We start from the raw sequence: 121896 nt of genomic DNA on the forward strand, positions 1-121896 counted from the left end.
AAACTTGTGATCCTCCTGCCTCAGCCTCACAGTGCTGGGATTACAGGTGTGCACCACCATGCCTGGCCTAGGTGTCACTTTTATAAACAAATTGATAGGCATCCTAAAAGAATTCTTCGATCTTGTCAGTGATAACCACGGAACAGAAACTTCTGAAACAATACACAAACAATATGAATAGGCAGCAAGTGGAGTTAAATCCAATCAGATTATTAAGATTTAGTCAGAAATAGCCAAACTTTTCCTGCAAGGTGAAGGACTCAGACCCCTCCCTGGCAAACCAGTCCCTGACCTCAATTCCTGCTTACAGGGAGGCAACCTGATCCCTTCCCTTGGCCTCTCATGTCAAATGTCTTCCCAAATGACTTAAGGGCCCTGGAATTTCCTGACTCTGACAATTTTCATGTCAACTCTGATCCCCTGGCAGCATGTCCCCTGCACTCCTTTCTTGGCTGTAGGTTTGGTGGCCAGGACATTGTCGGGCACTTCAGGACATAAGACAAAGCAGGGAGCCATGTGGGAAGATAGCATTACAGGGCTATTATAGAAGGGTGGCCATTAGAGAATTTCAGGGCAGTGACAGTGGCACAGCAGGGAGACATCAGATCAGGTTGCAGGCTGTCAACCTATGGCCAAGATTCTGGCAGGGGGCGGGCTACTCAGGAGGGAGCCAGTCCCAGAGCCACAATAAAGGTCCTTCCAGATACCCTGAATTTTATGCCACTCCCTTGGGTCAAAACACTATTAAAATTGGTCCTCATTCTCTGGAGACAGAGAAAGAGCCCTCAGCTCCTTGTAGAGAGGCTGCACAAAGTTATTCTGGGGTTCTTTTGACTGTTCCTACAAAGACAGGACAATCAAAAAGACAGGGCAGGCTCACATTCCCAGAAAAACCCCAAACAAGGGGGGGATTTTCTGAAACAAGGCTGATGTCACGTCTCAATTTATATATTCTTTCCCCTCCTTAACCCAATGAAGTGGCGTGTTACTGAGGTGGTTTAATGATTATCTGGGGTCTGGCAGCAGGTCTGCAGTGATCCTAGTCCAGGCAGTAAAATTTCTGTGTAGCTCTGAAATAGATTTGCACAGAACCACTCTATAAGTATACACTGAGGCTACCTTTTAAACTAATTTTGGTAGTAGTTTAGAAGTAGGGAAATATATGCTGATTTTTAAAGAGAAAGGAGCCAAAAGTAAAGCTCAAATAAATGCCACTAGCTTGTGTCCCTCCAACCCTGCAACTACACCCTCAGCTCCTTTCTTCAACAGGCAGACTCTTCCTCCACTCCTGAAATCTGGGCTGGCCTTTGTCCTGCTTTGTCCAGTGGGACAGTAGTAAATGTGACACAGCAGACACTTGCATGGCCCTCTCTGAGGCTGTCCTCTCTTGCTCCTCTTGGAACTCCACCATCATGTGAGGCCAGCTGGATCGTCAAACCTCCAGATGACCCATCAGCTGATGTCAGATACCTGTGAAAGCCCAGTAGAAATCAGCCAAACTGGTCCAAACCAGAACCACCCAGCAGATCCATAGGTTTGTGAGCATCTTGGAGGTTGTGACTTTAAGTCAGTCTCTTTTTTCCATGACCTGCCACCACTGGTCACAGCAGATAAGGAGGGCAACTTTCACCCTTGAAGTGCTTTGTTCTGGAGGGGTGATGGGAGAGAAGCTGGCCCCACAAGTAGCTCACTGAATACATCATAACACAGCCAACTCAAGGCATGGATGGCCACAACACAGCAGCCCTGAGAAGCCTAGGGGTATCCACACCTAACTCTGACCCTCCCTGAGCCTAAATTTCTGCTGGGGACAGAAGACAGCAGCAGATACTGGGTAAAGGCAAGGAGGGAGAGGCCACGCAGGCCCCAGAGCACAGCGAGCACCAAGCAGAGAGCCCTTCCAAGGTTGGGAGGGGGAGCAGGAGGAGGAAGCAGGCATGAGTTGAAGTTCCAATCCCTAGAGCACGTTCTACTGCTCCAACTTACTCCACTTATAAAGTACACACTGAAAGACAGAATTATGAAGAATTGGAAGCACTTGAAGGCCCAGGCACCTCTGACTACACTGGCTGCACACCCATAACCCTGGCCTACAAGTGAAGTATTGCCAAGAGCTGTATCTTTCCCCAGAGATGAATTTACTGTGAGGCCCCTGAGCGTCCCACCTCAAGCTCTTCATAGCTCTGAGAGGGGCATTAAAAGCATTCCACTTGCTTCAGCAAGTCACTGTAGGACACCTACACCTGTTTTCCTCCTCAAATGGTGCTTCTGTTGCTAGGTGGCCATGAAGCTTATGACACCTCCTTAGATTTTGTGGTTCCTTCTAAAAGTATCAAAGACAAGAAATTGGACTTAGATGACAAGCAAAAGAAGTCCAGAAAAGGTGTGTCAAGTGTTCCTTTCACAAATCTTAATAAAACCAACACAAAACTTTACCACAGCTATTCAAGCTTTTATGGGCTATGGTCTCCCAAAACAACCACCGCAAAGACACACTCTAGACTTGTCATCTGCACACCATGTCCCAAAGTAAATAGTGAGGTACAGTGCTCATTTCATCATCCTTCAAACTATACCCCTCATATACATTCCCTTGTATGTATAGTTGAATTCCATATACACATATTAAACCAATTGTGGACTGAAGAGATTCAGAAAAACATCACATCTACCCTCGACATATCAGACTTTTCTTCTGTAATTATTCTCTAATATAGTATAACAACTGTTTGCATAGCACTTACATTATATTAGGTATTACTAGTAATCTAGAGATGGTATAAAGTAGGATGGGCATTGTGGGAGACGGTAATATTGATTATGCCCAAAGTAGGCTATAAGCAGTGTAGGCTGTAAAGAGTTAACCCCACAACTGGCCTGTTTATAGACTTGAGTCTGGCCAAAGCCTAGTGCTGAGGTCAGAGCAACTCACCCAAATTCTGTCTCCACAACTAAAACCTTCTTATTAGAAGGACAATGTTCTATTACAACCACATATTTTGTCTATTCTGTTCCTAATTCAAGAATGCTTTGTCTTGTTCTTTACGAGCCTTGCTTCCATTAATTTCCATAGAAATGAATTTCCATTAATTTCTATACACAACTGTGTACACTCATACATAGTACTGCCCTTGCACATAGCTCACCTTTACCCCAATTGATTACCAATAAAAATCAGTGGCTTGGGCTGGGGATTTAGCTCAGTGGCACCGTGCCTCCCTCCTGCCTCGCAAGCACAAGGTTCTGAGTTCGATGCCTGGTACCAAAAAAAAAATCAGCGGCTTGGTCTGGCCAGCACCTTTGTCGGTTACACCAGCATTGGTCATCCTGGTGCCCCACTTCCTGTCTCTCTTAGTTCTATCTTTTAGTTTTTTCCTCGGGCCTACGTCATACACTGGTTAGGAGACTAGAGCCTACTACAGAGGTTTCTGGTAAGCTTTCAGGGTTTCCAGTAGGCATAGCTTACATACATATAATACTATGCTATTTTATAGTATACTCATTCAGATTTTTAGCCTTTTGCTGTGCTCTGTGCTGTGTCCCTGAGCCAGACAGACCAGGTCACAGGACACACTTGTGGCCATGGAAGGGACTGAGCGGCCAAAGGCTGGAGGACCACAGCTAGGAAGTCACCTTTGTGATTTCTGTTCTTGTTCTCATACAGGGATCAAAGTATGATGATATAAAAGCCCTGCCACAGAAGGAGCTGAGTAGTCCAGGCACTGAAAGAGCACAGGCCAAGGGCTCTGAGTGGAAGGCTCCTGGGCACAGTACATCTTACACCCAACTCCAGAGCAATGAGAAGCTGGGAAATGGAATAGTTCTAAGCAGATGCTTGCAGAACCAGCTGTGCAGAGGGCAGATGGAAAGTGAGTGACAAATGAAGAGGCCACTGCTGGAATGAGAGGCTCTTTGAAGGTAGTTTGGACAATGGCAGAAGAGGGAAACAGGCAGGGTGAAGAGTAATGCAGGGGAAAAGAGGAGGGAAGAAGGAAAAGTCAGGGGCTGGGTGACTGATGAGATGTGGAGGTGTCCAACAGAGAGAGGCAAAATCCTGAGTTTCTTACTTGAGCAAGTTAATAAATGTTGGTGGTACCACTGACCAACATGGGAAATACTGGCCAAAAGCTGTTTGAGGCTAGGAATATAGGATAGAACTGGATTTTTGTTTTTGATATGTATGTCTAAAACAAGTGGAGATGTTTTGGGGTTTTGGCACGCATAAAAGCATGGTGGTTGAAATGCCACAATGTATTAGTGAGCCTACAGATTTTGCTAATTTCTTGTGTCTTGAAGATCTATAATGAGATCCCTTGTTTATTCCTAATCCTAGTAATTTTCACTTTCTTGGGTTTTTTTCTATAACATTTTAAGAGAGATTCTTTATCTATTTTACTAAAACATCTTTACAAAGAGCCAATTTTTTATTATATTGTTTTTCTCTATGGTAAGTTTGTTTTCTATTACATTCACTTCTGTTCCTTGTGATTTCCTTCTATAGTTTTGATTTTTCTAAGCACTAAAATCTTAAGGAATGCAGTCTTTTTTTCTTTTCCATTATAGTCAGTCCTCCATCTCATCCAGAACCTCATCTACAGGTTCTGCATCCAAGAATTCAACCAACCATGAAGGGAAAATGTTTAAAGATTGTACAGGTACGGAATATATACAATATGACATTTTTTCTTGTCATTGCCCTATAACAATACAGTGTAACAACTATTTACATAGCATTTACATTATATTGAATACTACAACTCATCTAAAGGTACTTTAAAGTATACAAGAGGATGTATGCAGGTTATATGTAAATACTATGCCATTTTATATAAGGCTTGAGCACCCATGGGCTTCAGTGTTCTTGGGAGGGGGCCTGAATCCAATCCCCCCAGATATGGGGGAATGATTTTATGTGCATTAAGACTATAATTTTCAGGAAGAAAAGGAGTAAAGGGGAAGGGGAAGTGGGAGGGGTAGGGGAAAGGAAAGAAGGGAATGGAATGAATATGAGAAAATGAAAAAATGGAAACAGTCTTTGTAAATAGGGAGGGATGGAGGGGTTGAAGGGAGGGCAGGGGAAGGGGGAAAAATAAGAACCAAGAGAGACTATGTAAAGGTGCAAATTTCCAATGATGAATGTCATTATACTGTATAGCTAAAATGTACCAATAAAATTAAATTTAAAGAAAAAGACTATAATTTTCTTCTATGTAAATTTTAGCTACAGCCCACAAGATCTGATATGTCATATATACATTATCTTCAGTCTGAAAATATTATCTAAATTCCCCTAGGATTTCTTCTTTGACTTAAGTGTTATTTAGAAGTATACTACATCATTTCCAAATATGTAGGAATTTAAATATCTAGTGCTTTTTATTGTTCACTTCTAACTTAATGTCATTATGGTCAGAAAATAGACTCTGTATGATTTCAATTCTTTGAATTTCCCGAGTCTTATTTTATAGCCCAATAAATTCGACAGATGCACCCTTAACAGCTGTAGTGTTGTTAAATAGGATGTCTCAGCCTTCTTCGTCTTCACTGTTCTGTGTGTGTGTTCTATAAAGAGGCGCACTAATCTCCCACTACAACTGTGAATTTTTCTGGTTTTCCTTTTACTTCTGTCAATATTTGATTATTTTGGTTATTTACTAGATGCATTAAAATATTTCCTAGTCCACTGGCTCTTCGCACTATGAGATTTCCTCCTTATCTGGAGTAATGTTTCTGGCTTTAAAAATTACATCATCTGCTACTAATACAACCATACCACATTTTTTGGTTAGTGTTACATGGCTTATTTTCTAGTTTTTACTTACAATATTAGTGATCATGTATTTAAGATGTGTCTCTTGTTAGTAGAATATAGTTTTTTTAAACCAAATCTGAGAGTTTTTAAGTAAAAGTCTGTTAACCTACCCATGCATGGTGGCACATCCTTAAAATCCCAGCACTCTGGCAGGGTGAGGCAAGAAGATTATAAATTTGAGCACAACCTGGACAACTTAATTTAGGAAGACCCTAGCTCAAAATTAAAAACACAAAGAAGCTGGGGATGTAGCTCAGTTCACAGGCCCTAGGTTCAATCCCCAGTGCTGCAAAAAAAGTCTGTCAGCCTAAAATGATCACACTGTTTGGGTTCAAATTTACATGTATATTTTGTTTAATCTGCTATTCTTTATTATTATTCCATATTTCCTTCCTATTATGCTATTTACTCCTAACCACACATTCTTTAATTCTTTACTAATTGACCTTATAGATAAAAGCATGCCTTTCTGACTCAGCAAAACCTATTTAAATTAGCATTATGAGGTCTCAGAAAATTTAAAGGGACTAGATTATTTTAATATCACCTATATCTTTTGAGATATTACAAAGTGTACTTTTACAGTCATCTAGTTTATTTAATAATAGATGGATGGTATTAAAAAATAGCATATACTGAGTCACATACATATGTCTTAGAATTATAAGCCAAATTCCAAAAAAATTTTAAAATGGGAGCAAGTAAAAGATGATTATTGGTTCATGTGATTCAACTAATATTTATCAATATACAATTACATTGGAAAGATATTGTTATAAGTCACAATAAGTTATGAACTATACTAAGGAAGTCTATATTGTCAGATAAATACCGAGTCTGCGAAGAAAAAAAATATATAAACACTTCAAAAAAGAAAAACTTGTATAAATATTTTAGCAAAATATTTTACCCCATGAAATGGTATTGTTTGGAGCAGTCAATATTCATTTAGATTTGTCCACATATTTGCTTATTCATTATACTTCATTCCTTCCCGCACTTGTGCCTTTTTATCTATGTAAATTTCTTCTGCCTGAAGAACTCTCTTCAGTATTTTTTTAAGTGAGAGTCTGCTGAAAACAAAATTCCTCAGTTTCTGTTCCTAAAAGGATCTTCACTTCACCTCGATTTTGGGGGTAATGGCTTTACTAAGGTATAATTTGCACACCAAATAATTCACCTACATAAAATATATTATTTATTTATCTTATAGTATATTCATAGAGTCATGCATTCGACACCACAATCAATTTTAGAATTCTTTTTCATTACCCCAGAAGGAAACCTCATGCCCATTAGCAGGCACTCCTCATTCCCATACACACACCCTAGTCCCTGGCAACCACTAATCTACTTTCATTCTCCACAGATTTGCCTATTCTAGGTATCTCATGTAAGTGGAATACTACACTCTATGGTCCTTCCTGTCTAGTTTCTTCTGATTAGCATCATGTTTTGAGTTGAGCCTTGTCCGTGCCATACCACGTCTTGGTATTTCTTTCACTATAGGTGGTGCAGATACTAGATATGATCTCTAAAGTAACTGTGCTAAATACAGTCAAGAAAATAAGCAAGCTAGAGAATTTTAACAAAACAAGAATATGCAAAATAATCAAATGGAAATTGTAGAAATGAGGAATACAGAAATTAAGATTATATGATTCAACAGAAGATTAGACACAGATAAAGTGGAATTGTCTGGAATATAGGTCAGTAGAACACATTAAGACTAATTTCTGAAGAGCAGAAAATGGAAATTTCAAAAAAGGGTATAAAAAGCTTATTGTATATGGGTTGAAAAGATAGGTGTTAGAGTATAAGAATGTGAGGAAAATGGGTGGAAAAAAATATTTGAATAGGTAATGGCCAATATTTTCTAAAACCAACAAATAATATTATATGATATGTTCAAAAAGCACTATAAACTCTAATAATAAAAATATTAATTGCAGCCAGACACAACTAGATTATCTTCAAAAGAGCAACAGTGAGACTAGCAGCCAATATTTCCACTGAAATGATATAAACAATAAGATAGTGAACAGCTTTAGAGTGCTCCAAGAAAATAACTGCTAATCTAGAATTCCTAACCAGCAAAAATATCCTTCAAAGTGATAACACCAAAACCACAAAGCAACAGAATAAAAAAAAGCAAATTGTACTTCATCAAAATTAAAAATTTTGAGGCCAGGGATTTAGCTCAGTGGTTTCGCTGCCTGCTGCACAAGCGCAAGGACCCAAGTTCAATCCCCCGTACCAAAAAAAATAAAAGGCCAAAGGACACAGGAAAGTGAAACACAACTCATACAAGGGGAGATTTTTGTAAATCCTATACGTGACAATGGATTTGTATTAGAATACACAAATATAAACAACCTCTTACAACTGAAAAACAAAAAGACAAATTACTCAATTTAAAAATAGGCAAGGCCGGGGATTTAGCTCAGTGGCACCGTGCCTGGCTCACAAGCACAAGGTCCTGAGTTCAATCCCCGGTACCAAAAAAACAAAAATAGGCAAAGATTTGAATACCCATTTCTGCAAAGAAGATATACACTTGACCACTAGATACATGAAAAGATGCCCAAAATCATTAGCCATCAGGGAAATGCAAATTAAAACCATGAAATACTACTTCATATTCATTAGCTAGCATGGCCATTATTTAAAAAAACAAGAGTTGGCAGAGTTCTAGAGAAATTAAAACCATCACACACTATGGCAGGAATGTGAAATGATGCAGTCACTTAGGAAGACAGTCTGGCCATTCCTTGCAGTGTTAGACATAGAAACCTATGTTCACTTGTCCTCTTCTCTCTATTCTCTTGTCTTCTCCCTCTTGTCTTTTTTTTTGTTTGTTTTTCAATATTGGGGATCGAACTCAGGACCTTGCGCTTTCGAGGCAGGTGCAGCATCACTGAGCTAAATCCCCAGCCCCTCTCTTGGTCAGGACTCTGGATGTATCAGGTAAATTGTTGTTTACTGTAATCACTGCTTATTAAAAGTGTTGGGAGACTCTGGATGGCAAGTGTTTGGGGACTCTGGATTAAAGACTGTAGACCCTCTTAATCTAGCTCCTCAAACTCATCAAGGATTGAGATCCTCAAATTGGGTTACCTTCTTTGTAGAGCCACATTCAGTTCAGTTAGTCTTTATTAGGGTGTAATATGGAGGTCCCAATCAAACATCTGGAATGCTTCTTAGAATCCATTTACCTTGGTGAGCCCTGAGCTCCATTTTTTTTCTCCTCGATATTAAGAAGCTGGTCTTACCTCCGCTTAACTTCTCACCCTCCTCACAGACACTTTTATTGTCTAAATCTGCCACTAGTGAGCTAGTAAATGTGGGACATGAAAGGCAACTGAGAATGTCAGATCCAGTGACACTGATTTCTCCAAGTCTCCTTTCTCCCTGGGCACTTGGCCTCTTCAGTCTTGGCTGCCTTGGTAGCACTCTGGAGCCTTCAAACATATTTTTGGTCCTTTGGCTAGCTTCTCTGTTATTCTGGGTAGAAGCATTCATCTACTACAAGCTAGTTCACGTATTGCCAGAAGTAAAAGCCCAAACATCCAACTTTTAATATACTCGCACAAATTAATATGAATTATTTAACCATCACACAAGCTATGAAGAGGGTGCTATTATTATTATCATCTTTAACTGATGTAAAACTGTGAAGCACAGCTCATAGGAAACTGTAATCTGACCAAACTTAACCAAGATCAACACAATTTGTGACCACTGAATCCAAACAATATGGCACCTGTGACCACATCCTTAACAATTGATCAACAGAATACAAAATAAGGAAGAAAGAAAGGCAGAGGAGCAAATCCTCAGCAATGCCAACACTGCAAGATTTGGTCAAAGAAAAGGAGCAGCCAGGGGGTTCAGAGAATAAACAAAGGAGGCCTACACTACAAGCCAAGGAAAGAGCATTTCAAGTAGAACATGGTCAACTAATAAATGCTGAGTAGTAAAGTGAAACAAAGACCTTGACAACAGAAAATAAGTAGGCCTAATTTTGTCAGCTGCTCATCCTTCAAACAGTAGAAATCTTTGCCAAGATGTGCATGCTTCAATCTTTACATTCTGTTCTGCAAACATTCTCTGAGCACACACTATAACCCGAGTCCATACTGCTGGTTTTGCCTGCCAAGCTAAGGCAGGGCAAACCACTCTCAGCTAAACTATATAACCAAACTGCACTTAATACTGAATGCTTAGTGATTGGAGAAACCATGTAAATAGGATGGCTCTCACTGACTTTCTCCACTTACATCTTTAAATCTCTTCATAAAATTTACAAACAACTTTTAATGTTTGTTTTAGTCTTCAGAAATCCCTGTCATTCACATTTATTGAAAGAAATGCACGAAAATGTATAATACAAAGAAACAAAAACACATGAAAGACTTTTTCCATCTTGCCACAGAACAAAGAACTGCTGAAGGCAGGAGAAAGAGAAGACTCAAGTAAGGGGCACAGTATTTCATGGATGAGCCACCAGTAAGACAGACTAAGCAAGAACAGGATTAATGGCTAAGGTCACAGAGCCTAGCTACATAATTTGTGATAGTAACTAAAAATATAGGGCCTCATGCTCAAAAAAAGGAAAACATCTTTCTCCTTTCATTACTGGTCTCTCTTCCCACCTATCTCGCTGGGGTTGTTTTTTAATCTATTTACTACTGCACTTCATCCGGCAACAGAGCTACTCAGCCGCCCCAGGCAGAGTCTCATAATCCACAGCCACAGCTCCACCATATAGCACACAAGGCATGTGCCCACCTGAACTCTCTCTCTGCCTGCACCCAGGGCCTCACAGGGCAGAGGGTATGGTGGGACATGGGCAGCAGACAGCCCATTGGGGGAGGTAGCAAGGCAGAGGCAGGCGCAGTCACATGTGAGCAGAAGTGCCACACCCCAGCCCCTGCCCCATCATCCCATCAGCCTCTGTTTGCTTAAAAGACACAAATTCAAAAATAAAATGATTATGGCAGAAAAAGCACAAATGCAGCAGGAAAATGTTCCAAAAGAAGAAATTTTGCAATTAAGATTCACCAAGAAAACCACCATATTTTACATCACTCCTTTATTTACTTGTTAAAGGTGTTTTGAAAACTAACACCATCACATAATTTAATGTAGACTGGCTCTGTTTATATTGGGATTTGTATTTGGAAACAGTTGATTGACACAGAATCAAAAAACAATAAATCATAACAAAATGAAGAATTTCAAGACTGTTGCTGCAGTGCAGGCTCCCTTTCTGAGTGTGGAGCCCTGAACACTGCTTTGGTCACACACCCCTGATACTGGTTGTGCCTAACGCTGCCTACTGGGTTCTGGGTTATGGGCCGGAACCAGTCAGTTGATGATGCGCTCCTCTATCCATTTGTATTCCTGCCTGGAGGGGCCTATAAAACATGACTTGGGGGCACAGCGCCTGCCTGGCAAGTGCAAGGTCCTGAGTTCGATCCCTGATACCAAAAACAAAACAAAAAAAAAGAACATGACTTGGAATCATAAGATGCTATCACCTGGCCCTTGCCATCCCTTATCAATGATTCCCAAGCTTCAGTGTGCAAATGGTCCACTCTTGTGTGCTTAAAATGCACAATCTTAGCCCATACCCCATTATTCCAATTCCACAGATGTAGGCAGGTAAATCCCAGGATATTGCACAATTCCCACCACGCCTAACTGCTCTAACACAGGGACCTGGGACACCACTCTGAGAAAGGGGCCAGAGATACCACTTTAGCCTACCAGGGGAGAGAGGAAGACCAAGAACAGAACCTCAGGCCCTTCAGAATTTGTCCCACTTCCCCCAGTCCACGAGTCCCCTCCACACTCCACCACATATGTCTGTGCCAGATTCCTGAGGCTGAGCATGTACATCTCAGGAGCCAACTGTGGGTATTAGTCCAACGCCCCAGCAAAGATGCACTGAGATCCTAGGAAACAACATTAATGGGCCAAGACTTCAGCTCCACCTGGCATCCAGGAGCAAAAGGCCAAGGCCCAGAAGCCACACCTCGGGAAAGTCCAGCTGGCTGCCACTGTGCCTTCTAGGAAAAGCTTTTAAGAATTCTAAAGGGTTAGCTGCTGCCAGCCAGGAAAACCCTGAACACAGGAGTCATTCAGAACATCCCCAGAAAATGGCCCTGGGGGGAGAAAAGCCAGCCCTGTGGCAGCTTGTGATAGCAGCTGTAAAACAACAGAGACCAGTGGACATCTGGGTGCAGATGGGCAGTGCCCTGCCATGCTCAGTTTGGTCTGCATGGCCTTTCAGAATAGTTCTGGTTAGTTGCCAATAGTTGAAAGTAAAGAGACTATATAGAAATCCAGGTTCAAAGCCTCTCTCAAAGAACAGGAAGATCTGGAAATCCAGGGCTGCCTTAAGGACCCAAGAGGCTGGTGGAGCAGTACCCACCAACCTAAGTCCCCTGGCTGCCTGCTCACCTGGCTCATGTGTGCTATGTCTGGCCCCTGGTTCAAGAGATTCAAAGGTCCCTTTTCTGAAGACATTATGGGACTGGATGTGTAGTTTCATCACTTATTTTCAACTGCATATAATACTAAAGTTAAGAACATACTCTCTAACACCTTCTTGGTAACTAGACAATCTCAAAATCAGCAGCATAAAATCAGCAGTATCTTTCACTCCGTTCCCTTAGTAACTCATTAACTCTACCACCAGACAGCCCTGGTTTAGTGATTGGTGAAAATCCCTCCACAAAACACCTCTACTCTGTAGTGGCTCACTGAAGTTTGTGCTCCTAAGAGCCTCAGAGCTGCCGGAGCGTAAACCAGCATCCGCTCCCTGCCTCTCTTTCCACATTTCCTTCTTCACAGCAAAAAACCCCATGATTTTGGCTACAGGATCCCTGTTCAGATGCCTCCCCTGGATTCACCAAGCACAAGGTAGACAAGGCAAGGACTGGCCCTTGTACTCCCTGTCACAGATTTTTAAATCCAATTTACAAATCCATAGCCATCATATATTTCAAAATAACTTTAAAATAAAAACATTTTTCCAAAATACAGTTTTACATTTTTAATTGGAAGAGAAAAAGAAAGCAAACACTGTCTTTACTCAAAAACAGAATATACATCTTTGAAACAGATCCCTCCTGGAGCTTTGGGTTGTGGAAGGACAGCCCTTCTAAGGAGTCACACGTGGAAGGCAATGAAGGCGAAACACTTCCATTTGTAATGCCATATGCCCCAATTAAATAGTCCCTGAAAAAAACCCAAACATACTGTCAACTTTAACTCTTATCTGAGATATGTTTGGGGAGAAAAAGCTGACACCTCTTGTGGGACTGTTCGTGTTATATAGCATTCTCGAGCAGGGCTATCACCCGCAACCAGCTCTGAGGTATGTATGGGTTGCATTTACAGAGCATGATGTGCAGTTGTGTACCTTACAGTAAAAATCATCAGCCCATGACTCTAGGAATGTTCTGAGTTAGCTCATTTGAGAGTCTGGAGAATCTGACCTTTGATACAAAAATAACTTTCAATCTAAGATTGCTGAGGATTAAGTTTTTAGAAGCAAAGAAACTTTTAAATAGTATATTTTCTGGTGAGAAAAAAATCCACTGTGAAATTTTAAATTTATGGATTATCCTTTGAGAAATTCAGATCCATCTTCAGTCATCACCTTACTGAGATGGAGAGATACTTTACAGCTAAAACATATACTATAATGTTGGCTTTAATGAAAGTCAAAATCAGAATTTTCTTCGGGTTCCAGAAATGGTTCCAATGGGTCGGATCAAAGGTGAGTGGCACTTGTGGCAGGACTGGACTCAGATACTTTCTGATTCAGCACCCAAGATGAAGGGACTTGAGGTGCTCCTAGATATCTGTCTGCACTTGTCACCTGCATGGAGGAGTATAGGCACCCAGGTGCCTGATCATTTTTCTCATTCATCCAAATATGGAGTTTCTTACGGCAGCCACAAGGTTGGGTTTTAAGCAGAAAGTAATCATTCCCAGATCTTAAAATGCTCCGGCCAAGCAGACACTGCAGCTCCAGATGTGGACACTTCCTAGGTCCTGCAAAGGTACCACAGAACTCAGGCTCTTCCTCACCATGAGACACCATTCCATCATGTGCACCAGCACAGCTATGTCCTCACACATCCTCCTGCACCCTCAGCGAAGGCAATGCCTGAATGGGTAAGAGTTGTTCACAGTTTAGGTCCCTGTGGGACCATTCAGAGCCACCACTATCCAGTAACAGAGGTCTGTCAGGAACACAAGGACACCCAAGTTTCTGCACCCTTGGAGGATAGGAACAATGCTGTGGTGGCTGCATCCACATAGGGCAAGCTGGGAATGTCCCCAAGGAGCTGTCTCTGGCTCTGGGCAAGGAGGAAATCCTCTAGCAAAGCTGAACTGTACAGACAGAGCTGAGAAGTGCTGGACGTGTCTAAAACCTTGAGTTTATGACTCCAAGGTCACAGTGTTTCTCTAGGCAAATCTCATGATCACCCAGGTCCTGGAGGTGTGCAGCAGCTCCCAAGAACAGGGAAGGTGGGGACAGACCTCAGGCAGACCTCTGACAGAGCCCCGGCTGCTGGGCTGACAGTGGCCTCTGGAAGGCTTCAGAAAGTCTCTCAGAAAAGAAAGGCAGGGCACTCCCCGGGATTAATTAAATTAGTCCCTTATCTCTGAGCCAGAGTGGCAGGCGGGACAATTTCTTCTCTCCTCAAATCCCTTCATTCAAACTCTTGTTCTAGCAAAGCCTAAATCAGATTAGCAATTAGAGTTTCCCCAGTAGGTCAGAAAGTAGGCTTCCTGGTACAGAGTAGTCTTGGATGTGAAAATGAGAGCTTCATGCAGTAGTTTTTCCCCAAGTTTCACTGTCGCTCAGGAAAGGTAACCACCAAGATCCAAGGCTGAGACACTCTGGTCTCTGTACTAAGATTTAGCAGCCATGAAAAGCTCAGCCAAAACAGCTGTGAGCTGCCTCATTAACACAACAGAGATTCCAACCTGCAGAAAGGTGACCCTTCCAGACTAGAGAACTCTTAAAATCCCTCTTTTGTTTCCTTAAATAGCTATCGAACACCTGCTCTATGCAAGATGGAGTGTTAGCCATTGTTTAAAAGTATGGCATCAGTCTCAAAAGTAGGTCATCTGAACATGACTCCTTCTAGGACAAAGCTAACAACACCAGAAACTGTGCTCACATCAGCGTCTAAGATGCTACCTTGGGTGTCTTTGTGTCTTTGGGCTTTTCTGTAGTTCTGGTTTTTCCCTAATTAATGAATATGTATTATTAAAATGTAAACAATAGAAAAAACAATTTTATTTTATTGCAGTCAGAGTGAATTGCCCAGTGCCTCCTAACTTCTCAAGTAGATAGGAATTATCTACAGGTCTTGTAAAATGCAGATGCTGATTCAATGGGTGGGACAGGCCCCAGATTTTTTTCTTTCTTCCTTTCTTCCTCTCTCTTCCTCTTGCTCTCTTTTTTTATTTTTATTTTTTCAATAGTGGGAATTGAACCCAGGGCCTCCTGCATGCTAGGCTTTACCACACAGCTACAACTCCAGCCCTTATTTTTAAATTTTATTTTGAGACAAGGTCTTGCTAAGTTGCCCAAACTGGCCTGGAACTTGCAATCTTCCTGCCTCAGCCTCCTGAGTAGGTGGAATTACAGGCATGCACTACCATACCCAGGAAGATTTTGTATTTCTAACAAGCCCTGAGACATACTGACATGAAGGAGAAACTGCATTAGAGGTCAGAGAGAGAGCCAGACAGACAGAGACAGAGAGGAAGAGAGAGAGGACAAGCACTCACTCAAGCACACTTGATAGAGAAGATGTAGTGCCAACAAACGCCTCACGGAGGAAGTGACATTTGACCTCGAGCAGGAACATGGCTGCACATAGAGAACAAAGGGTAAGATAAAGCCTTACAGTTTTGTTTTGTTTTGTTTTGGTACCGGGGATCAAACTCAGGACCTTGTGCTTTCTAGGCAGGTGGTGGAACCACTGAGCTAAATCCCCATCCTGTAAAGCCTTCGTTTTAAAAAATTCCAAGGGCTGTGATGGATTAAGATGTCCATCCAGCTGGACGACTGGAGAGAGCAGCAATTCTCAAACTTAAGCCCATGTAAGTTACTGGAGGGCTCTGGGTCCCACCTCTGGAGCTTCTGGATTGATGGATTGGGAGAGGTGAGGGGGAGGAGCACTTGTAACAAGTACCCGAGCGATGCTGAAGCTGCAGTTCCAGGTTCCACACTTTGAGAACCTTGGTCAGACAGAGTACTCTGCTCCACCTCATCCCATCTCAGTGAGGACAGGACAGCTTGGTTGTCTGAATGAGGTGGCCTGCTCACATTTGGAAATGACCCTTGTAGCTCATATTGGGTCCCAGCAAGACAAAGACAGTTATAACCACAAGCAGGCAGAGTCATACTTTCCTCTGGACTAGCTCAATGTAGTTGAGCCCCTACCTCCCTACCCAAAGTAATGGAGTTCTATATGGAATGTTTTCAGTTTGTAAATGAACTGGAGAAGAACTTGAATTGACAACCACCTCTACAAAGTCAAGGGTTTCAGGGCAACGTCAGGCAACAGCACTTGCTTTGGCCTCCAGTCATCCTATCCAAGACTCATTTTCCTCATTTTCTTCTCTTGGCAAGTAAAAATGGACCCTGATAAATGTCTAGTAAGTCTCATCTCCCAGGTGGAGACAATGACCTTCTGCTGACCCTCAGGGCACTGTTACCACCACTGCTCAAGGGAACCAACGGTGACCAGAGCAGTCTGAGCTCTGTAGAAGCTGCTCTTCATTGAGGATACATGGGGACAGATGTACAAAGAGGAAGAAAACCATCTCTGCCTTCAAAATATTCATAGCCAGCATCAAATGAGACACAAGTGCATGAGGTGGCCCACCCCAGGGGGCAGAGATGGGCTCAACCTAGTGTTCTTCACTTTGTCTCCACTTCAAAACCACATGATGGGGGTTGGGGTGCTATCAAAGAAAACAAGCCAGAGTTCTGTTTCAGATCAATTAAGTGAGAATCTCTAGGGGCTGGGCCCAGGCAGATGACTATCAAGCAAAATGCAACCTCGTACCCACCTTTCCTCTACGGGCATGTCAACCCACCTCAACCTGAGCCAGTGAGCGGGTGGTGCCAGGCACAGAACTTGCCCTCCTGCCTGTAAAGAAACATCCTTCCAGGACCCCCAAGCTATAATGGCACAATGGTCTAGAATGGCAGAAACACATGTCCTCCAAATACCTTCCATTGTCTTGAAGATGCCCTCAGTGAGCCATCAGAGTTTCCACTGCCAAAGCTAGTGAGTCAAGTTAAAAATCTTAGTCAAGAGCATCTCGGTCAGGTTCCTTTCACCTAGAGCTGTTAGGAGGCTTGTGATAGAGGATTTTGATCCCCTTCTCAGGCCTCTGTCCTTGGCTGACCCAGCAGCCCAAGGTGGTCTCATGAGTTCTTACAAGGACAGCCAGCCCCTGCACAAGCCATACTGAAGCAAACAGGCCAGGCTGGGGGAGGCGGGCAGCCCACATCCTCATAGATGGCCACAAACCTGGGTGCAACAGGGACAGGCGACCCAGGAAGGCCAACTAGCAACTAATTGCTTCTCAGCTCCAAATTCAGCTTCCAAAACATGCTCTGTAATGATGTTAGGAAGCATTTCAAGCATTTCTCCTTTACAATGAGCACAATGGTAAGCCTGATCAGCAGAAGGTGCTGGCTAGAAAGAATGCTGCAGGAGGAAGGGGCAGGTAGAGAGTGAGGAGGACATTGTTGGGGCGCTGTCTCCCAGTGACCTCGCAGCTCCTACACACCCCAGCAATCACCTCCCTGCAGCTCTCTCCAGACATGCATCTGGCTTCCCGCTGGCAGCACAGTACTTCCAAGCCTCCTGCTCACTCTCCAGAGAGATCTTCCTGGATCTCTCTGCTCACTGTCTCCCATGTGCAGACACTAGGTACTCCTGGTCTTCTGTCTGCACCAGTGACCCACTCCCCTGCACACCCACACACCAGCACCAGCTGTGCCTGTGCACCCCACCTAAACCCCAGAGTTACTTCCTATTTGCCCCATGACCACAGATCAGCTAAACCAGCAAAGTTTTCTGCCATCCAGAGCATTGAGCTGTGCCTTCTCCAAAAGGCCTGAATTCTTTCCAAATCTGTCCTTCCTTGGGCAAATTCAGCCCTCGAGAACTGCAAAGAGTTTTCTTTGATCCTATAATTACTCCTCTATCATGGTTTAATGATTCTTCATATTTGACTGCCCCTGTTTAAATCACTATATGGTTTCTCTCTCCTGGCTGGATCAAATTTGCTACAGAAGACCCACCCCTAACATCCACCCTACAGAGGGGCCACCCAGGTCAGAAAACCCTGCCTCCCTCCACTACCAATATTGATGTGCTTACAGGAACAAGGACCCCATATAAGGAAGAGACTAATTTCTAGGGTAGCTTGTGACAATTCAGTTCCTTTGTCAATCAAGTATATACAGAAGCTAAGAAGAGTGATTCAAACCCTCCTGCTGAATATTTTTGAATGCTTACTAACAATGAGTATTTCATAGCCTGTTTCTATCAAACACCAGCAGTGGAAATTATACATTACTGTTTGTAATGTTTCACTCATTTGCAAAAGAAAATGGGAAATGTCTGGATAGACAGCTCTTTGAAGGAAATTAAAGGAAGCTAACTTATATAAAGAGATTAGCACCCAGAGGTATTTGGGATCTGGAAGTCTTCGGAACTGATAGGGCAAGGGAGGAGCTCAGGAGGCTGCAGGGATGTCTCCTCTCAAAGGCAGGAGCAGCTGAGCTCTCATCCTCGGACTGCGCACTGCTCTGAGTTCACACTCACTCATTCATCAGATGGGTTCTAAGCAGCCAGTGGACAGGCAGGGATGGAAAGAGATACTAGCTCTGCTGCTGCATTCGCTGGGACCCCCATGATCTTGATGTGATTTCCCTGCCGGGGAAGGATGTGCACCAGCAGGCAGTTTTCAGTTCATTTTAAGTTCCTAGGTTGCCCATCCCATATGAAGCCAATTCACACATGTCAAGCCCAGAAGGCAACTTTCCAGGGGCTGGATCCCAACTGAATAAGCTGGCCACCCAAACAATGATGTTCCACCCTGCAGGCCACATTTCCCTGTCTCTGTCTGCCTTCCCCAGTAAGGACTTCCCCAGTTCAGGCAAAGCCCATCCCAGCGTTTCTCTGCATGTTCCAAAAAGAGAAACTTAACTGTAGGAAGGAATAGTCATTACAGCTGTGCTGGTTTTCCTCAAGTAATCCACAGTACTAAGTCCTTACATTTGTAGAGCACTTTACAACGCTCTTTTCACATACTTTCACAAACATCAATTTCCTTGAGGAAGGAAATCTCACACTACTTGGGATATTTTTCTCTCATATTTTTTTTCACTTTTGTGTAATTCACTCTATGATATAAAACACAGAAACAACAGTGTTAGGGTCACCTCCAAAGCACAAGGAGGAAACCTGTGGAATTTGCCTTATTCTTTTTTTTTTATTTTTTTAACTAACAGATTTGGTTAGTTCAAAAGTGAGGAGGTTAATTTCAAGCCAGGTCTAACTTGGCAGGTGTGTGGTTCACACGACATAATTCCCTCAGGTATAATGGGAGTGCCCTGCACTTCTGAACTCCATAGAGGCAACTCTCAAATGGCTGGAAACACCCTCTTAGAGGAGAATGATAAAACACTTGGCCCCATACTTTTCCTAGTAGACATGATTAATCAATTACCTCTTCTTTCCTTAGAGACTTGACCTGGACACGAGCATTAGCAGTTTATCTGACTTGGCAAATGCAAGTGAAAGCTACTCTCCCTTTCTGGGTCCCAGGCTGATGGGGGTTGTCCAGTAGTGCCCTAGGCACCTGGCTAAAGATCCTCCCTGGGATTCCCTTCCTGTTCGGATTCAGTTCTTAAGTCCATCTGGCATCCCTAAGATACCTGCAGCATTGCTGGGAAGCAGCTCACCCCTGGCAAGAGCCTTGGGGTATGAATTCAGCCCGGGAATGGCTGGGGTTGGGGCAAGAGGGAACAACAGCCTCCAACCTTACCTATCCTTTCCCACTCACTCCCTGAGTAGTCCCAGTTGGCCTCTGGTTGTAAAGACCACCTCCTTATTGCTGACTCCCACTATAGCCCTAACTTGAACTCCTAAGTACCAGCCATTGCCTAACATCTGTACTTGGAAGTCTAAATGACAGTCACAATTTAAATGTCCAAACTGAGGTCATCTTCCTCCCAAACCAGGCATCTCACCATCTCCCATCTCAGCAAAGGGTAACTCTACCTTTCTGCCTGCTGAGGCTAAAATACCTTAAGTCAGCCTTGAATTCTCTCTTCTTCCCATATCCTTCTGTGACCCTCTGGGAAAGCACATGCTCACACTTCATAATATATTCAGAAACTCTGTGCTTCTCCAGCAGCATCTTTTCACGAAGCTCCCAGCATCTACCCCTACTCTCACTCAATTTTCCTCTTCCTGGCAGCCAAAAGGATCCTTTGCATTGTGCCGGGTCATAACAGCACTGCTCAATCCCCTGCCCTCCAGTGGCTGCCCACTGCAAAATCCTATCATCACCTACAAAACCCTACATGAACTTCCCCTTAGCTGTCTGCCTCTCCCCCAACACTCTTCCCTTTCCTCACTCTAGCGACTCTGGATACCTGCCTGCTCCTCAAACATGCCAAGTACAGTCTCACCTCAAGATCTTTGCACTTCTATTCTCTTATCTAGAATCTTCACCCATGCAATTTACTCCCTCCCTGCTTGTGAGATTCTGCTCCAGTAATATGTCTTTAAAGGCTTCCCTCTACTACCCCGTACAAGATAGCATCCCTGTGCCTCTCCATTCCTTTTTCCTATTTTTCTTAACCATGTGCCATACACCCATGGGTCTCTCACCAGAAAACCAGTTTTATGAGGTCAAGAACTTCACTCTAGCCACTGCCCTATTCCTAGTGCTTACCACATGGCAGCCACTCAAACTTGAGTAAAATGTGTGACAATGACAATGAATGGATAAAGTGGGAAGCTCCCAAGCAGACAGACAGTGATGTCATTAACAGACAAGTAGGAGCACCCGAGGGTGTGGGGCCTGAAAAAAACAAAAACAGCATGGGATAAAGCTGGAGTCAGCAAACTATAGCCCTTGGGCCAAATCTGACCCATTGTTTACTTCCATGAATAATGTGCTATTGGAACACAGAGAAACACAGTCAACCATAGCCTGTGGGACTTCCATGCTACAGAGTAGCACAGGGTCATTCCAACAAAGATTACATGGCCCACAAAGCCTAAAATACTGACATCTGCCCTTTATAGAAAATGTCTGTCAAACTGCAGCAGAAAACAGTATTTCTCAAACTGTAAAATTCATGGACCCCTCCTCTCTTCTACCACTATAACTTCCACAGACCTTCCCAGAGGCTTAGACCCCAGTTTGAGGAACAGTTATAGAGAAAATACGGTGACAGTGGAAAGGAAAGACTTCAGTCCCCAGCACTGCCATTCACCAGCTCTGTAACTTTACACAAATCATTTAACTCCTCCTTGGGCTTCTTCCTTAGCAGAGAAATAAGAATACTACCCACCACCTTCCAGAACTATTGTGAGGAATTGAGATTTTGTAGGTAAAGCATTTGGCACTAGCTAGCGCACATTATATCCATGCAAGAAACCATTCTTTGAGAATTTACTGCATTCCAAGTACACTGTAGATGCTTGTAATGTGCTAACTCATCCAATGTGCACCAAAATTCAAGTGGGGCTGTGTGAGGACTTCGGTGAATTTTCTTTACCTTCGATAAATACAATTTTTAAAAATCGAAATACAGAGGTTGAAGTGAGTGGCGTCACCATTGTTGGGGAAATAGTGTCTGTTGGAGAATCAGGGAAATAGGGAGCTGCCTTGGAAAGTTTCTGAAGAGCTGCTTCCCAAATTAGTAGGAAAATCTCCAGATTCAAAGAAACCCTGTGACACACTCTGCAGAGATGTCACTGAAAGCAACTGATTCCATGGCTATTTCTAGCTGGCTGGAAGATAACTGGCCCTGTAAGGGCAAAACTCTTGACTTGCTGGATTCACAATGCCAGAGTCAGGGCCCAGAAACAGCATATGTGACAAGGACAGGCATGGCCAGGCACTGGAGCTCCTTCTGTTTCCCCTTTCTAAGCCAATGTCATTCTTTTCACTTTGCCACAATCAAATAATTCAGTACTATTTTCTCAAGAAGCATGGAAATTTGAAGTGCTTAATTCATGTGAAAGATGTCAGAAAGATTCTACACCATTTAAGCATATTGTCCACTCAATCAGTGAACAGAATTTTTAACTCTGACTTGATATATAAGAATCAGAACTGGGCTGGGGATTTAGCTCAGTGGTTCTGCCGCCTGCCTCACAAGCGCAAGGTCCCAAGTTTGATCCCCAATACCAAAAAAAAAAAAAAGAAAAAGAAAAAAGAATCAGAACTAATTAAGAGCCAAAGGAAATTCTTTTATGGGACATTTTTAGGAGTAAGATTTTTAATTTATCTGGTTAGGCTAAAAACAAGCAGGATTTACAAGGAAACCCCTAATTTTGAAGTCAACCTAATCACATCAATGATAGGCACATTTGAATCATTCTATTGCCACACATTCAAGAGTTTTCTTGTGTCTTTCCTTTCCCATTATTAAGATGGGGAGAGATGAAAAAACCTATTGCTTGCAAAAGACATATCTTGTTTTCACTTGAGCACAATGTTCACAAAAGATGGGCATGGCTTGACTGCTGAGGGACCCCAGCCCACACTGCAGAGATAAAGCACTCAGAGAGAGCAGCTGTGCCCTGGCAGGCAGACATCAGGGCTGTTGAACCAAATGAAGTTTTATTTCCTTGAATCACACTAATGAAACATCTTTTCATCCAGCTTCCCAGAAATGCAATGCTTGTCTGCTCAAGGCAGCCTTGCACACTGCCCACCCGGTCTAGGTTTGAGTGTGTTCTGAATCTTAGCATGTGTCTCGGGCCACAAAATGCTAATTACATCTGTCCTTCTAATAAAAGTCCTTCTGTCTTTTGGTCTGTGGGTGCAGGCTCCCTAGCAAGAATTCTGACTTTTTTGTAGCAGAATAAGAAAAGAGGGGGCAAGAGGGAAAGATAGAAAGAGGAAAAGCCATAATTGGTTTCCTTCTTCCAGCCACAATATTCTGCACCACACCAGCACCACCTGTTAGGGAGAAAGTAGAGAACATAGGGTCCTAGTGTCTCCCAAGCAGAGAAAGGAGCCAGGCATGGTGGCCAATGCCTATAGTACCACCTACTCAAGAGGCTGAGGTAGGAGGATTGCAAGTTCGAGACCAGTCTGCAAACAGTGAGACTATGTCTCAAAGCAACAAAGAGAAAAAAGTCCAAAGAAATGGCTATTTAGCTGCTTCCTGGTCCTCAGGTCCCTAGGAGACCACAGTGCTAAAGCACTCACAGTGCTCAGGGATAAATCATCACTATATAAGCTTGAAATCAGAATCTCTGAAAAACTTCTTGGACTTCATCACTTCCCTCTTTTCCAAATTTCCAATTCCCAAATGGCAAAATCCAAGAGCTTCAATGCCAAGAGCTTCCAGACCCTATATTTTTTAAGTAAACTTTATTATTTTAGTATACCACATATAGAAAAGTGTATCAATGAATTTTCAGTAAACACATCTATATAACTACCACTCAAATAAAGAAACAGAACATTACCAGCACCCCAAAACCCCCACCATTCCCACTTATCACTAAAGACCTCTTATTACCACAGGCAACTGCTGTCTTAACTTACAAAAATCATAAACTAGTTTTCCTTCTACTTGAACTTGACATAAAGGTATAGTAAGTATTCACCTGTGTCTGGCTTCTATGACTAAACTATATGTGAGATTCATCCATGTCATTACATGAATATAATAGCATATCACAGCACTGTATAGTGTTCTATTATATGAATATATTACCCTTAACCATTGTGAAGGAATACTGCATTCGGTTTTTGGCTATCACAGAGATTACTACCATGAAAATTTTTGTATATGTCTTTTGGAACATATTTGTATATATGTGTTTTGGGTCTATATTTAGTTGTGGAATTGCTAGCTCATAGAGCATACACACATATGTTAAAGTTCATAGCTATTAAAGAATTTGGGGGGGGGTTATTTTGTTTTTTGGTACTGAGGATCCAACTCAGGACCTTACACTTGCAAGGCAGGCGGTGGCACCACTGAGCTAAATCTCTGGCCCTATTAAAGAGTTTTTGAAAGGTCAATATGAGGATGTTTCTTTTGTTGCACACCTCCGTCAACCCTTAGTATTATCATGCTTTTAAATTTTGACCATTCTGGTAGCATGCAGGAGTATCTCTATAATTTTACTTTGCATTTCCCTGATGAATAAAGCTTACTGGCCATTTGGATATCATACTGAATGGAATAATTGTTCAAGTCTCTTCCCCATTTTTCTGTCGGATTGTCTGTCTTTTTCTATTTAGTAGGAGCTCTTCACATACGTTGAATATGAGTCCTTTGTTGATGATTTATATATAGATATATACAGAGAACACATAAATATATTTTTTCATTTGTGACTTGCTTTTACATTTACATTCTAATCTTTTGATGAACAGAATATCTTAATTTTAATGTATTCCAAATTACCCTAATTATTCCTTTATGGCTAGAACTTTTATGTCCTATTTATGAGAAAGTAAAATGGATAGACATTTCTCAAAAGAAGAAGTACAAATCTCCAATAAATATATGAAAAAAAGGTTCAACATCTCTGGCCATTGGAGAAATACAAATTAAAACAATATAAGATTTTTATCTTACACCAGAAAGAATGACAAACATCAAGAAATCAAATAATAACAAATGCTGGCATGGCTGCAATAAAAAAGGAACCCTCTTACACTGTTGGTAAGAATGTAAAATAGTACAACCACTGTAGAAATCAGTATGGAGATTTCTCAAAGAACTGAAATCAGATATTCCACTTAACCCAGTTATTCTCCTTTGAAGGATCTTATCAAAGGAGCTAAAGACGTCATATTATAGAGATACATGCATGCCAATGTTTATAACAGCACAATTCATAATAGCTAAATCCTGGAAGCAGCCTGTAAGTCCACCGACAGATGAATGGATAAAGAAAATGTCTGGCTGTTAATCTGTATTATGAAAATTAACTTTATAAGGACTTCTAAGATAAATGAATCTGGTGCTGACAAAAAGGGGGTTAAGAGTAAAGGGAAATAAAAGAATTGAGATGTGTTATGTAAATGTACCAATTCCTCACAATGAATGTAATCATTCTGTACTACAAATATGTACTAATTAAAATTCAATATTAGGGCAGGGGATTTAGCTCAGTGGTTTCGCCGCCTGCTGCGCAAGTGCAAGGACTCGAGTTCGATCCCCAGTACCAAAAAAAAACAAAACAAACAAACAAAATTCAATATTAAAAAAAGAAAATGTGGTATCTATACATAATAGAATACCGCTTGGCTATAAAGAAGGATAAATTCAAGACATTTGTAGGAAAATTGAACACCTGGAAAATATAATGCTAAGTGAAATAAATCAGACACAAGCTTAACTCTATATCGTAGATCTCATTTGAATAACAGAAAGTACAAATAAAGTGATAGAAGGAAACAGGGAACTAAATCTTTGGCAAACAGGAAGGAGTCCAGAACTAGGAAAGGGGAGGGAGGAAAGGGGAAGTAAAAAGATTTAAGATGCATTGTGTTCATGTACCAAATACCCACAATGAATGTAAACATTATGTGTTGTAAACATGCATTAAAAATAATAACAATAATAATATTAAAATGGAGATGAGGACTTAGAGATAAAGAGAAGGAGGTGGGTAAGGAGGGAAGGGGGAATAAAAAAGAATCAAGATGTGTTATGTACATGTAATACATACATCTTACTCCCTAAGATGAATGTAAACATCATGTTCAGCAAACATGTACTCATAAAATTTTTTCTAAATCTCTGCCTACCCAAAGTTGTGAATGTATCTTCCTTTTGTATCTTTATTGTTTTACCTTTCACCTTTAGATGTATGATCTGTCTAGAATTGAGTTTTGTATATAGTGCAAGATAAGAATAAAGATCCACTTATTTCCATGTGGCTATCTATGGATCTAGGACCACATGCTAACAAGACAATGTCTCCCACAGTACTGCAGCCTCCACCTGTTATCACCAATATGCCTGTGGCTGTGTTTCAAGATCCCATGCTATTCTCATGGTCTATCTATCTCTTCTCACACCCGGACTACAAAGTCAGGTTACTATGACTTTACAGCAGCCTGTGCTATTTACGAATCAACAAATTCCTCAAAGCGAAAATCAGCAGAGAATGTTGGACTCACCACAGTTAATTTTCCTTTTTTCCAAGATCTAGACCTCACAAATCCTGACTGCTTGCATGTCTTCTGACATATTTATAGTTTACTCAGCCTTTTTTCATTGTTTTCAGAGAGGGGATTGGTCTACCATAAGCTACAAAGAAGCCAAAGTCCTTTCTTGTCAACTCTATGAAGTTATAATTTATGTTCAATTATATGCATGGCCTTTAATTGTACAATGTGATGAGTTTTGACAAATGTATCCACCCACATGACCCTCACCATGGTGCAGGTGAAGAATATTTCCATCACCCCAAAATGTCCCATAGGCTCCTTTGTTTTTGAATAACAAATGAATCTTTTTCTAATTTGCTTTCTTTGTGGCGTGAAAGATTATTTGCCTGGTTCTTCAGTTCCTATTCCTGAGAACTGGAAACAGCCAAACCTGGCCATCCCCATCATTTTTATGTTCATGTTCAAGCTCTACAATAGAGCAGTTGCACTCAAGCTGAAAATACTTACTACTCAGCCCTGTATGGAAAGGTTTGCTAAACTCTGCTCTAGAATAAGCAAGGACAACCTATAATATGGAGCTATAAATCAACGTTTTCTTGGAGAGAGTGTGTGCAGCTGCCTGAAACCATGTTATTTCGTGCATTCCCAACTTTACTTTGCCAACCTACAAAGCTTTCAGGAATACACTGGGATACAATGTCCCAGAGTCACCTTTCCTCCATTCACTTTCTTTTTTGGTACTGGGGATCGAACTCGGGACCTTGCACTTGTGAGGCAGGCAGCACCTCCATTAACTCTTATGGAATAATACAGATATATAAAAGAAGGACATCAGAGAGGGGTATTTGGGAGGAAATGTCAGGGGGACTTGTAGACTAGACAGTAACATATGAAAAATTATGGTTGAGGTAGAACTGATTTGTAAGGATTTAATCTTTGGGACACTTTCTAAAACATACACTAGAAACCAAGAACCAAGATGGGGAGCTCATTTAAAGTTAGCATGCTATGAGGATACCTGCATACCCATGTTTATTATGGCATAATTCACAATAGCCAAGATATGCAACCAGCCTAGGGCCCATCAACAGATGAATGGATAAAGAAAATGTGGTATATATACACAATGGAATATTATTCAGCTATAAAAAAGAACACAATTTTGTCATTTGCAGGAAAATGAATAGAACTGGAGACCATTATGTTGAGCAAAATAAGCCAGGCTAAGAAAGACAAATATCACATGTTCTCTCTAATATAGAGAATCTAAAAAAGATGACTTTTTTTAGTCAAGAGAGTAAAGGGAAAGTATTATTAGATAGAGGAAGGGAATGGAGGGAGAAGGGTGTAAGGGAGCATAATGGGTGGAAGGATACAATCAAGATATATCCATTGAAATCCAGTACTTTGTAAAATTAATAGGCAATAACAACAAAGGGGAAAATAAATTATTAATGTGCCTAATCTTAATTTTCCAATTTAATTTCTTTACATACTGCTATAAGCATGTGTGTATTTGTTAAAGAATTATTGACAATCTTTATTAGAAGGGTGAAGTTAATAGAAAAATCAAAAGGAAGAACATCTGCAGGTGAGAGAGTCTAAGAGAAACTACTGGATTTCTTTATGAAGTGATACAAAACTTCTTACAGAAACCTGCAGATGAGCAGGAAGAAAGGAACAGTGTTCTCACTCTGCAGATGAAGAAATGGAGGCCTGGAGAGATTGATTAGTCACATCTCCACATGCCATATAACTTGCCAATCTGTTTATTTACTTTCTTCTCTGTGTCTTTGCCTAGACCATAAGAGTCATGAAGATTAGGATCTCTGCCTATTTTGTTCACTTCTGTTTCTCCAGTTCTCAAAGGAGTGTGGCATACAGCAGGTGCTCAGCGGCAGTGTGTGAAGTGAACAAGTAAATGAATAACACAACTAACTACCCAGGTTCAGGAGCAAGGAGCTTTGGGGACCTCATGCTGCTTCTCAACACACTGCCAGATACTGATCCCAGAAGGAAAAACCATGACCCTAACCTTAAAAAGGTGGCTCATACCCTAAAAGCAGCACTGCTGCATGACGACAGGGCACCGGGGCAGGTTGTTACAGTTGGCCTTATCAGTTTCAGCCTCAAGCCACTGGTTACTCTAGGTCTGTGTAACCTGATTGGAAACTACTACATTAACACTGTGACACCTGAGGTCCTTCCATCGCAAGGACTGATCAATGTGACCAAAGCACACTTTGGCATAGAGCCAAAGAACTGGCCTTTCTCCACATCTGAGGGACTTTCAGCAATAATGACTCATGAAACAGGATATGGACCAGACTGCTGCAGGGTGGGACAGCCCTGGTGAGGACCCCCAGTTTTCCCTCTACCTCCCCAAGAATGTAGAAGGAAAGTACAGTCCTGAGTGTGCAGAGGACGAAACCTCTCTTTATGCCACAGCAGTTTCCTTCTGCTTTGGTAAACTCTAGTCTCCAGGCAAGCACTACACCAAATAATGAAATTTAAACTGTTTAGACTTTGCAGAACTGCACATGTTAATTTAATGGAGCTGGCGTGTTCTGTGTCAGAGAACAGGCAGGCCGAGGAACTATTTTTTAAATGACACAAATGGCTCTCCAAGAGAGTGGGGGAAGAAAAGAGGCTTAGAGACACCAGAGCCCTAAGACACAAAGAAACCTCAGGCCTGGGGCACAGCCCCTCCTCTCCCCTTCCCGCTCCTTGGCTGAGGATTAGTTCTGGTCCTGCTCATGATGTTCTTGTCCCAAGGCAGCACATGCAGCAGCAGCAACAGTAGTGGACACAGCTAACACCTCAGGGCCTGGCAGGTCCCAGCAGGGAGTGGCTCACCAAGAGGAGACACATGGACCAAATCAGGACACCAAAGCACATTTTCAAAATTTGAGACTGTCACACATGTGAAAGGGAGTTTGCCAGTCTGAACACAGCTTTGCTGGGATTTGCTGGGATATCACAGATCCAGGGGCTTTTCTCCAGTCCCCAGGCTACCAGAGGAACTGACAGGGCAGGCATGTGAGCACACAGGTTCTGGGCTCCATCTAAGTCCTCCTTCACTGCTGACGTGAGGCTGGGCCTGTCACAAAAAGCTGTCCACAAGCTTCAATGTTACAAGCAAACTTCAAATCTCAGGGTGTGCCGGAGCCCCTGAGCCTCATTTTAAACCCCATATTCCCTCTACAAGAGCCCTCCGACTTTTATCTATACAGAAACCTGGTGGAAACATGAGGACCAAAAGGGTGGGGGTGACATGTGGGAAGGGAAAGACTGATAGCAGGTGGCATATCTAAAATTCAGAACTCTTGAGTAGTCAAGGAAGCAAACTATGAGCCACATCTATTCACCCCCATACCTCCATTACTGCCTCCTTCATGTGGACGTGCGATGATCACAATTTGAAACATGTTAGCATTCTCCGATGTGGCTTGTAGCTTCATTTATTTATCATACAGTCATTGTCAGTATCTGTGGGGAATTGGTTCCAAGACCTTCACAGATACCAAAGTCCTCAGATGCTCAAATTCTTATATCAAATGTTGTAATATTTGCGTATAACCTATGCATGAAGCTGGGTGTGGTGTCACATGCCTATTATCCCAGCACTCATGGTGATACATCCTGAGGCAGGATGTATCACCATGAGTTCAAGGACAGGTCGGGCCATGTAGGGAGTTCAAAGCCAGTCTGAACTATACAGTGAGCCTTTATCTCAAAAACAAACAAAAAACCCTAGGCACATCATATATTTTCCATCATCTCTAGCTGATTTATAATACCCAATGCAATGTAAATGCTATGTAAATAGTTGTTACGTTATACTATATTGGTTAGAGAATAAGTCTGTATATGATGTATATGATGATGTACAGATGCAAGTTTTTTCAAATAGTTTGGATACATGGTTGGTTGAAACTAAAAACCTGCAAATACAAGAGTCAGATTGTGTTTTGACAATATATAAAATTTCTGTTAATTTGTACTTCATAGGATTTGAGAAATGTCTCCCACAAAGCTCTATCATAGGTGTTGGCCCTTTATAAATCTGTAAGCTGAGAACATACACCAAATGCTAGGTGATGTTGGAACTCAGGGTGCCCAGGCTAAAGAGAGGGGGCACCAGGATTTTGTCCTATGATTCAGCAATAATAGGACCTCAGAAGGATTAAAATTAAGGACAAATAACTATAAATAATTATTTCTAAATGAATAGTCTTTTCTGTGGGCAGTGTTTTAAAAGGTTCATAGCCTCTGAAGGCCAAAGACTCAAATAATGAATCCTTCAGATAAAGGGTATTTTTCTAATTTAAAAAAAAAAAAATCTTCCTGACTATGCTGACAGAGTTAAGCTTAGTTATTAATTTGATTGGCTTGGGAAGTCACCAAGGGGATTAGTAAAGCACACTTCTGGGTGGGTCACAGAGGCATGACCTTGGGTACCATATATGGTCCCTGGCCTTTTCCTCTCTGGTGCTATTCCCCTGCTCTGCTTCCCTGCTGCCACACCCATCTTTCGTGATCTTCTTGCACTGGAGCAGCTAAATATGGACTGAACCCTCTGAAACCATGAGCCAAATAAACTTCTCCTTTGAGTTGTAGCTATCAGGTATTGCCAGGGTTGACTCAGCTGATCTGACTGGCCATGAGGGTGTCCCCTTCCTCCCTCACCACTGCATGTTCATCCCTCTCAAAGGAGCCTATGAGATGACCCCAGGTTCGGTTGCCATCTGGCTCCAACCTCAGGAGAGGAGCCAGAACCACCAACAAGCTGCTCTCAAATGGCTGGCCCAAGGAGACTATGACAGAGAATAAAAATGATTATTGGAAGCCACTGTTTTCAAGTGAATTTTTTAAAGCCATGGATAATATAGGCACACATATTGAGTAATCTTCATGTGATTCAGTATTTTTTCAAATATTATTTTGCTTTTCAGTCATCTAATAAACACTGAGAATTTTCTGTATCTTCTGATTCTACATGGAAGAGAGAGACGCTGGATTCCAAGAGGCAGCAAGGTCAACAGAACATTGGAGCTGACCGATGGCTCTCAGGGCCTAGGAGAGGATCTGGTTTGGGCAACAGGGTGATGATGTTGCTCACTGAGTAGATGGATCTGCAAGAAGAGAAGATCTGACCTAAACATGGTAAACATTCAACATCTGAAGGATGCCAGGGGAGCTGCCTGGTATGTGCCCTTAGGGCCCAGAGAGAGAGCTGGAGCAGAGCTATAACCAAGAGGGTCATCAGGAACTCCCTAAAACCATCCAGGAGAAAGAGGTTGACTGTGTAGAGAAAGGTGATCTTGGGTTAAGTGACCTGAGGAAGACCAACATTCAAAGGACAGGAGGAGTAGAACGACTGAGAAAGAATAGAGAGAGCAGGTGAATATCCTACCACTGAACTTGGAATGGCAAGCATTCCTCAGAGAGAATAATCTGAAATGGCAAGTCCTGCTAGGAGATCACAGTCAAGATACTGAAGTGCCTACTGAGTGGAAAGACAAGTGCCTTAGCAAGAGCAGATTCACTGCAGGAGTGGTAATGGGAGCTGGGACATCGAGGAAAGACAGTAGCGATTAGACAAGGTCTGCAAAGCTAGAGGGAAAAGGACAGAAGAAAAAGCAAGAGAGGAAGGCTTTTCTGGATGAAAGAGGCTGTAGGCCACTTAAATGCTGAAGGAAGGGTGCAGGAGGAAGTCAAGGGTAAAGACAATAGGAAAGGGCTGACCTCCCCTTCTAGGAGGAAGGACAGGGCACAGGGGACAGGTAAATAGGCCAGTGAGACATGATGCAACCAAAAGGTCTGCTCCACCTTTGCAAAGCTAAGGACCTGAGCTGGGGGTGGGAGCACCGTGATGAGCACAGGTGTGAGGCCCATGGCACCAGGACTGGAGGACATATAGGCCCTTGTGACATACAGAAATGGGAAGTCTTTTTTATGTTTTGGTCCCTAACAGTCTCACAGGAGAGGTGCTACTATTCAAAGACTGTAGGAGAGGGAACAGAGTACATGGGCTCGGCCAGAGCTGCAGTACAGGTCTATCAGAGGTAGAGCCACTGCCGTTTGTCAACCCTCACTCAGTGCTGTTTCTCTCCCAGGCCAATGGAGTCTGATGCCAGGCAGACACCCACAAAATGTCCAGGAAAGGAGGAAAGAAAGAAAGCCACAGGAAATGGTCAACTCCTAAGCCCTCCTTGGCTAACACCTCAATAATCAGCTCACTAGTTATTAGCCATGGCCGGCAACAGGAGCCCCTGCCCACCCTTCCCAAGCCAAACCCCTCCTGAGGCATGGCACTGACTCTTTTCCTCTTCTCATGCTGTCTTTGGAGGTGGCTCCTCCGTGTCCACCTATCCATCCATCTTCTTTCTTTCCTTCTCTCTCTCTCTCTCTCTCTCTCTCCCTCTCTCTCTCTCTGTTCTTTACAATCACTTTCTTCCCATCTATCTCTCTCTCCTCTTCCTCTTCCATCATGTTTCTATGACACAGAGCAGAAAAACCTTTAAATGGCTTTGTGCTCAATGACAACAGCCCCAACTCCCCAGTCAAGTCTGAGAACCCACCCAGCACTGTGGTCTGCTGCTATGGGTTACCTCCCTCTAGACAGCCATTCTCCCTCCCTGAAGGCCATCAAGCCCGACTTGACTCTTGGAACCTGCCTGCATTTCACTCTTTACCCTCTCTTCTGCCCACTTAAACCCCACCCTTCCCCCCAAAGCCTGCTAGACTGTGGAGTACACTTGGATTTTTCCCAAGTCTGACATTTCTATAGCCTTGGTGGGCTCTTGGACATGAACCGCTTGCTGCTCTCCGTAGTTACTTCATCTTTATTGTTTATGATTTATTTCCCCAACCAACAGTAACAACAGAGGTGATAATTTTCATATTCTTGGGCTCAGCAGCATTGGTAAAAGTGAAACTTCCCACCCATCTAAGCTTTACTACCCTGCCCATGCAAAAATAACCACCAACTGGTTACATATTTCTCTGATTTTTTTTCCCTCGGTACTGGGGATCAAACTCAGGACCTTGCACTTGCAAGGCAGGCACAGCACCACTGAGCTACATCCCCAGCCCTTGAGCTGGTTACATATGATGTCATAGGAGCTCAGCTTGAACTGTTCTCTGATTGTCTTCCTTCTGTACACTTCTCTGGGTGTCAAAATTCTTCATGCTTATACCCCACAGACCAAGATGGGGAGCCCTCGTCTGAGTCAGGGCATGAAGGACAAAAGCTGTGGGCCAAGTTCCAGTCTTGTCAACCTGTGAGGGGCTGTCAGAGTGCATCAGTCATATACCAAGATGTCATTCTCTCACCTATGAGATGGAAGCGTGAATCCCATCTGCTCCCTCTCAGGGTGTGTGAGGACAGCCAGGCTAACCTATATCCCCCAGTGCCTTGTCAACTGCACAGACTGCAGTGGTTCTACTACTGGTATGTCCAGTGATGAGTCATTCTCCACAAAATTGTATCCAGTTGTAGAAAAAAAAAAATCACCCATATCCCTGACTATCATTCTGGACAGAACTGTTCAACAGCTCTGCTCTCCCCACTCTCCGATGATTGTGTTACTGAGCTTGAACAGGGGACACAGGAGAAGACTGGATAACCTCTCTTGCCCCTAGGTACTGGCCACCCAGACACTAGCAGCTCAAGTACTGCTGGGTCCTGGTGATTTATGGAAGCTGCTATCAGCAGCCCGCCTGAGCACTGTTACAGCCTGCACCTGTGATCTGATAGGGCAGGGGCTAATATATCCCTCTAAGATGAGTGCCATTGCCTGAAACAAGATCCTGCCCAACACCTCCATGGTTGGCAAAAGGCAGACTTTCCACATGTGGAAAGAACACTGTGGCTACCACTCCTGCTTCACCAGAGGCAGCCACCACAGTCACCTTGACCTCAGGGACCCTGTCTCTCCTCTGCCACCCCCAAGAAAGAGCCTGGGCAGGAGCATGAAACAAGGCTGATGAACACCTGGTTTACAAGGTAGTGCTTTTCCATCCTGAACAAGTCTGACTGGGGTCTTCCTCCATCAGAGGAGCCCTCCCCACTGCCATTCAGGAGACTCCAGCATGTCTACACCCATCCAAACTCGACAGGAAATAACATGTGCTTTTTCTTGCCAACCTAAGCCTTCCTTGCAAGCTACACATTTCTGAGGCCAGTGAGGCTAGAAACAATGGAAGAGTTATTTCTACCACATTTACCTACAGTCTTGAAGTTATAAAATATCCCAACTATATGGACAGCTGAGGGATCTGACAAAGGTCTAAGGACATAAGCTCCTGAAGGTAAAAGGTCCATCCTAGGGCCGGGGATTTAGCTGCCACCGTCTCGCAAGGGCAAGGTCCTGAGTTCAACCCCTGGAACCAAAAAAAAAAAAAAGGCCCATCCTACAATTTTTTCATTGTTGTGGTCATTCATGCTGCCTGCTGCTGAGGCTTCACACCTGGCTGGGACAGGCAGCCACAGAATAAAGAACCATAGGGTCATGCACAGAGACTGTGGGAGGTCTGGAAGAGAACTTAGTACAGTGGTGGCGAACACACAGCACACATGTTGCAGCAGGCTATTTGTATCACTGAAAGCTCTAAAAGGTTCACAATCACTGACTTAGTATAGTTGGGTCCTGAAAAGGAGATAAATACATGTAATTTTTTCAGGGTTTTTATATTCATCTTTATGTCACTCTTATCAATGACACCAGCTACACACAAAGACAAAGGAAGAAGTCGGGCTGGTCTTGGGCTTCATAGCTTGCCCAGCTCTCCACCAGCCCTACCTTGACTTAGAGATCATCTTTCCATCCATCTCCAGTGCTTAAAATGGAGGAAACTTCCTCCATCCAAGATGAAATCTCTAGTCCTCAACTCAGCAATTAAATATCTAAGAGTTAATCTTAAGGAGATATCAGGTTAAGGAAGAAGATATTAGCAACTGCCTAAACATCCAATGGTTCATTCACATATGTGTGCATTTGATGAACAGATGAATATTTATTAGGCACCAAGCAAGACAAATTAAACTCTGAAGGAGACAGAGTATTTTGGAACAATGGTTACATGGACCATGGTCTACGGATAGACTTATCACCATGCTATCATTAAAGAATATTTAATGGGGTCCGGGAATTTAGCTCAGTGGTTCCACCCCCTGCCTCGCAAGCACAAGGACCCGAGTTCGATCCCTGGTACCAAAAAAAAGAATATTTACTGAGTTGGGAAAGCACTCAAATATAATGTTATATTTAATATTCACAGATATTAAAATTCTGATAAGACACAAAAGTGTTAAGGGAGGTTACCTTGAGTGATGAGAAAAGTGGCTTGAATTTCATCAGTATGCTTTTCTGTAGTCTCTAAATTTATACACATCCTCCTGCTGTGATGGAATCAAATGCTTTGTTTGTTGTATAAGGGTAGAAACTTTCCTTGGTCCTTTCTCATGGAATCTTTCTTTGTTGGTGTAAACAACACACACAATGCCACCCTAATTCCACACACACTGTTCTAGTTCACAGCTACACAGAACTACAGTGTAAAGAGCGGTAGGGTATAAGCCATATGCACACCAAAAGACACACACTGTATTGATTTGAGTACTAGAAACAATCCACGTTACTTAGCTGTCAGGCAGAAGCCAGATTCTTACTCCTGCCCCCAATGAAGAAAGGTAATAGGTTCAATATTTCTGCCAACCCTGTCGAGGCATTATCCATATACCACAGGTTACTCCATTACCAAACCCAGAGGTTGTGGTCCTTCCAGGTTATCCATCCTATTCCCACCCTCTTGGGCAGAGCCAACCAATTAACTGTCCTGGCCCACCTCCATCCCCATCTGTGGGGAGATGAGGATCTATCTCTCCAAGTAAAAATTAGGGAGAAATGGTCTTCTGACAAAGTTCAAAAATGGGAAAGCTAGTACTTTGGAGGCAGGGGACAACTAGTCATCACCACACATGAAGACGATAGAAGGTGCTTTAACCAGACTCTCCAGCAGGGACTTCTGCATGGAGACAGCTTGGATGAGGAGGCCACTTTCTCCTCCAATTCTAAGTTATGACAAATAACTCAACAAATATTTCCTGGTCTAGGCTCTGAGGCTACACCAGTAACAAAACAGACAACAATAACAAACTTATTCTGCCTTCCTGGAGCAGTGGACCGGCTACTTAAGGACTACTTGGAGTTTTCCCTGAATGGAGAACTCTCCAAACAGAGGTCCTGTGCTGAGGAATGACATGATCTGACCCTCATTTATAAAATGTCTCTTTCCTCTGTAGCCAATCACACAAGCCTACTGCCTAGGTTTCTCCTTCATGATAAAATCTGCTGAACGGACCATATCTGATTCTATCTAACCTTCTCCTCTTTCCTATTAATGGCTATTTTCCAAGGCAAGGATGAAACTTCTACCTTGGCAGACATCACAACTTAGTATAAATGACAGTAAGACAGCACTGTGTTAGCACAAGAACATACAGGCACTCCATGGAGCTAGGAGCCCAGAAACATGTCCCAAGTCTCTGGAAGTGATATGGTACAGAGGTAGCTTGAAAGACTGTGCTGTCTTCTCCATCACGTAGATACCTCCTGACCTCCCTTGGCTGCTTTCCCAGGGGGTCCACCCTACACCCTTCAAACTATATGCAGCATGTGTAATGAAATCAGATGTCCGTAGCAGCAATGATTCCCCAAAAGAGAAGTCTCCTTCTAATTGTTTGCAAAGGTTGAAATCAAGATTTCAAGGTTATAGCAAGATGATATTAAATTTTGCTCTTATTTAATAAAAGTAGTAAAAGAGGGAGAAAGCATATTAAAGGCAGTTGTCTCAACTCCAGAGTCTCCATATATAGTACTTGTCTTTATGAGTTACACCAATAATTCTAACAAGGGAAAGGTTGGAGAAAGTGACCTTAAATCATAAATAAAACAACATAGGTGAATAGATGATATAAACTGTAATTGGTACAAACTTTTTTACTCAAAATTGTGGCCAGTGAGTAGCTGTGATGGTGTACATGACCCTGGTTTGTCCAGGACTTCCTCTGCCTTCTCTCCTCCAACAACCCACCTTTCAGAGTCCCCCACCTGCTCTACACACACCAGTTCTAGTCATTCATGCTAGGGGCATTTGCTCAGGAATTCATCTACTACAAAACTCAAGACATCCTTTGGATCTAGTGAACCAATCAGGCAATGCCTCGGTTATTTTCTATTCTGAGAACTTAAAAAAAATCTTGGGCTTGTCCCACACATTCTTGGTTAAGACTCTGGCATTTCATTCCCTTCTATAAAAACCAGTGCATGATGAGGCAGAGCTGCCTTATCAAGACCAAAGAGGATTCCACTGTGATTTTCCTCTTTTCAAGAATATTATTTGATGAGGCGCTCAAGAAACTAATTTGCTTCCTTTTTGTCAAATCTAGGAATACTGTTCTATGTTGAACTGTAATCATTAACATTTTCCCTTTTTCAACATGTTAAAAAAAAATTTAAGACTTTTTTTCCTAACATTAAGCTCTAAATATTTTCCCTTGGAAGCTGACATTTTAATTTCTAAATTATAAAACTAACCAGAAAAAAGGAATCATGTTCCAGACTTGCAAATAGATACAACATAGATTCCATTTGTTACTATGTATCTCTAAAGACAGACATTTCTGGGTATATATACTTGTTGATTCATGGTAACTTAATATTTTATTTTTGAAAATGATGCATCTTTCCCTTCCCCTCCTCAGTAGTTAACCCACAAATGGATTGATCTGCCTATACAAAATAAAAAGATATTACACCATTGCCATTCACTGTCTCTTGAGATGCTCTGTGGAGGGACACTGAAGGTATAGGCAGAGCTGGCTCACTGGGAATGAGGAAAGACCCCAGGGTAGACCTATGGGCATGCCACAGGTTCCAACAGTCACTGGGAAGTTGAATGTCTTTACAGTGAACCCTTGAGTTATGACTGGCCTCACATACAAACAACTTGGGTTACAACTGGGATTTTAGTTTTAACTTAAATGACCAAAGTCTTGAGTTACAACCCAAATGCCAGTATTTCCTGTGTGGAGTTAATTGAGAAATCCTGGGCCAATGTCTCTCTAAGGACACTGAGATCTGCCTGGAAGAAAGTGTGGCCCAAAATTATAGAGGAGAGAGACTTTGAAGGCTATGTAGAGGAGCTTGAGCCTTCAGTTGACCCTGGGGTTGATGACAATGTCACTATAGCAGAATCCATATGCTTGCAGGTAGACAGTGGTGATGTTGAGGAACTGGTGGAGGAGCACTCACAGGAACTGTCTACAGAGGAACTTCAGCAACTTCTGGCTGAGTAACAGAGAATGGCAGCTAAGGAGCTTTCTGAGGAGGAGGAGGAGCTTCTTCTGAAATAAGGAAATTCTGAAAAAAATGGACAGAGCTACAAACATTGTAGAGAAGACCTACCCACACAGAGAAAAAGCCAATCAGTGCATTCACGTATGTAATGACAATGTCATGTCACACTACAGAACAGTGTTAAAGAAAAGACAGAAACAGACAACCTTAGACCAGTTTATAGTTCTGAAAAGGTTGAGGCCTAGTGAGCCAAAAGCAGGTATGAGTGCGCTACAGACTCTCCCAAGGAGAGAAAGGACACCAGAGAGCCAGATTCCTGATGTTCTTATGGAAGGGGACTTTGCTCCAAAACAATAACCACCTTCCATTGAACTCTCCCTTCTTGCAAGCTAAATATGTCAATTTGAATGGTGACAGTATGAAATTGTTGTTTCTGGTAAAATAGGTACATTTTATAATTTTTTTGGTGAATACACTAGGAAAATTATTGGTGTTATACATGTTATACAACCCTTTGTTATATGAAAAGGTTAGTTAGGGCCGGGGATTTAGCTCAGTGGTTTCACCGCCTGCTGCGCAAGCGCAAGGACCCAAGTTCAATCTCCTGTACCAAAAACAAACAAACAAAAAAAAACCTATATGAAAAGGTTAGTTAAGGAGTGCTTTGGGGGATTCAGAACACATTATGGATATTTCCATTATTTCTTATGGGAAAAATAGTCTTGACTTACAACCAACTTGAGTTACAACCAGCCCTCACAAATGAATTGAGTTTGTTAGTCAAGGGTCCTCCATATACTGGTACCATTTATTATGGCCTTAGCCACATCTTGGTTTGATGATAAAAAATGCAAGTGCATATACTAAAACCACAGGCATAGCTCTGCCTTTACATTTCCTTCACTAAACTAGCCGTTTATGTAACTGGTGGTTGCTAGCTTCACCAGGGGAATTGATGGAACCTGGAAAGGCAATCTGAACACAAAAGGACTGATGCCTACATTTTGTCTTTTAAGATTAAGGACAACATGACCATGAGGGTGGGAAGAAAAATATCAAGAGAGGCAGGACAAAAAACTCCACTGACATTTAGCCATCTCAGTTGGAAGAGCTCTGATCCCAAACAGCACCCTGGAACTCATAACCTAAGTCTTTACTCTTTCATTGAAAAAATTTTTTCAATATATGCAAAATTAAAGAAAATATGATAAGATCCCCTCCCCATTTACCCACAGTCCAACTTTGACTCATACTCTGCCATGTTCCCTCTATAGGCTGACTCACCTACTTGTCCTTTATCCTGGATCATTTTGAAGAAAATTTCAGACATCATATAATTTCAGCTCTAAATATTTCAGTATGTACTTCTCAAAGAAACAAATTCTTACTTAAATATAACCTCAACATCATCTGTTATGGTTTGTGTCTAGATGTCCCCCCAAAGCCTCATGCAGTCATAGGTGGGGCTTTCTCAGAGTTGGCTAAATCTAGAATGTGTGATGCTGGCATTAAGGGTGTGTGCTACTAAATTAGCCCACTAATTGGTTTGGCACCTGCCCTAAGCCAGGTAGCCTAGATAGAATATAAAAGGGGCAGAAGGAAGCTGCTATTGTAACTTATGACTTGTTGCTTGCTTGCTGATTTTGTTGTCTTCTGCCTGCCATGAACTGTTTCTCCTCTCTGAGGCCCCTCTGCCAAGCCACCTTGCCTTAGAGCCAGCCAGTTATGGACTGAAACCTCTACAAAACATGAGGGCAAATGAACCTTTCCTTCTTTAACTTTGAGTGTTAAGTATTTTGTCTCAGCAACAAGAAAAGTAACTAAGATATTAACACACTTTAAAATTAATAATTTTTAATATCAAACAGCCAATCACTGTTCAACTTTCCCCAATGATCTCAATTACTTACTAACAATGTGTTTGTTTGAATCAGTTTTCAACTAGGACCACATGTTGCCATTGGTTGACGTGGCTCTCAAATCTCTTTTCAGAAATGAAAGGTTTCCTTTCATCTTTTTTTCTTTTTTTCTTTCTTTTTTTGGCAACTTATTTATTGAAGAAACTATAATTTCTCTCAATCTGGATTTTGCTGATTGCATCCCTATGGTGAGATTTAATATTCATTATAATTTAATTTTCCCCATTCTGGGTCATAAATACACCCCCCCACCTCCCTTTCTTCCCAACCCCCAAAAATGCTGAATGGCCTTAAAGAGGAGAAGACGCTGACAAACCCAAGCCTCTATGAATGGCCTGTGGAGGTAGAGCCAGCTGTGCTGACTAATACAGCCAGTCTTCAATCAGGTACTTTCTTAAGCCAGCCACTGGCAAAAAGATACACCTGGAGAAATGGTGTGGAGGTTGCCAGAGAGCAAGAAAAGCAAAGCCCTCGAGGGTTCAGAAGTTTCATCATGAGAGAGAAATAAACCATGGAGAAGAAAGGAGGGTGGGGGAGGGGTGCTCCTGAGCTGGCCTCCGAATGTTAATCAGTTTTTAAGCCGCCACCAATAAGAACTAACATTTCAGAGTCTAGCAGGGGAGGGCAAAGGTAGTCTTGTTGTTTTCTAGAGGGGCTCAGGTTGGACTCCAAAACAAAAGGCAAGGACTCACAGAGGGTCAACCCTGGAAGGACTTAGCAGAGCATAGCCATTTAAATCACAGCCCTGTGACAGACAGCAACCCCTGCCCCACCCCCACCCGCACAGAGAGCAAGTGCTTTGCTGGTTTTCTAATAATGGGACACAGTTGGCTGCAGGCTTTGGAGTAAAAAAAGACTTCACCTTAAATCAGAGCTCCTTTATTTAAGGCACAGTAGCCTTTAACAATCTGCTTAACCTCTCTGTGCCTCAGTTTCCTCATCTGTCAACTGGAAATTCTTTATCTGTCTACCTGCTAGAGCTGTTATGGGGGTAAATAAAGTTTTACAGGGAAGCCTACAGTACAGACCTCAGAACAAGCTTGTTACATAGTTGCCCCCTCCCCTTAAATATTGCTACCAGTCCATTCCAACCCAGGTCCTTGCAAGGAGCCAGCACAGCACCTGCTGGATGTCTGGCTGGGTTACTGACATGGTCTGTGGCCACGCATGAAATAAAGCTAACTGACCCATAAAAGGTTCAATCCCATGATCCTGATCTCAATAGCCCAGCTCCAACCAACTGAGCTAATTACAGCGGAGTCAGATTCAACTCTGCTTCTACATAGATACTCTTAGCAGTTCATACAACATTCTGAAACATTGTTGTCCTAAGATGCTATGACACAGCACACTTGCCAAGTTTACTAATGATCTCATCTTTTAAAAATTTTAATGTAATGTAGCACACAGATGTGTCCCTTAAGAGGATTAAGGTAGAAATTCATTAGTGCAATAATACCAGTGGATTTGTGTTCTAAAACTAACACCAATCAATCATCTTAGTGCACAGCCCATCTTAGCACTACTTAAGTTTCTTGGGGCAACATAGTGAGCTGAGCAGCCCAGATCTTCACCCTCGAAGGTATCTGCAATCAGGGAGACAGTGAGAACTCCCTGTACTGACAGCCCAGTGAATATCTGCTGTAATTCATGTTGCTAAGACTGTAATGTGCATAGGAATCACCAGGGGATCTCAGTAAAATGCACGTTCTGATTCAACAGGTCAGGGGAGGCCCAAGACTGTGCAGTTCTAGTAAGAGCCCAGGTGATGCCCAGCCCATGCTGGAGTCTAATCCTCACTCCAGTTGGCTGTTTTACAGATGAAGTAGCTGAGAGAACAAGGTAATCACCAAGGCAAAATTAGCGAGAAAGGAATGAACATGGGACACTCAAGACTAACCCATTGAGAAGATGCATGCTGGAATGTGGACAGGCTGCCTGGAAGGAGAACATCCAAGACACAAAAGTGGAGTTACTAACAACTTAGATCTACCCAGCCACGATGGCCCATGCCTGTAATCCTAGCACTCTAGAAGACTGAGGCAGAACAATCGCAAGTTTGTGCCCAACCTGGGCAACTTAGTAAGACCTTTCTCAAGTAAAACATTTTTTTTAAAAGCTGAGAATGTAGCTCAATAAGAAGGCCCTGGGTTCAATCTCCAGTAGTGTATCCCCCCCAAGCTCTCTCCCCCACAAGAAAACTTAGATCCACTGCCAGAAGCCAACTCAGGAACTTCAGTTTTGTGTGACCAGGTGCCACCTCCCAGTTTTGGTCTCCCTGTGGGAGGCAGCAATGCCAGTCCCTGGTCCTGGGGCTCGGTGAAGTGGTGACTTTCCAGGACAGTTCCTGGCCAAGGCAAGTGCCTAGAACACCATAGCTATTATCACCATGTTCCCTTCAGCCAACAGAAAGTAATCAAACATTTCCTCAATTAAATTACTAAGTCGTTACAGATTGCTAAGTCATAATTGACATTTTGACATGCATGCTTGTCATCACTTTCTGTATAAATACTCTACAATTCTAGTTTTGTCAATCCAAGGAATAAAAAATAATCATTAGATTCTTAAATGTCATTAGCATCAATCAATCTAAAACACATTTCAAGCTTTAAAATATCTGACTATTAATTCTATAGCACACTGTTTTCTACATTAAAAGTCTTATAATTTTTCTTTGATAACATCTAGACAGAAATAAACACCAATACCCAATTGTGTAACATTTGACGATGAAAACAAAAGGCCTCAGTGAGTCCAGTCAAAACATATAACCACCAAAATGAGCAGCTCCCCTATTCTGACCATTTGTTACCAAACTAATTACTTATTCAATCATCTTCCCAAGAACTGTTATGAAAAGCTAGTGTTTAAAAAAAAAGTCTACAACTATACAACCCTGAAAGTGCCAGATCTCATCTATACATAAATAAATAAATAAATAAATGCCTCTATCAGCCTGGGAAAAAAAGATAAAGCATAATAAGCACAATATATTGTTTTTGCCCAAGACAATGGGTTTGTTAAATGAACAACTGCTAATGGAGTCAGCAGACATGAGTGAAATTAGTATGTCATTAGTTGAGGTTCAGACTCAAGTTTCAGCCAGAAAGGGCTTAGAGGTTGTTCACTTCAAAGGGTCCCAAGACAGGAGAATCCTTAGGCAAGCTTTAAAAATTAAGACCCTCTGAGGGGGTCTTTGCAAGACTGCTTGCACAGGTGTGTTCATTGTGTTTGTGAAAACTCACCCAGCTGCACATTTATGACCTGCACACTTTTCTCTGTGTGATCCATTTCAGTTCAGTTACTCCTGAGGTATCTGAACACAGATGACAGCTGAGAACACTGGGAGTGTGTGCATGCTTTCTGCTTCTGCTTCTCCCCACTTGCCACTGCCTAGAGTGTCCTTCCACCAAGGAACTATCCCTCTTGCCAAGGCCAGACTTCACGGACCTGGGAGGAGCATTCTTTGTAGCTCTGGAAGGCTTACTACTAGTGGCAGGGGCCTGGAATGACACCTAGCCCATTCCCTCATCATTAGCTAATTCACAGAAGGGGTTGATGTTTATAGTTCCCACTCTACCAGGCCAGTAATTCTGTAAGATCTTTCTCCTGCATTTTTTTTTTTTTTGCTTTTTGTTCCCCCATTCAGTTTATTGGTACATTTTAGGTATAAAATACAGTTACATTCATCATTGGGATCTTGTACCATTATATGAGTCTCTTGGTTCTTATTATTTTCCCCTTCCCTTGCCCTCCCTTCACCCCCTCCACCCTTCCCTATTTGCAAAGACTTTGTTTCCATTTATTTCCTTTTCTCATATTTTTTCTTTTCCCTTCTTTCCTTTCCCCTACCCCTCCCACTTCCCCTGCTCCTTTAGACCTTTCTTCCTATTACACAATATCAATTATACATTTTTTAAATTACAATATCAAGATCTAGAAGACATTACCACAGATTTTACAGAATTTAAAAGGATATAGAAAGCATATTACAAAAATCTTCTTTGAAATAAACTTGACAACTTCTAAGAAGTACCTTGGAAGACAAATTAATGAAACTAACTCTGGAGAAAATATAAAATTTGAATAGCACCTATTAAAGAAAGTATATTCCTAGCTTGAAAACCTACCTATATGACAACAACAGGCTCATATACATTCAGAGGAGGTGAGCCACTCCCAGTGCACAAGAGGAGGCTTCCGGGCCACCGTACCACCCCTGCCAGCACAAAGGAGGTGAGCCAGGAGGGCGACAGCAACATCCCCCCCACACCCGCGGTCGAAATGAGAAGACATATAAACAAGTCTCAAAACCAGACTTCCAGATCACCTACAGCAACTCCAAAGGGAAATGAGATGGAACACTCTGATACTCAATCACCTGGACTCCCTGAACTGGCAACAAAAGAGGATCTGGAAAAAATGAAATCAGAAATAATTTCTCAGATAACAGCAGAGAGTGTGCTCACAGTGCAAGACATGATTAATAAATCTAGAGAGGAGCTGAGGAACATGATGGAATCCCAACACAGGAAATAAAGGGAATCCATAAAACAGAGGCAAACAGATTGCCAGGCGATTAAAAACTCCACTGAAAGTCTGCACAGCAGAATGAACCAATGTGAGGACAGAATTTCAGATATAGAAGATAAGATTGCAATTAGTGACCTGGAAAAGAAAAATTGCTGCAAAATTGTAAGGGACCACGAGAAATCATTCCAGCAGTTGCTAGATGATGCAAAGAAGAATAACATAAGACTGATTGGAGTCAATGAAGAAACAGGAGAGAGTTCAGATGACATAAAAAAACTGTTCCCGGAAGTGATGGCAGAAAACTTGCCAAGCAGGGGAAAAGAACTTGACATACAGATAAGTGAGGCATACAGGACTCCAGTAGCCATGATCAAAAAAAACTACACATAGGCATATAATAGTTAGGATTCCAGAAACCCAACAGAAGAACAAAATTCTACAAGCAGTGAGAGAAGAGAAACAAATCACATACAAAGGAAAGCCCATCAGAATCACAGCAGACTTCTCAATGCAAACTGTCCTGCTCTTAACATTTACCTGGCCCCAGGCCAAAAAGTTCCTGGCCAGAAGAGGTAACTGGATGAACTGCCCAAGGTAAAGGACAGGAAGTCCCCTGAGGTACATTTTCTGCCCACAGCCACACTGCTGGTCCTGGAAGCATGGTAGCACTGAGGTCTTGAGGTCACTGAGGTCATATAGGCTTGACTGGACTCTCAGCTCCCTACTAGTAGAGAAACTAGGTTATTTAATTGCTCTCTGCCTCAGTTTCTCCATCACCAAAATAGGGATAAAGTCCCTACTTGATGGACATGTGTAATATTAAATAAGATCACATATTAAGAACCCCAGGGGTGCACACACTACATGCCAGGTGCTAAAATTCATTAACCTTTTCTGTCATAGGTAGATCATCCAATTTTAAGATTCTGTATTGGAAGCCAGTCACTATCTTAAAGATACAAGTGTGCATTTAGGCACATAAATGCCCTGCATGCTGCTTTACAGAACTCTGGTTAATAAAATTAGCTACTTGCTCTTACCTGCCTCAGCCTCCCAAATAGCTGGGGTGACAGGTGTGCAAAAGTATGTCCAGATTTTGCTCTGCTCTTGCTTGGAAACACAAGGCCACATATACGCGTATACCGAGGGGTCTTTGGGCCAAAGATTCTGAGACTAAGCCTGGCTGGTCCTCAAGACAAGGGCTAAAGGTCTCTGTAAGATAGCTGCTTCTGCTTCTGTCTGTTCCACAAAAGACACGTTAGAAAGTTCTGCAAGCCAGTGCAGCAGCTGTACGGTGGCTTTCAGCTGGGGGTAGGAGGAGGGGCGGTGCCGAAGCACCACGATTTCCACAGTGGATCAAGACTATGGGGCTCTTCCATGGAAACATAAAAACATACTTCAGCTCACAGCTTGAAAGGTCAACCCATGTATATAGGGTTTGAAATTCAACGAAACCACTTCAAGGTCACAAGGCCACAATTATGAGTCTTCTGTGGCTTCAACAAAAGATCACTGTAATCAGAGACCAAAATGAACGGAATAATCATGATGTGGAAGAAGCCCTTTGAAAACTTAACTGAATTCACTGATTGAGAAGAACCAAAAAATTTCCTAAAGTGACTCTGATAAACTGAATTCATAATCCATCATTCTGCCCCTCTGTCTCCCAATTCAACTGCTATTATGGCCAGAGAGTTTTCCCTGTGCTGTGACTATAACCACCTTGCACCAATACGGAGACTAAGATGGAACTGCCTCATTCATCGCTCCTGGACCACCTGACTACGTAATTAAGTGGGACAGGGTGAGCGCCACCGCCAGTATCTACGGCTTTCCCCGCACAACCTCCTCCCCTACTTCCAAAGCAGGTAAACATTATACAGAAGCTTGAAGAATTTTTCAAAATCAAATTTGTTCTTCTTAGCACCAAAGGTTATCTCTTGCAAACATTTGCTAATGTTGATCTTCAAGGAATAAATCATCTCCAAGGTTTGACACGAACTCTAGGCGGAAAATATACCGAGGGGGTCACGCTTCAAGGTGCAGTCAATCTGCAAGTGGGAGGAAGGTGATTCCGGATAACTCAATGATTAGCTTTCAATGCCCGGCTCTTTGCAACAATCACTTTACAAGACGCCTGTCCTCCTCCTTCAAGGGGTTTAAAAAAAAAAAAAAAAACTCTCTGACGGGTGGACTGAGAGGCCATTCTTTCAAGGGGACACTCATTTGGGGCTCCGAGGCCGAGGCTTTGTGTGCTCGCCGCCGCCCCCTCCCCGCGCCCCGTCCCTCCTCCCACAGAGACCGCTCCTCCAGGGTTCCCAAGGCCACCTGCTCCTCTGAAGAAAAAGGGGTACTGTGAGCGCGAGCACAGCGCACGGTCGGCGTTCCCAACCGTGCCCCGGGGAAGGAGGAGGAGGTGTCCCCGGGAAGCTTGCTTTGTCGATAGGGTCGCGAGGTCGCCCGCAGCCCCCAGAGGCCCGAGAGGGGTTTTGTCCCGGGCGTCGCTCAGCGCTCGCCTCCAGGACCCGGCTCTGCGCGCGCCGGGTACCCGGGCCCCACCCCGCCCACCCCGCCCACCCGGCCGAGCTAACGGCGCTGCGACCAGGAGCCTTCACCGTCCCGCCTCCGGCCCCTACGGCACCTGCTTGGCGCGCCCGCCCCCAGCTCCGTGCCGGCGCGTGGGGCTGACCTGCCCGCCCAGGAGGGTCCCGCTCCAGACGGCGCGTGCCCAGGGCCCCTCTATTTAACGGGGAGGGGGACCTGCCCTTGGACGCTCGTCCCCGGGGGCCGCACCCAGTCGAACCCGCCTGCGGCGCCCGGACCCCCGCGCGCACCGCGGAAGGGGCTGCGTCCACAGCTCGCGGCGCGCCCCTCCGGGCCGTACCTTGTGGGGCGCCCGCAGCAGCCTATGGACCCCGGCCAGCTGGGTGCCGAGCGCGAGGTCCTCGCGGAACGTGAACAGCGGCGGCCGGCTGGGCTCGGGGAAGTTGGTGCTGTTGAAAGGGTCCGTATCGTCCAAGAACTGCACCCGACAAGCCAGCGTGGCCATGATGCATCCCTGCCGCAGGGGCGCGGGCCCCGGGTCTGGAAGCCGGGTCGCTGCGCGCAGGGGAGGCCACAGCCGCCGCTCTCAGGCTCCGGCGCGTCCCGCTGCAGCCCGGGCTCCGGCCGCCAGGGGCGGGGCGGGACAGGGGCGGGGCCGGCGCGCCCCCTCCTTCCCCTCCTGCTCCGGCTCCTCCCCTCCTGAGTTCCCCTGCGCCCGGCCGGGCTGTTCTGACCCGCGCGACCCTCCGCCCGGACGCGGATAGGGAGATTCGCCAGCGCGGTATCCACAGCCCCGCGCCAGGGCTGGGAATCCCCGGCGCCGGGCTCGGCTGCACGTGAGCCCCGCAGCGTTGCGCTGAGCTGCATCCCTTGGAGCCCGGGGGACGAGATGGAGAGGCCGGACCGCCCTCTGCCTCACCCTGTTCCAAACGAAAGAGGCAGCGGCCGAGCACTTGCGGCCTGGATTGGGAAAAGCCCAGCTGGGCCCCGGGAGACGAGGGAGCAGGCTCCAGCACCGAAAGGGACAGGGACGGTGGCGGCCACTGGGGAGCCCAGGAGAGGGCTACAGGGAGGTTTCCCTTGGGGAGAAGCTAAAGAGGAAGAAGCTAAGGTAGGCAGTGCAGGCAGCTCGTCTCAGGAGACAAACCTAGGGGCACCAGGCGAGAGGCCTGGGGGACTGCGAGGCGAGGCTGCAGGACCCCAGGGCCCCAGGTGTGCCCTGCGGATGTTCCTTGAACCTCAGCATCGCCACAGCCTCTCAGTCAAGTTTCCGAAAGCCCTCAGTGGACCTTCTGGGGCCGCGGAGAGAGGGACGCTGCCAACGAGGCCTCCGAATTGCAGAGGGGCCTCGGAGAGCCAGGGATCCCCTGGTAACCCCAGATTTCGAGGGAACCTTTGCGGCTGGCCTGCCTCCTCCTGGTTGGAGCCGTAAGGCTTCTCGCTGCTCGCGGGCGACCCCCTTCGTTTTCAAGGAGAATTTACGCACTCTGGATTCCCTGGCCAGTCAAATTCCGGGTTCCTTTTTCCTCTCAGAGGAAAGGGTCGCTCTAATAGCATCTATTCGCCGGTAACATCAGATTCCCATCTCTCTCCTCTTTCTCTGCCACACATACACACGTATCGTGGCCTTAGTAATACTCCCATCACTCTCCTGCTCCTCCCAGCAGAGCTTCTAGCTCTGCTTGCTTTTGCTGCTACACTCTTTGAATAAGTCCTCTGGCCAGACCCAACACTGCCCTACCAGCTCCTCCTTCGAGAATACTAAAGCCGCAAACCACTCCTTTCACAACAACCTCGTAGGCTCCCATTTTCATGGTCCACCTCCCTCCTCCCTGAGAGAACCCCTCAGTCCTTCTGGCCACCCTCTTTCTCCTGGTTTGCCCAATTTGGGCCATAGCCATTCATCCCAGGGCCTCCTCCACAGCCCTCTCTTGGTCCTTTCAGCCCCATCAGCCAAGTGCCTGCTGACAGCAGAGAGCCACTCTGTGACCCATCCTTACCCAAAGCCCCTCAGCACAGCTCAAGGTGGGCGCCCCCTCCCCTCATGCTGCTGCAAACTGCTGCCATTTCCCTCTATGGATTACTCAGGAAAGAAAAGGGTCTCCCCAGCATCTGAAGAAGTTTAGCAAGTGTGAGCTGCCTGTACTCCCTGCTCTCCCCCCTCCCTCCGCCCCATCTCCCGAGATGACCAACACCCTGTTTTTCCCTCCTGCTCAAGGTGTTCCCTGCACTTGGATTCTTAGTCCCTCTCTCCCACTTGGATCAGGATCTGTCTCAGACCCAGACCTCTTCCTCCTCCCTCGGCTCTTACCCTGAGAATGAGGGCTAGCTTCCTAGTGTGCCACCTGTGTGGCCACCACACAGGGCTCTGCATTTGAAAGAGCCGAAAATCTAATGCTCTGCTATCGCCATCTTGAAATTCTCAATAAGTTTTTAGTGAGAGGCTCATAATTTTTGTTGTCCAATTGGCCCCACAAGTTATGTGGCTATTGCTGATGAGAATATACACTCTGATGTTATCCACCCTGAAAGTCATCCCTTTATGAGGCCTATCACTCATTGTAGCTCCTTGGCTCACATCTCTCTCACTTCCTATTCAGCTTCTGGAAGAGAGAACCACTCTTAGTGTCCACACCACCTCTTCTGTACCTCCCATGGCTCTCAGAGAGCAACCCCTCCCCGCCATCCCAAGTCTATGGTTGCCAGCCTGCCTGTCTCATCCAAGGCTCTGTTTCCCATTTTTTGGCAGCATTTGTCACCATAACCCATTCTTTTCCAACACCCACACTCCATGTCAATTGTTCTACCTCTACCTACTTTGGGTCTTCCTTTTCCCTCCTTGACAGCTCCACCCCTTTCTGGAGTCTTTCTGGGCTCTGGGCCCATGTTAGCCCTTGTCACATTTTGCTCTGGGTTCCCCTGGCTTCACTACTCCTCAACCTGCATGAACTTGGCATACAACTCCGTATTCATGGAGAGGTTGATACTCCTCTCTTCTAGGCCCTGATTTTCACTGAGCACCTCACCTGGGTTACCACATGGCACTAAACACCTTCAACCCAGCTCCTCAACCTGGCTGCCCAACCAGAACCTCCTCTGAGAGACTGTGATCAGCCGGGCTGCTTTCTCTGCCTGTCCTAATTCCAATGCTCTCCAAGCCCTTTGGAGCATTGAGCATCACAGCAACAGTTACTGTTAATTCATTCCTCCTGCTCCCAATACATGGGAAGCACCTCTAGGGCAAAGACCATGCTAATTTTAGCTCACCACAGAGAAAGCACACAGTAAATGTCCAATGAATGAGTGACCATTCCTTCTTATGGTTGTCTTCTAATGAATCTCCTTTGCCCAGATTTACATCCTGCATGTGGTCTTCCACTGACTTCCCCAGAACCAGTGATCATTCTAAGATATGTATTTGATATGTCAAATACATAAAGTAAAATTAAAGTAAAATTCTTGCCTGCCACATCCCTGCAGGACTTGGAAGGCCTTCTAAGTCCTGCTCCATTCTACCTTGTTATTCCCCACTTCATACCCTGCTTACAAGCCACACGGATGGATCACCCTTTCCTAAACATGCTGAGCTTGTTCATGGTGAGCTTCTCAATTTAGAATGCTCTCCCAGTGTAGTTAGCCAGCTGAACCCACCTATTCTTTAACACTTATTTCTAACATCAGCTCTTCTGAAGAACCACCTGCAACTCCACCACAAACAACAATAGTCTCTATTTTCAGTAGTCTCAATCACTTTATATATCCCTACTATTGCAATTGTCATGTTACATTATAAATATTGCTTACCATATGCCTCCCCCGATAAACTATAATTCTTTCAAGATTGGAATTGTGTTAGTCGATTTTAATCCTAAAACTTCAAAAGGTAATTTGCACCTAAGATGAAACTTCAAAAACATTTTTAATCATCAAGGCTATCTTAACTCTTTTAAGGATTTTTACCATGACAAGGCTCTTGAAACTGTGACTAATAATAATTTTTCCTTTGATTAACAGCCAGTTTTTTTCTGAGCATACTTTTTAAATAGTTTCTTTTTTGTATATAATGCTTTATCTGAGTTTTAAAGATCAAGAGTAAAAAAAGATTATAACAAAAAATCAATCCCTTCTTCTATAATGCCCACCTGACCCTTCCCTTCCCAGAGGTACTTGTTTCTAAATACTACTATATTTTGTGTAATACACTGACTGTCATATCTTTTTTCAATTTCATATAATACACTGACTTTCCATATGAGAATTTTAGCTTCTTTATAGTCTACTTTCCTTCCTCTAACCTCCCAATATAATAACAATTTTTTTAAATCTTCACTTACTGATTTTTTTTTTTTTTGAGGCAGGGTCTCACTATGTAGTTCAGACTGGCCTTAAACTCACTTTATAGCCCAGGCTAGCCTTCAAATCACAGCAATCCTCCTGCCTCAAGTGCTGGGATTACAGGCAGGTGCACTTATGATTTTTTAAGTTATGATTATGCTGGCATTTTTTACACTCATGCCAAGAGGTCATGCTTACATGACCTTTCTTAACAAATTTCTGTTTTTCCTGAAGTTAATGTTTGCCTCAATTTTTTATTTTTTCTTGAACAGCTAGCTAAATTTTCAAAATATCTTACAGCAGCTCAGAAAATGCCTTTCCCTATATTGTCAAATAATCTCTGAATTCTATATTGTTTTCATAACACAACCTTCTTGGAGGCACCTCTTGGAGTCTTCCATTCTCCTGTTCCAATTTGAAACATGTGACTCTCTCAGCCCTATCCTGGAAATTTCTTAGGCTTCTCAAGTTTTGTAGAAGCTCCTAGTTCCCAGATCACTTGTCTTATTCTTTCATAGTTTACACCCTTGTTTTTTGTAAGTATATACCTTCCCGAGAAAGGATAAGTTTTCAAGAAATTTTATGTCTCACAGTATCTTTATTCAATGTCACCACACTTACTTTGGCGTGATAGTTTTGTTGTGAAACACAGCAATGATAAACATTTCCTCCCACCTCTTGAGTTTCATCATTTTGCAATATGACTTTGCCATTTCTCTCATCCAAAGCTGGAGCCCATATTTCCAGTCTTTGAACAGTGGTAGCTTTTTGACTTGCTCTGACAAAAAGAATATGGCGGAAGTGACGTTGTGTGACTTTTGAAATTAGGCCCCAAGAGGCCTAACAACCTTCTCTTTTCCTCTTGGAATGCTGGCCTGGTTACCATGACAACAAACCAGGTATATTTTACGAACAATGGTAAGAAAATTGCTACTGCTGACTAAAAAACAAAAAGGTTAGTGTGTTCTGTGGCAAGACAATTTTCTGCAGTAGTTTGGAAAATACACAGTGTATCTAATGAGCTTTTGGAGTTGGAAGGAGATCTCTAAGCAAGATACTGAAAGTATCTATTGGGTGCTTCTAGCTACTATTACAATGAATTCTGTTTCCGAGCACAATTTAAAGGAAATGTAGAGTCTCTAAGACTTGCTGGATTATTTAAAACAATTTCTCATCCTCAGTCTATCCATGCAGCAAAAGATTCTCAGAGTAAGAAATGGCCTTGATAAAGATTCATTTTTTTTTCCCCTTGGTACCTGGGATTGAACTCGGGACCTTGCACTTGCAAGGCAGGCGGTGGAACCAATGAGCTAAATCCCTGGACCAAAGATTCGTTTTTAAAATGTGTTTGCAAGACCTTTTGTTAAGATCACGGAGAGATTTAAGAGTCTCAGGCTGTACCGACTGAGCTAGATGGGCACCTTTACAGAGAGATTTAAGACAGTGTTTTATAGATCCTCTCATTTAGACAAAGGAGCTTTAGGAATCTTGAGAGTAGTGTTCTACAGCAGCCTGACAAAGCCCAAAGAAAAAAGAATTATGGATACAGTGTTTGGCACATGAACAGAACATTATTAAGATTTACAGGGGGCCGGGGACTTAGCTCAGTGGTTCCGGCACCTGCCTCACAAGCACAAGGTCCCGAGTTCGATCCCTGGTAAAAAAAAAAAAAAAAAAAAAAAAAAAAAAGATTTACAGAAAATCCAAGAAGGTTTTAAGATGATTGCACTGATGAAAGCACTGCCAGTGTGAGCCAAAAGGGACTGAAATTATCCAAAACAAAAAGAGACCTTGGGAACTTCAACCTGCAATTGGTAAGAAGCAGAGTATGAAAGCTATTCAGCTGCAAGAATAGAGCCTTTTCTGTTCAATCAGGAAGGTTTTGTCAGAACACAGAGCCAAGATGCATGGAGAATAGTGAACTGGGGAGCAGAACTGGGTCCTACTTTACCAGAATAGGAAGAAATGGCAACATGTACCCTGCTGGATTTCAGAATTGCTGTGGATCAGTACCTGCCATGTGCCTGCTGGTCCCACTATTTTTAAATGAGAGTGCCCACTGAAGTTATTTTCTCCCAGCCTTACCATTGTATTCAGGTGTGAAGGGGGTATGTATCTTATCTCCTTAGGTCAAGGTCTCTGGATCAAAGGAGTTGTAGCTGAGAATCTGCCATTGAAAGTGCCCATCTTCAGGCACTTTCAAATAACTTCCTAGATAATTTTCCAGGCTCTGCCCCCTGCCCAATTCTAAAACCAGTGTCACTTGGTGCAGATATTTGTTATGGCAGCACTGTACTTTTAGATTCCACCTTCTGTTTTATGTAGTCTTTATTACATAACAAACCACCCCCAAAATGTACTAGCTCAGAATAACCATTTTATTTGCTCTTCCTTCTATAGGTTGGTATTTGGGCAGGGCTCATCTAGGGTTCCTTATGCAGCTGCTGTCATCCAGAAGCTTATTAAATAGCCTCTCCCCTAGCCCACCCCCCATCTGGTAATAGATGCTGGCTATCAGCTAGTTGGTCTAAGGCACTTCAGTTGGGACAGCTCATCTACCCTCCACATGGCTTCTCCTTCAGCAGGCTGGAGGTGTCTTCTTCACATTGGTAACCTTAAAGTAACATTCAAAGAGGCAAGTTGGAGCCTAGCATGAGCAACTCAGTGAGACATTGTCTCGAATTTTAAAATAATAATAAAATATAAAAAGAGTTGGGAATGTCGTTCTGTGTGAAGGCCTGCAGTTCAACCCCTAGTATTCAAAAATACAAAACAAAACAAAAAAACAAACTTAAAAGCTTTAAGGCCTCTTGGGCCCTGGGGTCATAATTTATGCTGTGTCAGTCTTGCAATTTTGGGCAGGTGGTAAAGTAAATCAAGGCAAGCCTAGATTCAAGGAGTGGGGAGATGGACTCTACTCCCTGTTGGGAGGAAAAGCAAAGTCAAATTGTTGCAAAGAGTACTCAGCTGTGAGGCACTATTGCAGTCATCTTTCAATCAGTCTAACAATATAATTCTTGGTTGAAAATGTTGTTTACCCAGAATTGTGAAGCATTGGTTCATTGTCCTCTAATTTCCTGGGTTCTCCTCCTTGCCCCACCCTAGAACTTTCTCCTTTTTTCCAATATACTGATAATTCATGACCAGGTATCCTGGTGTGGGTTCTTTATTACTTATCAGGTTGCCACTCGGTAGATTCTTTTTTCACCTAGAGACCCTGTCCTTCAATGTGGGAAAGTTTCTGTATCATAGCTTTGATAATTTCTCCTCTCTGCCATGTTCTCTGCTTGCTCTTCCTGGAACTCTTGCTGTTTTTTGTTTTTTTGTTTTTTACTCCTGCTGTTTTCAGTGTTGGACCACTTAACAGATCCTCGAATTTTCTTAACTTTTCTGTTCTGCTAACCTCTGATTATTTTGTTCTACTTTCTAGGAGATTTCCTTAACTACATGATTCTTTTCTTATACTGCATTTTTTATTGCAGCATTTATGTTTTTAATTTTCAAGAACTCTTTATTTGTTGATTATTCTTTTTCAGGTGTTCTTGTTCTTGTTTCCAGGATTTCCCTGATATTAATCATTGATTTTTTTCCCCCAATACTTGGGGTCAAACCCAGAGATGCTTTACTGATGAGCTACATCCCCAGACCTTTTAAAATTTTTATTTTTTGAGACAGTGTCATATTAAGTTCCCCAGGTGGGACTCAAACTTGTGATCCTCCTGCCTCAGCCTCCCTCAGTGCTGGGATGACAGGCATATATCACTCTGCCCAGTTAATTACATTTTCTTTAAAGGTGTCCTCTTTTGGCTGCTATGGTCTTTCTTTCTTCTCTTTGTCTTAGTGATTTCCTCTCAGATTGGAGGTTTTCCTCAGACGATGTGACCCTTGGCAGCTCATTCACATTGGAAGTTGACTGGAAGCTCTCAAGTACAAGGAAGCCCTTTTCCTGGTGGGCTTCACTGTAGACCAACCAGTGGGAAAACAGATTCCTCCATGAATATCTTTAGGGCCTCTCTAGGATGGTTTGCTTCTTTCTTAGCAGTCCTGCCCTTAGCTCAGAGCCAAAGGGGCCCCTGCCTTGGGCTCCATGCTTTAGAGGACCTCTTTTGGGCTTTCCCCACAGGGCTAGGAGCCCATAGACCCAAGATGTTGTTCCACCTGGAGACCAAGAGGCTCCTCTAGCTACTCTCCAGGCACCCAGTGTAACAGATCCTCTGCCCAAATGGCTCTGAACTTGTTTTTAATCCTGTGCGCACCTCTTCTCCAGATCGGCCTTTTACGTGTGGACTCCACTGCACGCCTAACCTGAGAGGGGCGGAGTGGTGGCTGTTTGCAAAGTATTAGATAGAGTTTGGATATACAGGCTCAGGTCCCTACGCACCTGGGGCTTGTAGCTTAGGGGTCAGAAAAGAAAGTGTGGAGGTCATGGCTGGTGACCAGGAACTAGGCCAGCTCTTCTGATGCCATCATTTTCCTGTGCAGAGTGTTATATATAAATTCTCTATGTACCAAACCTTCATTCTATATATATCTGTGTGTATAAAGTTATACATACACAGACAGATTTGACATACAGATCTGACAAAATAGCCAACTCAACACATTCTTGAAAAAAAAAAAATCTAAGAAAAATAAGAGACCCTAAAAGAATGGTTGAAAAGTAATCTGATCAAGAAATAATTCAGGGCCAGGGATTTAGCTCAGTGGTTCCGGTGCCTGCCTCACAAGCACAAGGTCCAGAGTTGGGTCCCCGGTACCAAAGAAATAATTCAGGAACTAACTTTTAAAGGGCTCTAACATCAGTAATGAAATTGTACTCGGATCTGGTCCATTGAGGAAGCCAGGCAGAGTCAGAAATACTCTACTGTCTGCTATCGTTCTGTTGAGATTTGCTAACCTAATTTGAACTAATTTTCCACCTCCTGAAAGTAACAAAATCTGCACTTATCTAATGCTGCCACTGGGTGGTAGACGTGGCTTATTCAGGTATAATTACTTTGAGACATTGTATGAAATACTATAAAAACGTTTCACTTAATTCTCAGACAATTTTATGAGTAGCATGGTTTCCCCCACTTTTCAGATAAGACTTAGAAAGTTTCAGTATCTTGCTCATATGGGGAGGTGTTTGCCATGATTTTAATCTGAAGATTTACCAGAGGAAATATATAGAAGTTAATTCTATCTGTGCACAAAAGGAGGCTGGGAAAAGACAAGCTGAAACAGGCTCCTTCCCTTCTGCTTCTGAGAGCACCCTGAACTCTTCCATGCAGCAGGAAGAGCCCCAGCCTTGCCGAAGTGGAGGGTCCTTGCAAGTCTGTGTCCCTGTGAATGGTTCCGCTGCTCCCAGGGTCCCTGGTGGGCCTCTTGTGTCAGGGCCCTCCTCAAGTGCCAGTGTTCAGTTCTGGCAGAGGACCTCTGGATCTATTAAATCCACTAAGTTCATGCTCTCCTCAGCAGTTCACAACCTCCCTTTTGAATAATAAGGGAGCTGAGAAAGATGGGGCATGATTTGTCCTAATGGCCACTCCCTGGACCACTGTTTCAGCACCTAACTTAGCTCATCACAACTGAGAGTTTGTGGCATGCTCCAAAATGGCCTTTTTATCTCCTTCCTGGCCAAAAACATTGGGTGTCAGAGGTAGCTGTGGTTGAGAGTAGATGGCAGCTTCATTTTAGACAGCTTCCTGTCACCCCAAGGAGATGCTGTTCTGTCCATCTTTGTGGAACTTTCCTTCCCTTTCCCAGGCTGACCTCACCCCTCCTAGATACGTACTTGCCCCCTGACCTCCATCAAAGCACCACTGTCTCGTGATCACCAATGTGAGCCACCAAGCTCCTGAGTGCAAGAACCTTTCCTTTGCTCACAATCACCCACAGTACAAGGGGAGGTGCCGCAGCCATTGCAATTCACGAGCAAATCACTTACCAATGATTATTTTTATCATGTTTTTATGCATTCCAAAAGCAAACCAATTTATTTATTAAATAATAGGGGCTTTCCTTGAGTGAGCTGAGTAGAGTATAGGCATTTGTGTTAAAGATTTGGGTTCAAATCCCCGCTCCACCACTTACCACCTCTGAGACAGAGAAAACTGTGCCTCAATTTTCTCATTTCTAAATAGAGATTATAATAGTAGTAGAGTATTCCTCATAAACATGTTATAGGAGCAAATGATTTAATACTTGTAAAGTGCTTAGAACAATGCCCACAATTATACTGATTCAGCAGTTTAGAGATAAGAGCACCCTATCTCTGAAGAGACAGGACTGGGCTCAAATCTTATCCCTGATAAGCACAAGTCCTCTGATCATAAACGGGAAATGTAACCTCTCTAAGCCTCAATGCCTCATTTCCAGCATGTAGATCCTAATACTTATTCCACAGAGTTGTAAGAATTCAAGGAAGTTATGTGAAGCATTTAGAGTACCCAGCTCATCATATTCGTTCACAAATATTAACAAGTATCAACAAATTTTGTTAATAGGCATATGTTTAGGTAAAGAAAAAATGTACATGTTTTGAATGTATCATCTTTATTTACTACAGTCAAAATTCCAATATACTGATCTGCCACTCTCACTAAGTGATCTGTTTTTCACATTTATGACAACACAGAGGAAACTACCCATGCTTCTACAGAGAAGAATTAAATATTGCTGAGTGGATTAATGACTCAGCCTCATTAAGCAACTTTATTACTGAACTAGCTAATGTGAACCACATGTAAAACGTGCTGAAAGTGATCAACTCCTATAAATTCAGCATAAGCATTTTTATCCGATTGGGATTTCTTAGTAGAGACCACATTTCAACAGGTTTTATAAACTTTTATACATTAGGAACCAAAGTCAGTGGGTAAACACATTTTTACATGTTTCATTCTAATTTCTAAATGGCAAAGCAAGTCATAGAAAAGGCGATCTCCCTGGGGAAAATTATGAATAGATTTTTTAGTGCTTATCACTCACATGCTGGCTCCACCATTAAACCCTCAGTCCCTTAAGGGCAGGGCCATGCAAAATGCATCTTTATGCCCCCTGCACCAAGCATAGTACTCAGCATTTTGGTCAACTAAAATTCACTGACCAGAGCTTGTGGAGAGATGCCCAGAAGAACTGGACGGCAAGGCAGAACACAGCTCAGTGTAGGACCCAGTCACAATCTCAAAGGGACACAAAAGGTATCTCCCAATGAGCTACCCAAGGAAGCACAGGGCTGAGCTTATTACAAGGACCTTGGAAAGAGGGATGTCACACATGGCTTTTCCATCAATGCAAAGAGCAGAGGGACATAAGTATTAAGAAAAGCTGCACTGGGGCCAGGGATTTAGCTCAGTGGTTCTGCCGCCTGCCTTGCAAGCGGAAGGACCCGAGTTCAATCCCCGGTACAAAAAAAAAAACCCAAAGAAAAGCTGCACTGAAGAACACAGTTATTGGTTGCACAGGGCAAAGTCTGGAATTCTATTCACCAAATCATTCGAGGTTTTGTGTATATTTGGTAAGGTGATAAGATAAAAGGTTATTTCTCTTTTGTTCATTTCTATTTTCTACTTTTCCCACAAAGAGCTTGTATTTCTATAATAATTCATTGTTCTCTGTGACCTTTCGTTCCACTCACTGAAATGTCTTTTCATTTTGATAACCCTCCCTGGCCACTTCTGAAAAGGGAATATTCCTTTGCAAATACACACTTTTTGGTAGCTGAGTAGCTTTGAGATTCTTCTTTCTTCCCCCTGGAAGCTGAAGGCCTAGAAGCATAGATGATAGATATAGATATAAATATAGATATGGGTATATCTTCAATAGTTTAGTCTGGGCTGGTGCTACTTTTGCTAATACAAATCTCTCCAAAAAATTAAGGGTTTTTATTTAAATTAACTTTATATATTAAAAGTTAATGACAATTGTTGATGAGAATTATGAGTTCTTTGGGCACAGCACAGTACATTCAAAGCTTTCTAAAAGCTCAAGAGTTGTACCTTAATTTTTTAGAGTCCTTGATAACGTGATGGCCATCTCCTTCACGGGGTCCTTACCTAGCTTGAGTTTATCTTTCTTCTGCAGAGCTTTGCTGAAAGTTGCAAAAAGGAACCCTGAAGTTGTGATTTTTTTTTCTGTTTTTCCTCCAACATATGTTACAAAGTTGGCACTCGGTCAGTGTCTCAAATGACAACAGGCAAAAGTTTGACGAAATAGTTTACCAGGGCATAACAAAGGTTATCAGCTTCCCAGTGGGACACAGTTGGGTCCGTACTATCCAACACCCCTTCTCTTCTATTTAGCCAATTTTGATTTGGGAGAATTTTAGAAAGGAACACATCAGATACCAAATTTGTATCAATCATGATTCTGAGTTGGAAACAACAGAAACTAATTCCTGCAAGATTGGGGCGGGGGCTAATAACAGGTATTGTGTAGCTCACAGATTCCCCGGAGGACCAAAGAACCATTCTTAGAGGCTGCACAGCTAACTACAAGGTAGACATCTCTGCAGACTGTGTCAGGCCACAAATTGTCACATCACAGATTATCACACCACTCCCACCGCTGTCCTCACTACCACCATTCAGCTATGGAGATTTTTATTTACTTGCTAGAGCAATTAGTATCATTCATCCTAATACTTCTACTTGCTAAAAGACTTTTTAAACATGAAGACATTTTGAGTTTTTAATCAAAATTGTTCTCTTCCTTTATTGAGACTATTTAATTTGCTCCATGGTCTTACTAATTTTTTAAAACTAAAGCATCATAGTACACTTAAACTCAACAGTCATAATACATAATCTTTTCAGATTGTTGGACTATGTTTGACACATTGGCCCATAATTCTCAGAAAGAACTATGTCAATATTATGTAAATTGAACTTCTGGGCAAAGAAAATTACTAGAGACAAAAGATATTATACGTCAATAAAAGAAGTAGTGGGGCTTGGGATTTGGCTCAGTGGTTTCCCTGCCTGCTGCGCAAGCGCAAGTACCCAAGTTCGATCCCCAGTACCAAAAAATAAATAAAAATAAAAGAAGTAGTCAAACAAGAAGACAACAATCTTACACCAAAATATACAGCTTCAAAATATCTAAGTAAAAAACTGATGGAGCAGAAAAGAGAAAGAGACAAATTCACATTGTAGTTGGAAATTCCAGCAACCACAAAAAGGCAGTATGAGAAAAGACAATTACAGACTAGCATTCTTATGAACATAGATTCTCAACAAAATATTAGCAAATCAAACCTAGGACTATATAAAAAGAATAATATATTAGAACCAATGGGGTTTATTTATACATGCAAGATGGTTTCAATATCTGAAAATCAGTCAGTGCAATCCTCCATAGTAATAACGGTCCACAGAAGAAAACCCAGACGATCATACCAACTGATGCTATAAAGTAAAACTTCATAATAAAAATAAAATACTCAGCAGCCCAGGAATAGATGGGAACTTTCTCTACCCAATAAAGAACTAGAAGCCAAGCATGATGGTACACACCTGTAATCAATCCCAGCACTCATGAGGAAGAGGCAGGAAGATTCCCATGAGTTCAAGGCCAGCCTAGGCTACATCGTGAGTTCAAGTCCAGCCTGAACTGCATAGCAAGACCCTGTCTCAAAAATAAAAAGAACTAGAAGAACTGTACAACTAAATCATACTTAATGGTGAAAGACTGAATACTTTTACTCCCCAAATTGGGAAAAGGCAAGGCTGCCCACTTTTAGTCAATATAGTTCTAGAAATCATAGCCAGGGCAAGCAGACAGGAAAAGGCAGTAAAGTTATAGAGATTCAAAAGGAAAAAAATAAAATTATACATATTCACAGATAACATGATTGCCTATTCAGAAAATCCAAAGAAATCTTAAAAAAAAAAAAACTCATAGGACAAACCAATGAGTTTAGCAAGGTCGCAAACATGAAACCAACACACTGAAAAGTCATGTTTCTTTATACCAGCAGTAAAAAATTAGAAACAGGCTCTATAATTTTATATGCACAGGCTGACAGTTTTGTCTTTACCAGCTACATAGATTTGTGCAAATTCCTTAAACACTTTGAACTTTGGATTCCAGCTCTGGAAAATGGAGCTAAAACCACATTTCAGAGTTTCCACAGACTCCTAGGATAAAGCACATAGGAACACTGTCCCATAGTTTGAGTTGGTTGGGTACAGTCAAAGCACTCATTACAGTTCATTCCACAGCATCCTCTGCTCAGGACCCCTCCTCTCATGGACCTCCCTGACTTTGTGCCTTTCCTGCCTCAGCATCTTATGTGACACATAGCATTATTGTATTTTATTGCTTTCTTGCTCTTCATTCCCATTGTGCTTAATTTCATTTATGGATGGATAAATGAAATTCTTTGGACTCTTGGACTCTCGTGCATGTGCGCATGTGTGTGTATTACTGGGGATTGAACCCAAGACCTTCACAGTGAACTATAAATATATCCCCTAGCCCTTTTTTCATTTTGCAACAGGGCCTCACTAAGTCATTAAGTTGTTCAGGCTGAGCTTAAACTTGCCATCCTCCTGCCTCAGCCTCCAACACCTGGCTCAATCTTTGACTTACCAGTTGGGTTTTTTCATCAGCCCTTCTCACCACTAGGAAGATGTCAGTTTTGTGTGTCAGTCTGCACAGGCCTCACTTCTTGAGCTATGCCCTTGCTTGAAGCCCTTAGACTTACTACCGCCCTCTGAAATGACCTTCACCAGCTTCATCTCCTGTGAGAAACTTGCCCTGTGGGTCAGGTCTGTGTGTCAGTCAGCTTTCTGTTACTGAAACAAATACCTGAGACAATTACCTTGTGAAGAAAAAGGGTTCATTTTGGCTCACAGTTCTGGAGGTTTCCGTCCACAACTGGCTCACCCTGTTACTTTGGGCCTCTGGCAAGGCAGCACATCATAGGAGAAATGCACAGCAGAGCAAAGCCACTCACTTCACAGTTGGGGAGCAATGTGAGGAAGAGGAGAGCCCCATAATCTCCTTCAAGGGCTGAAGCCCCCGCCAGGGCCCTGAAGACCTGCCTCCCAAAGTTCCCACCACTTCTCAACAGCACCTCACTGTAGACCAAGCCCTTAACATGAGTCTTTAAGGGACTTATGAGATCCAAACTATAGCAGTTTAATCTAAATTAATAAAACAAATAAGTTTAAGCAATGAATTAAATCACTTGGTCAGCTTTACATAGTCAACAAATTTTATTGAGCACCTATTGCCTGCCAACACTAAAGATACACTGTTGACCCAAATAGGAACAAGTCCTGATCTCATGGGTTTAGTAGAGACAGATTGCTGTTAAATCACTAATTTTTTTAATTTATTTATTTCTTTATTTATTTATTGGTACCAGGGATCTAACTCAGGTCCTTCCACTTATGAGGCAGGTGGCAAAACCACTGAGCTAAATCCCCAGCCCTAAATCACTAATTATAAGGAGATAATTACAGAACTGTGCTTTGAAGGGGAGGGTTTACATTAAAATGTCTGAAATCAGTCATACAAATTTCTACTACAAAAAGGTGACAAAGATGTGGAAGTATAACCAAGGCTCTTTTAGTCTTTGGTACCTGAAAATATGTTGATGATACAGGTGAGCACACTTTTGTAGAACCTGCTTTCTGACGTAGCTTCCACCACATTCAGTGGGCTGCACCTGTCAACACAAGGTCTGGGACCATGCTGCAGTGTGCATGTGCCTCCCCTTCCACTGAACTCAGGAGCCACTGGATCACTGGTGTACTTCTTCCACTTAATTCTTTGCACCAAATGAGAGTGCAAATCCAAAGCTCCCTCTAGTCAATCTTAGAGAACAGTGTATACTCATCCCACAGAGTACCAGGAGCAACATAAAATACTACAAATGAGAAGATGAAACAGACTGACTCCGAGTCCCATGAGCTCTGAACAGATGAGGCAGGGAGGCCTGGGCCTGGTGTCCTCACCAACCAAGCAACAGAGTGACACAGTAGTGCTGTGGGCAATGGCAGGCAGAGACCTGGGGAAGAGAAGTGGACAATACAGGTGGAAAGTGCAGAAGGGACTCGGTTCACATATGAAACAACACAGTTCAGGAGGACAGAGTGGATATGCTCCCTCTGTACTTCTCCTGCTGACAGAGCTGAAGTCACAGGGTGCAGATTCAAGCTAGAAACTTTCTACAGACTCAGTGGGATGGGGCACTTCATCAAACAGTGAGCTTTCCACCACTGAACATACTCAACTTCAGGAACACTGATCAGGGGTGGTGCAGACAGGGCCCCTGAATTCCAGTGCTCCTCTCTGGACTGGGGTGTAGAGGCATTTGAGCAGCTTGTCCAGCAATGTTCAATGGGTTTGTGGCGAGGAGGACAACTACTTCCATCAGCTGATGCTGAGTGTGCTTTCAGGCTTGGGAGCAGACCTCAGTGTGCCAACTCAGAAGGGGCCAAAGGGAGGAAAAAAGATGAGGAGTTTGCTGACTTGTGGCTTTGCTCAGAACATAAATATCCAGGTGGAAATGGCCCTCAAGGAATACAGTCCTAAGTCCAGGCCCTTGAGCCCAAACCTATTCCTACCATGTACAAGGAAGACAGGAACACCTTATACCATCAAGATCAATGGGCAGAGACCCCCTTCCTCAGCACAAAGGGGCTGGAAAGATCCTAAGGATTCTAAGAAAATGGCCAAATAAAAACCCATACTTGGTTAAGTCGTCCCAGTGAGCTTCATTCAAAACTTCATCTGAAGCTAGTGCATACCTGTAGTCTCAGCTACTAGAGACGCTGAGGCAGGAGGGTCACTTGAGCCCAGGAGTCCAAGGCTAGAACCCAACATAGTGAGATTTCACCTCACACACACAAAAAATCTCATCTGACCACAATTGATCAAAAATTCAAATTTGTATGGGAGCCCCTCTGGGTGGGGCACAGCATTCAGTGCTGAGGCCTTGGAATTGCTCCTCTGGCATGACCAGTGCAAACCTGAGTGAGGAGTCAGAAGAACTGGATGAGAGGATGCTTACTTCCAAAGGAAAAGAACTGCTCTGGTTCAAAGACCACATTCTATGGAACCAAGCTTCAGAGCTGTGTAACAGTAGAAATCACTGGAAAAGAGAAACTTTAATGCATTCCGGATAAAAAATATTTTAGGAGACAAGATCCTGGCATTTCTCAGAAGCAGGTAAGTCATGGTGTTCTACATTCTCTTTCAACACAGAGAACACTTGAGACCCCACGGACAGGAAACATGGAGAAGATGAATCCAAGGATCTATGTATCAAGTACACACCGAAGTTCACCTGTGCACAGAACAAGAGCAAAACCAGAAAGGTGAGATTATTTCAGTGGTTAAAAATAAAATAATAATGACACCTAAAGTCAAGTCAGGTCCTTAAAATTATGTATGGAACATGTAAGTTACCAGGTTTAAATTACTCAGAAGGTCATATCTGTTACATAGGAGAAGGCAGTGGACAGGAGGAGAATTCTAATTTCAGGACCTAAAGAGTCTCCCTCCAAGGTTTGTTTTCCCTGCAGTGGCCCCACACCTCTTTCTTACTGGCCACACTCTCTTCACCTCCTTCCCATAGGCCCTGAGCTTCATGCAGGAGCACCTCTTCCTGTTCTTACCCTCTGACTACTGCCAATCTAATTTTTTCTCTGTTCTCTAATGTAAAAGCCATCTGAGAAAGACAATGGAAAATTCCTGTACTTTCCTAGAGAATGAATGAGTTAAATTCTTCAAATTCTCCAGAATAAAAATAGAAGATCTAAAATGAAGAATTTTATAAGTCTGTTCAATGTCTGCCAACAATGCAAGAGGATCATCAAGAACCCTTGGGAGGACGTGAGGTTGATCCAGATTTGTTAGTCCCTGTGATAACATCTTCAGATGGCCTGTGTTCCAGGCCCCAGGCTGGGGCTGAGTTAATTCCTTAGGATCTGTGCCCATGTGGGTAAAGAGGGCACAGGGTTCAAATATTTTAAAATAAAAGGTTTGTGCCCATAAGAATTAAAACAATGCTGAGAAATGGTACGTCCACGCCCCATGGTAACTGTGTCCACCAGCCCTTCTCCAAGCAACCTGCACAGGGCAGGTTCAAAGTCCCTCAGCCCTGTTGATGTGGCCTGCAGTGACTGGGCAGACATGCTGCTGTAGCCCTGGAATGTAGCACCTCCTAAGACGCTATGTATCCCATAACTGTAAGGACATGTGTATAAATCAAATACTGTGAACAAAACCCTTCCCTTTTTTCAGTGCTAGGAATTGAACCCAGGGCCTCATGCATGCTAAGCAAGAACTCTACCATTGAGCTGCAACCCCAGCCCTGAAACCTGCTTTTGAAGAAACACAGGCAATGGTGTAGAACATCTGACCATGAATTAACCTGCCAATTCATTCTTGGACAAAGATTAAATGTTTGCATTATTTCTGTTAATTTCTGAGAAATTTTTAATGCAACCTGACTGCTTACTTGGTTTCCTTCAATTCTTCACAAACAAAAAGTCCTAACTGAAAATGTAAGGCTGAAAATAAATGTTTCTAAACAATCACTATAAATGTTTAGTATTTATAATCTGGAAAACGTAATAAATTTAGTCACTTTAAGCTTTGACAAGATGAACTGACAGGCTTAGTATAATGCAATTTAAGGAATTTTTCTACACAGCTACTCTATCACAGTGAGCCATTTTACTCTTATAAAACCCTGGCAGTGAAGAAAATAAGCAAGACAACAGAATTACTTTATTTTTTATACTCCTTATATCTTTAACAAGATTTGACAGCATAAAAAACCATGTAATAAAACAAACACCCCACCCCCCAAAAAGGAGAAATTGAATGGAAAGTAAAGTAAAATGGAGTCACAGACAAAATAAGACCTTAAATGGTGGCACACTGGCTTTGGAACGTGCAACAAACTCCTCACTGCTAGAATAGTGCTGCTATTAAAGTAGTTCTGTCGCTATCACATCCAGATCTTAAAACAGGATGTCTGATTTTGCAAACATGCTTACCTTTCTCTTGCGACTCTCGGAGAGTTTTTGGAAAACGTCTTGGTTTCGTTGCCCAGTCTGCTGGTTGATACAAATCATCTGGCATCTGTGACAAGGCCCCTGAACCTGCCACAAAAATGATCAGAACTTGGCATTTTGCAGGGAGGACTCACACAGAAAACTAGAGAAAGCCAAAAAGTGGCCTCTGAGAGGAAGGAATTAGCTGCATGGTTTGTCTTCTGAAAAGTTGCTGCTTAAGGGCTGCACAGAAAAAGGAAAGAGCGTCTCGACTGTTCTCAGGGAATGCTGGGGACTCTGTGGAAGGAAAGGACTCAGTGACGCAGAGGTCGAATGGGGAGAGAAGAAACTGTGCATGAGCCAGCACTGGGCCATGACGAGAAAGTAATCGAAAGCTTTCACGTGGCCAGGTCCTTTGACTGACAACTTCACTTCTAGGGATTGAATCTAAGAAAGGAACTAGCCAGCAGTACCAACAGAGTCATGTGTGAGGATTTGTCCTTACAGTGTTGACAGTGAGGAAAACTTGAGAAAACTTGGCAACATCTTAGACATTATATAGTAGAAAAGAATGATTAACCAAACCATGCTACAGCTATATGATATATATCTTATAGGCATTAAAAATAATCTATTAAGGCTGCTATCATGAAATCAACCAATAACAAATGCTGGCGGGGCTGTGGGGAAAGAGGAGCCCTGCTCCACTGCTGGTGGGAGTGTAGACTGGGGCAACCACTGTGGAAATCAGTATGGAGATACCTCAAAGAACTAGGACTGGAAATCCCATTTGACCCCGCTATTCCACTGCTGGGGATCTTCCCCAAAGAATTAAAAGAATCATACCACAGTGATATACGTGCACCCATGTTCATAGCAGCGCAGTTTGTAATAGTTAAAACTTGGAAACAGCCCAAATGCCCATCAACTGGAGACTGGATAAAGAAAATGTGGGGTTTTTTTATAAAATGGAGTACTACTCAGCCATAAAAAATGAGAAATTAGAGACATTTATAGCTAAGTGGATGCACATTGAGGCAATACTCTTAAGTGAAATAAATAGGACACACATGTGTAAATACCGAACAGTTTCTCTGGTGTGAGAAACTGAAAGTGTAAATAAGGACTAAATGTATAATAGGTAATGTGAAATAGGAAGAAAAGGGGCAAAGGGGAAGGAAGTGGGAGGGCTAAGGGAAAGGATAGAAGGGAATAGGATTAATATGAGAAAATGGAAAAATAGGAACAAAATCTTTGTAAATAGGGAGGGCTGGAGGGGTTGAAGGGAGGGCTGGGCAAAGGTGAAAAATAAGAACCAAGAGAGACTATGTAAAGGTGCAAATTTCCACTGATGAATGTCATTATATTGTATACCTAAAATGTACCAATGATTAGAATGAATAATCGATAATGTAAAATAGGAAGAAAAGGTCCAAAGGGGTAGGGGTAGTGGGAGGGACAGGGGAAAGGAAAGAAGGGAAAGGAAAAATGATGAGAAATGGAAAAAATGGAAATAAAGTCTTTGTAAATAGGGAAGGGTGGAGGGGGTGAAGGGAGGGCTAGGAATGGGAAAAAAATAAGAACCAAGATGCATTATATAAAGGTACAATTCCCAATGAGAAATGTAATTGTGTTGTATACCTACAATGTACCAATAAAAGAATTTAATACAAAAAAAAATAATCTATTAAGACCTGTAAATAAAATTAAGAGATATTTATTTTTAAAATTAAAATGAGCAGAAAGTACAATTTTTATTAGTGTGTATTTTTAAAGCATAGATAGACCACACACACACACAACACATAAAACAAAATATTCAACTGTTTAACACAGGTCATACTAGATGGTAGAACTTCTAAAACTGCTGATTTATCATGAGATTTTATTGCCTTTAGAACAAGAATGTCCCCCACAAATGTTAATATAAAAAGAAAAGTTACAGCAGTAAGGAGATAATTATTTTATTGCACACATAAAAGATACAAAAGTATTTGTTCATCAGGGGCTCACTATGCTGTCCAGGCTGCCCTTAAACTCCTGGGCTCAAGTGACCCTCCCAAGTAGCTGGGAACCACAAGCACAGCACATCCAGCAAATGGTTTTCTTATCACCATTTTCTCCTTGCTCGTTTGCTCACTCATGGACAAATACAAATTACGTACTGAAATTAGAAACACTAATCTGGATATGCTTCGGTCTGTTCCTATCACTCACATTCTGATCTCCAAAACAAGTAGAAACTTAATCTCTCTGTGGTAACAAAGTCAAGATTTCTAGGCCATGAAAGCAGCCGGTGTATGCTGTAATGGAATTCTGCCCCGTGCTCGGCTGTGACACTCAGCAGACCTATGACCTCTTCAAGCCTCATTTCCGAATCTAGCAGCCTAGCTGGATTTAACAAGGATTCCAGACACTATTTCTGGGATGCCAAGCCCAGGCCTGGCATTCAGTCATGCCCCAAAGTGGAAACTCACTGTTCACCTGGAAAATGGCAGACACCGTGGGCCTAGTGCCTGTGGAAGGGATGCGGGAAGCCAGCAGCACACACCAGCCCCAGGCCCAGGCTCCACTTGCCACTGACAGACAACACCTTAGGTAAAAATCCTGACAGTTTGTTTAAAAGGCTCTCTCAAAACATTTTTGCAAACTGGCGGAAGGGAGGACATTTTTCCAGACACTTTTCAAACACCAACACACGGAACATAATTTTCTTAGAATGTTATTCTTTTTAAGGGTTTCTTTATTTTTCTAGTACTCTTATCACTTGGTAACTTAGATATTTGTTTTCTAGCATATGTACTCCCTGAAAAAGAGGTCAAAGAGTACAGAAGCATAAAGAATTAGAAAACACTTGGTAGTGATATCTCCTCCTGTCCTCAGAGACCAGCACTGCTGAGGGGCTGCGGAGCATTCTGCACAGTGGTATGGAGTTGCCACAGCCACAATCTGCACCCCTGTAACCACATACTGACACTGAGAGGCCACAAGGGTCTCTCTCAAACACTCGCAAAGCCAAGGACCTCCTCTATGACAGTGCATGGTCACCCACCTCATCCACACATTATGGCTTGGGAATTTTCATGACATGTACTTAGCTCTTCTCCTTTGAAGCCACATAGTTTCTAATGCTTTGCTGTTATCAATAATTGTGCAGTCAAGGTCTTCATTCACATAATTCTCTTTCTTATTTGGAATTTTTTTCAGAATTAATCTCCCCAAATGAGATCATAAGGCCAATAAGTATGAAAGTATTTATGGCCTAATCATATCCAGTAAAAGTTGCTCTCTAAAAGAAAGGTGCCATCATACTACAGTGATATGGCACATCCATGTTCAGAGCGGCACAATTCATAACCGCTAAATCTTGGAAGTGGCCTCTATATCCATCAACAGATGAGTGGGTGAAGAAAATGTGTTTATACACAATGGAGTACTATTGTCATAAAATGTAAACGAGTCATTTGAAGGATAAAAAGATGCACCTTGAGACCATAATGTTAAGTGAAATAAATCAGGCACACAAGCTGAAATATCACATGGTTTCTCTTATATGGGAAACCAAAATATAAATAAGGAGCAAAATAAATGACAAATAATAGGAATTAGGGAGACAGGTCTTTCTGCAGATGGGAAGGGAACCAAAGATGGAGGGAGGGGAGAGGAAGTGAAAGGGAGGGGAATGAAAAAAGAATTGAGATGTATTATGTACATGAACCAATTCCCCATGAGAAACATAATTATTATGTACTACAAACATGTAATAATAAGAAATATTAAAAATAAAAACAGTCTTGCTAATTGCCCCCCTCAAAAAAAATAGGTGCCAGCCTCTCTGTAGCAGCTCTAGCCCTGTTATCATCAACAAACATCTTTTAAACACTTACATTTCAAGAGGCACAGCATTAACTGTATCTTATGCCAGCTAATGTCTGCCCAGGACTACACTGTATGGAGATAGGGTCATTTATTTAACCTATTATGGATATTTAAAATGTTCTTTAATTTTTCACAATTATAATAATACTGCAATAAATAATCTGGTAATATATTTTTGTATAAATATTTTTTATGATTTCTAAAGTGAAATTATTGGGCCAAAGAGTATACATATTTTAAATTTCATTACCTATTATTCATTAAAAACAGTGATTAAGGAAAGTAAAGCATGGTAGGCATCATCTCAGACAGGTTCCCTTTTTTTTCTATTTATCACCCAGGTACCTGCAGAAACACAAGTGCTGCTGAGGCCAGGTAAGTTTCTGATAGCAGTATCAATTTAGTTTAGTTCTCTTTCCCTCCTTCTCTCTTTCTTTTCTTCCTTTTGCCCTCTTTTCCTCTTCCCACCTATCCAAAAAGGCATATTTAGTGCCTACTTTGCGCCAGACAGGATATGCAAGAGCAAGTGTTTTTAAAACAGAGCAGAGACAATGATAGAAATTAATGAAGACATGAAGAAGTCTGGATGGAGGAATTAGGAGAAATGGCAGGAGGGATGGTGCCAGAGAAAGGTTTATGAGAGAGATTCTGGGAGATAAGAGGTCATTTTTCTGGGGGAGGAGGGGGACAGCTACCAAGATAAGAGGAAGTCTGGGGAGTTAAATGGATAAAAAGAAAAGACCACTGAGACTTTTTGCTGTATCTTGCTAGTTATCCCACACACACACACACACACACACAGACACACACACACAGACACACACATTCCAGACCTGAAATTCATTAATAATGATTTCAAGTATTGTTTACTGCTTTTCTGAATGTTGGAGAGATGATTGCTGTGAATGCACAGCCTGGACATAAGGTAGCCAGCCCCGTTATATCCAGTTTACACCACCGGCTAATACACTACTAGTGTTAAAATAATGTCATTCCCACTGAAGAACTGTGCACATTCTCTACAAATGAGCCATCGTTCTGTCCCCAGCTACTCCTTGCTGTTGCTACCCATTCATTCTCTCAAGTTACTTAATGGGCACTAGCACAGCCAGATCTGTACTATGCCCAGATAGCAGCAAAAAACAAAACAGATTCGATCCCCACCCTGTGTGTTCTGAAGCAACAAGCAGACACTATGCGGAGCGTGAGTGTGCTGGGTCAGGCCATGCTTCCAAGGAGGTGACCCCTGACTGACACTCTGGAGTGATATGCTAGCTGAAGGGACAGCAAGGGCAAAGATGGTAATGCAAGAAAGCTGGCTTGCTTAGGGGATGGAGACAAGGTCAACATCAGAGGCACAGAGCAAAAAGGACGATGGGCTCAGAAAGGCTGGTATGGGCAGATCTCACAGGGCTTTGTGAGAAGAGTACAGATATTAGCCTAACATTTTTCTTCCCTTTCTGACATCTTTGAAGTCACAGCAAAGGTTCTGCAGACCAAATCCTGGGCCAAAGTGACATCAGTGGCTTTGCCTATGACTATAATCTCCTCCCCAGCTCCAGAAAGGGAGAAGGGTAGAGCATGTGGAGGAGATAGGGTGGCCATGGAGACCAAGGGACTCTCAGGCTTCTGGTTCTCCCTGTGCTTGCTGCACAGGAAGCCCAGCAAGTTTCAGGAGGATGAGATTTCACAGACACAAGCATTCCAAGAAAACAGATTTAAGCCTAGACATGATGACAATGTAGAGGTGGCACCTAGCCTTCTGTTGGAGATACGGGGCACAGTAACTGTTCCTCATGTGAAACTTCCACTGCCACCCTCATGGGGAGTAAGAGGTAGATGATCCCAAAAGGTTCCCAGAATGCTGAGGTCACATCTCCTCTTGCTGAGATCTTGTGGGTAAGAGATAAGGATAGGGAGGGATTCTCACCTACTATCATCCAAGTCTGGGGTTGAGGTCAATTGTCATTGATAACCCCAGAGAAAGGATAACAGAACTTGCCTAGAACTTACCTGGAAATGCAAGGAACCAATTGAGACCTCATCCCATTTCTCTTCTTCAAAAGCTCTTGTTCCATTCATAATGATATTGGCCCGGAACCGTGAGATGAGATCTTTCATTGGGAATAATTTCTCCTTTCCATTCTCATCACTGTTTTAGACATACCAAAATGAATAAGTGGAGGGAGGGTTACAGATAATTGGGCTGTTGTAGTGCCTGCCATGCAATGCCTGACTTTATCCACTCTACTCTGGCCTGAAGTCCAGATGGTCAGAACAAAATTTTTTTTTTGGTACCGGGAATCGAACTCAGGACCTTGGGCTTGTGAGGCAGACATGGTGCCACTGAGCTAAATCCCCGGCCCTGGTCAGAACAAATTTATACCACACCTGTAAGGCTAAGAAAGACTCGCCTGTTAAAGACACGTCAGTGGCCCCCATCCCAGGATATGATCTCACTTCCAGGTAGACGCTCACGGGAACCAGGCAAACAGTGAGTATGTGTTAGCTGAAGAGATGAAGGGCAGTGGAAACCAGATAAATGGAGCCAAGTGAACTAATTTCTAAGAAAATAAGTTCTATACAGTGGGACAGAACAAAGCATTTAAAGAGCTGAAATTATCAATGACCTACAAAGCACCAAGAGCACAAATTCTTTTGGATATTGAAATATAATAAAGAAATACAGAGGCTAACATTCCTAACTTCCATCCTATTTGCAGTTTTAACCAGCATTTGCTATTTTTATCACCCTTGTTTAAATTTTTATTGCCACAAAGCCTCCATGAACCCACACAGGAATGCATTGGAGATAGGTCGTAAAACTTACCTGACAACAGAGCACAGCCTGTATCATCCTGTGGTATTAAGTCCAAGAACAAGTAAAATTACCCACAGTGAAAGAACTTGGAAGAGAGGGCTTAATCCTTCAGTGGAATTGACCAAAAGCGGTACAAGGGAGGCTTCTGGGGTATGTTCTCTACTTGATGTTGGTACTGGTTACATGGGTGCATATATCTGTAAAAACTTATTCATTTGCACTTTGTATACTCCAGTGAATTTTTTTTAATGAATTGGTGTGTATTTGGGGTTGGAGGGATCCTAGAGCATAGTGGACTTTGCCCTGGACACAGAAGTGAAAGGCCACAGACTGGGGAAGAAGGATTGTCTCAGTGATATCCCAACCCCTTCCAGCAAAGAGCACATGAAATGCCAAGGACCAAGTCTAGCTTCTCCATGAACTACATGCAGCTCCCATGACCTATGAGGAATGTGGCTTCCTCATCTGAAATGAGAGGGTTAAGATTTTCCATTCCACAAATCCTTTGATTCCAGATTTACTCTCTGGATTGTACAAGCTTCCTTTGTGTTTTATAGAAAGGGAAGTCTTTTGTCTGAAAGCTATGGTGAGTAGCATGCAAATGAGAGTCCCTCAAATCTGCAAATGGACCACAAAGACATACTAAGCAGGGGCCACAGGGAGCCTCCCCTGTACAGTACTAGTCACAGGCTCTGTATCTCTCAGCCTTTGACTATCTGCCCTGCCCATTGGCCTTGCTCTAAACCAGTTGGAGGTAAATGTCGTCCCCTCCTGGTAAGAACTGGGATTGAGGCCAGCCTGTCCCCTTCCCCTGTCTTTCCACATCAAGTACCCCCAGAAAAAAAATAATAGTAAGATGTGTTATGTACATGTACCAATTCCTCTCAATGAATGTAATCATTGTGCACTACAAACATGTACTAATAAATACTGATTCCAAAAAAAGCCAAATCTTATCACTGGGGGGAAAAAAATCCAGAAAGCTGCAGACCCCTGGTCTCCTATTCTAAGTATGTGAGAAAAGGGGTCCCTACATTCTAGAAAAACTCAGTGAACAACCAGGACCCTGCAGCTGCATCATAATTCTGCTCCCAAGGAGGCCAAACTGGGCCACAGAAAGAAAACGCTATTGTATGCTTTCACCAAAGACTATGAACAAGAATTATCAACAAGTCATCCTTTTTCTTTTTTTGGTATTGGAGATCGAACTCGGGACCTTGCGCTTTCGAGGCAGGCGATGGAACCACTGAGCTAAATCCCCAGCCCCCAATAGGTCATCTTTAAAGAGGCCCAGGAGGGACTCTTGACCACTCTCACTGAGCTGTATTTGTGTGTCTCCAAGTGTGCACACGCATGCCCATGACCACGCGGCACATGACAATCACAAGATACCTGGCTGTGGGGCTGCCAGAGGTGTGTACCTACCTCCCTGGCCTGTGCACTAGGAATATGGAGCCCATCCCAGGCACAGCTCTAGCATAACAGCTGGGTTATTTTCCCTAATTGCCTGGCTACCTTGGTATTTTAGTTTCCTTTAAAGAACAGCAAAAGGGTTGACCCAACCAAACCCTTTCCAGAGCTAAGCTGACCTGCTGACACTGTGAGGGTTCTCAGGCGTGCACTGTGCCAGGGAGAGAGAGGGGTGCTTGCTCCATCTGATGGTGCACCTTACAAATAAAGTACACCTGCAATCATATGTAAAAGGCTTTCATACCTACTCTTTTTCAACCCTCAAAATGACTGTGAACTAGGCCGGGGGTCCGAGGGGACAATCGGAAGGTGGGCAATGAAACTGGGTCAAGTTGGTGACAATTCAATTAAAACAAATATTAAGAAATAGCTAGAGGCTTTCCACTGGGAATCCTGAAGGTGTTGAGAGGCACTGAAGGTGCTGTAGTTTAGGTTTTTAGTGTATCCCCACAGGTCCGTGTGGTAAAGACTCAGGCCTCAGTGTAGTATTATTGGGAAGTGGTGGAAACTTTACGAGGTGGAGCCTCATAGGCAGTCTTTGGGCAGTTATTACAGCTGTGCTCTCAATGGGGTTGTGGGGCTCTCATCTCTTCCTATTTCCCCCTGCCCTGCTGTAAGATAAGTGGGGTTTCCTCTGCCCTGTGCTCCTGCCACCATGTGCTACCACAGGCCCACAGCAACAAGGCCAACTAACCGTGGACTGAAATGTCTAAAACTAAACTCTGTAAATTGGTTACTGCAGGTATTTGTTAGAGTAACAGTACTCTAACATAGAAGATAGAGGAGAACCCCTGGAAAGATGAATGGGAATTGGCCCAAAAGGGCTTGCTGACCTTTTCTGGGCCTCAGTTTCTCATCTGGAAATGAAAAGTCTAGACTCACTGTCTCTCAGATCCTCCCTCCCCAGGTGGGTATCCGGCCTTGCTCCTAGGGGCAGGTGTGTTTCCACTTGTCTGCTAGTCCTGTGGAAGACATCTTACCTGGTGTTCAATTGCTGATGAAGTTCCAGAATGCTCGATGTGTTTACCAGCAGGTACTGTGCCTCATTCACCAAGGAAAGGGTGGCTGTTATGCCAGTAGACTGATCTAAAAATGAAGGGAGTATTGAAGAGTTGCTTGTTTGGAATGCTAATGAAGTTTGGTTTCCACAGAGTGGCATTTTCAAGGGCATATGCTATTTCTACCTGGTGGGGTGGGCACTGGCAAAAGCAAAAATGTTCTAAGCATGGCTCAAATCTTCCAAAAACCCAAAATGAATGTGAAATGATCTGGAGAAAATAACAATAATAAAATGCCAAAGTGAAATTGATCCAGCAAAGGAGACTTGTTGATTCTGAGCAGAAGAGAGACTGGTAGAGGACTGGATGGAGCACACCCTCCCCACAACAGGATAAGGCAGAGGAGCTTGACAGAGCAGCAGGCTATTAGGAGCTTCTGAATCTAATTAGGGAAAAGATACTGACTTTTGAAATAAGTGGTAGAAGATTTAAAACTACTGAAAGGAAAAAGATAAAACTATTGAAAGAAAATTTCAACGCTCATCAGAATTGCTGGCAGCCTGGCTTTGTTTGATGGGCCTGCCCTCACTATTGTTATTCAAGCTGTTGGTAAAAAGGGCTGGCTGGGCCAGGACCTAGTAAGCCACCTCCAGACCGGGACTATGGACCCCAGAGTACACAAGAATATCCAGGCTGTCCACTTCCATCTGTCCTCTTTGCTAAAAGGGCTCTGTCAGAGAGGGGAGGTGTGCCCTCCACAAAGACCCTTCCAGAACTTCGCAGAGGGGCGGCCACGGGTCTCCTGAGGCACACTGCCCCTGAAGGCCGAAAGTCTCCAGAGTGGCAAACAAAAGCCTCATTCAAACGCCTGGAGCTGGGACTGAAAAAATAAAGTCTCCAAAACTAGGGTGACCGATTGTCCTGTAGGTCAGATAGATTCCGATTCTTTACTAGCCACAAAACTTGCAGAACCTAATTAAGTTGTCAAGGGACAGATGATTAAAGGCATTTTAATGTTAGATCCTTGTGCTTTGGTCAAGGACCTCAGAAGGTTTGAGTGACAGTGTCTTAACCAACGCCTTCCTTCCCCGGCTTTTTATTACTTAAGCAAGGTTTGCCGACGAGAGCGGTGCTGGCCCTAAGTGACAGTCACTCACCGATAGGGAACCAGTGGCAGAGAGCCCAACTGGCTCAGTAAGAGGTTCATTTTCAACAAGTTTTGCTCTTTATGTTTAATAATTATTTTTCAAAATATACAATATACTTAATTGCTTTGATCAACTGAGGACTATTAAGAGCAGAAGAAATCTGACACCTAGACCCTTAGGATCTCAGCAAGCTTCAAAAGTTTTTTAAACATTTCAATTTATGCTGTAGCTTTAGAGAAGTATGATAGCGCAATCAGTGAGATTTCCACACATACAGCAGATAATAGTAAGATAAAATTCTGTTGAGGAAGTAGGGGAAAAAACACAAGGTAAAGAAGGAAAATGAAAGGAATAAAATTTCTGATGATTAAAAGACAGTTTATTCATATATATATATTTTTGTTTGTTTGTTTGTTTGTTTTTGTTTTTTTTTTTTTACCAGGGATCAAACTCAGGACCTTGCACTTTTGAAGCAGATGCGATGCCGCTGAGCTAAACCCTGGCCCAAAATCTTTTCTTTGGTACCGAACTCGGGTCCTTGTGCTTGCACAGCAGGCGGCAAAACCACTGAGCTAAACCCCCAGCTCCCAAAATCTTTTTTTAAAAGATTACTCAAGAAAGTTAAATTGCTGTGCTGTTGAGATTTCACTGGCTATACTGAAAAGAGCCCTGTATGACAATGTTTACAATGTGCTGAAAATCACACTTTTTGCAACTGTTTAAAACATTCTTAAAATTTAGATAATAATGTAAAAATATACAAGGAGGGAATGTAGTTTTAAAAATTCTTAGGGTCAGGGATTTAGCTAGGTGGTGCAGCCCCCTGCCTCGTAAGCGTAAGGTCCCAAGTTCGATCCCTGGTACCAAAAGGAAAATTAAAAAATTAAAAAATTAAAATAAAAATTTTTGCCGGCATCTGCCTCTCAAGAGTAAGGTCCTGGAGTTTGACCCCCAGTACCAAAATAAATAAATAAATAAAAATTCTTCCAAGGTGCACCAACAGAAAAATGTTTGAAAACCAGTAGCCCAGGCCCAGAGAGCTCTGCACTGTGTCATGCTTGATGTAGTCACAGGTGACAGTCCCTGATCCTGTACTGTGCGGGTGACAGGCTTTCTCCTCTGACCCACCACCTGGCCTCACCCAGGCCTCCATCTCCCACTAGGACACTCCCAGCCACCTCCTGCTGTCTCTTTTGCTTTTTTCCAAGCCTCCTGTCTGAGGCAGCTGCCACACCAAGCCAGGACTGTCTTTCAGAAACAAGTGATGTCACCAAACTCCCCAGCTTAGACTTCTCCAAAGGCTCCTGCAGCTTCTCAGTAGCTCATGAGTCTCTTTTCCCCAGCTTCTCCACTGTCTCCCTGCGACCTAACAATGGCTGATGATGGGAAAAAGATGTCACAACTCTTAAAAGTCTGAGTCGTTAAGGTCCACAGAATGGAGCCACAAGAGATTCTAGGATTTTCCAAGATTTCATCTCTATTTGGTGACAGAGCTAAAAATTAGAAACCTTGGTTTTCTTCTTTCCAGATCTAATCTGAGGACACTGAAGCTATTAATGTTTTTATTTAACAAAACTAGATGTGCTCCTAAGCCCACAGGACTGGCCTGAAACCCTGAGCAAAGGCGAGACAGCAGCTTGATGCCCTCCTCGGCCTCCACAGGGGATCGGGGAGCCCACTGATCTCATTGACCCTGGGCTACCACAGCAGCTTCCTGCTGAAGGATGACAGCCCCAGCTTTCTGCACACGAGCAAGTCACTGGGGAGGACATTTCACAGGCTGTTTCTGATGTGTGCAGAGTAAGCCAGGGTTGCTGCCCTCTGAGAACCCATCCCAAATGTAATACCTTTTCCATGCTTCTTTGCATTTCGTTGGAAGTTTGAACTTTGTTTGATTAAATGACAAGGACGGCCCAAAAATTCTGACAACCAGCTTGAAATTTTTTCTCCACAATCATAAGTATTTATCCTGGGGGGGAAAAAAAAAGAAGGGAAGAATAGTGGGAGGGAGTGAAGGAGGGAAGGAGGAGGAAGGAAGGAAGGGAAAAAGGAAAGGAAATAGAGAAAAAAGGTGAACTTTTATGTAATATTTTTACAATAATTATCTATACCACAAAAAGTCAGATTAAAAGAAAATATTCCCAAGTCCCCTGGGAGGAGGCAGCTGGAAGCAGCAGGCAGCTTGGGGTATTCCAGGGGATCAAGGCATGGGAAAGCCTACCCTGTGGGGGTTGTGAGAAGCATTCAGACCAGATTAAAATCCTTAGAAATTCCTCCTAATAATCATTTTTATATTAATTATTGACACCAAGAAGCACAAAGCTTAGAATTTGCAATCCTCCCAAGAGGCGTTTTGCTTCAAGAAGCCCCTTGAAATGTATCCTGGTTTTTTATACTGAACCTGACTAAAACATTTTCCTCACAACCAGATCATGTGGCTGACATGTTTGGTTTGCAAAATGAACGCTGTCCCTGTATGGTATCAGAATAAGTACATTTATTGATCCAGTGTTTTAAAGTTTTGGAATCCTCTAGAATCTTTCAAAATGTACATCAGTGGAATTTATAATGCAAAATTGCTAATATCTTATCTCAGAATTACAAGGTAATATTGTTGACAACCTATCTTAATTTTTACTGAGAAAAAGAGCTGCCTTCCTGTTCTGGGAGGGGAAAGGACTCCCAGACTCCCAGGACTCCTCTTTGCAGCACTCTTTTTTTTTTTTTCCTATGCTTTGAGACACTTCACCCGAGACACAGTCCCTGTTTGTTACACTGAGTACCCATAGGCTCTAGCTATCTGAGAAGCTTTACTAACCAGAATACTGCACTCCTCCCAGATACAGCAGAGTGAAATGCACAACCAACAATCAGGGATGAGCTTGATAAGTAACTACTTGTTTCCCTCCATGACTATACTTCTATCAGAAGGTTAGTAACAGCAACATGGCAAAAATGTTGCCCCAAATCCATTGCTCTCATTGAAAATATGCTGTAGTAAATGTTTATGTTGGCAAAAACAGTTAAAGTAGAGCAAGTGCTGGCAAGAATATAGAGTATGTGCTCAGTTCTTCGGCCTTCAGGCCAGAGATCAGTGCCCATGATCCTCAGTTGCGTTGGCCCAGTCATTCCCCAGCACCTTCACACCCTTCCCTGGGAGTGCAGCTCTGCAGAGTCCCAGGGGGATCCCCTGCCCTGGGGCACCAATCACTCAGGTCCAATTTGGATGTAGCTCTAGTATCTGAGTATAAAATATCGTATCATGATACGTATGACTGTGTAGGTTCACAGCAGTGCAAACAGAAATGTAATCTGGTTTGATACCATGCAGTATCACTGACAACAGAACACACCCTACCCACTACCGAGTTCACTGTGGTAACTAATAGGCAATTCATATCTTTAAACCTTTTAATTGTATAGAAATCCTTAGTGAACTGTTCTATAGTCAGCTGCCTTAGTATTGGTGGGAATTTGGTTGGTATTGGTGGAACATATTTCCCATGATTATAAATTTTGCTATTCCACACTTTCAGGTGCAGATCAGATTTAGAATACAAGGGACACAGACATTTGATGTACTCAATGAACAGAATGATATACATGTATCATCAAAACATAAAACAGAAAAGCCATTACATTCAACCCCACTCTATAGTTCCTAGATTTTAGCAAATGATTTATTATCAACAATGCAAATTAGGTAACACTGCACAGCTATGGGTTACCTGAACACTCCACTTTAGAAACCTGAGGGATGCCTTGACATGCCTCTCATACTCGGCCTCTTCATCCAGCCCGTGGATGTTTAGGTGATATAGTTCTACAATATATTCCTGAGGCCAACCCGATTCCCTCTCTGACTCTGGTCAAGCCTCCATCTCATCTCATCTTGCCCATGTTGCTAACACAGGGTTTAGCCAGCCTTCCCACTTCCACAGTACCCCTTTCCAACAATTCTACATCCCTCAGCCAGTCTTTGAAAAATGTGAACTCTCTTTGCTCAGATGGGGCTCCTCTGAGCTGTTGCAGAGGCCTCTAAACTGTTCTTCCTGATTCACTTCATCCTCCCACCCCCTACTCTGCACCCAGCTCTGTCCTAGACTCCGCAGGGAGAACACAGGCATTCTGGGAAGGGCTGAAAATAAATAAACAAATATAATATGCTAGGAACAATAAATGGGAAGAACACGAATATAGGCAAACAAATGGAGAGGGAAGGACCAACTTCAGGGGGTGGTCACGTGGCCCTCTGAAAAGGGGACTTTGGGGCAGAGCCCTGAGGGAGGGGAGACTAGTGAAGGGAAGAACTGAGCCCTGCAGAGCAACAAACAGGGGAAGAGCATTCCAGAGAGTGGGAAGAACAGGTGCAAAGCCTTGAGAAGAGAGTGTGCTTGGTAGGTCTGAAGAACACCAAGGAGCCCACGTTGCGAGAGGGGATTGTGCAGCCGACAGGATGAGGAGTATGGCAGAGGACAGATCATACAGGGCAGTGCTTTTTTCTCTTTCTGTGTCACCATGCCCATTACTGCCAGGACTGTCACCTGCTTCAGAGTCTTACCTGTCTGTACAGACTATGCTTTGGCAAATCTGAACCCGGCCACTATCTTCCTCAAGAGGCATCTCTATGGGCTCCATTCCTAAAGAACAAAGGGTAGAGACAAGTTTGTCATCATACAAAATGAGCAGCTAAGCAAGAAAAGCCCATTATCATGAAATCTATAAGAATTTTAATGACTCTTGAGCTTGGCTGGATCAAGGGCATGGCTGGGTCTTAGAAATTTATAGCACAGAGATTTTCTTTCTCATTATTTAGTACCACCAACAACAGAGTGTGCTTCAAGCAGACTTCTGGTAGATCCTGCACAGGGGCAATTGTGCCCACAGTCCCTGGGATGCTCTATAAATTACTTTGAAAGATTTCTTCACTCCACATGACTCCACATTCTGAGGTCATTCATTGTTCTCCTAAGCTATCTTAAATCCTTCAGAAATAGACAGGTGGACATGAAGCCTCATGCTGTAAAAAACATAGCATCAAATTAAATTCTGGCATCAGAGGTCATTATTGCCTAAAAACTAAAAACTAAAAATGATAACTAAACTAAAAAAATAAAACTTACTATGTCAGTGGGATTGGAAACTATTTTCTTTCCTTTAACTGTTACATATATCATATGTAAGAGTAACATACATTTGTAATAGTTTGAAATCATCTTTAATATATGTTAATATCCTAGGTACCAAATTCAAACACAAAGGGTACAATAAAAGGTTACATATATTTCCATCTCACTGTTAAAAAGATATAAAAATATTAAGTACAAAATATTATCAAACCAAACTCAGCAAGATGTTTAAAAAATTATTGCCAAGTAATATTCCTATTTCTCACAAGAGCAAGGGTAGTTCAGTATTAGACAATCCACAAATGTAATGTATCACGTTATTATGAGAGAAAAAATAATAGTGAACACAGTTTAGGAGAATAGGAAAATCCATAGAAACAGGAAGTAAATTAGTGGTTGCCCAAAGACTAGGAATGAGGCTAGAAATGGGTAGTGACTGCTAACAGATAACAGTTTCTCTTTGGGAGTGATGAAAATGTTCTAAAATTGGTTGAAAGGTTCTAACTTTGAATTTACTAAAAATGATTGACTGCAGGCTTTAAGCAGATACATTTTATGGTATGTTACATACATATCAATAAAGCTTGAAAAAATGAAAGTACAGAAAAACGACACACCATAAAAACATTAATCAAAACAGAGGTGAGATGACTATTATAATATCAGAAAAATAATTTCATATTTCACAGTTTGACACAAAGCAAATCACCAGGTATAAAGAGGGACACTACTTCAAGAGGAACAATTCACCAAAAAACATAAAAATACTAAATGAAGCACAAGCTAACAAAAATAAAAGGGGAAAATAGGCAAATCCACAATTACAGTCCAACACTCCACTTAGTGCACAGCACTAGTACACAGAAAAATCAGCAACCTTATAGAAATACTGAACAATATTATCAACCAATTAGATCTAATTGACATTTATAGACTAGTTTACCTAACAACAGAAGAACACATATTCTGTTCAAATATACATGGAATGCTCCTAGTAATAGGTATCCTAGATCATAAACCAAACCTTAACAATTTTTAATAAATTAAAGTACCCAAGAAAGGTACACAGAGAATTTCAGCCATATCTATAATGTTTTATTATTATTTCTTTAAAAAAGAAGCAGGGGCCAGGGATTTAGCTCAGTGGTTTCGCTGCCTGCTGCACAAGTGCAAGGACCCGAGTTTGATCCCTGGTACCAAAAAATAAAAAATAAAAAGAAGGAAAGGTGGGTGTGGTTGTGCATGCCTGTAATCCCAGCACTCTAGGAGGCTGAGACCAGAGGATCTCAAGTTCAGCCCAGCCTTAGCAAGATGCTGTCTCAAAAAATAAAAAGAGCTGGAGATGTATCTCAGTGAGGAGACCCTGGGTTCAATCCCTAGTACCAGGATAAATACATACATGTATACATATATAGATTCATGCCTACATAAATAGAAACATAGGAGGAGTATCTGAAGGAACTGTGGCCAAATGTTAAGATTTGTTAGAATTGGATGCTATAATTATGTATTATATTATTCTCTGATCTGAGTCCAGCACTGTACATACTAGCCACATACATCTATCAAAATTAATTAAAATTAAACACAATTTACAATTTAAATAGCCACAGGTGACCAGTGGCCACCAAACTGGGCAGTGTAGATGCTGAACATCCCCTCAACTCAGAAAGTTCTATTGGACAGAGCTGGTTATACTTTTTCATGTGTTAAAACCACCAAGGAAGAATCAAAGCCTACAGTACACATTATGAGTGAAGGCAGAAAAGGAAGGTGTTATGGCTTGCATCTAGATGTCCTCCTAGAGCCTCATGCAGTCTAGGGGGGTGGGGTGGCCTTTTCAGAGGTGGCTGGATCTAGGGTGTGTGATACTGGGATTAAGGATGTGTTATGACTGAATGGGTTTAGCAGTTCTGGGTGTGGATAATGGAGGGCCCACCCTAGGTGTGGGTGGCACCAACAAATAGGGTTACAGCCCGGATGGAATATAAAGGGACCCAGGGAAGACAGCCTGGCTGTTGCTGCTTTCTGCCTCCTGCCTGCCTTGCTGGGGATTGTTGCTCCTCTGTGATCCCCCTCTGCCATGCCACCCCTGCCTTGGAGCTACCCAACTATGGACTGAAACCTACAAATTGTGAGCTAAATAAACCTTTGCTCCTGTAACTCCGGGGGTCAGGTATTTTATCTCAGAAAAGTAACTAAGACAGAAGTAAGTGCAAAGGACATCACACAACTCCAAGTTCAAAGCTCTTTCCTTTCTGACTGGACTCAAATTGTTAGCTCTTCTCAGAAATTTCACAAAACAAAGGCAGAACAACCCTCACTTTAGGATATTTTTAATATTTGGTAGCAGAAAGACATTCATTTACTCTTATCTGAGTATGAAAACACTCTCCCCAGCCGCCCTGGGAAATGAAGTATTTCCACACCTTTGGCTTTGATGACCATGATCCTTTGCTGCAGATCGATGAAGGGCTGGATCAGGCAGAGCCTCGGCTCCTGCTTCTGACTCAGGCAAATGCCGTTGTGATTCACGATCATCCAGCTCCGGTCATACAGCAGCCCGTGCTTTCCTATGGGCCACCTGGTCACCTAAAGAAAAGGCAGGTGTATTTTACATCAGAACTCCTTGAAAATGAGGTTCACATTATCACACAGGGGTGCACAAGTACAGATGGACTTCATGAATTCAGCACATACTCTTGGAGAAAGAAAGGGAAGAAGAGGAAAAGCAAAAGAGAGAGCAATGCAAGGAGATAACGGTGTGGGAATGAGATACCTTCCATTCAGCCTCCAGATCCAGTTCCCTCCTCACCAACTCAGCCTGTGCTCTGAGTAGGAAAGGTGTGTTCACGACCACATTCCAAGAATACAAGAGAGTCCTTTGTCCTACCCCACCTCCAGAACCCTTCCCCACAAGTGTCCATGACTTCTGCTTTTTGTATACCCTTCTGCTGTAGTGGGCGTGTGGCTAGGCACAGCCTAACACTGCAGACGTGGTTCTTGCACAAATTGTGGCTATCCTGAGATGCTGAGTTGATCTACTTTCAGTGTGTAAGCTTTCCCGAATTCTTCATATTTCTACAAAATTAAAATACAAGTTACACCCAGCGTCCACATCCATTGTCCAATAAAAAGAGCTGGGACTCCTTGGAGAAGTAGTTGATTCTAGGGCTGGATCAGGACAATTTGGAAGAATGAGATGTCAAGACTCATTCTGTAGCTCTGGTGTGATCCGCCTATTGGTCCGAGAAAAACCAAACACTTACTGAGCTCAGTCTCCTCATCCATAAGGTGGGGGTGGGGCACCAACGCCTGCCATGCCACATTTGTGTTTGTGTTACAAAATACAAGCCGACTGTGAAAGCAGAGTCCTTACATACAGAAGGCACCCAGAGCCCTCACCTGCCTCTGCTCAGGAGCAGGGATGAAGCTCATGGTTTATGGACTCAGCCTGGAGCCCAGCTCCAGAGGGAACACTATGAAACGCAGGCCAACAAACAGCCCCGAACTTGGTATGTTTGATGAGGAGCCAAAAAAGCTATCGCCCAGAGGCTCAGGAGTCTGGGACTTGGGACAAAGGGAGATTATAGAAAGACAGCCTCAGGTTGGCCACAGCAGGGAGGACAGCCCTTCTGGAGACTGGGGCTGGCTGCCAGCAAAGGCAGGCCTTTCATCCCTCAGGTACGGGGTCACTTGGCCTATTTGCAGAGGTAGTGCATGTTGTTCTGCAGGCTCCAGGATCCCCAACAGAAATCTTACATTAAATCGTGTAGTATTTGCATATAACCTACGCACACCCACCTATATTCTTTCCATCTCTAGATTATATACACTATCTAACACAATGTAAATGTTATACAAATAGTTATTATACTGTATTGTTTAGGGAATAATGACAAGAAGAAAAAGTATGTACTTATTCAGTATAGGTGCACTTTAAAAAGATATTTTCCATTTGTGGTTGGTTGAATCAGTGGATGTAGAACCTGTGGATACAGAGGACTGACTACAGTTTGGCACCACAGGGACAACCAAGCACAGTAAATCACATAAGACCAAAGACCCAAGGGTCGGCAGACCTGGGTTCCAATCCTTTCTCTGTCATTTATTAGCAGTTGACCTGGGCAAAGTGCTTTACCTCCACCCACTCAGGAGCTGTACCTGGAGATAATGTTACCATTAACCTCTTATGATTGCTTTAAGTTTCAAATAAAAGAAAGCATATTAAAGGCTTCAGCAAGGGGCCAGCACATGCATTCAGGGGAAGCCACAGCTATGGTGACTGTTTGCCACTCAGAAATGGAGTCCTCTGAGGGGTCCCTGGAAGCAGAGTCTCATTCAAAATTCAGCCTGCATTTCAGCCTCCAAAAAAGAAGGCAAAATTAGAATGGGTTTTTCATACCATAGCACTCTGACCGTACGATTTTGAGTGCATGCTTTTTTCACTTTCTATGTCCTTTCTTCACTTTATGTTTTTTTAAAAACCCATTAGAGAGAAACCAAAGGAAGCACTTTCTGTGCACAGGGAAGGCCCCTACCTCAAATGCGGCACAGGATTTGATGGGGTAGAGGTAAAGGTTGGTGACAATGTGTGGCCCAAGGTCCCCAGGCAGGATGCCTGCAGCTTTCTCTGAAGGAGTCGGCTGGGTTCTGGTGGCCTTACCCATCGCAGGGCACAAATCTACGGAATTCACAGTGGAGCTGGAGTCATTCCAAACCCCGGAGTCCATGCGGGCACCTTCCTGAGGTGACACACAATGTCTGCCGGTGACAGCGGGTGTGTCCTGTGCCTTCCCCTCTGCTGATGGGGCTCCAGCCTTCCCAGTGCTGCCCTGAGGGACTGGCTGGCCACCTGGTAAGCACAGGCGAGTGGCTATGATGAACCTGAGAAATGCCTGGGCATCTTCAACTGAAGACATGTATCCAAAGGAAATCCTCACGGAGCCTGTGGGCTGTCCATCTATGAGGTCAAGACTGTCTCCACAGACATGACCTGCCTGGGATAAAAAGGAGATAAATCAGCCAGAGAGACTCATGCCTCATGGACAGACTAGAAACAGTTTTATAAAACAATTTTGTAAATTTTTAAATTAACCCAGGAGATCAGACCTGCAACACTGAGTGTCTGAGACACAGCTCAGCTCTGAACACTCAAGGCCCACCTCCTGGAGCTCCCTCCACTCAGCTGTGAATGGAAGCCAATACCAATCTCAAGGGACCGTCAAAGAGTTGAAGAGGAACATTTCATGGAAAACATTCACCCAGAGCTGGCACACTGCCGGCCCACAGAGGAGTCAAAGGATGAGCCGAAGTTTCAGAAGCACTGAGAGGTCAGCTTCACAGTCTACCAGGGCTGAGGCAAGAGAAACGTTTGCAGGCCACCCAGGACTCTCAGCCTCTCTCGGGACCGAAGTGAGGCCTGCGTCCCTGAGAACTACCCCCGGGAGGAGGGAAGGGCAGAGATGGCTCACCTGGGGCCACTATGAAGGCCCACATCAGCCTAAGTGTCCCGACCAGGATGGAGAGGAAAGGCAGGAGGATGTTGGCCTCCTGATCCAGCTGTCTGAGTGAGGTTCAATGTAACACATGAGGCTACCAGGACACTCCCCAGTAGGCCCAGGCCAGTCACCCCGAGACGGGGCCACGGCATTCCACACAGCCACATATTGTATCAGGAACTGCATTTACTTCTGTTCTGAGCCTCTGCCTCCCCGACCCTGCTCTCTCCCTCTCTCCTCTTCTCCTCCTCCTCTCTCTCTCTATTTGTATTACCCTCCTTTTTAAATAAAATCCAGTGAATCATGATTAGTTAGGAATACAGTACCTACAATATTCAGCAGCAACCAACAGAAACTCAAATTAGAAATTACTCCAAAATAAATCAGGGCTCTTTGCCACTCAAATCATTCTTATAAAATGGTCCAAAACAAGTTGTACCCTAGAGTGAAAGACCTCAGCCTCAGGGAGAGACAGGAAGGGTGGGGATTCTTCGAGACACAGAATCCTTGGAACCGTGGAAGGATTCCACTGCAACCCCAACCCAAAGGGAGATGAAACTAGACTAGTTAAGGGTCTGTACTAGCACATCTCTTGATAACAGCCCTCTCTGCTTTTATATTTTTGCCCTCCAAGTAAAAAATGAATCAGAAAGTACTGCCATAACATGGTATGCATGCCTGTAATCTCAGTATTTGGGAGGCTGAAGCAGGAGGACTGCAGTGAGTTCCAGGCCAGCCTGGGCTACATAGTGAGACCCTGTCTCAAAAACAAACAAACAAACACAAAAAGAAATAATATTTTAAAGAATCTGTTCTTGTTGACCCACTTTTTTCTTTGTACATCCACAGAAAGGCCCCAAGAAATAAACCCCAGAAGCCAGCCACTACCACCACCACCAAACAGGTGACCAGCCACAAATGTAGCCACTATGAAGGCCCGATCAGACTCCCAACACATGGGCCACAGGGTCCTGTACTGACCTCAAGATGCTTCTTGACCATCTCGTTGCTTATGCCCAGGTGCCTCTGGCAGGCCCCCGTGTTACAGAAGCAGCCAGTTCGAAGGTGGATGTTGTACAAGCTGGCCATCTTGTCCACCTGTGGATCAAATATGACATTTACAGATGTCCGGTTTTGCTCTGATAGCCTGGGAGAGTTCTGAGTCAGTGTTTGGCCCTCTGTTTCCTAACAATGAGCACTTCTGTGCTCAGAAGTTTGCTTTAAGATGTATGCTCTATCGTGGTTTTACTAAACATTTTATAAAATGTCATTGGAAATGAAAGTGTATCCAGATGAATTATAGAAGTATGCTTGAGAAAAGTGGAAATATCAAATTCAGGCCAAGTTCTAAGTTAAGAGTTCACATGTTTCCAGTGAAAGTCACAAGAATAGCACTCGGTGGGGCCGGGGACTTGGAGCTGCCCCTTAGCACACAGTCTGACCGCAGAGCCAGCCCCAGACAGATGCTCTCAGCCTGCCCCACAAAGTGTCACTACTGACACTGTGTGATATCCACTTCCTTTTCCTAATTTCTTTTTCTTTTTTTTTTTTTTCATAGGTACCAGGATGGAACTCAGGACCTTGCGCTTTCAAAGCAGGCACAGTGCCACTGAGCTAAATCCCTGACCCTTCTTCCCCTAATTTCCCCAACTTTGGGTTCATTCAGAATTGCCACTCGGTGTGGAAGTTCTAAGGTTCTTTCCTGCCCTCTGGAGCGTCTGGAAGGTCATTCACATTATCTGGAGCCCCTAGGACATAGGTGTTTATCCCTGCTCCTGGGCTGTAAGTCGACTCCACTCCCTCAAGGGCAGGGAAACAAATACATCTTGCCCAGATGGTTAAGCCTTTAAATTCTCCCCCAAGGAAGTCATATGTGGCATGGCCAGAGGCAGCCACAAGGAGTACAGTGTCCCCTGTAGCCCACCAGCCACCACAGTCAGACTGGGCTCTCAGCTGGGCAAGGGGATCTCCCACAGACCCTTGTTAAAACCATGGTTGTCTTCACTCCGACTAACTCCCTGGTCTATCAGAATGATAAGAAATCATTCATTCCCTGGCTGAATGGAGGGGCCTGGAAACAACTCTTCCTTCACCCTTGGCTAACAACCCAGTGGCATAAAGACCTGGCAGTGGAACCCAAGAGGTCCCTAGCCCTCTGTGGCAGGACCTGGCAGCACGATTGGTCAATTCCATCTCTAGAGTTAGGTCTCCACTCACAGGCTAGCTCCTAGGGAAATCCTTTCTGGTCCCCCAGCTCAGTTCCTAACAGAAAGGACAGAAGTCCCCCAAGACCATCCTTATTCACCCCCATATTCACTGCTCTGTTACCACTGCTGCTAAACAGCCAGCTAAACTTGGAAGAATAAGACCACTGTATTATGCTCCTGGCTACAGTAGCTCAGGAATTCAGACTGCATATGAGAGAGATGGTTTGTCTCTGTTCCATCCTATCTTGAATCCCAGCCAAGAAGAGTCAAAGGCTAAGAATGTTTTAAGCTTCCTCTTTTAGGCTTCTTCCCCAGCCACACCTGCCATAGGATACTTAAGGATATTTAACCAGGCACTCTTTTGCCCCATGCATATTCCACCCCAGCACACAAAGCTGGGTAGATGTCTGATCCCGAAGCCTGATAGGCTCAAAATTCAGGCCTGCCAACCACATAGTGCCTGGGCTTGGCCTCTCCATGGAGCTTGGCTTCCTCCACCATGGCAGCCTCAAGGCCCAAGCTGGTGGCTGACCTGGTAACACATGGCTCCAATGGTAAGTGTTCCAGGAATCAAAGCCAACATGGCATCACCTTTTCTGACCTAGCCTTAGAAGCCACAGTGTCACCTTCGCAGCACTCTATTAGTTACACACAAGTCACAAACCAGCCTGGATTTAAGGGAAGAGACATGGATCCCAGCCTTCCATAAAGGGAGTGTCAATGTCACTTGGCCGAGGGTAAGGGCGGAAGACATTGCTGTAGCCATACTTAGACTCTGTAGTGACTTCCCACTGATAAATCAGTGTCCTCTGGCCCTCAGCCCTCGGGAGCCCCACCCAGGCCCAGCTGTCCTTGTTGTTAACATCAGTACTGCGTGGACCTGAATTGTGCACCATGGTGATTCACTAATACTCTCTAATAACTGCCTCAATATCCTCTGATACTTCATCCCTTCATCTAGTTATGATGCTAGCCAAAGAGGAAAACATGCCACCATTTGAACTGCACCCTTGTTGCTATCCAGGTAAAAGAAGCTGGTTACCTTGGCAGGGTAAGAGCTGAATCCAAAGAGGGGCAAGAAACCAGCTCAGCCACAATGCACAGGAGCCTCATAGCCAGGAGCCTTGAGCCTCAGAGTGTGTGTGTGTGTGTGTGTGTGTAACCAGGGATCCAACTCAGGACCTTTCCCTTGCCAGGCAGGCATTAGCACCACTGAGCTAAACCTCCGGCCTGAGCCTCAGTGTATATTGAGCACTTATTTTATTCCTGGGTCCTGCGCAAAGGGATGTAAATGTTGTATCTCATTTAACCATCATAGCAGCATAAGCCAAGCCAGGTATATTGTTATTCTCATTTCACTGATCTCAGAGAGCTTAAGTTAACTTGCCCAAACTTACAGAGCCAGCAAAAGGCAATCAGAATTTGAACCCACATCTTAGCCACCATATACAATGACTCCCACCAGTGGGGAGAGTAAAATTAGGGGCCCAGGTATCACAAGCAAAAACCTAAAGTCTTCATGTAAAAGGTACATTTCTTTACTCATCCCCTGAAAAGGGACAACTAAGCCCCACTAGGATACCATCTGATCTTTCTGAAGTCCACCAACATCCCTGTGGAATTTCCACACCACAGTTCCCCTGGCCCAGGAAAACAGCTGGACTTTGCTGAAGCAGCCCAGGCGGCCATGTGCCAGCCGTGAACCCATGACTGCGACCAGCTTCCTCCACTGATGCCCGGAAGGGGAAGCTCACCTCGCACCCACCCTGAGGGCTCGGCGACTCTGTGAACACGCCTAGGTCCCAGATAGGAAGCTCCTAGTCGTTTCTCCCCCAGCCACACCTGCCACAGGACTCTTTGTCACCTGTTGCCCTTCTCCACTTCTTTGGGAAATACAAATTCACTTTCAATTCAAGAATGAAAGTTATTTTACTAATTAGCTAGAATAACATATTTAAGCAGGCACTCTTTCCCTGATGCGTACTCTACCCCAACACACAGACAAACACACACACACCAAAATGCATACTTCCAAGTGGTGCTGGGCTGGTTCTGTGGCCAGTGTAATAGCTGAGGGCGGTCCTTAGCAACTGGGGATTTTCCACTGTTAACTTTGAGGCACCACCTTGAGTTGCACAATGTCTGCATTTGCTAGTGGGGACCAACATTTCCCGCAGAAGAATAGTTACCAAGTTCATTCTTCGGAAAGTTTGTGGCTATTTAGAAGAATGGGGCAAAGAAGGCTCCTTGGGAAATGGATTTTTATGTTTTTATTTTTGACACTGGGTCTCCCTGCATGGCCCAGGATGGCTCCAAACTCCTGGGCACAAGAGATTTTCCTGCCTCAGCCTCCTAAGTACCTGGGACTACAGGTGCATACCAGAGTGCTCAGCTCAGAAATGGATTTCATTTGGGAAATTCAAAGTTTAACAAAAGTATTTGGGGATTGTGGCTCTCAGCAGAAGATAAGCACCAAGTTCCAAACTTACCTGATGATCGAATCTGCTCCAACTCAATCCCTTCCCCAAATCTGCAAACCACGGATCTCATTTTTTTTATGGAAAAATACAGGTAGTGTGCATATATGCAGAAACCACTGTTAGCCAACCCACCAGGTCCTTTGAACTAATTGTGAACTAAGGCAGATTAGAGGCTTTTGTGGACCATTTCTGCTTCTCACAGAAAAGGCGCTCTGCTGACAAATGCTGTTACAACATGGTGATACACCACTGGGGTGCCAGGCTGTCTGTATCCAAAATTACTTCAGCTGTGGTTCTGACCACACTATTTTTCTGTCTGGCCTAATTTGGGGTGTCTTCTCTTGTTGGCAAGCCGTCACCTATTCCACTGGTAACAGCAGAATCAGCCTCTCTCTTCCAACTTAAAATGTGCCACTCTACCTGTGTAAAAAGGGCTGAAAAAATACACAACCAGGCTTGCTAGAACTGTGTGGTTGAGAGTTAAAGACTGTGAGTAAGGGCCAGTGCTCCCCAGCAGTGTGTGCACTTCATCACAGCTACTTCCAGGGGCACGGAGGCCTTCACTGCAAATTTCAAGGCTCAGAAAGGTTTCCAAGTTCCAGAAAAGAGCAATTCCGTTGCATAAATGTTAGCAAGATGAAAAGCAAACCCACCTCAGAGTAACCAATGATGTTCCCGCCATTATCCAGCACATTAAAATTGATGATTGGACCCTGAACATCAGGGCTGCTGAACTCTGAGTCACTGTAAATCTGCACCACTGGGGCTCCATTGGGGTAGCGGAGAGAGGACAAGGCGGTGTGGGTATACTGCGCCAGCATGAAGGTGTACTGCATAATATTCTCCATGCCACCTCAACACCAAGGGGAAAAGCAGAGTCATGAACTTCACAGGAAAGTCATTTGCTCATTTTTTAAGACAACAAGATTATCATAACTGGTCATCCTGGACCTCAGATTGATGACTTTAAACACTCATATAAATGGTACAGCGTTGCCCATATGACAAAGGTTTAAGTCTTTGGTAGTGAAAAATAGTTCATTATTGCTGTTTATATAGAATTTTTCTATAGGAATTCTTGTCATCCTCTTTTTTAAATAAATACGTGTGTACACAAATATTACTAAAAAAATTCAGATAATTTAGACCCTTTGGTAGCAGATGGCAAAAATACACAACTTTATTCTTAAAATATCATTTTTGTTGTTTGTTTTTCTTAATATTTAAATCACTTTAATTACAAAAAACAATTAAGAATACATACTTCAACAGGGATGAATCTAGAAAATACTATGCTAAGTGAAATAAACTAGACATAAAGGGGCAAGCACTATATTATTCCTTTATATAAGGTATCTAGAACAGGCAAGACAGAAAGTATATTAATGATCACCAGAGGCTAGGGAGGGGAAGGAATAAGAAGTTATGTTTTTGGGGATTTAGCTCAGTGGTTCCACTGCCTGCCTTGAAAGCACAAGGTCCTGAGTTCAATCCCTGGTACCAAAAAAAAAAACCCAAACAAACAAGAAACCCACAATAACTTCCTTTTTTCCTTGCTCTGATAATTCATTTTGATGATAATTCAAATCAGATTTAGCCACACTCCATGTCCAGTTACTACCGGTATGTGCCACTCACTTCCCTGTACAAACATCATCTCCTTCATCAGAAACACACCCATAGGGCCAGGGATTTAGCTCAGTGGTTCCACCACCTGCCTTGCAAGCACAAGGACCTGAGTTCTATCTCCGGTATCAAAAAAAAAAAAGAAAAGAAAAGAAATAGAAACACACCCATACCAGGACGCCCTCGAGGACATGGCTCAGGAAGGCTAATTCCCTGAGGGTGAGAAGGCTTACTGACCTGTTAGGCGCTCCAGCGCATCAAATCCATGCTTCAAGGCTATCACGTCAAGGTATGAGATGGTGCCATCTTCAAACCTGCAGTGTGGGAGGAGTGGAACAAGGTCAAGCTGTGGCCACCACACTCCCTGTGCATTGTGTGGCATGTAATGACCATCTGATTTCAGGGAGAATGATCATCTATCAATAGCCACCCTCCGCCTCCTTGTGAAACACTGCTCAGAAAACCCGTCTGGCTGCGTCTGGCCCTGACCTGTAGGTCTGTAGCTTTCCAGAACTACTTTAAACTTCCAAGGTAGAGTGGCAGAGTGATAAAGAGCCCGAAAAGACAGTTACCACCTTGAACCAGTTTGACAAAATAAGAGACGCCTCGCTGTCTGAGAAAGGATTTGGACTTAAAGCCTCGAGTGACAGGCTCTTGAAATCTGCTCTCTGACCACAAGAGGGCACCAATAACAGGGCGTCGTTTCAGGGCGATCAGCGAAGCAGCTATGAAGTTCTTGACAAGAGTCCCTGGCTCCAAAGTGTACAGATCCAACGATTTAGGTGAAAATTACACGGTTAATATTGCAGATGCACCCCATCCTGATTGTCAGATTGTTAGTTTTGCATTTCATTAGAATTATCATCAAGTCTTTGTTGTTCACCTACTGTGAGTCAGGCACTGTCCTAGGTACTAAGAATGCAGCACAGAACAAGATAGACAAAATCCCTACCCTCATAGCCTTACATTCTATGAAACAAGGAATAAAATCTAGCAAATAGACACAGAGAAACCAAGGAAACAACACACCAGACTATTAAAAAGTGCAATGAAGATGCATAAGCAGAGGGTGGCTGGGCAGGGTGAGTCCACTCAGGACCATGTAAGCAGGGCCACGTGGAAGTCAGGATAAGGGAAAGAGCTAATGTTCACAAGGACTAGGATGACAGTTTCCAAGGGAAACAGCACTCCAGGGAGAGGGTGCAGGCAAGGCCCTGGGCAGCAGAAAACCTGGCATACTGCAGGGACAGCAGACCAGGCAACCGAGGCAGGAGACAGAGAAGGAGAGGTCCCTTGAGACTCCACGTTCTAGAAGACTCTGCACAGAGGAGTGAGAAGATGTGATGTGCTCTGGTCTTAAGGAGACTGCTGGGCCCCCTGGGAAAGCCCAGACCTCCAGGTAACAGTGAGGGGGAGGCTTCTATAAGCATCCACAGGAATGGTGACCAGCAACTGCCTTAGGCAAGTTAAAGCTTTCAATGGAAACATTATACTTTGTATTTTAATGCTCTAGAAACAAGATGTGCTTAAAACATTGTTACTGCAATGCTAATTTCTTCACAAAACTAATCCACACAAGTAATGAAAACATGTACAAAAAAAAAGGGATAGAGGGAGAAGGAAGGGAAGGGAAAGGGGGTAAAAAAGGAATTAAGATGTATTATGTACATGTACCAACCCCCCACAATAAATGTAAACATTATGTACTACACTGTTGGTGGAAATGTAAACTAGTACAACCTTTATGGAAATCAGTATGGAGATTTCTCAAAGAATGACCTAGCTATTCCCCTTCTAGGTATTTTCCCAAAAGAGTCAAAGACATCATACTACAGCAATACTGCATGCCAATGTTTATAGCACCATTATTCATAATAGCTAAATCCTGGAAACAGCCCATATGCCCATCAACAGATGAATGGATAAAGAAAACATGGTGTCTAATGGAACACTACTCAACTATAAAGAAGGATAAATTTGAGACATTTGTAGGAAAATGGATGCACCTGGAAAATATAATGAGTAAAATAACTCAGACACAAAGCTTAAATACCATATGGTATCTCTCAGGTGAGTATAGAAAAGTAAAAAGAGCACAACAAAGGATGGATAGAAGGAGACAAGAGGATAGATCTCTTGCAAATGGAAAGGGATCCAGGAGACCAAGGGTGAGGAGAGAGGGAGAAGAAAGAAGAATTAAGATATGCTATGCTCAAGAATCAAATACCCACAAAGAATATAAGTATATGTCATAAACATGAGCTAAGAATAATAACAAGAACGAAAATGGGGAAAGGGAGATGGAGGGAGGAAGGTGGGTGGATAGGGGATTAAAAAAAAGAAGTTGTGTTATGTACATATACCCACTTCCCAAGATAAATAAAGTAAACTTCATGCACTGTAACATGCATTAATAAAATAAAAAAGAAACATGTACTAATAAAAAAATGATCTGAAAAAAATTAATGGTAATAGACATACAGAACTCATGATTCAACCATGAATCAATTATTAATTGATAAATCACAAATGAGTTAGTAATCACTAATAAGCTAAATATTATAGCTAATAATGACTTAAGTTATTAATCATCAATAAATAATTATGTGCTAGTAATTAATTAAAATTCTCATACAAAAAGAGAAAAGCCTTTTTGTTTCTATCAAGGGCTGTATTGCATTGAGTTATAAAATACAAAAAGTCTAAGAGCAAGGTTGAGGCACATGTTCAGTAAGCATTTGGATTGAGTACTATATATTGATTTGGGAGGGGGTGGACCAGGGATCGAACTCAGGTCCTTCCACTTGCAAGGCAGGCGCCAGAACCACTGAGCTAAATCTCCAGCCCGAGTACTATACATTGAGTTCTAGTCTGAAGTTTATAAGAAAAAAGTTTGACTTATAACGCCACATGAATATATTCTGCTTTCTGGGAGTCTTCGTGTGGCACAAGCTGTATGTAAAGAAATCCACCCAAATCAAAGCAAAGAAGTCTACCCCAGCCCAGCCCACCCATGCCCTGGCCCAAACAAGGTGGCTTTCTCCTGGCCTTCAGGATCCTAGGGCCAAATTAAATTTGTAGCTTCTCTTTGTTTTGCCTTTGATTTACTTATGTTGTGCCGATCATTCATTTCTTGCTTGGTTATATTACACAGTAAATTATCACACATGGATTTAAAAGATGTCACATTAGTATTTCTGTTTTAGAATCTCCCTACTATGGAAATGTCCTTTTGAAAAAAAGACTGCAAGGGCCGGGGATTTAGCTCAGTGGTTTCGTCACCTGCTGTGTGCAAGCGAAAGAGCCCAAGCAAGATCCCCGGTACCAAAAAAAAAAAAAGACTGCAAACTGTCTCATCCATGCATCAATGCCCACTCTCTCCTGGTGCTTCACCTATATTAGCTATAAAAGGATGGTACCACCACCCTCACTGTGCAGGAAAACCATGAGGTGCAGAGACCAAGCCACACGTCCCCCGGCTGCTGATCTACCTCCCAGAAGCCCGGCTGCAGATGCACAGCCAACCCTGACTCTACCCCAGGCATGGCCCTGTCTGCAGGACCCTGAGGCTGCACTGGGTCTAAGCCGCCTTCCCCTCAGGCCGAGACCTTCTCTGGCACCAGCAGGGTGATTCGCTTTCTACCTCAACCTCACGGTGGCCCCTACAGAAGGAGAGAAACCTTGCTTAGTGACCATTTCACCTGCCATTCATATTCAATATGACAAGTGCTGCCATCACCATCTGGGAGAGCCCTTGGCATAACCCCCACCAGCTGCCCTGCAGCCTGAGTAAAGGTATAGAACAGTAGGCAAAACTTTTAGAGACCAAGTGCCCAAACTGCAACCCAAAATCCACTTATTTATTGCACAGTGTCAACACTGCAATTAAACCTGAATACTGAGGTTTCACTTTTGAAAAAACTCATGCACTTGGCTCGCATGCCAACAGACAAGGCTCTGAGTCCCCTCCACAGCATGTGTGACATAGGTTCACCACCAAAGGTATGGGCCAGTGAAGCCAGCGTGCCCCCAGCCTGTTTGAGGGCACCTTCCCTCACCTTCCCATGGATGCTGCTCTATAGGTCTGGGGGCCTCTGGTTCAGCCTACTTCCTGCTAACAGGGCACAAGGAGAGCTGGCTCCAGCTACTGGAGAACTGAGGGTGCTGCTATTGAGTTCACATTTGCTCCAAAGACTCATCTTTTAAAGTCAGTGCTGTGGGGCCAAGCCCTGTGCCTTTTCATCTCTGCTCACAGCTCTTATCTGCAGGGCTAGTCCTCCCACCACTTTGGAGCAAGCCACACGTGGGGGCAGAGATCACCGAGCGGCCTGTGGCACACTCCAACCAACCTCTGCCTCCCAGACCTGAGCCCTGCTGCCAACTTGTCCCTGCCAGCATCAATCAGCTCCCCTAGCTCTCAGCTAAGACGCCCCTGGCATAATCCCATAGGTGACACATGCCAACCTGCCACCAGCCACCCTCATGTTGAGGTTACCTTTCAGCCACCGAAGGCCTCGGGATGTAGAAGTCTTCCCCCGCAAGGTAGGCAGCGGCTGTCCCTCCTCCAAAGTAGCTTTTCCTCAGTAGTGGAGCCACACGATTATTGATCAGCAGAGCACCCAAGCCGGTGGGGAATCCGAAGATCTTATAGAAGGAGATGGGGACAAAGTCTGCCTGGTGAGCCGAGAGGTCCAAAGGTGAGGTGCTCACATACGAGGCTGCATCCAGCAGCACGAACCACTTCCCAGGCACATTCGCAGGGCTCAGCCGCCCGGACCTGACCTCTTCTATCCAAGAGAGGGGATATCTGGTTCCTGAAAAGTTACTTTGAGCCGGGTAACAGAAGAGGTGTGGAAGCTGGCAGTCGGGCTCACAGGCCAAGGCACCTCGTTCCTCTGCCGACCACATGTCCTCTGGGCTGACTGGGGTGGATGTGACATTCCTGGCCTCAGCAACCTTCCTCATGCCCACCACAGAGGTGTGGTTGTCAGTGAGGTAACAGAACTGACTCCCACCGTTCTCTGGGCCCCTGGACACCCACGGAAAGGCCTCTGCCACCAGTTTGAGGGCAGCCGTGCTCCCGGATGTGAAAACCATGCTATAGTCCTCAGGCGTGGTGTGAAAATGTGCCAGAACCCTGGAAGAAACAGAATGTCAGGCAGCGCCAGGGTCTCAACGCTGTTCAGAGGTTACTTCTACTAGGCAGAATATATCTACCCCAGTAGCTAGGAAAAATCCAGATAGGCTTTGTGTTATGGCCTGTGTCTAGATACCACGCCCCCCCCAAAGCCTCAAGGGGTCATAGGTGGGGCTTCTTCAGAGGTGGCTGGATCTACAGTGTGTGACGCTGGAATTGATTCATGGTGCAATGCTAGGCTCAAGGGCACTAGGATTAAGGGTGTGAGTGCTACTCACCCTAAATAGTCTGGATAAGATAAATGGGACAGGAAGAGGTTGTTAAGATCCCTCGCTTGCCTTTGCTGTCTTCTGCTTGCCAGGAACTTCTCCTCTGTAATGCCCCTCTGCCAAGCCACCCTGCCTTGAAGCTGGCTGATTATGGACTGAAACCTCTACAAACTGTGAGCTAAATAAACCTTTCCCCCTTTTACTTTGGGTGTCAGGTATTTTGTCTCAGCAATGAGAAAAGTAAGACAGCTTTGCCACAGCTGTGAAGTTAGGGCTCAGGTAGAAGTCATGGGAAGAGATGAATCCATCTCCAATGGGACACATAAAAATCTACAATGACCCTGATGTTGGTCGTATACACCTTCTCCTTGGTGTGTCCTCCCCATTAGTATCATAAGTTTCAAGTCATCAACCTGTTTTACACCACTTTTAATCTTGGCAACTCTATCACCACACTATCATTTTCCAATCTGAAATAACTTGCAGTTGTATTGATTCGGGTAACTATAGATACCACCTGGAAATTAATTACCAGAAACCAATTACTGCATGCTAAAATATATAACAAGCTATTTGGCAACTTGTTAAAAGAGTGGGCTATCAGGCTCACACCTGAAATCCCAGCTATGAAGAGGCTGAGGAAGGAGAAACACAAGTTTAAGACTAGCCTGGGCAACTTAGCAAGACCTCGTCTCAGAAAGAAATAAACAAAAAAGGGGGATACGAAGAGGGAGTGCTGTTTTTCTTTCTGAAAACAAGACCTTGGAACTCAGGTCACTCCTTGTGATCTCCTTATCCGCTCTCACTCACTCTAAATAATTGTGTGACAGCTACCTACCTGGGCTTCTTGTCTACGCCATTCTGTACTTAATCTCCCCTTTGTGTCCTCTGGCTCTGATATTTATCATCATGTATGCATTGGTTTAGAATGAAAAATGATTTTCCTGAAACCTACTCAGAATCTTTGTGGGGTGCAGGCAGATGCTTAGAAGGAAGTCTGTCCACACAGGTGGCCAGCACAGGCAGGTGTTCCTGTCACTCACCGGTAACGGACCTGCTCCACGGTGTCATGGGTGAGCTTGCTCGTGATATTCTGACTGTGAGGATTACCTGACAGGTTACAAAGACAAAACTTCAGGTTCATGACTATGTTTTCTCCTTTTGTGTTGTTTCAAAATGCTCTCCCTCAGTTTCTCAGTTTCTCAAAAAGCTAAAGATAAAACTACCATATGACCCAGCAATTCCACTCCTAGGTGTCTACCCAAAAGAAATTAAAATGTATGTCCATCCAAAGACTTGCACACAAATGTTCATAGCAGCTCTAGTCATAAAGCCAATTTCTAGAAACAATATAAATGCTTATTAACTGGGGAACAGATAGGCAAAATACAGTGTATCCATACAAGGGACAATTATTTGGCAATAAAAAAGAACAAACTACTGGCTATGCCATGAATGAACTTCAAAAATATGCTAAGTGACAGACTTAGTGGCCATATGTTGTGTGATTCCATTTATATGAAATGCCCAGTATGGCCACCACACTGTACAGAGATACCGAACCTGGTAGATTAGGGGTCACTGGGGTGTGGTGGCAATAGGGACAACTGCAAATGGGCATGAGGGATCTCGAGGGAGAATGCAAATGTTCCAACTGATTAGAGAGATGTCTGGACCACTCAGTAAAAGTACTAGAAACACTGAATTGTATATTTGAAATAGGTAAATTCTATGATATGTAAAATATGACTCAATAAAGCTGCTGGGAGCCCTCCTTTTACTTATTAAATAAGATGGAACCCAGGAAAAGAGGTTTGGAGCTGGCAGTTATCTGAGAGGTAGCCAGGCCAAGAGACTTTTCTGTTAGTTCCCCTCCAGGTAGCCAGGGCCTCTATCTATTAACTCCAAAGAACCAAGGACACAACCTCAGGAGACAGAGCCATAAATGTCACTTTCTTAGTTCCCATCTGCCACCCACCATTCCCTCCATCACTGCTGGCACTGTTCCTATAGAATCACACCAACCTCCTCCGCCAGACGTGTGAAGGGAACATACCCTTAGCTTCCCACTCTTGAAACAAAAGGCTCCCAACCTCCCTGCCCCTGTTGACTTCCATACACACACACACACACTCCTAATGTCCTCTTGTGCGTCCTGAAGAATCCTGCTGTCCCTCCAAACTCAGTTCTCAGACATGAGCACAGACCTCTGGCAAGGCCTGACCCCGCTCTTCTCAGGCGCAGGACCACGTCTGCATGCTCACGCAGGCTTGGCCTTTGTCCTTCCAGATTTTTTCCCTACACCACCCTGAAGGGTCACATGGGATTTCTGGCCAATATGGCGACCAGCAATTCCTGTTCCACATCAGCTAGTGACCTGTGGGACTTGATACTTGTCCTCATCACTTTTCCTCACCTATGATTTTAGCCCTATATCATCAGGACCAACTGAAACTCCAAGCCATCTCACAGGCTAACAGCTTCACCATGGTTATGGTTCTTTTTCTTTTCTTTCTCTCTTTTTTTTTTTGCAGTACCAGGGATTGCACTCAAGACCTTGCACTTGCCAGGCAGGCATGGCGCCAGAGCTAAATCCCTGGCCTAATTATGGTTCTTTTTTGGGGGGTGGGTGCCGGGGATTGAACTCAGGACCTTGGGCTCACGAGGCAGGTGGCAGAACCACTGAGCTAAATCCCCGGCCCCTGATTATGGTTCTTATAAGGGTTAGAGAAGGAGAATTGTAGGCCTCTTTGCAAATCATAGATTAACGTCAAAATAAAATTCCTAGTTGGCAGCTTCCCTGATGATGTCCGCAGGTTTATTTTTTAAATTTTTTATTAGTGTTTGCAGCACATAGTTATTGCATTTATTGTGGAGGACTGGTACAGGTACGTTTACACATCTTAATTCTTTTCTTCCTCTTTTTTACCCACTATCCCCTCTCCCTCCCTGCTCCTTCTGTCTCTTCATCCCCTTCCCATTCACAAAGGCTTTTTCATTTTTTCAGTTTTTTCCATCTCCTTTTCCTCACCTCTTTCCTGCTCCCTCATCTCTTGTTCTCTCATCTGTGTGAAAAAGATTTCCCTACTTCCTATTTATCCATTATATAGATGCAGATCCAGATATATTTGATTTTCTCATGTAAGAGAAACCATGAGATATTTAAGCTTGTATGTCTGACTTATTTCACTTACTATTATGACCTCAAGATGCATCCATTTACCTATGAATGCCTCGAGTTTATGCCACGGTAGTACTCTAAATACCACATCATTCATCTGCTGATGGACATGAGCCATTTCCAAGACTTAGCTATTATGAACTGTGCTACTATAAAAATGGGTATGCATGTATCTCTGTAATGTGGCGACTTTAACTCTTTAATTTTTATCCAGATTTAAAGATCTACCGGTTGTCCAGAGCCGAGGTTCAAACGCCTCAGTGGAGCATAACACAACTATGAGGGCCAGGGGCAGCTGGGGTGGGGAAGAATAAGGGCTTGGGCTCTGGAGTCAAACTGCCTGGCAAATTACCCCCAGCTGCCCTCAGCTCAAGTACGTCCTGGCTGTGTAGCCTTGGGTTAGTTACCTATCCTCTCACGTGGTCACCTGTAAATTGGGGTAATAACAGAATCTGTATCTATCAGGTTGTTGTAAGGATGAACAAGGACAATACTTGTAAAGGCTTCAGGACAGTATCTGACACATAGTGAGTTGCTGATGAATGGTACTAATCACTATTATCACTGCAAATATAACAGCTGCTATTATTTCAAACTCCCTTTCCAAAGTTACCCCCTGAACAGTTCTGCTGCTGATTGATGCCCTCAGTGATAGCCCACTGTTCCTAAAATACTGTTGGAGCTCTTCAGAGCATCCACGATGCCCTGCACAGGCCTGCCCCTCACCTGCTCTCCCACCCTCCTCTCCCTCGGTGGACCTGAGCTATTTCCTGAAATCCCTATTGGACCTTGGCTTGCGTGGTTACCACCGCCTGCATACCTTCTCCTCTTCTTTTCCTAGTGAATCTGCCTTCTCTTCTCGTCCTAGTGGAATCTGGCTCATCCTCTGGCATCTGCTTCATTCCAATAAAGCTTTCCCTGACACACACACTGCCAACCCACTGTCACTGCAGATACAGACTCTCACGGTGCCAAATACCTTCTAGTCACAGACCTTCACACAGGTGGTAATTACTTTTATTTGGCAATCCCTTGATTAAGATCTTGTCTTCCAGGACTAACTATAGACTAGTCCACAAAGAAAAAGATCATGCTTATTTTGCTCCCCTTACATCACTGTGCCCCTTACACCATAGTGCCTCAATAAACATTTATGGAGTGAATGAATGTTCTTCCGCTGCCCCACCCTCTGCACTGTACAAAGTTGCTCACAGCACCCAACACAGCACCTTTAAACCTCTGTGCCCTTCCTGACACCGACCCCTTCTGGGAGTAACCTGTGTATGCCTGAGCTGGACCCTTCCATCCCAGCCACGTGTGTATGATAAAATGACCCTGGGCACTTGCCTGACCCCCTATCTGACATGAGGCTTATTCAGCTTTGTGTGCTCAGTGTGGTCTCCATCTATCAATACAACATCACTAAACACAGACTTAGCAGCAGTATCTACAGTAGTTAGCTAAAACCAGTTTTGGTGTGGTACTTTTTTTTCTTACCATAAACATTTTCCAGGAGATCCTTAGTAAAGTTTGTGAGCTGGCTTTGGGGGAACAAGGTGGCTCCTGCATGATCAAGGTAGACAGTTTCTGGAGGGAAAATGAAAAAAATAAAGCTGCAAGTTGTTTTGCACAGTCTCCCAAACATTTTGCCTAAAGCTGGTTGTGTGAGCACACCCAGTACCCATTCTATGTGTTCAACATCACACCAGCCCACTGATTTCCCCGAGTCTCTTGACTCATGCTTCTTCTCCACATCCAAGCATGAACAATGAAGAGCTGCACTTCTGCTTAGTGACCTGCAAGGGAGCCTTCCTGATGAACTAGTTCTCTTAAGATCCTGGAATTGCATCCCACACGGAGGAGACATCCAGCAGACATTTGCAATAAACAGTGTTACAACTATTTCTCACTATGACTCACACCCTGTTCCAGAGGTTCTGAGCCATTCCCTGATGGGTGAGCCCTAATTCTATTTTCCCGCACTGCTCCACGGCCCTCAAGCCTAGAACAGCTGACACAGCTTCAGAGAAATGGGGTTCGAACAATCCTTCCAGTCTCTCTCCGGAAGACAGAAATGCACATTTAGATGAGTGTGAGATACTGTGGTTTTCCAGACTGGCAGAGATTTTCAAAAGGTTGGATGCCTTAGAGGTGAGAGTGTGGGGCAACAAGCTGCTGGCACATGATTGGCAGGAGGGAGAATGGGTACAGCTTCCTTGTGGAAAAGCCATTTGGCAGGATCAGTCACATTTTACAATGCAGACACTTCTTCACCTAGCAATTTATACCCATCCTTTTGCGAAATTACTTGTACTATACATAAGGATAGTCAGTGAAACATTGTAATAGGAAAAATTAAAAACAAATGTCTATCAACATATATTTAAAATAAAGAATTTTTATATACTCATCTAGGACTTTATACTACTGATATGGAACAAACTCTGAAATACTGTTTCAAGGACATACAGTGTCAATAGATCCATTTATACTTTCATTCACTTAAGTATTTTTGTGCTGTGTAAGATGAATTTTTATTTTATAATTTTTATATAATTTTATATAATCCATATACCATAAAATTCATACTCTTAAAGTGCACAATTCAGTGGTTTTTAGTTTTTTATAATGTTGTACAACTATCACCACTATCCTACCTTATATTTTATTTTAGCAGTACTGGGGATTGAACCCAGGGTCTTTGCACTGAGCTACATCCCCAACCTCTGCCCCTTTTAAACATTTTTAGTTTTTCAGAAATTGCTAAGTTGCCTAGGCTAGGCTTACCTAGATGTCCCCTAAATGCCTCACGTGCTCATAGGCCAGACTTCTGGAAGGTGATTGGGTTATGGGGCTTATAACTGATTTGCTGTTAGGAAATTCGATCTAGTCAGAAAAAGCAGGTCACTGAGGGTGTGGCTGAAGGGTTTATTTCCCTCCCAGGCTCCTCCCTTCACTCTCTCAGCTGGCCAAGAAAGTGCTGCTCTTCCTTTGCCATGTGCCTGGGCCTCGCTATCCTGCCTCAGAGCCAGCTGACTATGAACTGAAACATCAGCCAAAACAAACCGTTCCTTTAAATTTCAGGTGTCGGGTATTATGTTACTAAGGCAGATTTGGGCACCACGAGTGGGGTTGTTCCTGTGACACTACCTGACTATGTGGTTCAGAGCCTTTGAAAGTGGTTTGTGGAAGGAGTCTGGAAAAGTTTGGAGATACTGACTGGAAAAGCAACCCTAGGATGCTATCAGCCCATCTTAATGGGAGATTCTGGTTGAAGCTCAGAAGACTAAAATGCTGATAAAAAGAGGGTACAGACCAGACCCAGGTTTCAGCTGGGAACAAAGACTCCATTGGCACTTGAACTCCAGACCATGTGTGGCAGAAAATATGTCATTTTGTTCATGTCTTGAGACTGTGGGAGACTAAGGGTGGTAGCCTAATTAATTTGGCAGAGGAATTTTCAAGGCAGCCCAACATTCAGGCTATGGAATGGGTACTGTTGGGGACTTTGCCAGCTCTACATTGAGAATCAAGGGCAAATAGTACAGCTGGGTGATTTTAAAAGTTCTGAGTTTCACCAAAAAGGAAGCTCAGCTCCTATAAAGTTGGGCCCCATAAAGCTGGAGCAGAGGACCCTGGTTGCTGAAAAGATTAGTATTAAAAGAAGCCAAGTACTTTACAATGGATGCCCTGAAGGGATGGAAGGAACCTGAAAGATCCCACTTTTTACAGACTGAAGAGTGGAAAAGTGAAAGACTGCATGAAGAGAGCCCCAGGACACCTTGCTTCAGAATGGCAGTTTAGGGAATTTGTTCCCTGGGATTTGGTTCATTGCGCTTAGAGACCTCTGCAGCCATGATGGGGCTGGCTACTGTCTGAGTGGCAACAGACCCTGGCATCATCCACATGTTCCCAGTTTTAAAGGAATTCAGAATGCAACAGTTACAGGGGCGTGGAGGCTTTCACCTAGATTTCATAAGAAGGGCTGGGAGGCCATTCAGTGTTTCCCTGAGAGGGCAGCATGTAAAGCTATGAGAATGAAGCTGAAAGTGCAATGGAGAACCCAGGAAGTTGGAGAAGCACTCGGTCCAGTGCCTGACACACAGAAATCACTCCACAGTTTTAGCTGTTATGAGAAGCAGGCAAACAACTCCAAAGCCAAATGACATTAGATCTTCAAGACAGATAATTCTAGGGTGTCTTCTTGGTCATGCTGTGTCATGGTTTAGATCTAAAATGACCCCTAAGGTGGATGTGGTGGTGGATGTCTGTAATCCCAGAACTCAGGAGGCTGAGGCAGGACTATTGCCTTGAGTTTGAGGCTAACCTGGGCTACACGGTGAGTTCAAGGCCAGCCTAGGCTACATAGCAAGACCCTGTCTCAAAAAAAAAAAAAAAAAAGTAAAATGCCTCTTAAAACTGCTTATATTCAGAGTTCAGAGGTGAGGCTTCTGGAAGGTGATCAGATGAAGGGATGCTGTATTTACCAGTGGATTAGTACATTCATGAGGTGAGGCCTGGTTGGAGGTGGATCACAGAGGGTGTGACCTGGGAGGGTGTACTCCTGTCCTGAATTCCTCTCTTCTCTGCATTCTGCCTGCCATGGGTTGAGCCCCCTTCCTCCATCATGCCTTCTGCCATGCTGTTTCAGCCTTGGAGCCAACCAACCAGACTGAATCCTCTAAAAACTGTGAGCCAAAATAAATCTCTCCTCTAAATTGTGGGTGCCAGGTATTTTTCCAAGAGACAAGTAAACTGACTAGTACATGCCCGGAAAATTCTCTGGTTCACACAGACTAAGTGGTTACCAATTGAAGCCTAAGGCTTCAAGAAGGACTTGAACTAAATCTATATACTCAATGTACTCACTTCACTAAAGTGAGGAAATTCCCACCCTACTGGTTAAGCAAAACATTTCAATATTTAAAGATTAAGCTCTTGTTCATCCAGAACCACCACTTAAGAGATAAATGTTCAAACTTGCAGAAAATCTTCGAGGAGTGATGGAAAAATGGAGGACAGGGCTATACGGTGTTATTTTTGTTGGTTGGCTGGTTTGTTCTTCCCACATCTCTCCAGTTCACTTTTTTCTGTGAGTAAAAAGTGAGCTTGTTCCAAGGCTCCCAGAGGGCGGGGGGCGGGGGCGGCAGTCTAGTTCACAAAAGTCCTCTTCACCCATAATGTGGAGGAAATGGTTCAAGTTGCACTAAATAGCTGAGGACACACCTAACACTACAACAAATACAGTAGATCTGAAAGGGGCGCTGCGGGCCAGGCTGGAATCCTGGCTGCCAGGACTGTTTTGCACTTGAGAAGAAAAGGTGCTGTTCTTGAGGGAAGTCAGGAGGGCCCCTGAGTAGGCCTCGGTTTCACAGGGTAGTGTTGAGGGGAGCGGGCAGCCAGTGGTGGGTGTGAGGGATCAGAGGCAGAGGGGATTTAGGAGATTAAGGAGGTGTTGTGCTGAAATAATAACCCATTAATGATACAAGCGCTGGGCTCTGCTTCAAAAGAATGGAGGGGCTCCTCTCCCTGCACCTGTGTGTTCACGGCATCAGACTATTTGTATGGTAGGAAATTTCCATAATAAGAAAGAGGGAGAGGGCCAGGGATTTAGCTCAGTGGTTCCGCCGCCTGCTGCGCAAGCTCAAGGACCCGAGTTCGATCCCCGGTACCAAAAAAAAAAAAAAAAAAAAAAAAAAAAAACAACGAAAGAAAGAAAAGAAAAGAAAAGAAAAAGAAAGAGGTAGAGAGAAAGAGGCAGCGAAAGTAGAGGGCCGAGGGGCTGTCTCCAGCAGGCGGTAGTGCCATAATTCGGACAGGGGGCAGGGAAGATTAGGGGGGGAACAAAGAGGTAGGCAAAGGCCCGCTGCCTCCCTCCAGACGCTCCGTGCCTGAATAGAGCCGGGAACCGCATAAGCAGAAGACCACAGTCCATGCCACCCCTGAAGGGAAAAAAAAATTATCCTTCAAAACGTGAGGAAATGACTGAAAGTGCTGAGCTATGCCGAAAACGGGAACACTCACCAGTTGTTCATCAAGAGGAACAAGTAATACCAGGTGTCCTGGACGGCGACTGTCCGCTTCACCTGTTGCCCCTCCCTGAGTATCGGGCAGGCAGCTCTGAGGCTTAGGCTTCACGAAGGAAGCCCCGACTCAAGGTCTCTTGCACACGGGAGTTGCGAACCTGAACCAATGGGCTGGGGTCGGCCACTGCCAGATGGGGCTTGATTTCAGCTCAATCAGCCGGTGCCGCCTCGCGGAACTCAATGGCACCCTGCGAGTCCAATTTACCTACAGGCTCGTCCCGTTCTTAACGCTCAAATTTCACAGATCGCTAATCTTCAAGTCTCCCGGAGAAACGAGGTAGGAAGAGCTCGGAAGGATACTTCCGACCGCAGAAAAGAGAAAAATGAAGCTTCGAAAATGAAAGTTGCAAGTGGGCCACCCCAACGGAGCCCGGGGCGCGGTCTCTGAGGGCCCCTCCCGGGCGACCGCAGCCTCTCGTCCCGACCCCGCGCCGGCCGCCCACGCGCTGCAGCTGCCCTCGGCGGCGGCAGAGCAGTCGCGGCCAGGGGACAGGCAGCATTTTGCAACCCTGGCTGCTGTCCGACCTTTAAAATCGTGTTGTCTCGCAGCAGCAGGGGGTAGGGAAGCTGAACTGGGACGAAGTCGGTCCTGCCCCACTGGAAAGCCCAGGGAACAAAAAGAGCAAGAGATCTTGGGGTCGCAGGAGGGACCCCAGGCAGCTGCGTCCACGAAGCGGACAGGTGGGCACATCCCTCCTACTCTTTCCATTCAAAACGCTCCCCAAACGACACGGTGCGCTCCCACAGGGAGCAAAAGCTCCTCTGTGTTCGTTCTCCGAGCCGCGCGCCGTCTCACCTGCCAGGCGGCCGAACTCGCTCTCGCGTAGCTCGCGCACGCTGCGCGGACCATAGCCGTGGGCGAGCCGCAGGGTGCTCGGGTCCCAGCACCGCGTGAAGGTCGGCCGTTCGGCCCCCGGCCCTGCCACCCCGCCGGCCATGGCCCACGGCTGCCCGCCGAGCGGTCAAGGACGACCGGACGGCCGGCCCGGGAAGTGCGCAGGGCCGGCCCGCGGCAGCTCCTCCCCGGCTGCGCCTTCCTGGTCGCACCGTCCGCGGCCCGGGGGCGGCGCCTCGCGGGGCGGCCCGCTCGCCCGGGCGCACTGACTCGCGGAGTTTCACTTCTGTCCCGCCTGTCCGCGCCGGGGCTGGGGACTCGAATGACCGCTTTTGTTGTCTTGAACAAACTCCCGGTGGAGCCCGCGGAAAGGCCTCACAGACCTACAAGGGAAAGTTCTCGTCAATTTGTCACGGAAATGCCGGTGGAGAAGCAACGAGGGTTTTGGGGTTTGTTTGGGTTTTTTTCCTGCTCCGCACAGAGCCTGGGACTTCGGCCACCGAGGTGCAGCCGTGCGGCGACGGCCCTTTGCAAGGAGACTTGGGCTTCGCGTGCGGCGTCCCACTGGGCGTGCGCTCCGCATTCTGAGAACGCGGCTGAGTTGAGGAAAAAGAAAACCGTCGGGATCCACAGGACTGCGCACTGTCAGAACCAGGAAGCTCCTAGGCCAACTGAGCTAGAGCGCCCCCTGGGCTCCTCCTTCCCAGCTGTGGCCGGAGCGCTGGGGGCCGAGAGGCCGTGTCTCGGGTCGCCATTGCATCACGCGGGCAGCCGGCAGACAAAACGCGGGCGGGACGGGGTAGGGCCCCGAAATCCCGCCCAGGTACTCGAGGGCGCGCGGGGGCTGAGGAGTGAGATTATGGCTCACGAGAGATCACAGGTGTCGGGCCCGCTACGCGGGATGGGGTGCAAGGAGACCAGGTACTGGGATACCCAGGGGAGGTGCCCGGTAAGTAACCAAATTTGGGGGAAGCGACAGTGTGGAACGCCCTGCGGTAGTCTAGACAGCACGTACTGGGGCGGGGGGGTGGGGGGTGGCAGGAGAGGCGCGTAGGGTGGAGATGGCACATCTCTCCTACTCTTAACATTGTGGGCAGGATGGCGGACCCAAGTCAGGGACCTAGGGGCCTACAGAGGTGGGACGAGGTGAGAGGGTGCTGTGCCCAAGTTCGCAGCGTGCGCGCGGCCGGGCCCACTGACTCCCAGGGCGCGGGCGCGGGCGCGGACTCGTGGCAATGGTGGCCCCGCGTAAGAGCCACGGACGTCCGCGTGCAGCCCTGCCTCATCGCACTGGGTGCCGCCTGCCTGTCAGAGACGGGACGGGATGCTGGTGAGGAGCAGTGGGGGCTCGATCTGAGGTGGTACACAAGTGATGGATTTTGGGAGGACTGGCTTAGGGTGACTAGGTGCTGTAGGAGCTGGAGACCAAGTGGATGCAGAGAGAGGGGTCTGAGGCACGGGGGCATAATACAGAGTTTGGACAAGGCCGTGTGAATATAGATTCAAGCTCAGACTTCAAGAAGCTCTGGAGACACAGTCATGCAGAGGGTTGTGAAGCAGGCACCTGAAGAGCTCAAGGAAGGGGCAGAGCCCTGGACAGTGGTACTTAAGAGTTTCTGCCTCTTGCCACAATCCATGAGAAGGTTGTTACCCAGGAGGAGAGTCAGAGGAGGGCACCTTGGTAGCATTTAAGGCTGAGGCACCAGTTAAGAGTAATAAACTTGCAGGTTAGATGGTGTGTGGTGACCTAAGTGGAAACAGTTGTTGTCTCTGTGGGGATGGCTTCGGCATTATAAATAATAGTCAAGTCTTCCTCAAGTGAAGAAGGGTAGAGGCTGTCCCACTGCCTAGCCCCAAAAGAGCTTTACCTCTCAGTCTCAGAGAGGGTGTATAGTGGGTGGCTGCAATTGTGACGGATCAAACTTCTTGCCAAATCGTCTAGATGTAGGGGTGGGTGTTTCCAAGAAGGCAGAATTTGGTTCAGAAAATGAAATTAACTTAGCATTTTAATGCACACTTTCCTTACAAAGAGAACCTGTAGACCTAGATAGCCAGGTAGCTAGGAATCAGAAGACAGCTGGCCCAGCAGTGGAGCAGGTTTCTCTCCAAAGCTTGGCCGTGTGTGTTCTCAGAGGCAACTTGAGAGCTTCGGAAAGAAAAATCAATCAAAAACCCCAGGAAACTCCCAGCCCTGGAGTGAAATGAAACCTTTTCTGTGAATAGAAGTGAAAAGGGCAGCTGGAAATCATGACATGGTTGGGAACAAGGCTTCGTTATATCCACATTCATAATGTTCAAAACAACAAAAAAGTCACCAACAGTCCACAGGACTGAGGGTGGGAGGCCCAGGGCAGTGATCTTCCTGAAGCTCTTTTCCTGGAGGTTCAGCTTCTGTGTTCATTTGGGTGTGGGTCCACGGGGCCAGGCCAGCCATCCTTGGTCCCTTCTGGATTGACACCTCACTTCCCTCCTGCTCCTTCCTCCTAAATCTTTATGCCCCCAACAGAAGGAAAGGATCTGGTACTAGTTAATCAGTTTACCAACTGGCAGAGTATACTGGAGAATGGTTCCCCTCCAGCCATCTACACTGTCAAGATTACTCACCCATGAATTTAGCAAATGTGACAACACACTATCCTAGATACTGTGAACAAAAAAGACCATCTCAGCCTGGGTGTTCAGGGTCTAGTTGACTTGTATGGTGGGCTTGCATTGGTTGCCCATCTAGCATTCATTCCCTCTGACTTTGCTTTGGAAAACCATCCAAACAGAGAAGCTATGTGGTCCAATTGGGACTGATCCTGCCGTCAGCTGCAAAACAGATCATCTCCTGGTTCTTGTTACATCAGATGGCCAAGTCCAACCCACTATATGGCTTTTTCCTGCTTGCTGTTACTAGTTTAGGGATGGTCCAATGTCATACATTATTTTGAGGAAAAATAATTTCACAAATTATGATTAGGCCTAGTTTTCCTGCCTACAGGCTGGCTATGGCATGTAGACACATAACTCCATTTTTGCCTCTGGTCACAGCTAAAACCTCAGTGATCCCATGATGCTGTGACACTCCAGGGCAGGATTGCATCAGCTAAAGACATCCTGGTTCCTTGAGAACTGAGTAGTAAGAGAAAGGTTTCACCTGGGGAGAGACAAATTCCTAATCAACAAAAGTTCTTCCTGGACCTAGGATCTTCATCAGCATAAATTCCTCATTGTTTTAGGATTATCACAGCTGAGTCATCTGTTACTCCCAATGCTGTACCAAATAAAGGTGTGGTAAGCTCAAGGTACCTTTTTCTCTGCTGACCAGAGCAGCACTGATCAGGCCCAGCTTCTTCTATAAGCTTCATTTCCTGTCTTTATTCATTAATTTGCCTTGTACCATTGTGGCTCACAGGAGAGCAGGACTCAATCAGAGTAAAGTTATAGACTCCATGTTTAAATGTTTTTCCTTTGATATAAGCAAGGAAATAAGTAATTTCCTGGGCTGCTTACATTCTTCTGAAACCTTGAAAGAAAACTAATGTGGGGAGGGCAGAACTGAGAGAATTAGAGAAAGGGAAATACAGTCCCTATCAACTACACCTGAAGCCTATACTACCACTTTTGACAGAATAATCCTTTGTATCTATTTGAGATGAACTTTCTTGTAACAGGCAGCATCTAACTGAAATAGCATAAGACCTATACAAATAGAAGATAGAATATAGCAAATGCCAAGTGGATGTGGGTGTACAAGCTTATGACTATCTGCTTGGGAGGCTGAGATAGAAGAGCCATAAATTCAAGGCCAACCTAGGCAATTTAGCAAGACCCTGACTCAAAAAAATAAAGACAGATATGGTAGCTCATGCCTGTAATCCTAGCACTCTGAGAGGTTAAGGCAGGAAGATCCCAAGTTTGAGCCCAGCCTGGAACTTAGTGAGATCCTGTCTCAAAAAGAAGAATAGTTGGGGATGTAGCTCGGTGCAAATGTCCTGAGTTCAAACTCCAGTACCACAAATTAAATAAGAAAGGAAGGAAAAAGGAATGAGGGAAGAAAGAGAGGGAAGGACAGGAGGGTTGGAGTTGTAGATGAGCTGTAGAATGCTTTCCTAGCATGTGTGAGGCTCTGGATTCAATCCCTGCCATGGGAAAGGGAGCAGCAAAATCAGAATAAAAACTGTGGAGTTCAGAGAAAGGAAAAAGTACTTGGAAACAAAGAGATAAAGAAAAGCTCTTAGGAGATGGCATGAGCTGAGCTGTATTTAGTCATAATAGTAACAGATGCAAATTATTGCTCTTATTATAGCCTAGGTATCAGATCATTGGCTCATTTAATCCTCAAGACAATCCTACAAAGCGGTTACCATTCATGAAATGAGATTACAATTTGTTCTCCTTCAAAAATAGAGTACCCCAATTCTCACTGGACACAGGGCTGCCTGCAATAAAGGTTTCATTTCCCAGCTTCTCTTCATGTTAGTTATGGCCACAAAATTAAGTTCTGGCCAAAGAGATTAGGCAGAACCATGTGAAACTTTCAAGAAACATCCTCTAATTTAAGGGACCTGGGCGTGGTGGCACATGCCTGTAATCCCAGCGCTCGAGAACTAGAGGCAGGAGGATCTTGTGAGTTCAAGGTTACATAGTGAGTTCAGGCCCAGCCTGAACTATAAAGTGAGACCCTGCCCCCCCCAATAATAATAATAATGGCAGGCCTTCCTTATTCCTCCTCCCTTATGCTTGTAATACAAAGATTGTGGCAGGTGGAAGCCACAGACAGCAAAATAAAAAAAGCCTTGGTCCGATTGGTCTGATCGTGTTGAGAAGTTCCCTGACCACCCTGGTCTGTTTGAGTCCTTTTGAGAGAAATGTTCTTATATAATCCAGCAAGAAAATGTTGCATTTTCTTTTATTTTTTTTTGGTACCGGGATCGAACTCAGGACCTTGTGTTGCATTTCCTATCATATATAACTGAACTAAAGCCAGAATGATACACTAGAAACTCCATTTCCAGACAGAAAGCTTGCCCAGAGTGAGCACCAGTGTGCCAGAATTCAAACCCACTTCTGATTCAAGTATAGTTTCCAACCCTTACCTAGATGGCTTTAAGAAACACACAGAATTTCGTTAAGGGAAAAGGTAGAGGGAGAAATATCAGCAAAAGCCAAAGCCTAGGAGTAGCAATGGAAAAGGGATGGGCAGGAGGCAGTGCTGGGCAGAGGCTTTGCAGTCCTGTGTTTGGGGCTGTCTCGCGGGCAGTCCATGGCCACCCAGCTGTGGGAAGTCCCTCAAGGGCAGCCTTTGCTGTGCTGCCACTTGCATCCCAGGAGGATGACTCTCTGACAAAGCATAGCCTCTTTCACTCTGGTGTCTTTGTGCCTCAGTTCTGGGTCCTAGGCCTCACGGTCCACCCGACTGTGGGGCTCAGAGTCAAGTAGCCACCAGTCAGACAGGACATCAGCATTCTCTCTGCTGACCCCAGCCTCGTGGTCCCTGTCATGCTGCTCTGGTTCAAGCATGTCAGCAGTCTCTGTACTGAACTATGCATTATTTGCTGGAAGGGGACAAGATCCCTTACAAAGAAACACCTTTTGTATTTCATTTATGGATATGTGCATTCATTCTTTTCTTCATTTAAAAACTTTATAGGAAAATTAAATATATATTTAGACAAGAGTATAATATCAGCTTCAAGATATCTTTTTTTCTGTTTTGTTGCTGCTGTTTTGTTTAGGAGACAGTCTCTCTATGTAGTCCATACTGGCCCTGAACTTGCTATGTAGCCCTGGCTGGCCTCATACTTTTGACTCCCACCTCCAGCTTCGCAAGTGCTGGGATTACTGGCATGCACCACCAATGCCTGGTCAACTTCAAGATATCTCACTTTGTTCAGCCCAGTGTTTCCCAAATGTATTTTACTTCTACTTAAAGAAAATACATGCTAATTAACATTCTAGGAAATGGTGTTTCTTGAACATTTTTAAAAATCGTGGTAAAGTAAATATATTTACCATCTTAAACACTAAGTGTACAGTTCAGTATATTCACACTGCTGTACAATCTCCAGAACTTTTCATCTTGGAAAACTGAAATCCACTAAACATCTCAACCATCTCCTCCTCCCTACAGCCTCTAGCCATTACTATTCTACTCCATTTTTGTGCATTTGATATTCAAAATACTTCATATAAGTGGATTCATCTTTTTGTGACTTATTTTACTCAGCATAATATCCTCAAGCTTTGTCCATGTTGAATCTTATATCTGCATTTCCTTTCTTTTAAAGGCTGGATAATATCCCATTGTACATATATATTGTGTTTGTTAATCTATTCATTTTTCTACCTCCTGGCTATTGTGAATAATATTGCTATGAATATTGTTTGCAATATTTTTTTTTTGGTACCAGGGATTGAACTCAGGACCTCACACTTGGCAGGCAGACACTGTGCCACTGAGCTACATCCCCAGCCCTGCAATATTCTCTTTTTTAATTTAAAAAACTTTTATAGGTAAATTATATATAGATATAAATATATATCTATATATAACAATATATTATATATAATATATTATATATCTTTATATATTATAATTATAAAACTATAGAGAGAGAATATATATAACAGAATAAATATATATATGTAACAGAAAGCCACTGCTGGCTCTCAAGAGCCTGCCTTCTTGGATGTAGTCCTTCTGTCTGGGAATAGCACAAGGATGATCCCTCTAAACTCACTTCCTTAGTCCACCAGCCACTCAACGTGTTTCCTCATCATGAAGACAGGCTAAGTTCAATAAGCTAGAAAACCTGCACAGTTAATAAGGACCCCACCAGCTACAGAGCAGACAGACCCTCAGTCTAACCAGTCTCCCAGTGTACCAAGGCTTTCTGGTGTGTGAGTTGTGGAGGCATAGTTATAAGTATTACACCAAAAAGGATAAAAGCCTCTTCTGGGGGATAGACTCCTAAGGATCATGACCCAACTACATGTGTTACACAACTAGAGGTAGTCACTGAAACAGGAAGTTGTGGTTTATGTTCCAGCAAATTACTAGTTGTGTTGCAGTGTTCTCAAGTTTTAGAGTGCATTACAGTCACTTGGAGTTTATTGCAAAAGATTCCTGGAAACTACCCTGGGATTCTTATTTACTAGGTGTGGCCTGAGGCCTGGGAATTCTGTTGTCCTGTGATGTTCATGCTGCCAGTCTATGTACATTTACACTAGTTGGAACTTGTTAGATATGCAAATTCTCAGGTGTGCACCTTCACACTGAATGCAAACCTCGGGGGATGGCACCTAGCAATCAGCTTTTAACCTGCTTGTCAAGGGAATGATGCACACTGAAGTTTTAACTGCATGAGAGCTGGATGTAGTGGTGCATGTTTGTAATCCCAGAATTCTGGAAGCCTGAGGCAAGGTGACCGCAAGTTTGAGCCCATGCATGCAACTTAGTGCCTTAGGGAGACCGGTGTTTCAAAAGTTTTAAAATGTAAAAATATTTAAAAGGGCTGGAATATAGCTCAGTGCAAAAACTGCTGGGTTCAATCCCCAGCACCACAAAACAAACGAAGAACCTGCATAAGAATATCATATTCTGGGTTTGTAGCATTTACTTCCACCTGGCCTGGTCTGGTGGTGAGATGTAGCACTTGGGCCTCCGTGCTTCACATTCACCGAAGTAGTGGCCCTGGGTGATTATTGGGAAAGACCTTGAGACAAGGATGTAGGGCCCCAAAATGCAGCTTCCTGAGAGGCTGTCAGTTTGGGCAGGTGTGGGTCACTTTTGCTTTTGGAGGTCGGGAGCAGCTATGGAAGGATTTGGGGGCTGTTCCCTGCCATGGTTTTCATGACTCCCTCCCACAGCTGTTGTCGCATAAGGATTTCAGAGAATAGGGAATGATCTCAGCAATCTGATTGCCGCTTACTTTCCAGGAGTTCCATAATCAGCCCGAGATTGGCTGCGACCTTGGCAGAAATCCTGCAGTTGGGAGAAAAAGCATGTCGCCATGTAATCATCAAGTGTAATGCAGGTCCTGGAATCTTGACTAAGGCATTACTTGAAACTGGTGCCTCAGTGATTGTGCTTGAAAGTCACAGAAAGTTTATTCCACATTTGAAGTCCTTAGTCCATTTGAAGCTGAATGGAAAACTAGAAATGATCCATCGTGACTTTTTAAAAATGAATCCTAGCAATCATAATTCAGTGCTTTCACAAGGGAATTTTCCGAGTTTGGGAATAAAAGCAAATTCTTGGTCAAAAGATATTTTAAAATTTTTATTATTTATATATATATATATATATATATATTTTTTTTTTTTTTTTTTTTTTTTTGGCAGTACCGGGGATTGAACTTGGGACCTTGTGCATGCCAGGCAGGAGCAGCGCCACTGAACTACATACATCCCTGGCCAGAAGATATTCCTTTTATTGCAAGCACAAGGTCCTGAGTTCAATCTCCAGTACAAAAAAACAAAACAAAAAAAAGAGAAGATATTCCTTTTAAAGTAGTTGGAATGCTCCCTTTGAAAAATGAAAGAAAGGCACTTTGGAAACTTTTACATGATTGGTATACTTGTTCTTCTATATATAGATATGGCCAAGTAGAACTGTATATGTGTATTAGTGAAAGCCAATAGGAGAAACTAATCGCAAATCCCACAAATCCAAACTTGTATCATGTGTTAAGTGTGCATTGGCAAGTACCTTATGAGATTAAACTTCTCCATCATTTGACATACACCAAGAACAGAATACTAGTTCATAAGGATTCATTAAAACATCAAACCTGTATGTCATTCAAATGACTCTTTGTAAAAATTTGTTTACAGAATACTTAACTCCTATTAACTATGATATATTTTTTCACATGGTAAACCAGTATTTTGGGAGGTGCAGTGCCTTGCTAATACAATATTTACATTTATTGACCCCATATGATCCAATGACTGTAATGAATGAAGTAAAAATTGAAACTAAAGTGAAACCATGTGATATCTACCCTCAGGACTTTAAACACCTCTTCAAAACTAGAGAATGTTCCAGTGATGGTGACAGTAAATGGCTATGTGATAGCATCATAGAAGAGGTACACCATTAGGGCAATAGACTGTCAGGACATTAGCTGAACAGTTTATTTGGAAAATAAAACATAAATAAAAACGAACTACAGTGAAAAGTGGACATCCTTTCAACAGAAGATAACTTCTTGTTCAGCAGACTAAGAAACTCATCTCTGGAGTTCATATTATTGATACATTGGATGAAACAATGACTGCTATTTTATTCACAACTGAATAAAAGGAAAACTTCAGTTAACTGTTGATTTATCAGATTGAATTGATTTTGTTTTAAATTCCTATCTTAGTGCTAGGGGTATAGCTCGGTTGTAAAATGTGTGCTTAGTATGTATGCATAAGGCTATAGAGTCACACGGCACTAACATTTTAAAAAAACACTATCTACTGCCAGGGATTTAGCTCAGTGATGCCACCACCTGCCTCACAAGCTCAAGGTCCTGAGTTTGATCCCTGGTACCAATTTTAAAAAATACTATCTACTGTAAACATAATGGCAATTTTAGGGTATTACCAATTGAAATTTTTTTTTTCTGGTACCGGGGATCAAACTCAGGACCTTATTCTTGCAAAGCAGGCAAGCTGCCACTGAGCTAAATCCCTGGCCCCTGAAATTTGTTTTATTTTTAAAAATCCTTTTGGCTAAATATCTTACATTGTATTTAATTTAAATATTTCTCTTTCATCCTTGCTGAATTTTGCATTCTTCCTATGGGGCAAAAGAGTTTGTATAGTATTAAACTTAGTAAATTTTTTAAAAGAATATCATATTCTGAAGCTTTCACCTCCTTTCTAAAATATTAAAAGTGGGCCAGGGATTTAGCTCAGTGGTTTTGCCACCTGCTGCGCAAGCGCAAGGACCCAAGTTCAATCCCCGGTACCAAAAAATAATAAAATAAAATAAAATAAAATATTAAAAGTATACTTCCTATATACATTAAGTCATCTGTAGATTATTTATAATTTCTAATACAATATAAATGCTATTTAGTTGTACACATTTTATTTTTTAGGAAATAACTACAAGAAAAACAAGTCTGCACACATTCAACAGAGATGGATTTTTTTCCCCTGAATATTTTTGGTCCATGGTTGATTGAATCCATGGATGTGGATACAGAGGGCCAACAGTATGTTGATCTAATATTTTGGATATATTGTATTAAAATAAATTTCACCTGTTTCCTTTAATATGTGACTACTAAAATTTTTTTAAGTTATATATATAGTTCACACTGTATTTCTCTTGGACTAGGGAAATACTGCATAGCCTGTATTGTATTGAGGCCTCCATCTAGAAAACGCCTAAACTCCATTAGAAGAAAATACCATGTTAGACAATGGACAAACTCCCATTTCTTTCAGAAATGGCTCTCCAGTTAAACATATTCTAGATCCTTCTTGTTTCAAACAAAGAATTGAACAAGACAAGCCAAAAATGGTGACAAGGTTTATTTGAAAAGGGAGGTGAGGGAGAAACTGACTCTGCAGAGCATACTTGAGGTGAATAAAAGGAACAGAGAAAAGCAAAAATAAAAGTACACACTGGCCCAGAAAACACAAGATGGGCTACTGTGAAGAATCATGATAGCGGGTTCCTCATGGTGTCTTGTCTCTTTTATGTCATCCCCTACTACAGGGTCCTGAGGCGGTGCTGTGTACAGCTTGGGACCCCATCATGCCTCTTTTCACAGCCAGCCTAAGCCATGTCCTATCTCCTATTTCGCCACCAAGAAAATCCTAACTTTCCTTCTTTCAACATAATCAATTTGCCAGATGATTCATGTTCCAAAAGGACTGGAGTAAGCCCACTCTCAAGTTAGGCCTCATAAGACCTCTCATATCTCCCCCTAACCTCTCTGTTCCCCAACTCCCAAGCTCCCAACTCTCTGGCCTGCCTCTAACACTAAGCTGGCACTCCCAACCTTGTTTTCAGCACCTTCTTCTTCCCTTCATGTCTTCCCTGGGGGACATACATTCTTCACTCACAAATCACATAAATCCCAGTATCATGTAAATTCAGGTGATTCAGAACTTTATTTAATCTATTAGTTTAAATGTCAGGATAGTCTGTTTTAAGTAAACCCCTGAAAGAAGAACCTAGGTACCTTTATTTATTTATTTTATTTTTTTGGTACCGGGGATCGAACTCAGGACCTTGCACTTTCGAGGCAGGTGCCGGAACCACTGAGCTAAATCCCCGGCCCCACCTATGTACCTTTAAAGAAAAGAGCTCTCCTGGTTCCTGTTGCCCATGCCACAAGCAGCTCTTCTCTGCCATGTACCTCTGCTTGTGTAGGGAAATGGGGTCTGTATATTTACAGGGGAAAAGCCTTATTGGGCTTTCTGGCTAATCCTTGATAGAGAAAATTTGAACTATAAGTTAGTTATTAAGGTAGCTGAAGTAGAATAAGTAATACATTCCTTTAAGATTTACCTTTCTCATAACTCTTATTGTTTAAGGTGATGGCTATCTGAACCTTTGACCTGTAACCTAGCTGTAGATAACATTTAACCTGGAGCAAAGCAAAGTAGAAACGTTTGGGTAGTTTACAATGTATGTGTTTTAAGCGCCATCTGTTTGTTATATGTCTGTGACTTTAACCATTAACAGGAACTAGTTGTAAAAGAGAAACAAATTTTACTAAGACCACCAGGAATGAGGTAATGGCTAAGATATAAAATAAAATGTTAAAACAAAGAACGGCACGGACATTGATCAGATGAGTTTCTGACAGTCCTGCCCTGCTAGCAAGTAAAGGCTTTGTTTTTTTACCCAACTTCTGTGTCTCTGTACATTTCTTTCTGCCATTCCGGAACATCCTGACTAGAAAGAGTTAATGCTTCACTGGAAAAAGCAATTAATAAGACAAGAATGGAGGTGGACAAGCAAAGCACAGGGGAAGCCAGGTGCTGGAAACCAAAGTAGCCACCCCTCACCGACCTCAATATAATGCAAAGGAAACAAGGGGCAGCCACTTAAAGCCTCCCCCATATATTCTCCAAATATCTATATATTTCCATTCTATGGCTACTATATTAGTGCACTAGCCCCCTTACTTGCTAATGCAACCTTGTATGTAAGGTCCTTTTTAACAA

The 121896-nt window shown here is 43.6% G+C and overlaps 3 protein-coding genes and 1 pseudogene across 21 annotated transcripts in view; 2 read left to right on the forward strand and 2 right to left on the reverse strand.

Annotated features, from left to right (window-relative positions):
• Fhod3 (formin homology 2 domain containing 3) overlaps nt 1–48253 on the reverse strand; it is a 497386-nt gene extending 449133 nt beyond the window's left edge. For 12 of the 15 annotated variants that reach the window (XM_021236693.2, XM_021236691.2, XM_021236688.2 and 9 more), the window contains exon 1: nt 47971–48252. In XM_021236693.2, coding sequence (XP_021092352.1) covers nt 47971–48135 — 165 coding nt within the window. In that variant the 5' untranslated portion in view covers nt 48136–48252. Of the gene's footprint in view, nt 1–47970 lie in introns of all 15 variants that reach the window. The other 3 variants (XM_087189308.1, XM_087189306.1, XM_087189305.1) reach the window with 1 other exon arrangement.
• A 14897-nt stretch (nt 48254–63150) lies between these two features.
• On the reverse strand, nt 63151–109834 carry Mocos (molybdenum cofactor sulfurase). 5 transcript variants are annotated; one of them, XM_004855231.3, is made up of 15 exons: nt 109693–109834; nt 104308–104397; nt 100673–100739; nt 98719–99360; nt 94461–94537; nt 93251–93450; nt 88892–89008; nt 86951–87409; nt 84839–85001; nt 81842–81920; nt 79128–79249; nt 76115–76220; nt 72857–72995; nt 66968–67072; nt 63151–65247 (listed from the first exon to the last, which is right to left on the reverse strand). In XM_004855231.3, exons 1-15 carry the CDS (start codon nt 109832–109834, stop codon nt 65095–65097), a joined length of 2661 nt encoding a protein of 886 aa, XP_004855288.1. In that variant the 3' UTR covers nt 63151–65094. The 5 variants fall into 5 exon arrangements, with proteins under 5 accessions (XP_004855288.1, XP_021092345.1, XP_087049425.1 ...); XM_021236686.2 differs by lacking the exon at nt 109693–109834 and adding an exon at nt 108835–108978; XM_087193299.1 differs by lacking the exon at nt 100673–100739 and having other exon boundaries at nt 109693–109831.
• Nucleotides 108792–117982, forward strand: LOC106010301 (uncharacterized). The gene is made up of 4 exons (XM_013076013.3): nt 108792–108857; nt 109241–109414; nt 109724–110680; nt 117655–117982. Exons 1-4 carry the CDS (start codon nt 108792–108794, stop codon nt 117745–117747), a joined length of 1290 nt encoding a protein of 429 aa, XP_012931467.3. The 3' UTR covers nt 117748–117982.
• Nucleotides 117878–119038, forward strand: LOC147830115 (dimethyladenosine transferase 2, mitochondrial pseudogene; annotated as a pseudogene).
• Nucleotides 119039–121896: the final 2858 nt, after the last annotated feature.

The sequence above is a fragment of the Heterocephalus glaber genome, unplaced genomic scaffold (assembly GCF_053883595.1).
Source record: "Heterocephalus glaber isolate CG9 unplaced genomic scaffold, H.glaber_assembly_v1.0 deba00000331, whole genome shotgun sequence".
Lineage (NCBI taxonomy): Eukaryota > Metazoa > Chordata > Mammalia > Rodentia > Bathyergidae > Heterocephalus > Heterocephalus glaber.

Bases quoted from the DNA above. Each gene is read 5' to 3' on its own strand.
- LOC106010301 (XM_013076013.3), top strand. From the start codon at position 108,792: ATGACTGAAAGTGCTGAGCTATGCCGAAAACGGGAACACTCACCAGTT. The intron at 109,415-109,723 runs GTCCGACCTTTA...GCTCTCGCGTAG, and splicing joins ATTTTGCAACCCTGGCTGCT to CTCGCGCACGCTGCGCGGAC. The intron at 110,681-117,654 runs GTAAGTAACCAA...CTTACTTTCCAG, and splicing joins ATACCCAGGGGAGGTGCCCG to GAGTTCCATAATCAGCCCGA.
- Mocos (XM_004855231.3), bottom strand. From the start codon at position 109,834: ATGGCCGGCGGGGTGGCAGGGCCGGGGGCCGAACGGCCGACCTTCACG. The intron at 87,410-88,891 runs GTCAGTACAGGA...TTTTTATCCCAG, and splicing joins TGGTCAAGAAGCATCTTGAG to GCAGGTCATGTCTGTGGAGA. The intron at 79,250-81,841 runs GTAAGACTCTGA...TTTCCCCCCCAG, and splicing joins AGCATAGTCTGTACAGACAG to GATAAATACTTATGATTGTG.